Source organism: Zootoca vivipara, chromosome 5, assembly GCF_965207765.1.
Source record: "Zootoca vivipara chromosome 5, rZooViv2.hap1.1, whole genome shotgun sequence".
In the NCBI taxonomy this organism is placed as follows: Eukaryota; Metazoa; Chordata; class Lepidosauria; order Squamata; family Lacertidae; genus Zootoca; species Zootoca vivipara.
In genome coordinates, this window is record NC_142588.1 from 68,778,690 (window position 1) to 68,922,868 (window position 144,179).

Sequence of the window (144,179 nt, forward strand, 5' to 3'; positions counted from 1 at the left end):
CACATTTTCATGTCAGTTTGAATTTTTAATTTAATGTGAATAGCTCCTAATGCACACTTTTGCCAAATATACACATTTTTACAGAACAATTCCTCCTAATGTAATGCCATTTTTGTATGTTATTTTCACTAATACACATATTTCTTCTTCACACCTAATGTATGATTTTTTTTACACAATATTCAACTGGAGAACTACAATGCAAAATTCATAGAAATGTGAATTTCAAAAGACAGTTATTATATATATATATAATTCTTCCAGTAGCACCTAAGAGACCAACTACGTTTGTCATTGGTATGAGCTTTTGTGTGCATGCACACTTCTTCAGATACACTGAAACAGAAGTTACCAGATCCCCACATATAGTGATAGATATGTTTCGGTTCACATGTTGTTTTGGGAAGTGTGACTTAGGCAAAATATAATGCATGCAGAAGCCCTACAATTGCATATTTGCATATAAAGAACAGCAAACGAGGCAACATCAGAATGTTCTAGTAGAGCCACAGAGCACACCGCACCGCACAACTAATCCAGAATGCGGCAGCTAGACTGGTGACTGGGAGGGGACGCCGAGACCACATTAACACCGGTCTTGAAAGATCTACATTGGCTCCCCATACGTTTCCGAGCACAGTTCAAAGTGTTGGTGCTGACCTTTAAAGCCCTAAATGGCTTCGGTCCAGTATACCTGAAGGAGCGTCTCCACCCCAATCGTTCTGCCCGGACACTGTGGTCCAGTACCGAGGGCCTTCTGACGGTTCCCTCATTGCGAGAAGCCAAGTTGCAGGGAACCAGGCAGAGGGCCTTCTCGGTGTTGGCGCCTGCCCTGTGGAACGCCCTCCCATCAGATGTCAAAGAGAAAAACAGCTACCAGATTTTTAGAAGACATCTGAAGGCAGCCCTGTTTAGGGAGGCTTTTAATGTTTAAAAGATTATTTTATCTCATTTTTCTGTTGTAAGCCACCCAGCCAGATGGGCGGGGTATAAATAATATATTATTATATTATTATTATTATTATTGGCTTTTTGTTCAAAGCTGTGCTAGAGAAGCATCATGAAGCGACTGACCTGAGCTGCAAAGGATGGGGACAGAACCTTGTTTCCCAGTTACAGTCCAAAATGCTACCCTCAATTCTGAAAAATGAGATGGAAAAGCACTCTAGGAAAAGCAGCTTGCATTCATTTCTTAACAATTATGATTGATATTTCACACCAGTTCCCTTTTTTTACAACACAATTTGTGCACATATAAACTATCCAGAAAATACAGTCATTCATGGGCTAGAAAAACAGAGCAAGCTATGGCAAATGAAAGTATGTGTATAATTTGCTAACGTTGCCTCAAATTTGCTCCGGGGGAGGGGGTCTATCTATCCTCCAAAGATTCAAAAGAGAACTTTGCCATTTTCATTCTCCTCCAGAAGACCCCAGCTGCTTTTCATATTCCTGTAGTATAATTTTTATGCTAAGCAGACCCAAAAAAATTTATTTTCATAAATGAGGCATGCTCTTGTTTTTCTGTTTTTCAACCAGGCGAGACAGATGGCCAGTTAAGACAATATTTTAGTGCCAGTCTGGTGGACACCTTCAATGAAATATGTCTGGCACCAAAAAAGAAAAGAAAAGAAAAAAGACACGTGGCCAGAGAACATTCCCTCCCACCTTCCTTGGGATATACAGCACATTTCAAAAGTAATACCTAGTAACTTTAGTGGGTCTTATAGCACAATCTTATGTACTTTGGCTCAGATGCAGGTCTCACTGAATCAGAATTACCAACACTAGTTTCTGGAAATTATAATGCTACCTGCTGCAGGAATAGCATAGCAAGGTGAAGGCTCCTGAAAATACGGCAACAGAAGTTGTGACCACCACTTTTAAGTAGTTGAAGAACCGTGTATTAGGAGCGCTTAAAACTTCTAAAGATCTGCCGCTATACGAACACAGTGCAACACTCAGGAACTTTATAAAATGAACGACAGGGTGACCAGATATTATAGGCACAAAGAAACTCATTTCTAAGTTTTTCTTGGAAATGCATCATTGAAATCAAAGATTTGCTCCTCTTAGGATTTGAATATATCATAGGGGCTTCAGCAACCGGTGGGGCAGAGACAGGAGCTTACTGGAGTTAGACCAGCTTGCTTCACCTTTTCCTCCCACACTCCGCTTTTTGGAGGGGCACAGTTTTCTTCTTTTTTTTCCCTGTTTACTGTCAATGTAATCTGACTTCGATTGGTTTGGAGAACTCATCCATCTTAGCTCGTGGTTCGTCAGGCAGACTAATCAAAGGAGTTTGCAGCCTCCTACTACAAATGCAGTGGGGGGGGGGGCAAAAGAAAGAAGCAGAAAAGGAACTGGAGAAAGAATAAAAGTCAGAAACAGATATAGGAGACATTAGAAATATAGGATATATTTGGGGGGGGGTTGCTGTTAACTAAATTGCTCCGTAATGAAGTACTTGAGTACGCCAATCATCTATAATATGTATTAACGCACTGTTGGGTTAGTGCTTTGATAAAGAAATATACACCAGACCCAGAAAACCAGGACTCAAACAAGAAGCACTGAATGGTGATTAATATAATAATGTAGTATAAAATATTATCTATGATCTGATCTGATCATTCAGGAATGTGCTGTATAATGCATATATAATCAAGGATGTGCTTTAACTAGCTACAGTGGTACCTCTGGTTACAAACTTAATTCGTTCCGGAGGTCCGTTCTTAAGCTGAAACCGTTCTTATCCCGAGGCGCGTGTTCACTAATGGGGCCTCCCGCTGCGCGCATGCCTCTGACTGCAATTTTCATTTGCATCCTGGGGCAAAGTTCACAACCTGGAGAACCTACTTCCAGGTTAGCAGAGCTCGTAACCTGAAGCGTTCATAACCAGAAGCGTTCGTAACCAGAGGTACCACTGTACACACACAGAGAGAGACAGAATTAAATCTGCTATGCTAATTCTGCTAATTTTGCTGGTGTTGTTTTGCTACTATTTTATGGAATTCACCTTTTTTTAACCTTTCTGTTTTATGCTGTTTTAAATTGAATTTGTAAGGTTAAATGCTATGAGGACCGGTTCTCAAGATCATGTGGCCAGAGTTCTACTCCAAGAAGGATATTCCTGTCACTGTCTAACAGAAGGGGAAGAAGCAAGGTTCACCGATTTCCCCTCTACCTAACCCCGTGTCCTCCCATAAAATCTATTGCGGAGGGATGGGGTGCCCTCTAGAACAGCGATAAGTGGAAATTACTCACACCCCTACCTTCTTTCTGTTGGAAGGAATGGCTGCTTCATCAAAGGCCCTTTTCATTCATGGAAGGACTCGTTCTGACCAGACATTTTATACGTGATTTCTGACCATAGATTGTCTCCCAATGTGGTGAAAACATTCTAACATATAGCCAGCAGCATCAACAAAAGTGTAAGATAAAAGTAAAAGCATTCAATCACTCATACCTTATGCTTGAAAAATCATTCTCAAGTTATGCAAAAGGACTAATGAAAATCCAAAAGGGGCTGAAACATGTCAACGGAAGTCAAGATAATCAAAGACACTGAGAATGCCAAGTGAAAGGTAGTTGGCAGCAGCGGCAGCAGAGAACAGAGAGACTGGGAAGTGGAGAGGTTTAGGAAGGTTGAACCAATTACCAATTAGGAAGTCAATTCCTGAGTTATGTCACAAATCAGCATGTCCTACCAAATCTAAGCAGGAATGTCTGTGCCACTTAGTGGTGCAATCCTTCCTATTGCAAGATTCTTTGTGAAACCCACACATACTTGCAGGAAATGTTATATAAGGAAGGCTGTGGGCCTAGGAGATGACTGTAAATAAAAGGTTCAGTTGGAAGAGCACATGTTCAGAGATATCCATGCCAGATTTGATTCACATTTCCAGTGACAACTGAAAGAACAGTTGTCACCAGGAAGGGTAGTAAGCTTGCCAGCCATTTCGTCTGGCAAGTGCAACAGAAGCTGTTTACGCAATCCTGTTGTGTTGGGTGAGACGTTCATAGACATTTATATGATAACCAGCTAAGGGGCAGATTCCTGCAAGCCTCTCAGGATGAGAGAGTGTGTGTTTCCAATGTTCAGGCTGTGAGTGCCACTGCTTACGTAGCTGAAATGGTATCAGCCAACCAAAAGAAGGCCCTATTAGCAGGTTTGGGGTAACCTCCAGCTTATAGGGGACGCGGGTGGCGCTGTGGTCTAAACCACTGAGCCTCTTGGGCATTGATATAATATATGAATAGAAAGAGAATAGACTTAAGTCTCCCTAACTTTTGGAGGAGGGAGGGAGCTATAATAGGGAAAATGAATTTTGACCATTTTAATTCTGAAGGCATCACACTTGGGCCAAACTAGACAAGACACCATTCATGCAATTAGCAATGGTATGGATGGCTTTTAAAAAGCAAATAGCATGGAGGGCCATGGTCTGGATTGCCACAACAGTGAAGGTCACAGAATTGCTTTACTTTCATGGATTCAGTTATGTTAGTACATCTTCCGGGGGGGGGGGGGGTTGAAGATTCTTTCGTATAGAAAAAAGGCAATGTTCCCCAGATTGCCCACCCCCAGAAGGACTGTAGCTCAGTGATAAAGTGCATGGTTTTCGTGGAAAACATCCCTGTGTTTAGCCCTTGACATCTCTAAGCAGTGATGGGGAAGTCTGCTGCCTGAAATCCAGTCAGCTAGATGGGTCAATTGTTTGACTCAGTATAAGGTAGCTTCCAGTGTTCAAGCACTTAAAAGTTCAGGTTTTCAGGAAGCAATGGTCGACTTACGGAACGAAACAACCACTATAAGCTGCAACTTGAATACATTAATTCTATTATAATATATATGTGGGATATAGTACAATACAGGAAGATAAGCCAAAAGCTTAAGTGTCCAGTTTTGGCAATGTACCAAAACTTTGCACAGGCCTATCTCAAAGGACACACTTCCCCGTGGTTGACTGGCTGCCTGTCTTCTTGAACAGGAATGCTCCACCTTTCAACTTTTTGTTGCAGGCCCCACTTTGATGTAAAAAATTCATTTATTTCAATGGGAGTAATAATGCACAAATAGTTATGTGAGGGGTTGCGGGCTATTTCGTTGATTTGACCATTCAACCCATTCCCAACAGCTTGTAGTAAGAGACAATGCTTTGAAGTAGGGATGGGGAACCTATGGCCCTCCAGACACTATTGGAGTCCAACTCCCATCAGCCCACACTCCATCATCAATGGTCAGGGATAGTGGGGGGCTGGCGTCTCCAGAAGCACTTGAATGACAACAGGTTCCCCACCCGTCGCAAAACCACGCACACTTCTAAAAACAAGATAATGTGACTTGGTTAACAAGTTTGCAAATAATTACATATTCGTGTGCTACTTTAATTTTGCTCTGTGTCATCAGTCTGAAAATACTTTCCTGCTCATCTTGCAGATGCCCCAAACATATGTCTTTGATTTACCTGAGAGAACAAAGCGCCTCATCTTGACTCTAAACAGATGAATAGTTAATCAAAGTGCTTGACACGGTAAAGGAATATGCAAACCTGCAAAGAACTGGAGAAGACAGATTCAAACAGAAAATGCTGCATGAAAAAATAATAGTAAAATTAGCACATTTTTAAAAAACACTGGGACTTACTGAGGACCAGTGTAGACAGAGACGCTGAACGCATCACTTGCTGATCTGTCTGTGTGGGGTTTTTTCATATTTATTATCAGGGATCAGGAGGTGTCATCAGGATTACAAAAATCACATCAGGAACTCCCTGCGTGGTTGTGGTCTTTTTTCTTTTCTTTTTTCTTTTGAAAGCCTGCCACATCACATCTCGTTTTACCTTAAATTGTAATGATAGCATTAGATAAACAGAGAGGCCTTCTCCTTCCAGAAAACATGGTTGTAGTTCTCTGTGGTCGTATCCACGCCATACATTTAAAGCACAAACAGTCACAACTTCCCCAAAAGAATCCCGGGAAGTGTAGTTTAGCCATCAAAGAACTGCATGTTGGCGTGGATGTCACCTATGTGCACTGGCCAAGGAGAATGGATTGTAATTGTTCATTTTAAAAGGGCCCAGTGAAGAAAGCTACCCCTGCTTCTTGTCCTAGCAGCCACTAGGCTGTGCATATATATGGATATTTGGATGGCATCCATTACTTTATCCATTTAGTAATCTTTGTCTGTGGCTGTGTACACATTACTAGCTTAAAACACAGCCAGGTTGTTCTTTTTCTCAATTCCAATCGAAGATGGTTTGGGGAGGGGACACATCAAAATGCAGTATTGCATAAGAAACGACAGAATAGATTCAGGATAGAATCTAATAGCAGCTAATGTAGTGCATAGGCCACTTTCCAACTCAGTAGTGGGAGAGCGCTGCATGCAGACTAAATGGGAGTGTGTACACAGCCTAAATGACACATGGGGAACAACCCTAGCCCCTAACCTCTGCCGGAGGTTTGCCTCTACTGGGCTCTGCCAACGGAAGCCCTCACCACGGTGCTCTCTGTGAATCTGCCAAAAGCAGTGTTGAGGACAGCAACTGAAATTTAGAGGCATTCTGCCTCCAGCAGTGGAAGCAGAAATGTTGTACAGCATGGGAATAAAAAGCATGGGAGACACAGCAGTTTCTTTCTTTCCTTAAGTGACCTTCCCAGAGGTCCAGGAACGGCACCTGAGAAGCCCCACTTCTGTTGCGCTCAAAAGGTACTATCTACTTCCCTTGAGAGATGAAGAAGGAGCAGAGCCATCCCACTTTCTTTTATGAGCGTAATCTGCCACTGCTGGAAATTATAAATCAACAGGAAGGCTATTTTGTGTTTGTATACACAACCATGGAGCCATTTGCAGACTTTGACTGTTGGCCTGTTACGGTTTCCGTCACGCTGAGTACAGCTGGAGAGGAGAGAGACCTTTGTACAGTTTTGTGCTTGTTCAACACCTACGTGAGACAAGATTATAAAACAATTTGGTGTTTATTGAGGCAAACAGACTTTAATGTGGGCTGCCTTCTGCCAATATTAGTAGGCTTCTGAGTATGATGGCATTTAAAACAAGAAAACAAGAAAACACGACCAGTTTTGAAAAGGGTGACTGTGGGGGAAGAAAATGCCAGCTCATCAGCAAAATAGGAAGCAGCTCAAAAAGCACATTTTTACAATGAATATAGGTAATTGATACCACATAACTTCACAAAAAAACAAAAAACTACTACCTTGCAAACACTTATACTAGTTTGTCTGCCCATGATCAGCATAACTCCTTGGTGAGACATCCCCACCCTGTAAACAGTGCTTCCTTCAGGTTTTTATTTCGTGGGGTGGAGCCTGGGAAGGGTCCATCATTCAACAGGCCAGAGTACATATTTTGTACGCAGAACATCTCAGGTTCATTTGCCAACATCACCAGATAGGACTAGGAAAAGGTCCTGTCTGAAACTCAGGGGAGCTACTGTCAAATACTGCTATAGATGGTCTGATCAAAATAAGGCAGCTTCCTGTGAGCCTAAGAACATTGCCCCCAGGAGGCCCACTCCTTTAGGAAGCTGTCTTATACTGAACCAGGCCATTGGTCTGTCAAGTTCAGTGTTGCCTACATTAACTGGCAGCAGATGAGTTTCAGGCAGAGGTCTTTTCCCCAGCCCTACTTGGAGATGCTGGGGGTTGAACCTGGGCTTTCTGCCTGCAAGGCAGGTGCTCTACCACTGAGCTATGGTCCTTCTTCAAGTAGGTCCACCTCCACTGTCATGACTGCCCATTGGCTTGCCCTCCAGGTCCAGTTTGTGTCACTGCAAGTCAGGGTAAGTGGGAGCTCTTGCATCTTCTCCTAGGGTCCCTCCAGATTGGTGGGGGTTGTATTCTGTATTCTGGTGGGGGGCTGTATTCTGCAAGATGTCTTTGGCTCAATCACAGTGCATTCCACGGTGGATTTATACTGGATTATACTGGGTATTCGTGCAGACTTTAAAAAAAAATTCACAGATTCATATGGAAACAGGATGGAATGAACACAAGTGAAACAAACATGAACTGGAAATGATCCACCCATCCTTAGCTGAATTGTGCCATCTCTGTTTACCCAATTAGTAGGTCTAACTTGCTCTCAGGATTCTGCAACTATTGCTACAGGGAAGTAGAGAAAAATATGAAAGGGTTGAGCTTCAAGGAACAAGCTTAATACCTACTCGTTTTCAATATTGATATTCAAACTGTGGCAAGGAGATTGGTTCTGATTGTTTCATCTTGAACATCTGACCTTGAAAGCTACCTCAAGGCAGATTCTGAATGTTAAATTCATTTGAGCCCTACTCCAGTGTGCTAGAGAATTATTTTTCACCCCATCTACTAAATTAGAATGTGCATCTTGCTAATTGGCTGTCTTGCTTGCTTTATTTGGAAAGTCAAAGTTATCTTTAGCCTTCTCGGTCTGACTAAAGAAGTCAGTAAAGCATGGAAGCTGGCACACACTCTCATCAGCAAAAAATTGCATCCACAAGAGACATAATCTTAGTTGCGTTGCTATTATTATTATTAACATAAGACACAGGAGCGTAAGACAAACCCTGCTCAATTAGACTGAAGGTGCATTTAGTACAGCATCCAAGTTCCCACAGGGACCAACTAGATGCCTCTGGACTGCCCACAAAAAAGGCAATCATTCCCCAACAAACACTATTCAGTGGTAGACTGTCTTTATTAAAAGGGGTTATATAGTGAGAAAACCCAAGCAAGCAGTAGAGATTCTCGTATTCCAAGGGGAGAGGGAAAGCGAGAGTCTGAAGGCTGGGCTGTATTTGAGGGGATAATGCAGTTTCTTTGTTTATTCCTTTTCCTCGATGTTTATCCCACTTTTCCTCCAAGGATCTCAAGTTCTCCCCCTCCTCAGCTTTGCCTCACCAGAACCATGTGAGGTAAATTAGTTAGGCTGAGAGACTTACTGGCCCAAGATCTCTCTGTGAGCTTCATGGCCGAGTGGTCTCCCAGGTCCTAGTCTGACACTCAAATCACTAGGATTCAGAAGTTTAAACATGATGCAATGGTTCTAAACTAAAGGCACATCATATCAATCAAATATAGGGCAGAGAGAAACAGCAAGAGAAGTCATCAGTCCGAATGCACAACTTAAAACAAGATATCTCATACCTCAAACGTGGGTAGCCTGCAAGCCATATACTACTCACACAGACCTCCACTGTGACCAGCCATGGGTGCCCAAGCCTCTTCCACCACCAAATTCCACCCCTGACCAATGTCAATTTTGCTTTGGAGGTGGGAGGTGACAGCCACCAACATGAGTCTGACCAAACTGTGGGAGGCAGTGGAAGACAGGAGTGCCTGCTGTGCTCTGGTCCATAGGGTCACGAAGAGTCGGAAACAACTAAATGACTAAACAGCAACAACAACAAAGTAAAAAAACAACAACTGTGAAATCCAAGAGATTTAACTACAGATTCTGTTGTATTACTGCAAGTCAAATCTGTTTCCCTCAGATCAACTGCCACATGTACATGTGTGAAATCAAGAGAAGGCAACGCCAGATCCATCAAGCAGGGTAAAGCGATCCAGTAAGATGAAAGTAAGAAATTGCTGCTAAACTTTCACTGAAATGCATTCCTTTCTCAATTCTATTACTGCTTGAAACATAGTCTGTGACCGCAGGTACCGTGTGCCGCCACAACTGCCCCCCCCCCGGAAAAAAATCCTCTCCAGAGTCATGATTTTTCATGAGTAAACTTTTGCTCACAAAAGCAGCGTCCCTCTTATTTTAGACATTGCAGTATAAAGCCAAGATTTCACACTGTGCTAAAAGCATTACAACATCCACCAAAAGCGCAAAATGTGTTTTAAAAATGGTGAGGCCATACAGAGAATAGCTGTGGTTTCTGAATTCTCGCCAAGTCAAGCTGGAGGCTTCTCTCCTTGCCCAATGAAATTAAAGCACAAGCCGGAAAAGATATGTATAAAATGACCTGCAGTCTACTATATCAAAGCTAGCAGATTGCTTTTACTCACTGAAGCACACTAAAATCAGTGTACACCCTTTATATTTCATTGACTGTTAATCTGCCATTATCCTATTTCAGACTGAGATACCTTATGCTACCATTGTGCTTTGATGGCTCGACAACACTGGCTTAGAGGCAATTTTAGGGGGTGGGAGAAAGAAAGCCTCTTGGGGCCAGTCCTTTTTGTCTTTTTCTTTTTTGCATTTTTAAAACAACAACACAGAATTTCTTTTGAAATGAGCTACAGAGGCAGAAAAACAGGAAGAGTCGAATGCACTCCTGGTTTTAAGTAAATGTAAACACATCTTGCTAAAGCAGAAATTGTTTCACATCTGCATTTTGATTTCCATTGCCATTTAACACCTCTCACTGTGACCCAGTGCACATGTACCACTAAACCATGGTTATGCATTATGAAGACACACCACAGAAATCCACAGGCTTCCCCCTCCCCACCCCACCCTTCTTCTCAGGCAAGGCCATGTGGAGGAGGTTAAGCACTTCCACTTCCATTTTAAACTATCCACAGTGACAACTGAACCCTAAAATGTGGCTCTTTTCACTATGGTTTATAGAAATAAAACATCTTCCACTACCCTTTGGCTTGTATCAACAAACCACAGCTAAGATTAACCACCGGTTGCCTTGGTTCTAACAACATGCCAAGCCATGGTTAATCTAAAAAAGATATAAAACATTTCACACTGACCCTGAGGGCACTAGATATCACCACCCTGCTGAGCTTCAAGGAAGGAGACCTCATTACGTTGCTAGTGCCTGAGGCCAGAGACGGGTGGCACTACGGAGAGAGCGAGAAGACAAAAAATTGAGAGGCTGGTTTGGGCAAAACTGGGTATGTACATCCCACACCTTGGCCTCAGGCTACTTATGTGCTGTGACCCGTAATTATATTTGGATAAGGCTTTTGTCTTCTTGCTGCTACAACCTGCCTTTTCTGGAGAGTGTTTTGAATTGTGTGTGTATATATTTTCTAATCAATCGGTATTTGACCATCTAGGATTTTCTGGCTACCAAAAAAGAGAGAGAGCTCTACTTTTGCACCTAGAATTCATACTTAGGACTTGTTAAGCAGTTGATAATTGTTAAGAGTTTGATAAATGGCCAAAGCTCAGCTACAGAGCACCTGTGCTATGCATGTATAATGTGCCACATGCTATTATTAGAAAGACTTTGCCTGAGACTCTGGAGAGCCACTGATTCATAGCTCGTGCTTTTGGTTAGTGGAAGGGCTGTAGCTCAGTGGAGGAGCAAAAGGTCACAGGTTCAATCCCTAGTGTCTGCAGTTTGGGTTGGGAAAACCCCCTTCATGAAACCCAGTCAGTCTATGTCAGGCATCCCCAGACTTCGGCCCTCCAGATGTTTTGGACTACAATTCCCATCATCCCTGACCACTGGTCCTGTTAGCTAGGGATCATGGGAGTTGTAGGCCAAAATATCTGAAGCGCCGCAGTTTGGGGATGCCTGGTCTATGTGGATAATGCTAAGCTAAATGGACCAATTGTCTGGCTTGTTATGAGGCAGCTTCCTACTGTAGGTCCAAAATTTCCCCACTACTTTTTCAGCTTTCAGCTCCACTGATGAAGACGGGAGAGGGGAGAGGAAAGCCAACACAGAAGCAGGAAGTCTTTGTGGGAAAGACTGAAACAAGATCAGGGCTCTCCCTAAGGATAGAAAAATAGCTGCATCCAACCAGACAAAGAGCAGGACCTGGAGAAAAGACAGAGACAGCTTTAAAAAGATTTTTAAAGGCCAGCAATGAGGATACTAGAACCTCCATTTTATTAAATAGGTCAAAGAAGGAGGGTGTGAACCATCTCCCTTTCTTGTATACTGTAAATACTTTCCTTACAAAAAAAAAAGGAAAGGAAAGAAATTCCCTCTAAAGGAAACTCTTGTCAGAAAAAAGCAAATAGCATTTTAGAAGGGAAAGGGAGTCCAGCTTTTTCACTACAAATGCCATTTTTCTTACTTTAGCCATGAAGCTCATTGGCCAGCACTGAGCCAGCTGCTGGCTCGGAGCTTACTATATCTCACCAGGTTGTTGGGAGGATCAAACAGTGAGGGGAGAACAGTGTGCCTCTGAATACCAGACAGAGGTATGTCCTGAAAGAACCAGAGGATGTGTTGGGGCAGCCACATCCTCACTTCCCCAGGGTTACTTAAGAATTGTGCTTGCTCAGCAAAGGCAGAAGCAGGCTAGGCAGCTATTGCTATCAACTCCAGAAGATATTTTGTACCCTCTGTTTTTGCAGCAATATTTTAGCCTGTGAACCACCTTGGGTTCCTTGCCAGAATGTGCATATTAATGCAACAAATAAACGAAGTTTATGGAGGGGACCATAATTGAGCCACACCAAGTCAAAGTTTACCTTGAACTTTTATTATAGAATACATAATCTTCTTTGAAAAAAAATAATAATTTTGGTCTTTCCCACTTTTTCATCCAACCCCCCAAAAATAATGGGCTCTGAGCACATTAGGGTGCAATACTGTACTTCATGCAACACCATCAATCTGGAAGTTCCATCCACTGAAACATAGCTGTTTGAATAGCTGTGAGGCAGAATTTAATAATGTTTGGAGCTGCCATCCCTCCTGAAGGAGAGTTCCTATTTATCACACTGGCTTAGCGTGACCGTGTGTACTCCCAGAGAGGAGCTCATAGCTGCTTTGCTCCTTCTGGGTCCTTTTTGCTTCAACACTGAGACAAGTCACGGTTTCATATTAAACCAGGTTCATGGTTAAGCGCTCTCCATATTGACCTGAAGCTGGAACCCAGGTTTGTTTTGCTAACTGACTTTATATACTGCAATTTGTCCAATATCATTTAATACTTTCCCCCCTCATGCTATATTATTATTATTATTAGGCACTCTGGGTGGCTTCCAACAACCTATTAAAAACTCAATAAGGTGACGGTCACCTCCAGGCTTGATTATTGTAACTCACTCTACGCGGGGCTGCCCTTGAAGCTGACCCAGAAACTCCAGCGGGTGCAGAATGCCGCGGCGAGGCTCCTTACGGGGTCCCGGCCACGGGATCACATTCATCCAGTGCTTTACCAGCTGCACTGGCTCCCGGTGGAGTACAGGATCAGGTTTAAGGTGCTGGTTTTGACCTTTAAAACCCTGTGCAGCTTGGGACCCTCGTACCTACGGGACCGCCTCTCCTGGTATGCCCCGCGGAGGACCTTAAGGTCCACAAACAACAATATTCTGGAGATCCCGAGCCATAAGGGCTAGTTTGGCTTCTACTAGGGCCAGGGCCTTTTCAGTATTGGCCCCAACTTGGTGGAATGCTCTTTCACAGGAGACCAGGGCCCTGCGGGATTTGTCATCTTTCCGCAGGGCCTGCAAGACAGAGCTGTTCCGCCTGGCCTTTGGGCTGGACTTAGTCTGACCCCTGTGTTTTTCCTCCCTCATGGTTTGGATTTATGGACTACTTAAAATGAGGCTGCATTTTAAGTTTTAATATTGTATTTTAATCTGTATTTTAATTAATTGCTTTTTATGTTTTATTGTAATTTTATTGGTGTTAGCCGCCCTGAGCCCGGTTTTGACTGGGGAGGGCGGGGTATAAATAAAAATTTATTAATAATAATAATAATAATAATAAAACCTCAAACATTAACAACTTCCCTGTACAGGGCTGCCTTCTGATGTCTTCTAAATGTCATATGGTTATTTAGCTGTTTGACATCTAATGGGACACCATTACCAAGAAGGCCCTCTGCCTAGTTCCCTGTAACTTCACTTCTTGCAGTGTGGGAACTACCAAGGCAGCCCTGTTTAGGGAAGCTTTTAATGTTTGATGGATTTCTGTATTTTAATGTTTGATGTATTTCTGTATTTTAGAATTTCTGTTTTGTTGGAAGCCGCCCAGAGTGGCTGGGGGAACCCGGCCAGATGGGCGGGGTATAAATAATATATTATTATTATTATTATTATTATTATTATTATTATTATTATTACCAGAAGGCCCTTGATGCCAGACTTTAGTGTTTGGGCTGGATGATGGGGGTGGAGACACTGGCGTTAGACCAGGCATCCCCAAACTCAGCCCTCCAAATGTTTTGGGACTACAACTCCCATCATCCCTAGCTAACAGGACCAGTGGTCAGGGATGGTGGGAATTGTACTCCCAAAACATCTGGAGGACCGAGTTTGGGGATGCCTGTGTTAGACACTCCTTCAAGTGTTACAGTTTTAACAAGAAACCTATTTAAAAATATAGTAACCACCATATAACAAATTCTTGAGGAAATGTTACATACCCAACACAATAAACAACTATAATTTTAAAGGGGGGATTAACTCCTTGGCTAATCCTTTAATTAAATCTTAGGGCTCTTCAGGAGGAGAAGCAACAGTATCATCTTCCTGAAGTCCTAACTTGATTATCACATTTTCTATTTTGATATGTTCATTTTCTCTGTGTGATCTTCCAGCTATGTCACATAAAGCAAAAAAAGCTGATGGAGGGCAACCCTGTCAAACTCCCCTCTAAGAATAACCATTTTGACCTTTAAGTAAGGTTGAACAAGGTTTGTCCGAAAAGTCTCCGGCATGGATTCATACGGCATTCTAGTGCCAATAAATTAGAAATTCATCAAGCTGCCACTAATTACAATTTTTAACATAAGGAACTTGGAATGCTGGCTTCTAATCTTGGCAACCTTGAAGAAGTGCTTTTAAAAAAAAACACCACCAGGCTCATCTAGATTTAACTAATCCGTTCTCAATTAGTGATGGGCAAATCCTTCCATTTCGGCTACTGCCGCTTGCTGGGACGGAGAGCGAGAGGAGCGAGGCGGCAGGGAGGTCAGCGCTGTGCAAATGCACCAGAAGGAATGCCATATTGACTCTGTCGGTGCATCTGCACAGCGCTGACCTCCCTGCTGCCTCATCCCTCCCTCTCTCCCTCCCAGTAAGCAGCAAAAATTCCACTGCCGGGAGGTTAGGCAAGTCCCACCAAGACATCCACTACTGTGTATTTGAGAACAAGTTCTTAAGTCTTTAGCTGCCACCATGGAACAGATACTTGTTTGTGCTACAAAATTTAAAGCAGTTCTTTTGGATCAGGTGATCTTATATTTTGGAAATGTACATCCAGTTTTTTCTTCCTTTAAATTTTTTTGGGGGGCCCAAGAGAGTGGGGCCCTAAGCTATAGCTTTTTTAGCTTATACGTAAATATGGCACTGTATATGCCATTTTATTGTAACCATTGACTTCTGCTTACATTTTTCTCAACTTGTTGAAATCCCATGGGAGGTTTGTTTGTTTTTTGGTGAATCCATTATTATAGCATAGTTCTGATCTTTTGCTATCCTGAAACTAAGACAGACAAAGCAGATAACCTCTTGCATTATTCCTGCCCCATCAATTGTTCCCTGGGGCATTAAAACAGCCCAGGAAAAATAAAGACAGACCATGAATACATTTGCAAAGAAGGTAGCACATTCCACATGAATTCTCTGACTATTTTAATTCTGTTCAACATTATGTTTTTGCTTCAGATACACAAGCCAAATCTGCTCATGGGGTAGGCAGGATCCCCGAATGACTCATCATTTTGCTCTAACTTAATCCGTTCCGACTTGTGAAACGGTTCAAAAACCAAGATGCGGCTTCCAATTGGCTGCAGCAGCTTCCTGCATTCAATTGGAAGCTGGAGAAGCTGCGTCGGATGTTTGGCTTCTGAAAAACGTTTGCAAACCGGAACACTCACTTCTCGGTTTACAGTGTTCGGGAGCCAAAATGTTTGAGTACCAAGGCGTTCAAGAAGCAAGGCATGACTTTATTGTCTTCCCCTTATTCAAGAGATTTACCACACTCACTTATTCACAACATGACATGTGACCATTAGCTAGGTGTTAAAATTATGGTCCACAATGGAAAAAAATTAGATCTCATTTAGAACAAAAAACAGATGGGAAAGCCTATTTCCAAATTTCTACAGAAGGGGAAAAAGATAGATAAAGGAAAGGGGGAAATAACATTCAGATGAAATAAGTGTGCAAATCACCAAGTGAAATACAAATTAACAGACATTTGAGCATCATGTTCACCCAATTAATTACCTGGACCTTTAAACATTCTGCTATTATAATAGTGTTGGCTATATTTCAGCTAGCAAAACTACTACTGAAACATTACTACAATGAAAACTCTTAACTCCAAAAAAGGGTTGTTTCACACTACAGTCATACCTCGGTTTAAGTGCACTTCAGTTTGGGTACTTAAGTACTCCGCGGACCTGTCTGGAACGGATTAATCCACTTTCCATTACTTTCAATGGGGAAGTTCGCTTCAGGTTAAGTACGCTTCAATTTAAGTACTCTGCGGACTGCCTGGAACGGATTAATCCACTTTCCATTACTTTCAATGGGAAAGTTTGCTTCAGGTTAAGCACAGACTTCCGGAACCGGTACTTAAACTGAGGTACCACTGTAGTGCCTCTTCCAGAATGAAACGAACCCTCACTGCCCCCCTCCCCCAAATGCCCTATAAGAAGAAAGTCGAGTAGAAGTGGGGAAAACTGAACAAACTCAATTGCAATGTTTCCATTTATTCAGGGCTCTTCATGCTTTTTTACATTTATTTTTGCAATTTTCATAAAATGCACTAGGTTAAAAACACTTTGTGTCTTTTTAGTAATGCAATATTTCATGCTCAGTTTATAACCATTCATGGATTGCAAATTTCACTTTGTTATTGTCTTCAGATCTGGATGTTTTGGAAATAAATATATATATATTTCCCCGCCCCCGACTAATTCACATGATTTTTCTTCACATCATTGCCCTGAGCAAGTAAAGCCCACTCTGGAGGAAAGATACCGTGTGATCATATACTAGCCTTGAGCCATAGGTTTCACAGAGTCCTTATTATGGGAGGCCCTTATTGTGGAAAATTCCTGGACAGTGTTTATTCCAAGCACATCATGTGGTCTGACACAGCCCCTTCCTTATGGGGTTTAGCCTCCTTAAGAACTCAGGCATCTGTCCCTGACAAACTATTTTGACTTCAGATATTGGTCAATACTCTTACTGATGTGAAAGAGCCACTGAATACAGTTTGAATGTCAGGGCCATCTTAAGTATATTTGGCGCCCTTGCGCTGTGGTGCGCCGGATCCCTCCGGCACCCCCGCCCCGTTTCCCAGTGCGGCGGGTGGGCGGACCTGCGCGGCCGGAAACAAACAGCCTCCCCCTGCAAAACATTCAACAATGGAGGCCTGGGCAAGGGGGCAGGGCGGAAGGGAGCTAGTGTCCCTTATCTCCCTCCCCGATCTCTTGCAATCAGCTGCTGAGTGGCTTCCTCTTTCCCTCTTGTTAGCCTTTAGCTCTTTCTTTAAAAAAAGCATGATCTGCTTTTTGCCCCTGGGCAATTTGGCTCCAGGGACCACACATTCACTCCGTAAGACGCACAGACTCTTCTCCTTACTTTTTAGGAGGAAAAAGGTGCATCTTATGGAGCGAAAAACACGGCATCACATTTTTGTAGAATTCATACTACAAAGGAACTTTACAAAACTCTATGGTCTACCTCCACTGCCGGAGGTGGTGTGTCTCTGAACACGTTGCTGGGAATCACAGGCACTGTTGCGCTCAGGTTCTGCTTGCGGGCTTCTGGTTGACCACTGAGAACAAGATGTTGAACAAGATAGGTCATTGGCCTGATGCAGCACTCTCTTCTTATGCTTTTATTCCTTTGCTACTTTAAAGTCAGTAAAGAATGTCAACACAATACTTCTTTGTGCCTACTTAAATATATTTAGTTGGGCCAACAGTGCCAAGAACTTTTGCTTTATACATATTTGAATTTGAGAAGGTACGCTTGACACACATTTGCAAGTTTGTTCCCCGCTCGTATATTGTACATGGAAATGCCTATGCAACTTTGAGTTGTACACCTGGAGCTATTTGCCGACTCCAAGTAACTTTATTTCCAGCCACATTGGATCTGTACATGGAAATGCGGCTTATGCAACTTTAGAGCTGTGCACCTTGACTTCTCGTTGCGTGCTGCCTCAGCATCTTGGCGTGTACCCACACTCATTGCAGCCACGTCAAGATCCCTCAAAGTATGGTGGCTTTTGTGCTGCGGGCTTCAGAAGCAGTTCTGTTAGGAAGGTGATTCAGAAAGTGAATCATTTTGTTAAGAGGTTCTATATCTGCTCCCACTTGCCCTACACCCCCAGCTCAACGTGTGGCTTCCCACTCCCTAATAGCAACTCTCTCCTCCAATATGCTATTAACACCTTGCCAACTATTCTCACGACAAGACAGTAGGCTGGCATAATGAATTCAAAGTATAAATTTGTCTCACACTTGTTAAAAGCTAGAGCACTTTCCCCTCCCACTTGTGGAACCTAAGTTTCATTCAGTTGGCTATGGTTTTGTGTTGTTTTTTTCAGAGGGGATGTAGTGGATAGAACTGAGGAGTCTCACATCCTACACCCACATAGCCTGACCTGGGGCCAGGCACAATTTCTCACCATATCCTACCAAACTGGACTGGACTTCTATGTTTTGCCGCTCCTGGGCAACAAAGAGGGATTTACCAATGCTCTAGTAACTTCCTAGCACCGGTTTAGGGAATCTTTTTTTTAAGCCCAGGAGCCGCATTTCCATCGGGGCAACTTGATTTCAGAGGGAAGTGCAACTAATTTCATTTAAACCCCACCCACCAACACTGAATGAGAGACTGCTAGACTTGGAGATTGTACAAAATCATTTTCTTTACACAGGAGGGTTAATTGTGCTCGTTCAAGATCCTTCAAGGAAGGAGAAGACCCATCTAGCTACTGAAGAAACAGTGTCTAAGCAATATAACTGGTTATGCCAATCCTTCTTTCTGAATGCAATCCCAGAGAACAAACATTTATTTAGCTAGCAAAGGTGCTGCAGATAATCACTGTAATTTTTCGTTAGGGCTTCCATTTCAATTTGCATTTAAAACACTTTAGATTTTTGCCATTTGGGATTCTTGATGGAGGGGTGGTACAACACTAACAGTCAAAAGGCACATTTATCTCTAAACAACACCATTCATGATAGCGCAATTTATATACAAATAATTCATGCAGTGGAGAGCTAGTGCTTCAGGATTTGGGGGAGGAAATATTTCAGCTCAGACAAAGTATGACTTAGCTTATAAATTGAAAACCAGAGCACATGCCTACCAAAGTCAAACAAACAGAGATATTTAGTATAACATAGGACTTTTAAAAGGGACACGGGTAGTGTAATTCTGGAATGGATTTTCACTTTTAATATGCTTCTATTGACAAAACCCAATAATGCTGCTAAATAATTCAAATTAGCCAAGAAACATGATCCATTGGGCTAATACAATTAGAAAAATGAATACAGAGAAACAGAAAGTATACATACATAGCGGGACAATAAGTTACATGTTTAGACTGGTATTCTGTTCCTATAGCTGGGTTGAAACTCTAGTGGCAGAAACTCTAGTGGGTTGAAACTAGTGATCAACTCCCTGCCGGAAACCTATGTCCCCACTGTGGAAGGAGGTGTGGATCCAGAATTGGCCTCCACAATCACTTACAGACTCACTGTTAAAACCGTGTTTATGGAAGACAATCTTACTTGGCTACGAGTGATCACCATAGAACGCTGGTCCTGCTAGCTAGGGATCATGGGAGTTGTAGGCCAAAAACATCTGGAGGGCTGAGTTTGAGGAAGCCTACCATAGAAGAAGAAGAAGTGGAAAACAAGTGGGAGAATGTACCATAAGTGTCAGGGCTTTTAAAATCCCACAGACTTCTGCCAAGTAAAAATGTAAGCACCATTCGTATATTTCCTATTATAACTCTCCCTTTCCTGCATACTGAACTTCATTGCGTAGGCCTTAGGGAAGTAGGGGAATTTCCCCATCACAGGATCTGCAAGTGTAACTTGTAACACAAAGAAGAAGAAGCAGCGGTAGAGTTTCGAAGTAGCCTTTCACTTTAGTAGTCTCTTGCCTCCAGACTAGTCAAACAGCAGCAGAAATGGGAGGGTAAAAATGCACTTGGCAAAGATGAGTACAGATCAGAAACCAATGACTGCAAGCCAGCGATAATACCTTGTGCAACTGAAGCCAATTCTTGATTTGATAGCTACACCTATTCGCACTTGGTAAATTGCAAATTTTCATACCTGATCAAATATTTCAGGAAATGCTAATCTATTGATTTGAATTCGTTAATGTATGCACTATGTTACAGCACATTGTAATTTTTATGCACATATAATTCATTTCCTTACTTAGGATGATCTTCAATGTTAGCCATAATCAGAGTAAACCCATTGAAATTAATGGTCTTAGGTCCATTGATTGCAGTGGGTCTGTTCTAAGTATGGCTAATATTGGACATCACCCTTAGGGTTATTCTATAACCAAAATACCAGTAATTCACCTGTGTGTTTCCTTTTCCTTTTTGGTAGTAAGTTGAAGTTAACCGTACATTGCACAGCTTGCTCATTTTACTGCAGGTGCAGAAATAAAATACATATTGCCTTAAACTAATTGCATATATACACAGAATACAAAAACATAGAAATGAGCACATAGATGACTCTTTAAATATGCTTGCTCATTATGGGATCTCCATATCTCACACATCCCCACTTTAGAGCCTCGTTGTGAAACCTGTGTCAGCACTTAGGAGAGAACCCGAATAAAAGCAGAAATAAAGCCATACAATTTGGGATGCTTTTAAAGTCAGCCAGCCTGGATTTTTTCCCCTTGCCGTCATCTACTTTCTTCTATTCCTCCCCACCCCACCACTCCATGCAAACATATGCACATCCTTGAACTCAAGGGTTGCTGACCAGTAGGTAATTTAAAATTTGCATATAATTAAATTAATTAGTTTTTGCACGTGAACAATGGGCTTTGCTTCTTTCTGAGGGAAAGGGAAGTGCTTCTCCATGCAGCTGAAGGCTGCAAAAGGAACTCAAAAAGTGGAGGGGGGATGGAATCCACAAACAAAATAACTCACCATTCTCGCCACTGCGGCATTCATTAAGGGTATTTTCTGTTTGCTTGAGATTTCATTTTCATTGTTCTACCATGCTATATTATTATTATATTCAGTGATTGCCTAGTCCCTTGCAGGCAACTAACAGAGTATTCCGAACAGTAGCAAGCATTTTTATAGTGCAAATATAAATAACGGCCATCCCAAAATTGTTTTGGAACAGCCCTGGTAGCCAAGGAAGCGGGTGACAGACAGATTGCCAAGTGGAGGCGGATAATACGCCTTCCAGAGGGAACCCAGCACCCTTGGGGGGCAAGTCAAAGTGATTTACACTCCCTATCACAAAGAAATGTTATGTTCTGCATTTCCCTACTATAAGTGATATTCAGAAGAGGGGGTAGAAAAAAACTAAGATATCATACGGATTGAAAAGCAACAGCAGTGATTTCCTCAAAATGGGAAGGGGATTGGAAGAGATGAAAACAGTTATTTAGGAAGTTGAAGATAGCTCTCAAGTCTGCACCAGTTAGCGCAGCAATAAACTCAGCATAAACTTATTCATTTTTGTCACAGCTACTGTGAGATGCACAAAATTTACGAGGATTCAGTTGATAAGTGATCTGGAATCTTTTCTGACTTCCCATCAGGTATGTTCCAAGGGAGAAAGCAAATGGATCCTTCTAGGAATGTGTGTGTGTGTGTGTGTGTGTGTGTGTGTAATCTGAAACCAAACTAGTTCACTCCTAGTCTTGATTGAAAAAACCTGACATGGCTGGGCTCAAATCTGTTGTCAATATGCATGCATTTAAACAGTGAAATTTACTGTAGGTAGGATAAAGACATCAGATAACATAAGGAGGAATCTTAAAAGAAACCAAAAACAACTGTTTCTCGTAGAATTGACATTAAACACTTCACATGTGATGTGCAAAACACACACACACTAACCTTGAAAACTACTTGGGTTTTTCAAGTGATCCTATGAAACGTTAAAAAAAAACCCTTTAAAAATCCAAAATGGTTTTGTGCCTCACCCCCAACTTAGGAATCCCTCCTATAACTTCATGAATGGAGATAGGGCAACAGGCAGGGCTCAGCAGGCTAACAAGTTGCAAGACTTCTGATTGGAACCAATCAGCAGAAACAGGGCCTGTTCAAGACAATTTGCTTCCTGAGGGAAAATACAAGATGGCACCTCCCTCCATTTCATGTACAGAAGCTGCTCTGCCGGCAATTGAACATGACTTCAGCACTGGTGGATGGGACAAGACCTTCCATTGCACCTGTGGGCTAACAGGCTAGCTTTGTGGGCGCAGAGCAGGTGGCATGATATAAACAACTCTGTCCTCAAACACCTCATGGTCCCTCCTCACCATCTGTTGCCTGAGATGGCCACTTCCCTCTGCCTAATGGTAGGGCCAGCCCTCAAACACCTTTACGCATTACTGGTCTTTTTCTGATAACAATTCAAATAGCTGGTCCTTACCTCAAAGGCCCTGCATGGGACCCAGATAGCCTGAAGACATGCCTAACTCATTTATTTAGTACATTTCTACCATAGCTGCCAAGTTTCCCTTTTCTCGCGAGGAAGCCTATTCAGCATAAGGGAATTTCCCTTAAAAAAAGGGAGAACTTGGCAGCTATGATTTCCCAAACTGGGATTCAAGATGGCTTACAACATTCGAAAACAGTGATTATAAAGTACAGAATAATAAAAACAAATAGTTAAAAATATTTTCCTCCCCTGAAAACACAACATATTTTTAAAAAACCAGCAATTAAAATATAATTAGTCCTGACAGCAGCCCTGTTATCGGCATTGTCTGCACTTTAGTTTTCAAAGGCCTGCCTGAATAAGAAGCTCTTAGCCTTCCGGCGGAAGGATAACAGAGAGAGCCAGTCTAGCCTCTCTCGGGAGGGAATTCTACAATATATGGGAGCAGCTGCTGAAAAGTTCTCTCCCTTGTCACCACCAACCATGTTTCTGCTTCTGTGCCAAGATCACAACCAGCAGCTCTCCAATGATGTTCCTGCTGTCAAGAGTCAGGCAGGTAGGGATGGGAGAGAGGGCCTTCTCAGATGGAGAACCCCATTTACAGTCGTACCTTGGAAGCTGAACGCCTTGCGAGTCGAACATTTTGGCTCCCGAACACTGCAAGCCCGGAAGTGAGTTGGCGAACGTTCTTTGGAAGCCGAACGCCCGGTGCAGCTTAAGCAGCTTCCGATTGCGTGCAGGAAGGTCCTGCAGCCAATCGGAAGCCGTGCTTTGGTTTCCAAACCTTTTGGAAGTCGAACGGACTTCCGGAACAGATTCCGTTTGGCTTCCAAGGTACTACTATATTAAGCTTTGGCCTAATTTGCTTTCTTTTTTATGTCGGCAAAGATCCCTTTTATCATTTATCCAGGCTTAAACCAAGGGTGGGTTTTTTATAATTTCCCAGTTTTAATCTGCTTTTTTACACTTTTTTTATTTTTGCTATCATATAGTTATATTTGAATGTTTTTTTTGGGGGGGTGAGAATATCTAGAGCACAGGGGGGGGATAAAAATCAATTAAATGAATAAGCACATGTGGGAAAACACACCTCTGCATGTGTACAACCAAGCAGTGAGGGCAGCAGCAATGATGCTCTTAATGGCACTGGGAGGAGGTGGGGGCAGTGGTAGACTTAGCACTGCCATGCTTCTACAGCCACAACATAGAAACAGTTTTAAAGGGGGGGGGTAAGGAAAATTCATTGTATTTATTATTCAATGGGCAGGGCAGGAAACATATCAGTCATTGAAAACATTCTAAAAACAGTTAAAATTCCATGCAGTGTATAAGTTAAACTCTCGAACTCAGTCCCACAGGACTGTGGGGCGGCCACTACCTTGTATGGATTTCAAAGAGGATTAGACAAGTTCGTGGAAGATAATGCTATCCATGGCTACTAGTCTGCTGCTGGAGACTTTCTGTTTCTGAATACCAGTAGCTGAAAACCTCAGGATACAGTGCTGTTGAGCTTATGTCAAGAAAGAAGATTCCACCTAAACATTAGAAAGAACTTCCTGACAGTAAGAGCTGTTCGGCAGTGGAATTTGCTACCAAGGAGTGTGGTAGAGTCTCCTTCTTTGGAGGTCTTTAAGCAGAGGCTTGACAAGCATATGTCAAGAATGCTTTGATGGTGTTTCCTGCTCGGCAGGGGGTTGGACTGGATGGCCCTTGTGGTCTCTTCCAACTCTACGATTCTATGATTCTATGTCCTGCTTCATTGCTTCCCACAGGCATCAGGTTGGCCTCTGTGAGAACAGGATGCTAGACTAGATGGGCTACTAGCCTGATCCAGTAGACTCTTCTTAATTTCTTATGTTATTATTTTCAGTATAAAATCCACTTGCGTGTTAAATGCAAACTGAACTTAGGATAAAAGAATTTGTTTTTTTATATATCCTTAATGGAGGTTTATATTATTTTCCACTTTTGATTACATACGAGAAATATAGAAATAATTTTCTCTTGCCTGAAATCCTGTGGCCTTCATGTGAAAGCAGAGAATTTAACATCAATGGACATCTCTACTGAGAAATAAGTCCATGTAGCTCAGTGGAGCTTACTTCCAAGTAAGTGAGTATAGAATTGCAGCCTAAATCCTAAAGTTATTTTTGGTAAGAACCACACGTTTGTCTAAAAATCTGAACCAAACAAATTGTTTAGATATGTATTTTGTAACTATGTGTGCCTTGCTAAACCAAAATGTTTAATTAGCTGAGGATCGGGACGTTGTAACTTTGAATGGGGATTTATGGCTGAAAAGATATCGCTGGAGCATGTTTAAAACTGAAGAGCAAGCCATCAAATCTCAAGAAACAACCTAGATGCGTAGGATGGAATCCAACATAGCACTACGTGAACATTCTGGCAGTGGAAAGATTTCTGCTTGTGCAAAAAAAATGTTCTCCTGGAGGCCCCCTAAATCCGTTCTAGTGATTTACCCAGGCCCCTGGAGCAGATTTTGAGAGGTTCAGAGTACACATGTTGGAAGTCCCATTGCACAAGTGCATAGCTGCCAAGTTATCCCTTTTTTACAGGGATTTTCCCTTATGCTGAATAGGCTTCCTCGCGAGAAAAGCGAAAACTTGGCAGCTATGCAAGTGGAAATCCTTACGCTGATGGGATAAGATAGTTGAATACTACCCATTGATCCTAAAGAGTAGCAATTTCTGAACCCGTGATTTTGCAACTAAAAAAACATTAACCAAAAATAATAGCAGGTGTCAAATATCAAACACCAAGCACTTCTAAATTCAATTTATATAAATGGGGGAGACTAAAGCTGTAGTCCTACTCCACCCTCCACTTACCTGGGAGAAAGTCCCATTGAAGTCCAGGGGAATTACTCTAAGTAGACATGTCTAAGGTTGCATGGTCAAATACAAGTTTCATTGTCCCACTGAAGGCAATTAGGCTTAAAAGTGCTTAGTTTGGGCACAATCATGCCTAATATTTCTGTAGAATCTTTAAGGCTCACTGCAGAGCAGAACAAAGCATCCCTATAGGACAGGCATCCCCAAACTGCGGCCCTCCAGTTTTTTGGCCTACAACTCCCATGATCCCTAGCTAACAGGACCAGTGGTCAGGGATGATGGGAATTGTAGTCCAAAACACCTGGAGGGTCGAAGTTTGGGGGTGCCTGCTATAGGAGAAACCAGTGCTTGGAATGTACTAGTTTGATTTAACTAATTCCACTGAATTAATTCAAAAATCTCTGAATTAGTTTTTATAATTACCAGGGGTACTGGGTGTGAATTAAGTTTGTTTTGGGCAAAAGCTTTGAATGATTTCTAGTTCACCTTCAGGTGGAAGATTCTCCTTATGTTATTAATTCATTCTCTTACATATGTCTTTTACTCTTTTTTAGACCTTTAATCTAAAAGATCATAATTATTGGAGCAGGGGGGGGGATTCACATTGTTTTGATGTTTCCTTGGTCTTAAGTATATTTTATACGTAGCATAGCAGCAGCTCATAACATCCTGAATGCTGAAACATATTGGTTGACAATAATTTGGATGAACTTGAACTATGAACTGAACTGATTTATTTTGTAGAGACAAATGTGAACTGAAATCAGTTCCTCGGGAGGCACATTGAACTTGACCTAGAACTAGTCCCTCGTTTAAAATGAACTTTCCAAACCCTGAGAGAAACTAGTTAGATTTTCAAGATTATGGAAGTAAATCCTATGAAGTTCATAGAGTTTATTCGCAAATAAGCAGTCACAGGGTTGCAGCAACGCAGTCCAATTCTGTGCATCTTTACTCAATGTAATTCACTTGGTTTCCCTTCAAGGACATTTTTTTCATACAGAAGAGATACTATCAGCAGCTGGGAGGAGGCATGGTCAAGGGAATGAGGGAGATGTTTACAGTTGCCTTGACTCACAAAAAGCATGTTGAAATGGGTTTCTGCTTGTAAATTGACCTGAGTGTGCAAAATCCAGCTGTAGGGGGACAGGGCTGCATATCTCTATGTGATGGGTTTCCTGCATCAGCTGGGGAGTAAACTTGATTACTTTTGAGGCATTTTCTGTGATCTGTCACAGCTCCCACTGGACACAGTCTTAATATATGCACATCCCGATCAGCAGAATTCAAGGTGAGAGTACATAGCACAGTGATTTAAGAGCTTGAACTAGGTAGGATGAAAGCCCTTAGTTCAAACCTCAACCCAGGCCTGAACTCACCTGGTGGGTTGCTATTGGTAGAATATATGCCAAGCACTTTTGAGCATTTAGGATGCAAAAACACCAAACATTATTCTCAAGGAAACCTATTAAAACACACACACACACATACCACATTCCTATTCTGTAGTTGTATGGAAGCCAATTCAAAAGTATTGCTCTGTGCTCACGAGATCTTGTTTTATTGTTTATGAGGTTTTTATTTATTTATTGCTGCAATCATTTCTGCATTTGCACCTGTACCATATCCTCAAACATTCCTTGGATGAAAAAAGGGACATATCTCACTCCCCCCCCCAATGACCCTCGTTTACCCCCCATTTTTTGCCACCGCCCCCCGCAGAACGTTTCCTATAAGAAAGGAGAGTACCGCCAGGACTGTGCCAATGGGGCACACAGCATGAACACCCTCCACCATCCTGAGAAAATGCCTGAATCCCAGTTTTATTTCATAGTGGACACCACAGGAAATCACTAGGGACAGTTGGTTGTACCACAATGCAGGAGTGAAATGGAGCATGTCCCCAAAGTCATGGAGCACACAGGCACTGAGATCATTACAACAGGGCTAAAGAAGAGCCTCTACACTGTGTGCAATGTCTCTTGCAGAAAGCTATTCATGGGAAGCCTTAAAATCCAGGAAGGGTTTGCTCACAAATATGCTCATCACACCACTTGGTTGCACACACATTTACTTCCAAAAAATTGGGAGAGGGGATTTTCTTGGACTCTGGTAGGTGAAGGAAGGAGGTTTTGAAAAGGCTTTTCCACGGAGCCCATCTTGAGCTCAACTATCTGGTATCCAGTGTTTGTCAAAACGACACAGCTGCTGCCGCTGCTTCTGCTGCTGAGAGGGCATATTTGCAAATGAAAGGGAATTCACAGTTCATTCAGATGACTCATTCCAAGTTTACTGGGTGGTTCACACGCCTGCCGGAACAGGAAGGCCCTTATTGTGCTCAACTGTTTTCCTGAATGCCTTTATGAACAACAGCTAAAGGAAATATTACAGTTTGGCAGGAGGCCACTGGCCTGTTTGGTACCGTGGCGCTAAGCATGCAGAGGCAGAAGGCAGCCAAGGCAAACATATCCTTAGTGCTCCAGTTATTTTTGCCTGCATTTCAAGTTAACTGCTGCCTTTCACAGAAAACCAAATCATTCGGCAAGTGATTTAAGGAAACTGACTTTGCAGAGGGGTGGTAGGGTGGTTTTAGTCCCATTTCATTTTATTTTAAAACAACCACCTGCCTTTTAACAGACCCACGGGAGATTATCGGGCACAGTCAGTGACACAGATGCAGGACACAGGGAAGAGATGTTCACAGCAAGCCATTTACATTTACGGAGTGGGGGGGGGAGCTAAATGGTTTAGTGGTTAGAGTGTTGTACTAGGAATGTGGAGAGACAGATTTGAAGCCCTTCTCAGCCAGGGAGCATGCAGTGTACCTTTGGATTGCTCCCTGTTTTTTAAGAGCTCCTTGTAGGAAAGGTGAGATTATATGAAAGATAAACCCTAAAAAATTAAGCTGTCTCCTTGTGTTTTTGACATGCAAACCAGAGTGGGGAGGTTCAGGCTTGAGGGTCAACCATGGCACTTTGTCTGGCCCCTGGAATTGTCCCCAGGCTACACCGACTCCCCAGCTTCACTCTCTTTCAGTGTTTTCCTCTCTGGAATGTGTACTTAATTATCTGGACATAGTAAAGAGAGAGGGGTGTGCATGTGTGTAGAGACCTACTTTTTGCCCCACTCACTTTTCCCTCTGGCTCCACCCACCACTGGCATGTGGGCCCCAAAAGCTTCCCAGAACAGAATACAGTCCTTGGCCTGAAAAAGATTCCCCAGTTGTGTCTTAGGTCTGTGGAATGAGCATGAAAGTACATGAGAGCACCATACCAATGTTAAGTATCATTGTTATTAACCACTGCATTTTCCAGTTGCTTTATACAAAAGAAAGTCTCAAAGTGACTTAGCAATTTAAAAGCAACTGAAAACCATAAAAAATTAAAACAATGGACAAGACAAAACAAATGAAGGGCTTATCTCATAATATATTAATAACGACAAGTGCTACCTATCCCAATAAATGATGAGCACTGCTACAGAAGGCTACTTAATTACCAAGGTCTGAGTAAACAAAGAGGTCTTAACCTGGCACCTCAATGACTGACGATGATGGTGTCGGGTACATCTCTCTGAGGAGAGCATTCCACAAACGGGGCCACCATTGAAAAGTCCCATTCTTGTTTGACCACCCTCTGCACATCCCTCAGATGGGATACATGGAGAAGGGCCTCTGTTGAAGACTGCAGGGTTTGGGCTGTTTCTCCTCAGACTGGGGAGAGGCGGTCCTTGAGGTCCTGTGCCATAGCAGTATGATTAGCTTTCCCCCATCCCCAATAAATCAGGCACTGGATAACTTGGTATTCAGAGTTCGCAAGGCTTTTATCAGGGAACAATGAGAGGCAACTATATTTCCAAACCACATTATTGAAGATGGAAGCAGAGGTCCAACTCAGTCACTCCGTAAGTGGGAACAGTGGCTGTAGGTATGTCACACTGAAATACCATTTAAAAGATCCTCCTCTAGTTACCTGTACTAGCTGATAAACACAAAACTTAAGCTTCAGTTACTTCTCTTAATTATGAAGATATTTGCAAGTGCACACAGGTCATAAATATGGTTTGCTAAAAATGGCAGAGGGGAATTGGATACAGGGAATGAGGATATGGCAGGTTTGTTAAACAGTTGTTTCACTTCTGTCGTTACAGGAAGAGGAGAGCCGACTGTCAGGGATATTTCTTGGATTGGAATGAGGAGTGACAATACATTTGCCATCTATCTAATTTTCCCAGATGACTCCTGACCTCAGCTGACATCCCCCAGACGTTCAGGAGGATGAGTGATGATCCTAAATTATTACCATATTGCCACATTGGTAAGTTTTGTAGACAAGTGTGCCAATGTGCAATAGCTTCACAGCATCATGCCTAAAACGGTTCTCATCAGCAAATACTACATACGCATGAAGGGCTGAAAAATTATGGGGCAACCAATAAAAATAGGAAGCTGCAACTCCCAATAAATAAACCACATGTTCAAGCAAACTATTTTTGCACCCAATCAGACGCAATTTTGACATGCAAAATCCAAACCTTTTTTTCTGCCCCCACACCCCAGTGTGTGTTTGTGTTTTGAAAGAATAAGAACTTTAACACCAAGAAATTTGCAGAACAACTGCTGAAGCCTTCATAGACCTGGATCCAAAGAGTTACTTTAGACCACATATCCGAGAACTAGAAGCATACCCAGTGTGAATTTGGCTTTTTGATTTGGAATAGCAGAGCCAAGGCACAGGGAACTAATTGGGCAGCTATTTGGATCTATAATCAAGATTAATTACAATTGGTAATGCATTAGCATTGTAATTTTGTTTATATCCCTCTATTCCTCTGAGGATCTCAGGGTGCCATACATACAAGATGTGATGCCTTCTCTCCACTATCCAATTTTATCACCTGAGAGATAGATTGGACTGAGCAAAACTGACTGGCCAAGTTCCCCCATTGGCTGAGTAGGAACTTGAAACTAGGCCTCCTCGATTAAAGTCCAGACACTTTAGGAAATGATAATCAAGGTGGCATCTGAAATATTTTTCCAGAACAAAAAGGGTGATTTGCTTGCCTGCACTTCTTGGAGCAGAGTACTAGACAATGGAGGGGTGTTTCTTTTCTGCTGAACTGAAAATAACAAAAATTCAGAGCTCTCAACAATTTATGAGTGGCGATATTTGCATTAAGTTGAGTGGGTCTTTGGCTTCTGCAGACTGAAGAGGTTAATACGGCTCTACCTTAGACTTAACAACAAGACTTCCCAAAGTCATTTAACAAGATGCCACTGAAGATTAGCATCAAAATCCCCACCTACAAAGGGATTGTAATTTTAGAAGAGAAGTTGCAGGAATGTAGCCATAATCAAAACCATCATTTTTAGTTCAAGTCATACAGAATAGTTATCATTTCCTTCTCTCTGCTCACAGCGATCCAAAGGTATTTACAAGCACGTGCTTGTAAATTGGGCTTCCCTCAACTTCTTTAGCATACTTGGAATGCTTGTAAATTCTACATCAACTGATAGCAGGCCGAAAGGAAATTGGGGCCGGGGCGGGCGGAGTAAACAGCTCCACAGTGGTGCAAGTTCTTTGCTTTCCTGTCTGAGTGCCCATTAGGAGATTATCATCAGCTTTTACAAGAATTTCAGAATGGTTCCACTGGGAAAATCCAACTGCTGTTCCTATTGCACCCTCAATTAAACTCTCTTACGGTGACTCAGACTTCACAAAAATAGATGTCTACTGATAGGTGAACGTTAGGAGATATTAACTGAGTGGAACTAAGCTGAGCTTTCATTTTAAGGAGCTACTTGAACATGTCAATCTAGTTTTTAGTGCCTTGGTACCTATAAAGTGGGATGGTTAAAAGACAGTTTACTTTCAATGAGTGAATTTCCCCCCAAAAAAATATGCAGACAGGCTGGCTAGTGCTGATTTACTGTGCCTATGTGTTAGCCTTCATTTCTGTTAACTATATAAAGCCAATTACATATACTTCTGAGGTCAACGTGGAAATAAAATTTGCCTATGCAAGATTCAGGTCAAGTTTTAATAGGGATTATAAATCAGCATACAAAGGTCCAAATGGAAATTAAAATAACAGAAATGATCAGGCCACGAACTTGGTTGCATTCTAGTATCTGTGGGAACTTAATGGACTGGAAAATCTATAGAACCCAAAAAAAAACTTTGTAGGAACAAACTACTGGCCTAATTTGGCACTTTTATAGAGAAAGAAGCAAAAGATAAAACAAAAGGAGCTGGGATGTGAAATAAACTGTCCTGAACGCCTGACCTACCTGGCAGCAAGTTAGTATGCCAAGTCCACAGTTCAAGAGTTGATCTACACAAGCAAAGCCCAAAGGTCAATAAACGAGGTTCAGGGTCAATCCAAGTAGCCACAGTCAGGATGCAGTCCAGGGTCAAACCAGAAGCACAGTCCTGTCGAGGTCCAGGAGCATTCAAGACAAGGTCCATCAACATGGGCAGATGAGCAGACAGCACCTCACCTCTGCTTCCCTCTTGTACTTTGCATGCTGATCTGGGCTTGACAAGGCATGTGACCCTCACCTGTTCCAAGCCTACTCCAGCTGAGAAATCACACACATTCTCCCAGAGCTAGAGAGCTCCACCTGGCCAGCTAGTGAGCTAGGCTATGGACCCTTGCCTCCCTCAGCCTCCTGGAGCGCCCCTCCCACTGTTCCCAGTTAATGGTTTAATTTTCTGAAAAGGGGGCTTCCTTTTGGCTGTGATTGGCTGACTTTGAGTCATATGAGAGAGGCATTCCATTCTGTTCTGTTATTCATTTCTGTTCTGTTCTGTTATGTCATTTTTAACTGTTTTCTGTTCTTCTCCCTGTGTGTGTAAGGAAGAATGGCTGCTGAGAGACGCTTCTTCGGGACATTGCTGCTGTGGACAGTGTGTTTCAGTGTGATCTGTCGAAGTGAAACAGTCAGAGGATGATCCCTAAATGTTAAGGGATGGAGAAACCTGTGCTCTCCATAAGGTACAAAATGAATAAGCATGAGATTGTAGATATGTTCTTCTCAGTTTATGAAAGTAAATCTCTTTTGAATATAAAGTCTGGACATCATCAAAATTTCACACACACACACACACACAACTCCCTAGGCCTCAGAGGCAGGGGCCCCTCTGGCTCTGTTGTTGGGTCTTGCTGCTCTGGTTCCTGTGCCCTAGCCTCCACTCCCTTGTCATCTTTTGTCATCCCTTGAGTACTTCCTACACCAACCTCTCCTTGCCCCAGTTTGTCCCAGTCCCGGCTACACCCCTCAATGGGATCCTCTTCTTCCTCCTCTTCCTCCTCCCCATTGTCTTGCCAGTTCATGACATAAACTAAGGTAAGGGCTGGGGCAGACCTATTAAAGCACATTTCCTTTTTCAAATGTTCCTTTATGTCAAGTCTTGGAAACCCTCTTCAATCCATGGATCACATTCCCTTCTGCTGCCAGTCAGTGTAGACAGTACTAAGGCTAGATGGACCAATGGTCCAACTCAGCACAAGATGGTTTCCTATGCTCCTAAGTTTCTAATCTATGCCATTGGTGAGCAGGGCCCGAGACGAAAGCAAGTGGAGGAATAAATGCAGGTTTTACATTTGTACAGTAGGCTACTTTCAACTTACTCTCACATACCCCTCTAGCATTCCCCCCCCCCCAGGCAAGCAACAGACATTATCTGAGTTCAACAACACTTTCCAGTGAGGCAAGAATACTAAGGGAGGGCAAGTGAAAGCTGTGGGCTAAGGAGAGATACATGGCTGGCGATAGTCCCATCCCATGGGGACTTGGAGGGTCATATTTGGCCCCCAAGCCTGAGGTTCTCCATCTGTTTTATGACCCTATATTCTAAAACATCATGTCACCTTAATAAACAGTGGTACCTTGGGTTACAGATGCTTCAGGTTAGACGCTTCAGGTTACAGACTCCGCTAACTCAAAAATAGTACCTCGGGTACTTTGCTTCAGGATGAGAACAGAAATCGCGCAGCGGCAGTGGGAGGCCCCATTAGCTAAAGTGGTACCTCAGGTTAAGAACAGTTTCAGGTTAAGAACGGACCTCCAGAATGAATTAAGTTCTTAACCCGAGGTACCACTGTATAATTATTTGAATCTTGATTGGGTCACTCTCTCTGTAATTAACAAGATTTAACAAATGATTCAGATGTGTGTTTTGTTTTTGTTTTGTTTTAAAGAACTTTCTAGAGAGAGAGAAATAACAGGCATCAAACAGGAGTAAGATGATCTTTAGAGAATACTGTTCATTTGGCCTGTCCATACGAGTCTGAGGTATAATCTTTCATATCACCTCCTTCCAGTAACCATTTCAGCTCCTGGCACACTTATTGGCAGCCACAACAATACAGCAATTAATCAAATAATATAGTTCTGAAAGATAGAAGATAATGTTATAAAGGACAACAGCTGGCCTAAATTAAACTTGGCCACTGGCGCTGCAGTTAAAGATAACATTGTATTATGCTGTCCAGCCTACTGCCAGCATTTTGACTCATCACGTACAACTCTGTGTAAAATGAAGATGCCACACTTCTTCCCATCCCTGTGACGGGGTGAGCTCCCGTTGCTTGGTCCCAGTTCCTGCCAACCTAGCAGTTCAAAAGCACGTCTAAGTGCAAGTAGATAAATAGGGACCGCTGCAGCGGGAAGGTAAACGGCGTTTCCGTGTGCTGCTCTGGTTCACCAGAAGCGGCTTTGTCATGCTGGCCACATGACCTGGAAGCTATACGCCGGCTCCCTCGGCCAATAATGAGAGATGAGCGTGCAACCCCAGAGTCGGCCACGACTGGACCTAATGGTCAGGGGTCCCTTTACCTTTACCATTACCTTTATCTTATTACAAGATGCAAATAGATTTCATCAAACAGCTACCTGTATGTACCCCAAATCCATTATAATCCATATAATACTTGGGCCTTGCTGATTTACTAATTTATTTATTTATTTGAAATATTTCTTGGCCATCTTTAAGGGTAGAACCCACTCAAGGCAGCTTACAATTAAGATATAATAAGATTCAAATATGTTCCATAAATCTGTTCATAGAAACCAGCCAGGAAAAATATACACGCAATAAAATCCTACCCCAGAATACTGAAAATCAAAACATACAAATCACCGAAACCACCAACAGGAGAGCAAAAGCAACTCAAATAAGAGGGTTTGCAGAACTCTCCTAAATTCTGGAATGGGTGGGGCTTGTCAGATCACAGCTGCTAGTGCATTCAAGAGATGAGGGACTGCTACAGAGAAAGCTGTCTCCTTCATGCCCACCAACATTGACTCCACCTTTGAGGTGGGCATATGAAGAGAACCTCCATTGCCAAAGTCCAGATAGGCTGATATGGGGAAATATGGTATTTCCTCAATTTGGAACACCAGAAATCCAAGAAACACTGGTTTGCATGTTGCAGTTACAGTGGTACCTTGGTTCTCGAACTTAATCCGTTCCGGGAGTCCGTTCGCCTCCCGAAAGTGTTTGAAAACCAAGGCTCAGCTTCCAATTGGCTGCAGGAGCTTTCCCAGGCCCCATCCTCACATCCTCTCCTGCAGTGAAGGGGAGGGGGCAGAATTGGTTGGTGCTATGTGCTTCCCCATATGTGCCCCACCTAGAAATGTGGCTGCCTCACTTAACAAGGAAAACTGGCTACCGGACTGGTTAGCCATCCCTGTTATACAGCATCAGTATGCAAAACACTTCATAGAAAAACAAAAAGGGGGGTGTTTTGCCTGTACTTCTGCTGAGAGGTGAAATATCGGGGTGAAAGGAAGAACAGTTATCAGCCTTTTCCTGTCAGCCTGGAACCCCTGGGAAGGCCTTCTTCCCTGGATATCAGTAGCATTTGTAGCCAAATAATTTATTAAAGGCTTTCCCTGTATTCTGACTTAAAATTCTGATAAGTACCCCAAATGCATTCTTCAAACAAACAAAAAAGAAACACAGGCGGAGGTGAGGTAAGGATTCCATTCTTGCAAAGAGAACTTTGAAATATATGGATGCTAAATTTATTGTAGGGGAAAGGCAATAACCAGCTACACACAAATTATGCAGGCTAGCCACCTGATTAGATGAATCCCAAGCCGGAATTAAGATTGCTGGAAGAAATATCAACAACCTCAGATATGCAGATGACACAACCTTGATGGCAGAAAGCGAGGAGGAATTAAAGAACCTTTTAATGAGGGTGAAAGAGGAGAGCGCAAAATATGGTCTGAAGCTCAACATCAAAAAAACCAAGATCATGGCCACTGGTCCCATCACCTCCTGGCAAATAGAAGGGGAAGAAATGGAGGCAGTGAGAGATTTTACTTTCTTGGGCTCCTTGATCACTGCAGATGGTGACAGCAGTCACGAAATTAAAAGACGCCTGCTTCTTGGGAGAAAAGCAATGACAAACCTAGACAGCATCTTAAAAAGCAGAGACATCACCTTGCCGACAAAGGTCCGTATAGTTAAAGCTATGGTTTTCCCAGTAGTGATGTATGGAAGTGAGAGTTGGACCATAAAGAAGGCTGATCGCCGAAGAATTGATGCTTTTGAATTATGGTGCTGGAGGAGACTCTTGAGAGTCCCATGGACTGCAAGAAGATCAAACCTATCCATTCTTAAGGAAATCAGCCCTGAGTGCTCCCTGGAAGGACAGATCGTGAAGCTGAGGCTCCAATACTTTGGCCACCTCATGAGAAGAGAAGAATCCTTGGAAAAGACCCTGATGTTGGGAAAGATTGAGGGCACTAGGAGAAGGGGACGACAGAGGACAAGATGGTTGGACAGTGTTCTCGAAGCTACGAACATGAGTTTGACCAAACTGCGGGAGGCAGTGCAAGACAGGAGTGCCTGGCGTGCTCTGGTCCATGGGGTCACGAAGAGTCGGACACGACTAAACAACAACAAGCCACCTGATTTATCTTTGGGGTAAAAAAAAAATCACATGAAAATTTCAGGGTTTTTGTTTTGTTTTTTGAACTGCATACCCTGCTTTACCTGTTTGAATCCAGGTGACTTTTCGAGTGTGATTCCAGGCCATTACATATGTTACATATTTCCTGCACAGAGTTCAATCTGTTTGTAGGTAAAAGTATACACAGCACCACATATACAATTTTAACTAAGGGTTTCTAAGTGGAGTATCTGCTCAATGGAAGGTTTCAGCCCCTATCTACTTTGAATTTCTGGCCACTGCAATGCTCATGCAGAGTCTAAGATTTTTACCTAACTAGTTATTGCAGAACTCTATTCAGCGGCCTACTCTGTCCTTATATGGTCTTACACACATACAAAAGGAATATATTATGTTTTCTAACCTGTAGGTTGGACTCCTGCCATAGCTGCCAAGCCTCCCACTGAAAAATGCAGTATCAGCAGCGGCGCAGCACCAGAAGTCGCTTCTACGCATATCCGGACATGCGTAGAAGCAACTTCCGGTGCCGCTCTACCCATGTCTGGGCACCGGAAATTGGGTGGTGCCAGGACCCAAAGTGGAGCCTCCCTGGCAGGTAGGAAATCCGGGGGTTTACGGGATTTTTCCCAATCCGGGCTGCCAGCGGGAAACAGTTTAAAATACGGGGGTTTCCCGTGAAAATCGGGAGACTTGGCAGCTATGGTTCCTGCACTGGGCTTTGTATATGGCCTTTACAACCCTTCTTGCAAACACTGGACTTGAGCCCTTTTACAAACTGCATGAGGAACTTGACAGTTATCAGCTAACAGAGTTTATACTGTTGAAATGTCTCTTCTGTGAAATACAGTTATTCTCATCAACAGCCTTTCGTGTGTGTGTGTGTGTGTGTGAAACATTTACAACTATTAAAAAGTCCAGCCTGCCCCGTTTCTTCCTTCTACATAAAACGCAGTGCGACTCTCCAAAATAACTTTGCATTTTGAACTTGCTTGAACAGAAACATTTTGCTTAAGATCAAACAAGGGGTCAGAGCAGCTATGGAAACATTTCAAACACTGAGTCATGTGCTGCACTTGGGCTGCTATTGTATACCCTTACAGGGAATCCTTTCTGAGTCATGACGACAGTGTTCAGACATCATATTGACCTTATAGCACAGTGGTGGTAAATCACCCTGTGATATTCCAGTGATGCCATCCCCCTATTTGGGACCACTCTTTTGCTATTCAGATGTGTTTTCCTTCTGGTAATTGTTATGGGACTTGAAATGGGGGCTGTGGATGGTCTTATACACCAGCAGTAGTATACTGCTACAGGAGGAAATGCAGACATGAAATAGCGAGTATGAATCAGTCACCTTTTCTGAAGCTCTGTGGCTCTAATCCAGGCATCCCCAAACTGCAGCCCTCCTGATGTTTTGGCCTACAACTCCCATGATCCCTAGCTATCAGGACCAGTGGTCAGGGATGATGGGAATTGTAGTCCAAAACATCTGGAGGGCTGAGGTTTGGGGAAGCCTGCTAATCTGCTACAATATATATTGGTGCTGAATCAGTTAAACGGTCACAGCTTCCTTCAGACTCCTGGGAATTATAATTTGATGCGATTGTGAGAATTCTTGTTCTAAGACATAGAATATCCTTATAGGACTTCCCTGGGTTTGCTGGGAAAGTGGAATGACTGTTAAAAAGCAGTTTAACTCCGTAACACAGACATGCTATCTATTTAACTTGCAGAGGAGCTCAGACTATTTGAGTCATGATAAACTTTGGTATAGGCAAGCTGAAAGTCAAATTAAAATTAGTACTGGCATATGGAGCACAATGCACAAGCAAAATCATTTTTTCTTTTGAAAGGCCATCTAAAGTGACTTTTAACATTTTGGGGGTGTAAACAAAATACAAATGTTAAATCCTTGACTTGGCTTAGTAACAGTGGTGAAAGTTCCTAAATTATTGGTATGGGAACTCAAGAGTGGCTTGTAAAAGCCATGCCATCTGAACTGCAGCGACCAGGTCAGATCTCCTTACATCTTGATCTTCTCTGGTAACTTGATAACCTAGTCTGTGGTCTTAACCTCTTTGTGCATTAATCAGACTTATGGTAAGTATGTTGGTTATATGAGGCTGGTTATCCCACAGAAACTTGTCCCTCCAATTGTGGGGAATTGCCAAGATGTATGTATGGGAAACGGTTTCCCTTACCCATGAATCTGTGATTGTCTGAGCTGATCAATATTTCCAGCCTTCTTTCTAACCAACCACAAACTTCTGAACACCTGCCTGACCCTAAAGCCACATCATTAACACTGAATGGTATCAAAAGCCCAGGAGTTATATAATCGGATCAATAGGCTATAAATAGTCCTTGTCAATGTTTAGGTGTCTATCAATAACTGAGTGAACAAGCACCTTTTTTAAAAAACAACAACAACAGTTTTATATATTTTTAGATGCAAGTAAAAATACAGGCAATTACGGTATCACATATGATTAATAAAAATGTTTATTGTGTAACAATTTAAACAGAGAAAGGTAATATTATCATATTCAAAGAAGAAATGGCTCTATCTAGAATCAGTATGACTTTTAGGAGATAGCCAAGTCATGTGTTGACACTGGGGCAGATTATACTTGTAAAATGCACACACACCCCCATTGATCCTGCAGGAATTCAGATCCAGCCTGTTATTTGCTTTGTTTGTGTAATTCTGTCACTTGGTCATCAAAACTTTACAATCTAACTTTGAACTGGGGGTTGTGGGGGAGAGAGAAAGCAACTTGACAAACCTTTAATGAGTCTCTCTCACACACCCTACAGGAAGCCCTGGCCTATATATGTCGCTCACAAAGCTATCATCAAAGGTTTTTTTATCACTTAGTTTAGGGTAATGGAGTACACTTGAACTCTGCTCAGTAAAGTGAAACTTCTTACACTGATTGCTGGGGCCTGGCTTGCTGTTCCTGGCAAATTGCCAAAAAGGAAATGACTCAAGGGCAGACATTTGTTTGTTAGATAGCAAGGAGATAGGGACACTTTTTAATATACAAAGGAAATAAGAGATCGCAGAAATGGGAAAAAAGGTAAATGAAATATTGACCTTCGGAACCGTTTTCTCTTGTTCTAGAACAAAAATTCATAGCCCTGCCTTTCATGATGTTTACTGATCAAAAAGGAAGGGCTGTAAAGGTAAAGGACCTCTGGATGGTTAAGTCCAGTCAAAGGCTTGTGGTGCTCATCTCGCTTTCAGGCTGAAGGAGCCGGTGTTTGTCCACAGACAGCTTTTCGGGTCATGTGGCCAGCAGGACTAAACCACACCTGGCACAACGGAACACCATGATGGAAACCAGAGCACACAGAAACGCCGTTTCCCTTCCCGCCAGAGCAGTACCTATTTATCTACTTGCACTGGCGTGCTTTCGAACTGCTAGGTTGGCAGGAGCTGGGACACAGCAACAGACAGAGCTCACCCCATCGCAGGGATTCAAACTGCCGGCCTTATTTATTATTTATTTGACACAAGCGAATAAAGGAGTACCAACACAAACAAAGCTGGCATCAAGCCCTACATATATTAAGCAAAACAGAAACATTGTCACCTATTCTCACCCCCATCCACCGTCCCACCCCCTATCTACCACGTTTTCCCTCTTTCTTCTTAGTGTCTTAACAAATGAAACTGATTTGCAAAAATGATACATGTTAAAATATGAGAGACACTGCACACACCTTTGTAATTCTAGAAACCTTTAATAAAAACTATTTTTTTAAAAAACAAACTGCCGACCTTCCGATCAGCAAGCCCAAGAGGTTCAGTGGTTTAGACCACAGCGCCACCTGCGTCCCAGGGAAGGGCTGTAGCCCAGCAGCAGAGCATCCACTTTATATGCAGAAGGTCCCAGGTTCAATCCCCAGCATCTCCAGCTAGGTCTGGTAGTGTCCCGCCTGAAACCGTGGAGAGTTGCTATCAGTCGGTGCAGATAATATTGAGTTAGGTGGACTAGTTGGGTAACTTGGCATGAGGCAGCTTCATGTATTCCAGTGTTCCAAGGTGAACAGAAATGGAAGCATGAGAGCAGAGTTGAAGAGGTGAGAGCAAAACAGGTGCCAGCACAACCCAATAAAAACTCAGCCCACCACTTTCATAATCACACCTATCTCACAGATGAAACGTTGCTCGAAAGCCTGGTTTTCGTTCATAAAGGTCAAATATAGCATCTAGCATTATCCCTGATGTACAACTGCTCTGAGTCCTTATGTGACCATTTTGTCTCCAGCCAATATATTTTAAGGGACAAGTAAAATTAGATGTGCCAAAGATCAAAGCTGCCTGGCACCTACTCCCTCTAAGCAAGAAGTGGGCACTAGCTGTGGTTGTTCTGTGGTGGACGAAAGGCAGCTGGCATATCATCAGATGTACTCTCCTCTTCAGCCAACCTGTCTTTGTAGTTGTCCACTCAGTCAGATGGCATATGCCTAACCACATCAGTCACTCCCCTAACAAACAAGGCATCTATTCTGAATTCTTTTGATGAATCCCATTCCATCTTGCAACTTGCTTCCTTTTCTCGCCACAGTCCAGAATTTCAACAGAGGTCTTCTGTTGTCTGAAATAATGCTAAGATACCAAATGCTTCTTCGGACTGAGGAAACAGATGCAGCCCAACAAAGCTACTCCATCTCCATGATCCCAAGGTACAATGTCTGGATAGGATTGCATACCACCTTTGCTGACAACCTCTGCGTCTGGTGGGATGAACTCCCAACTTTGCTCCAGCATGCAGAAACAGCCATCACTAGCAACTGCTTGAGAGTGAGGCTTTCCCAGCTGCAGTATCCTTAATCTCTTCCATCTGCTCTGGATGTTCCACCATGTCTCACACATGCTGTATTTTAATAGACTTCATGGATAAACTCAAATGAGAAGCTCCCTGAAGTGAAAGAGAAAGATTGTGTGTGTGTGTGTGTACGTGCACAGTCTCACATAAAACCAAAGATAACAATATGGATTGAAAACAGTTTGTCATAGTAAATATTCTCCAACTACTGCTTGGCTTGATTTGGATTGGATTTCCCCCCCTCTCTCTCCGCAAAGAGGAAGACAGTTAATTAGAAAGTGTTCTCAACTGAAAAATAAGGTAAATTGCCAGAAAAATAGATTAAACAAAATTAGACACTGTGTTCCAAAGTGAATGTTTTATTAATTTAATTTAATTTAAAAGAACCATAAATAGAAGTGAAGAAAGCCTGGTTTATTTTATTTTTTGGCTTGATGCACATGAAATATAAAATAAATCACATGCTACCGCACACAGTTCCTTGTGATCCTTGCCCAGTCGCCATTACAAGCACCGCTACCACTGATCAATATGAAGATGGAGGGGGGGGGAAACTGCGCAAGGACAGAGTATTAATCTTTCTCTCTCCCCAGACAACAGGACCCAGTAAATAGGCAGCGTTAACTTAGGCTCATAAGTAAACGTGTGTCTGCAGTTGCAAATCGTGTCTTCCCTCAAAGAGGGCATGTGTTGCGGTGAGACCTGGAGACTGACCTCCTGTGTTGTGGGTGGGTAAGACTGGTCAGCCACAACCAACGGCGGAGCTTCATGCTCCGTCACCGGGGGCGGAGAGCAGGTGCGCTGACCCCAGTGACATGGCACATTCTGGGGGTGGGGCGCGCCGTGCGCAGTGCCGTGGCACACGTTTTGGGGGCAGGGCGGGCAGCGGCGATGGCGCCCCTGGGATCGCGTCGCTTGGGGTGCACCGCCCCTATCTTCCTACTCCCCTGGCCACAACACCCGATTAGTAGGTGCCTCAATGTTGGGTTCAATCTGGTCGCAGTCAAACAGATCGAGGGACCTATATAAGCCCATGCATGTGACCCAGAACTTCCTCATTCAGAACAGCAACAGCGTGTCCTCTGTGCAGCCAAGAGAGAGTGATTTACCTTCAACAGATCGTCCTTGGGATTTCTTTCTGTTATCCCCCCCCCCTTTTCCCCTTGACTCTTCCAGTTGTTTTTCTTCCCTTCCTTTCCTTTCCCTTCCCCCTAGAGGGGCTTTCGCCCCACGGGGCCTCGGCCCCTTGAGTGCTCCCATTCTGCGGAGCTTGCCGCTGCCCACTTAATTTTCCGGTGGGCTTTTGCACAGCGGCTTTTTGTTCTCAGTCCCAGCTGCGGCTGCAGCTTTGGGGCCTTGGATATTAGGCATTTTCTGTGTTGCGATACTGGGCTGTTCTGTCTAGCTGATCCTTTTGGGCATCGCAGAAAGTTCCCTCTCTGAGCATATTGCTGAGTTTCGCTATTCTTCTGCTTGGGGGCTGGTGAGGAATTTCCTAGGGCCGGGAAACAACAACCCCCCCATCTTAACGCAATTGCCATTTTGTGCCTTCTTTCCGAGTAGGGGAGATTTTAGCCCCAGTTAATTTTGGCGGGAGCGCCATCTTGTTTTGGCAGGAGTGCCATCTTATTTTGGTGGGGGCACCATTTTGAATTCTGGGTGCCTTTTAATTTTGTCTGTAATTTTCATTACCCCCCCCCGATTTAATAAGAAGGTTTCGGGGTGCCTATTAAGAGAAATCCCAGTCCTGCTCTCCCTTCTAAAAGGGTGGTTAGAGGCCCGTCTCAGTCATTGCGTTCAGCGCTTCCCCCAGCAGTTCCTCGGCATACGCTGGATCGCTTGGGTTCAATCATGGCTGATATTGGATCAGATTGTGCGGCCATGTCAAGGTTTAATACGGAGCTGGAGTCTTTGGCTCAGCAGTTTGGAAGACAGCCTGTTTCTCAGCCCGGCCCTTCCACGTCTTTTTCTGTTTTTGAGGCTCACGGTCCTTCAGATGTGAGCGAGGTTTTTGACCCTTCTGGTGCCTTGTTCTCCCAATTCCAACCTTCCAGGATCCAAGTCCCAGCTAGCCTAGGGGTTGTCCTAGGAGTATGGATGCCATGATGCAGCGTGCCTTCCAGTCTGGACTGCCTCGTTCTCACTCTGAACCCCCCGGGACCTGGGAGTTCAGGGCCTCGCTTTGCACAGCATGTGTGTGTGGGGGGGTCATCTTCCCAGCCAAGCTCCTCACATGTTTTTTGTTCTGTGCTGGTTCAGACTGCTCCTTTGAGGGAGGCGCTCAGCATCCAGTCATCTGAGAAGGATCTCCCATTGCCTAGAGTCCCTTCTTCTAGTGGAAAGCGGCAGAAGAGTCGTCGCTCCAAACGCAAGGCCAAGAGGCACAGAGATGGTGACTCCTCATCTTCTACTTCTTCTCAGACCTCAGATGCATAGCTGCCAAGTCTCCCATTTTTTGCAGGAAACCCCCGTATTTTAAACCATTTCCCGCTGGCAGCCCGGATTGGGGGAAATTATGTAAATCCCCCGGATTTCCTACCTGCCAGGGAGGCTCCATTTTGGGTCCTGGCGCCGCCCAATTTCCGGTGCCCAGACATGGGTAGCGCGGCACCGGAAGTTGCTTCTACGCATGTCTGGACATTCGTAGAAGCGATTTCCGGTGCCGGCGCTGCCTGATTTCCAGTGCCCATACATGGGTAGCGCGGCACCAGAAGTCGCTTCTACACATGTCCGGACATGCGTAGAAGCGACGTCCGGTGCTGCGCCACTGCTGATCCCACATTTTTCAGCGGGAGACTTAGCAGCTATGCTCAGATGTGGTTCTGGATCTGTATTGAGGTCACAGTCACAGGGCTTCAGGCCTTCCTAGGTGGGCGTGGCAGTGTAGAGCCAACATGCACAGGGCCAGGTAAGGCCTTCTTCTGGAATGCATTGATGGCGAACAGGTCAAAGACGTTAAAGTTTCAAGCAATGCTGTCAGGGATATTCTGCCATCCAGAATGCAAAACAGGATACTCAACGGTCGCCATGTGGGTATATTCAAACTCCTTCCCCCTAATGAATGCCCGGACATTTTACATTTTTGTGTGTTTGTGTGTGTTTGCACATGCGACCTGCAGAATTAACCAGTCAAGTTCATTCACAAATGTGTCAGAGCCCCTGGCTGCTGCCATTTTCAGCTTTTCTGTGCTGATTCCACATGCACCATCAAGGCCTCAGTCTGCATCTTATTATTGGCTGCTGTGTGCTGAGCTAAGCCTAGACCAGTTGCATATCCCTAGCAGGAGAAGGGGTGGAGCTCACCGCTTCTTTCCTCTGCCACAGCCCAATGTGAAAAGAAGGAGCATCTCCATCCCCATCGTTCTGCCCGGACACTGAAGTCCAACTCCAAGGGCCTTCTGGTGGTTCCCTCACTGCAAGAAGTGAAGCTACAGGGAACCAGGCAGAGGGCCTTCTCGGTAGTGGCGCCTGCCCTGTGGAACGCCCGCCCATCAGATGTCAAAGAAATAAACAAGTATCTGACTTTTAGAAGACATCTGAAGGCAGCCCTGTTTAGGGAAGTTTTTAATGTTTGATGTTTTATCGCTTTATTATTATTATTATTATTATTATTATTATTATTATTATTATTATTCTCTCCTCCACCACAGCCTGATATAATGGCTGCTGTCAGATGACAGCTGAACTTCCTGCCAAGTGACTATGTTTAATATTTTTGCCTACAACTGATTTGGAATTAAACTCAATTTGAGTTCCTGGGACTAGATTTGTACAAACCACAACAGACTTTTGAAAGGATGGAAGGTGGGCTGGTACTCTCACAAGACATGGAGATGGTCCCCCATACCCGTTGGCTCAGACATGTGGGTTTACATTTCACAGGCCTCATCTAAACTTTGCTGGGGATTGGCCATAATATTTACACGTTGAAAGAACAATTATAGAGCTGGGAACAGCTAAATGAAACAAAACAAAAGCAGAATGAGAAGATTCATGTTATTTCACATAACATTCCCCCCCCCCAGACCACACAAGAGCTTTCGCTGTGCATAAATTCATGCAGTGGCTGCACTATTTCTACTGCTTGGTAGCATTCTGAGGTCTAGCTGAGCCTACGTAGATGGGCCATGTGAATCTTCTCCTGTGCCAAAGTTTATATATTAAACTCATATGAAAAGATATTATCTGCATATAATTGTATTTGCTTACCCTCTCTACCTTAAAAGGGCTTTTTTTAATTCTTTACAGAGTCTGTTCAAAATCTCAACCAGTGACTCCCTTCAGCTCACCAAGACTGTGTTTGTTATATATTTTGTTTTCCATCACTTAAGTCCATCAATCACCTCTGTAAACAGATGTTCTTTTCCAGCATAGGCTCTCCTTGCGTGTTCATACACATGTCAAATTAAAAATGGAAAGAAAGAACATAACAGGTCAATGGTCTTCTTGAAAACATTGCCTTTATTTAGAGCTAGAAATAATAAAAGAGGAACTGCATAAAAATAGCTATTAAATATTTAACAAGTTTTTGGATTAGCTCACCTTAATGGTCTCTCTCTGCCTTTAGTGGCTATGAAATGATAAAATATTCAAAAGCACTGTTTCCTAAAACAATGCGCTAATATTTGAGCATTCCAAGAAGTCTAGACAAACTCACGGAGATGTAGAATATTAAACTGATACCAATGCAATCCTGTAAGCACTGAACTAAATGTGATATTAAATGTGTCTTTAACATGCCTGTTCTTATAAATGCAAATAGCAGCTGCAGGGGTGGGAGGCTGATAAATATAAGGACTGTGATGACATGGTGGGACCACTTAACCCTTTCCTCCCCTGCTGCAGTACTAAAGAAAATCACCTGCTGCAAAGCCAGTCAACAGTGCACATACCCCAGCAGCTGCTACTTGATTCCCCCCCCCCAATGTACATGTTAAATGCAATGTGGCATTTAATGCCACATTTAGTTTGGAGCTTAATGCATTTCCCAGTACAGGTGCATTTCTTTCCTTGACTCAGAAAAGCTGTCACAGGAATCTGGCATGAGAAGAAATACAAATAATGCCAAGGGCCTTAAAAGAGCTCCCGGTCCAGTGTCTCCAAATTTCTTAGCAAGATATTGAGCACGGATGGGGAACCTGTGACCCTCCAGATGTTGGTGGACTCCCATCTGCTCCAGCCAGCATTGCTGTAGTCGAACATCTGGATGGCCACAGTTTCCCCATCCCTAGTAGAGAGGCAACCAGTAGGCTAATAGTAACAGGCTAGATAACCTATCCCACAAAGAGTCCTTTGAGCACTCTGATCCTTTCACACTTGATTTTGCACTAGGATCACCACGTGACAGCAGACAGGTCTGAGAAGCTGCCCACCGTGTAAATTTTCCTGCAGCGTTTCAGAGTGACATTTCATTGGATGCTTTCAGTGGCTACTAACACTGATCCCTATGTTCTACTTCTGATGATACTTCTGGGTAAAAAGGTAAGATAAAGGACTCCTGGACAGTTAAGTCCAGTCAAAGGCAACTATGGAGTGAGGCGCTCATCTTACTTTCAGGCTGAGGGAGCCGGTGTTTGTCCACAGACAGCTTTCCAGGTCATGTGGCCAGCAAGACTAAACTGCTTCTGGCGCAACGGAACAACGTGATGGAAACTAGTGCACACAGAAACACCGTTTACCTTCTCGCCACAGCAGTACCTATTTATCTACTCGCACTGGTGTGCTTTCGAACTGCTAGGTTGGCAGGAGCTGGGACAGAGCTCACTCCATCGCGGGGATTCAAACCGCCAACCTTCCAATCAGCAAGCCCAAGAGGCTCAGTGGTTTAGACCACAGCGCCACCCACATCACTTCTGGGTACCAGCTGCTGGAAACACTCATGTATTGCTTGCTATATCAAGCTGTCACTTTAAGATAACTCAGTACTCTGGTCCTCTGTGAAGTGTAGAATGGGTTCTGTCTAGCAGGGAATGGGGAAATATTCCCAGGCAAATTTATTTATTTCATAAAATTGATATATCACTTAATTGCAGAAAAAATAGGTAAGAAGAAGAAGAAGAAGAAGAAGAAGAAGAAGAAGAAGAAGAAGAAGAAGAAGAAGAAGAAGAAGAAGAAGAAGAAGAAGAAGACGCATCTTTCAAAAGGTTCCAGGCTCCTCCCTGACAGATCTGGCCATCTTGCTAGTGGCTGCTTAAGAACCACCTGACAGCCAGAGCTCACCTGAGTCAAGAGTCCTTAAAAGATGGACTGTTGCCAACCGTCCCTTTCCCCTCAACTCCCATCTGACCACCAGTGCTGCTACATTACACGTGAGAAAGTCAGAAGTGTGTTTGTAAGTAGCTGCGATAGGATAGATAAGAGTTGAACTGGAACGCTTTGCTTTCTTAAAGCACCCTTCTGCATCTTCCCTTTGTCCTCTTGCCTTTCACCATTAATAAACTTCTTAAAATTGACTGTTGGGCTCGTGCATGCATTTCTGCCAGATTCAAAGGGATACTTTCTCCTCACATGCCTTGGCTTACACTACATGCACATATCAATGGGATTGGATTTGACAGAGAAAAGCAAGCTACTTTGGGCTCCAGCGAGGATTGAATAAGCTGAATGTTCCCTCTGCCTCCCAACTATTTGCCTTGAGAATAAGAAGAGAAGTGTGCTGGCAATCTACCCGACAGTAACTTGCATGGCAGGCCTACCCAGTCTGGGAGTTGTAGCAGGAGGGGAACCTTTCACTTTATTTCACAGGACCTTTCATTTGATTTGATCTACAGGTCCACAGTAGAAATACTTCAAATAAACTTAATCAGATATTTTAATGTGCGATATACATTCTAAAATAAATAGCTAAGCCTTTATCCTCTTTTCCATGATTACTTTTTTGGGGGGGAGGAAGCATATATGCTACACTTTAAGGAAAAGTATTTCCAGAACTCAACTTTATAATGTTGTTTTTATATATATTTTTGGTCTCTCTTTCACACAAACTAACACAACCCCTATATTATATACTGGAGAGATTCCAAAAGAACCAAGTGTTTATTTGTTCCTTTTAAGAAACAGTAGTAATATTGCTTCCATAGGAAACAGCAGCTGTCTAGCCAGAAAGTTTGGTTAAACCATGTAGACCATTCTGTATATAAAGAGGCTGGGCAGGAAACTGTATTTTTTGCTTTATTAGCAGTTTTTATGAATGTCACAATGACTATAATAAACCGGCATTAGCATTAAGCCCAAAGGGAAGGAAGAAACCAATTGTAATATAATTTGCAGATCTTTAGCAAAGCACCTGTTCATTTGCCCACTCAGTTCCTGGGGATTTTCTGACCTTGAACTCATCAAGAGATTCATATTAAGATAACATAGATGGGATTAGTTATATTTACACATCCCAAAATATATATTGCAAAACAGCAGTGCTTACTCCCTCTGCCGTAGTTCCACTGCTAAGTTTTATGCTCACTACAAATGACATGTTAAGAAAGCTCTCTATAGCCTCAATATGTGTGTGCCAAGTGTGTATGTGTGCATGTACACACAATGTGCTAAAGACTATTGACTGTTTATTTGTTGCTACTTGTAAGGAAACGAAACCCTCAAATAGCTATAACCTTCAAATAACTTGCAAACATATTTAAGGCCATGGAGAATGATGCTGACTTAATCAGCACTCCGTATAGTATTTACTACTACTACTACTACTACTACTATTACTGCTACTATTACTGCTACTACTACTATTTACTACTAGTACTATTAAAATTTCTATACTGTCCTTCATTTGAGGATCACAGGCCAGTTTACAATTTATAAAAACATAAAAAATACATAGAAACGAAAACAATAACACAGGCACAGTTTTAAAAGCCATAAATTGTTCATTTAGCCAAAGGCCTGAGAGAAGATGAATGCTTTTGCCTGGTGCCTAAAGATATGTAACAAAGGTGCCAGGTGAGCCTCCCTGGGGAGAGCATTTAAAAAACCTTACACAAATTCCTAGAAGCCAAATTAAGAAGATAGGCCTTCTTCATTGGTCATAAATGCAAAATTGATGGGAAGGAAGCTAGTGTTTTGCCATACATAACTTAGAGAAAGAGGGGCTATGATTAGAGCTTGGGGAGCTATGACCCATTCCATCTGGATCAGGGGGAAAGCCTGTTTGTGCACCAAAATTGATGCAGAAAACTAGTAATACAAGATTATGTGTATACCCTGCACTGCCCCAGAGACATTCCCATAAGCTGCAGATACCAGACCAGCTCTGGGCAGAGGCTAGTTGAGCTCTGAAGGCATGGTCCACGTACTACATGATAGTGATCTTTCAAATAAGTGATACGCAGACATACTCCTAAAGAGCTCGCTAGCTCCCTGTGTCATTTTATAAAGCCACTAGCACATGAAGTTAAATTGAAGTAGCAGCAGTAATAAACAGCTTCTCTCCGGTGCTTATACATTAACAAGTCTGCTTCCATTTCTGTTGGCCATATTCTAACATTCCAGCAGCCCACAAATGCTCCCAAGCAGCTGCCATTCATTAAATACGAACTGCCAAAGGCCAGGGTCTTCCCAGAGAGGCTCACTGTTGGATTTGTAAAGAAAATAAATAATCCCCAGGTCTTCGACATTCACCAGCTATGATGCAAAGTGCTTCTGCCGAGCCGGAATACATAGCCGTGTGCTTTTCGATGCAAAGGAAAGGAGCCATGGCATACCAACCATTTCTATATAGACAAGTGCATATGTGGGACTACAAGAACCCAGAAACAAGTTTTTGCACTGGCAGATCCCAAACACTGGATTAAAAATATTAGAAGCTTGGGGAGGCTACGGGGGTGAAATCTCTTGTTTCAATGGGTTTTCATTTCATGAAGGCTGCCATCCGGAGAACTGCCTACAGTACAAATCTCATGGGGCAAAAGGTGCATATTGGTAAAGAACGTACTGACTCCATTTGTGTTCTGGTATGATATTCCCACTTCAACTCGGCTAACTATGCTTGCATGGAACATGATGTCTCATGCACCCATCTCTAATGAACTGGCTGGAGTCCACCACTGCCACAAGAGCCCAAAGCACATGTTCTGAAGCCATGTGGTGCACTCAAACATTCATACTGAGGCAATCTAAATATAGATCTGGCTACTCCGTATGCCCAGCTAAAGCAGAATTTTAATCAACCAATGTCATCAAGAGGAAAAGGTGAAGAGAGTAGCCCCTCTCTCATCTCATTCAGAACACAGAGCATCGCTCATGTTATCCTTGCTAATCCTCCTGGTTGAAAAATAGGCCCTCCATAGCTCTTTTACAATCTCTATGGACTGGAGTCAGTTGCTTCTCTCTTTCCAGACACTTGCATAAGGTTTCTGCTGCTGTGCCCTATGCTAATCCCCTCACTAAACTCACATATACACCCAGCTGTTATCCTGTCAACTCCTCACCTAACATCTAACACCTCACCCCTAACCCAATGGAATACACCTCAGTTGTTCCTCTGAAAACTGGAGTTTTCGAGGCCCAGAGATGTGAGGAACAACATGGAGCCCAAGCCAGCGGCAGTACTGAGCCCAACTATTTCCTTACTCCCAGTGGCGGAGCTTCATAGCTTCATGCTCTGGCACCGGGAGTGGAGCGCAGGCGGGGGCATGGCTGGTGCACACCCCGGGGTGTGGCACACTGCCTGCAGGGGCATGACATGCATCCCAGGGGCGTGGTGCAACGCTCACATGGGCGTGACGCATGTCCCAGGGGTTTGGCTCACCGCCCGCAGGGGCATGGCACGCATCCTGGGAGCATGGTGCACCACCTGCAGGGGCATGGTGCCCAGCACAGGGGGGGGGCAGCCGGGATGGCACCCCACCAGGTACACTCCCCCCGCCCCCCTCTTCCTCCGCCAGCGCTTACTCCTTATATCACAGGCAAGGTCCGTGGCCCTCCCATGCCTCCATCACATCAGAGTTCCATTCCTGTAAATTGGAAAAAGTGGTATTTTATTTGATGGAGGTTTATATCCTGTCCTCACAACTAGATCTGCTTTTCTTGAATCTGGTATTGAATCTGCTACCCTCACATATTACCTCATGTACATGTGAAATGACATTGCCTTGAAATTATGAGTTTTATTATAAAAAACAACAACCTGTACTCTTTGTCCTTCTGGTTTCTGATCGTTTGGTTTAGCCTCAAAAATTCCAGTTTTCAGAGGAACAACTGAGGTGTATTCCATAGTCATTTCCAAAACTTTGCTCTCCACAACCAGGGAGAAAATGACTATGAGCTAAGGATAACAAAACAAAACAAAAAAACCCTATGCCATTCCCCCCCTCAGAACTCTGTTATTCAGAAAATGGATGGGTGCCCTCAACTTTTGATCACCTCTCAAAACTCTCTTCAAATTCCTACCACATGATTTTTAACAGTGCAATGAAACAGGTCTGGGGTTTGTCAGTGTGGAAATGGGAACCATTTTCCTACTTTCAGTATTGGGAAGAAAAGTAAATCTCTCAGAAAGAGGTCTTTTCAATGTGTGTTATCGTGTGCATCCCTAAGGATAAAGAAGTCTTGGTCTCCACATACAATACCACGGACTGATTTTCACTAACACTCTTGTCTCACTTTTTAACAAAGGAGCACCCCTGCCCTGCCCTGCCCTGCCGCTGCCGCCATGGGAATGATTCTGTACCTCTGAACGCAATCTTAAGCAACCCAGTGTTGAAAGCTTTACAAGGGCATAGGAAGATTCTACAAAGTATTTAAACAATCACATGAGAAGTACATTGTGGGATCAGACCTATAAATCCAGGACCGTCCCTGAAAAATAGGGACACTTGGAGGGCCTGCAAGTAACAATGTTGAAGGCAATGTAGGTTGATGCTACAGCATGAAAAAATGGCCAATATGGTCTTGCAAAGCTAAGCTAAGCTAAGCAAAAGCAGAGAGAACAAGGACTAGAAGTTGGGAGCTCACAGGTGTGCAATATACAGTACTACAATAGCAGTGGGGAACCTTCAGTCTGAAGTCCTGATTAAGTCCATCAGGCCTCTCAAGCCAAGCCAAGCCACACCCACCCTACCTTACACCTGGTGGCTAGGTGAAGTTGCTGAAGGGAAGTTAAATATGCAACAGAATGAACAATAAAGGTGATGTGAGAGCACAGATTTGACCCATATTCCAGTTGAGAAACAGAATGAGAAACTGACTGGCAAAGAATAAAGGAAACGATCTTCCTCTCCTGCCAACAACTCATCATGACTATAAACTGTGTGTTATGATAAACAGCCTTTAAAAACAAACACACACATGCTTAAACTGGCCACTGAAGAAAAAGCTATGGGGCCCCGATCCAGAATTTGTTCCCAATACAGATGAAGGTTCAGTGCTCCTGAACCCTTCCTTCATTGTTTCTATTTACAAGCAGAAAGTGGGCAAATAGCAACCCCGGGTGTGTGTCAGTTCTTGGTGGGAAACTGGTGTAAGGCCTTGATCCGCTGCTGTGGTCCAAAGGAATGTTATTGCATCTTAATACCATGCATCCTTTTTTCTTCTAGGCCAGTTCGTATCCCTGTCCCCCCGAGTTTCAGAAATGCACATAATTGATCAGACCTCCCTTATGCATGTCACAAATAGATTCAGAGTTGCAGAGTACAGTAGTCCATTGCCTTTGCTTTGTGCTTTGCCAATTGCATATTAAACATCCCTTTCTCTGCCATGGTGTGATGGCCTGGGGCTCGGGCTCGGGCTCGGGCTCGGGCTCAGAACCAGAGGAGTCTCAGTCTGCCTCGGACAGCAGCTGAACCAAGTCTGGGGCCTGATTCTGAGGAGCCTCAGTCTGCATAGATTCCCCTGCAACAAGCACCAGCTGAGCCGAGTCAGGGGCCTGAGCCTGTCCTGGTTCCAGATGCGGGGAATACCTCGTTGCCGTCAGCTGGGTCATCACCGACAGCTGGTCCACTACCAGCTGAGTCAGGTGAGGCTGAGGCAGCTCCTGGGTCTAGTAACCCACCGGCGTCTCCCGAGCTGCAGACCTGAGTACTTACAGGAGGAGTGCTCACCTTCAGGCGAGACAGGGTGGTGAGTCGTCAGGGGATCGGGACCGGCGATTACCCCGTCAGAGATAAAAGGCGGTCAGACCCCGTCCCAAGTTGCAGGAACAACATTGCTGTTTGCTAGATCCTGCCCATACCTGCCAAGTCCTGGATGGAAAAATCCGGGATCGGCAGCCCGCAACACCAGAAGTTGCATAGATGCAACTTCCGGTGGCGCTTTGCCCTTCTATGGGCACCAGAAAATGGTGGTGCCAGCGCCGGACGTCGCTTCTATGCATGACCGGAAACGCATAAAAGCGACTTCCGGCGCCGCCATTTTCCGGTGCCCATAGAAGGGCAAAGCGGCACCAGAAAAATGGCCACCGGCAGAAGCGGATTTAAGGGAGAATAACAGGCTAATAACCTATACAGGAGACCGCCGGGAAACGGTAGGAAAAAAGGGGGTTTCCCAACTAAAACCGGATACTTGGTAGCTATGATCCTGCCTGTGTTCCTGTTCCTGACCTTGCCTGGTTTCTTGCCCTTCACCCTGCTTTGGCTGCATTGGACTGACTCTATGTTGACTCTTTGGACCGTGGACCGGACCTGGACCTCACTTCTCGGATTACCCATGGGACCAGCACACATGGCTATGTGTCACAGACTCTGTAGCCAGGTATCAAACTCAGCTGTTTTCCAGATCCTTGCAACATCTATCTGAGCCACTGCTAGCATAGATGGGACCCAAGGCTTGTATAGCACATTTTCATTGCCCATTCAGGAGCACCAGCACTGGAGAAAGCGTCACATCCTATATGGTAATTATTCTAATGCCCCTAAAATCGTATACCAATAGGTTGCTATCCTTGGGCAGTCCCAGCACATATGTCTATAAGAGCCACTTTGCTCACATCTAGTTGTAACTCTGCTAACCTTAAAATAAGTGGCCATTTTTAGCACACTTTTTTTTAAAAAAAAACAAACACCCAGTATTTATAGTAAGGTGTACTTTGGCCCTGCCATACTCTAAGCATCTTCTCTAAGTATCTTCTCTGGTGCCAATCTTTAGAAGTGCTTCCATGTACTATGTGTACTTTTGTATGGCCACAGTGCAATAAGGCAAAAAATTCCCTTTATATCCCACCTTTCTTGAACCAAGCCAAGCCTCCATTGCCCAGATATGACACAGACTTTATTTCTTGATTGTACTAGAATGAGGTACAGTGATCTTTATTTTAATGGTATCATTTTAATACAGATGTGTTGCCGCCTTGGACTCCTTTGGGCTGAAGGGCAGGATATACATTTAATTAATAAATACATTTTTAAATAAAAAAATTACATTTCCTCAAAATCTAGGGATTGTCACAAATAACACAGGACATAAAAGACAGGTACTTCCCTATGACTTTTCCTAACGGGGGCATCTGTTGCATTGCTAGAAAATAAATACATAACCTCAAGGAACAGCTTAGAGTTCCGAAATACCGTAGTTCCCGACCTAAGTGAAATCAGCTAATTTCCATAGTTCTGGTTACAGGTAGGTAGCCGTGTTGGTCTGGATCGAAGTAAAATAAAAAAATTTTACTGGAAACTTCCATTTCACTGTATCTGAAGAAGTGTGCATGCACACGAAAGCTCATACCAAAATAAAAACTTAGTTGGTCTTTAAGGTGCTACTGAAGGAATTTTTTTATTTTACAGCTAATTTCCGTAAACTAAGAGTGACTCTTGATGTCTGAAATGCACTGTGTGTTTGGGTAAGAGCCACAAAAATCCTGCCTCTTGTCTTTCACCAAGTTTCTGGAGTGCTTTCACATCTCTCTGCAAGAGTTCCCAAGAAAGTGTATTGAAGAAAAACCTGCCTCCATTAGTAAATCTGTGAAATTGCCTGTGAGGCCAACATATGGGAATACAAATATATACACTGTGTGAGGCTGATAACTGGGGCAAGCAAACAGAAGAGAAAGCGGAGACTAGAAAAAGCTTACCTCCTTTTTCTGAAGAAATGGAATAGCTGCAGGTATGTACAGTCAGAAATCCACTGTGGTTACCTGTAGAGGATTCCCGTCTTTGCAGCCTGTTTGTCCCATAAACCCCATTCAGCTGTTCTCCCCTCACGGGACGACCTTCGGGACTTTTTGCATTTAATTTCAAATTTGTGGTCCTCCTGGAGCAGGTCAAAAACTGGAGGGAAATGCGTCATCCATGAACAGAATGAGGGGGAACGGAGTTTTATTTCCTGGATAAAAGAAAGTGTGCTTCTGCAAGGTCACACACAGGAAGATATCAAGGAATATTGTGGAAGGAGGTACCTCAAAGTATTTGGAGAAAAACAAGAGGGATACTTGAAACTGTGTAGGGTGCTGCTATACTCATTAAGCTAATTATTATTTTTAAGTGTATTGATTTGTGCAGAATGCTGCAGTCAGGGTACTGAGCGGTATGTCTGGACAGGTAAACGCACATACGTATTACAGTTGTGCTTAGGGATCTGGCTGTCTATTTGCTATTGAGCTAGGTTCATGGTCTTATTACTGCCATATACGGTATATAAATCCCTAAACAGCTTGAGACTAGCAGACCACTTCCCCTACTGTAGGCCACCTCAATCTTTGCATTCAGCAGGGGAGACCCTGCTGGACATACCTGCTGGAAACCTCACAGAAACAGGCCTTCTCAGTTGTAGCGCCAACCCTCCTAAAAGATCACACCTAGAGCACTAGGCCCTGTAAACCTTCTGAGTGACCATGGGTGTGTGATGAAGGTTTTCCTTACCCAAGGCTATTTATGCTTAAGGCTGGCCCTACACATGTGCAATACGTCAGCAGAGTTTACAGGATACTGAAAAGATACCTCTGCCTGGTGTCCACAATAAAAGATAAAAAAAATCTACCCCTTTCCAACTGGAATAGGTTGGAGCACAGCATTTATTAATGGACTCTGTCAGAAATCTTACATTTGGTCTCCTCACTGTTTGGCTTAAGTGTCCTATAAATAGGGTATGTTTGGTGTTTTTCCTTTCAGCCTCATAACTATAAACTGACTGGTGGTTGGCTTTGGGAAACATGAAGAACATTATCCAGGGAATTGTGTAGCCCTATTTGATGGAAGCTTGAAAGTGGATTAATTTCAAGTCAGACTCAGTTGGCACACTTAAATATGTATGTTTTAAACCCATTTGTAACAGGTTCATCTCCTTGAGCCTTAGAAATCAAAAGCCTGGCTAGCTCCACATCTGCAATTATTTTAGTTACAGTTAGGCTGGCATCTATTTTTAGCAGCAAATTGTTTCCCCGAGATGAATTTGTCTGCTCATTAACATTGGAGGGATCCTCTGGCAGAGCTTACTGCAAGATTCTCTTTCAGCTCTTACCTATACCCATCAATTAAAAAATAAACAAAGTCTTCATTTTTTGAGGGAGAGGGGAGAGGAAATAGTCTATCAAGTCAACCTTTTATTTCTTAGAGTAGAAGTGAAAGCAATGCATCAAAATAAGTTTTCCAGTCCACTAGAAGTGTCCCATCAAGGAATGTTAAAAGTTGTATCTAGACATAAGCCTGAGCATCCCATGTATACAAATGAGAACAGGGACTCGCATACCACCTCCACTCATCCCTGGGTGTGTGGGCTGCTCTTCAGACAGTTACAGACTTAGTGCAAAGGTCTGAGGAACTTTTAGAAATGAGGAATGAATAGAAAGGTCTACACATTCCATTGAAAGCACTTAGAAGCTCTTGCCATGATCAGGAACCTAGCAGAGCCTAAGCACATTTAATCAAACAGTAGTTTACCCAAAGTTGTGCACCCTTGCCCTGACTCCATCTTTACATTTTACATGTACAGCAAAATGCCTGGGCATAGCTAAAACACCTTCCACATTCAGGTTATCACCAAAGACTTTAGGGTATAAACATGAAGCAATTTGAGCTACAAAGTTGTTGGAGAAGAAGGGGTATTAGAAGGTCATGAGGGAAGTAATGAGGGAATCATGTTTTTCTGCAATCTCCCTTCTGTTTCCCGTCATGCCAATGAGCAAAGGCAGCCTAGGTCTTGGGACGCTGAAGGAAGATGAACTAGGGCTGAAAATATCTCAGTAGCTGAAGTTGCTTCGTGGCTGGTGGCGTTTGGGGGAATCCTAAACTCCCATTTTTTGTGGGTTATTGTTTGTTTTTTTAGTCCCTAATTACCAGATAACTGAAGCCTCATCTCTACCATCCCATCTGTGATTGGCACTGTAATCTGACGATGTGGCTCTGCCATTTTACTGAGCACCTGAAACTTGCAAGCCTTCCACACAAAACTTTTAAAATGCGTAAAAGTCAGGGGGGTTCATACAGAGAAAGGTAAAGCAGCTGATTTAACTGACCCGGCAACTCAACAAGTTGCAATTCCATTTCCAGATCCGAAATCTCTTGGGTTAAAAGTACAGGTAGATCTAAACCAAGAATGGATGGTTTCTGTTTCCTCCCTGCCTGCCGAACAATTTAAAAGTAACATTGGAATGCCCTCCTAATCACGACCACTTTGCAGTTGGATCGTTTCAATTTTGTGATAGAGCGAAGGTTCAAAGGGAAAAGGAGCTGGAATGTGAACTCCCCCACTCCCTGCTTGACTAGGCTGCTTCTAGCCACTCCCCCCCCAGTCACAGCAAGCACATATCTGGGAGAAGGTAGTGGGTAAGGGAAAGATTCCACAGACCACTTTGCCTCTCAAAAGTCTGCTCCCCTCAATCCAGGCTCCTGGACTCGGGTTTGTGGCTGAACACCTAGCTTGATCACAGGCCCAATAATGTATCCCAGGGGTGTGGGCAACCTTTTTTGGCCTCAAAGGCCACAAGCAACAGTTGGTAGGCAGTTGGGGGGATACATGCCAGGAGGCCGGGGGGGGGCACCAATCCAATACAGTACATATTTCATATTGCTAGATGCAACATAATGGTGACTAGAAGCAGGCCACTCCAAGCCCAGGTCCTTTTATTCTGGCTAGATTTCACCTCGGCTAAGCTGATGATAGAAACTCTGCTATCTCGGGGAGAAGAAAACATCTCATTATCCTCTAGTCTTTCCTTCCAAAAGCAAACCCTTGATTACAGGGCTGAGGCTTTAGGCAAACAGTGCCTGCCAGCCTACCCACTGGCATGAATAACGTAAGGGATTTTGTTACGTTTCTGGCAAAAAGAAGCGCTTGTGTAACAAGCCATTAACACAGAGGCCTAAGTGAAGACAGAATCACAAGGAGGAGAAAAAATGCAACTTACAATCCAGCAGAAGCTATAACCATGGAATGCCTCATAAAAGCACGTCATTTTGCTGTTTCTTGCCTACTTTCATTTAACTTTCAAAAGAGTTTGAAGATTTCAAAGGAAAGCTACATGGGGAAAGTCGCACATTACCTCAAAAGTGCAGGAAGCTGCACATTTGAGAGCGCGCCAAAGTTGACAATTAGATGCCACATTTTACTGAAGACTTCTCCTCTCCCTCTCCCCTTTCTTAGACATTTTCTAACACCATTGCCTCCCTCCGCCCCTCCTTCAGCTTGGAAGTCAGTGAATGAATTCCACATGTACTACAGTTTGTACTTTTCACAGACTGCTTAAAAGCCGAAAGTATCAGATTTCACAGTGCTGTGAAGAAGCTGGAAGGACTTCAAAGCACTTCTGAAACATCTATTACTTTATTAGAGTGGGACAATAGTTTCTCCATAGAAGGTTGAAACGTTCCTGCTAATCTCAGCTGGATTCAGACACCTACCTAAGTATATTCGCACGCCCTCAACTTCACTACAACTATACCAACCCATCTGACATGTCACAGGCAGGAACAATGATCAATGCAGAGGAGTCAAATTTTGCCTCAAACCTTCCATAGGTGTCGGGGTGGTGTTGTTTTTTGTTGAGGGAAAATATCAGGAGTGTGGCATTGTTGTTATGGTAAAGGTAAAGGACCACCCCCACCCCCCGGATGGTTAACTCCAGTCGATTTTGACTATGGGGTGCGGCGCTCATCTCCTCTTTCAGGCAGAGGGAGCCAGTGTTTGTTCATACGGTAGACAGTTTTCCGGGTCATGTGGCCAGTATGACTAAACCGCTTGTGGTGCACAGAACACTGTGGCAAGTGCCAGAGTGCATGGAAACACCATTTACCTTCCCACCGCAATGGTACCTATTTATTTATCTGGTATGATTTCGAACTGCTAGGTTGGCAGGAGCTGGGACAAAGCAACAGGAGCTCACCCACACAGATTTGAACTGACGACCTTATGATCGGCAAGCCCAAGAGGCTCGGCGGTTTAAACCACAGTGCCACCTGTGGCCCCACATTGTTGTTATAATGCCACTTTAATGCCACTGGGGTGCCAATGGTCTGGGGTGAAGAATCCTAAGGTAAACAGTTGGGTGTTTGGTTTTGCTTCCATGAGCATTGTACTGTATGTACTTTCTTGTGAACCAAGGACTTCAGGTGAAGCTTGGAGATCATTCGTGTAGCCTAATTGTACCAGCAGAAACATCATCCAGGATTTCTGTTTGCTTAAATGAATAGCTCTTCTGTTTTACTGAACAGCTGGGAAAGATTGCTTGTTGTTGTTTGTTTGTTTGTTGTTAAAACCAAATAATTTCACAGATTCTTGGTGCCATTTGGGTCAAATAATTTCCACATATTTGGCCAAGGGTGTCTGAGACCCAAAGTATTGTCGGGTAAAAAGCATGGTGATGTTTCTCCAGAACCTTCACCTATAAGCAAATAATTGCAGTTTTGCTTCCCATTATTGGGATATAAACCATCTCATCCTCTGGCAACGTTGCTTATCAACATCTCCTATAGTCTTTGACTACTGCCTATTTTTACAGCAGAACTTGTATCCTTGTTAACATTTAGCATAGGATTTCTTAATTCAGGGATAGCTAATCACAGCATGGGTGATTCTACAGAGTGATACTGGGTGTTATTTCTTCTCTAAGACCACAGGGGGCTTATCACTAACCCACTCAGATCTTAGAAAGTTGATGTGAATTTTAACCCATTTTAGTATTCTAACTTTTGTATGTTTCAAACTATTGCTGTACATTTTTCTTGATTTTCTTGCTTTATCCTTTTGTAAACTGTTTTGAGGTTTGTTTGTTTGTTTGTTTTTAAAACCTATAGGGCTTACATTTGTAAGGTATGAAGGGTAGATGTCATAGCCATTCCCAGGAAAACCCTAGAGAATGTCGTTCTGCGAATGACCATAATAATTGCTAACACCAACTGATCAAACTATAAATCCCAAATCTGCAGTGTAGATACTCTCATGATATACTTAGTGGAACTGCTGACTTTTAAAAAAGAATGGTTGCCAAATTTGGGGGACATAGGAATATAAGAAGCAACTTTATCCCAAATCAGACCACTGGTCCATCTAGCTTAGACTGTATTGTCTACACCAGGCACCCCCAAACTTCGGCCCTCCAGATGTTTTGGACTACAATTCCCATCTTCTCCGACCACTGGTCCCGTTAGCTAGCGATCATGGGAGTTGTAGGCCAAAACTTCTGGAGGGCCGCAGTTTGGGGGTGCCTGGTCTACACTGATTGGCTGAAGCTCTCCAGGATTTCAGATAGGTCTCTCTAAGAGATTGAATCTGGGACCTTCTGCATGCAACGCAGATGTTTTCCCTATATTCTAGATGATAAACACCACATACTAGAAGCTGCAACTAACAAGAGTACTGATAAAACCAGCTCCACTCTTTCAGAGAACTCATGTTTTTACAAATCTTCCTTAAATAAACCCATTCTTCTAAAAAAAATTGTCTGGCTAGAAAGATGATGCAGATAGATTTTGAAAGTACAGTGTAGCTTCCCTTCTCGATGTTTTCTCCAAAACTTTAGTAATGATAAACTGATCAAAGTCAAATGACATCTCAATTTGCATTACCGCTATAATCTGTCTAGTAATAAACCAGTGTCTAAAGTTTGGTCGTGGACCCTGACCATTCATGGTTTATTACTAGACAGATTATTGCAGTAAGACTATAAGCTACAAAGTTCCAAAAAGTTATTTGAAAGTGACTGCAGCAGATACTGGGCTGTCATATGTTTACAATAAATCATTTTCCTTTCCTACATGATGCTTCCCTTGTGCAGATGACTTCATATAAAAATATTCACCAGCAAACACCACCCGCAGGAATGGACATTAGTAATACTTCAAAGTTTTTAAACAAATGCATCATTTTAGCATCTGGAGCAGCCCCACTACTTAGTAGCAAACTTACCACTAGGTAAGCAAAGCAGGTTCCAAACAAAAAGTTGGAGTTCATGTGTGTGTAAGATGCTTGCCCTTTTCTTGTTTTCTAGAGCTTTAGGAAACAAAAGTTAAATGATATTTGAATGACAAATGAAATGCCAAGTTTTCATGGACATTTCATCAGATGCAAGTAGGGATAAAAACTGTATCTCAAGGAAAAGCAGTACAGTACCTGATTCATGATGCTAGTCAGAAGCAGAACATGATTACCAGAGGATTCATCACATAACTCCAGCATGATGCACTTTGTTTTGAATTTCTGCCAAACAGATTTGATAAAAGGCTATGCACAGAAGGCAAAACGTCTTCATTGTCTTCAGCGTTTTTTATTTAACATTAAAATGACTTTTGCTGAAACAGGTATGGTATATACAACTGGCAGCCTACATTCCTGTCAACTTTGAACATTGTGCAGTATTTGAGGAATTTCCCCCAGCTGCTGTGTCCCATAGGCCATGGGAATGTGGCATGTGCTTTGAGTACATTTCTAAATATCAAGCCAAATGATGGGCTTCAACTGGGTCCTACTATATGGAGAATGAAGACATTTATGTGGCTGACTTTATTCTAGTCAATAGAGAATAGCAATAGTAAATTCATTTTGTCCTGTTTTCATTGTACATTCACAGAGATAATCAGCCACTTTTGCTTTGCATTACTTTTGATATATTGTGGATGTGACCATATCCCTCTAAATGTACATCTGGGAGTTGTTTGGATGGCAAACGCATGAGATCACACCCGGATGATGAATTGTGCAGCCACTTAAATCACTGGTACACAGTCCCAAGCACATTTTGGGGTGAATTAACGAGGGGAAATGACTTGGAAAAACACTTATGTTAACTTCTGATCTTCTCATCAAACATATTAGCTTTGGCTGAAATTAAAGAAGAGAAATTAAAGAAGAGAGCTGGACCATAAAGAAGGCTGATCGCTGAAGAATTGATGCTTTTGAATTACAGTATTCCGAACTTAAAAATGGAAAGCATAATGCTGGTGGTCAACAAAAGAGGTTTAAAGACTGTCTCAAGGCAAATCTAAAAAAGAAGAAGAAGCATAAACACCGACAACTGGGAAACACTGGCCTGCGAGCACTCCAGTTGGAGAACAGCCTTTACCAAAGGTGTTATGGACTTTGAAGACACTCGAACTCAGAACGCAAGGGAGAAACATGCTAAGAGGAAGGCATGCTTGGCAAATCCACACTGTGATCAACTCCCGCCCGGGGACCAATGTTCCCACTATGGAAGGACATATGGGTCCAGAATTGGCCTCCACAGTCACTTACAGACTCATTGTTAAAACCGTGTTTATGGAAGACAATCTTACTCGGATATCACTCTATGTATGGCAGTTGGATTCCTTAGTGTTTAATTGAGAACATTTATCAAAATTAGTAATTTAAATAACACAATTTAAGAACTATCTATAAAAGAAGCAGCACATGAAAGACTGTTAGAATTTGCCTAGGAACATTTTAGTACTTTAATTTGTCATTTTCCATACATAGCTATAGCTTTCCACACAAGCCCTGGAAGCAAAATAATTCTTGAGACTTTTTCCAGAGGTAAATTTTGAAGATTGGCTAGAACTGCTCTCCTCAGCATCTGAATGAACTTAGTCCAAAGAATCAACAACAACCCAACAGTTGTGAAGACATAATCATTAACCAACATCTGTATAGCCTGACCCTGCAAGTTTACTTGGAACAAGGCCTAGTCAACACATGCAGCAGAACGAAGTGATAGAACGAACAGCACCTCTTCAGACTGCAGGCAGGCAATCATATTTTCAAATGTTTCTGTATCCCTACAAATTAAAAGCAACAATATAAAACAATACAGCAGGCAAAGAGATTAGCTATACTAGCGCCCCTTTTCTTGATAGCCTAGTCTTCGGTTTCCAGGATGTTTTGCAGGCTAACAGATTGAGGTTGAATCTTGACAAGACAGAAATACTGTTTTGGGGGGACAGGGAGCGAGTGGGTGTGGGGAACTCCCTGGTCCTGAATGGGGTAACTGTACCCCTGAAGGACCAGGTGAGCAGCCTGGGAGCCATTTTGGACTCACAGCTGTCCATGGAGGCGCAGGTCAATCCTGCGTCTACCAGCTCCATCTGGTACGCAGGCTGAGACCCTACCTGCCCAGAGACTGTTTCACCACTGTGGTGCATGCTCTAGTTATCTCCTGCTTTGATTACTGCAATGTGCTCTACATGGGGCTACCTTTGAAGGTGACCCGGAAACTACAACTAATCCAGAAGGCGGCAGCTAGACTGGTGACTGGGAGTGGCCGCCAAGGTCATATGACACCAGTCTTGAAAGACCTACATTGGCTCCCAGTACGTTTCCGAGTACAATTCAAAGTGTTGGTGCTGACCTTTAAAGCCCTAAACACCCTCTGCCCAGTATACCTGAAGGAGCTTCTCCTCCCCATCGTTCTGCCCGGACACTGAGGTCCAGCACCGAGGGCCTTCTGGTGGTTCCCTGACTGCAAGAAGCGAAGTTACAGGGAACCAGGCAGAGGGCCTTCTCAGTACTGGCGCCCACCCTGTGGACCGCCTTCCCACCAGATGTCAAGGAAATAAAAAAATAACTACTTTTAGAAGACATCCGAAGGCAGCCCTGTTTAGGGAAGTTTTTGATATTTGAAGTTTTATTGTTTTTAGTGGTCTGTTGGTAGCCGCCAAGAGTGGCTGGGGAAAGCTAGCCAGAATAATATAAATATTATTATTATTATTATTCAAATGAGATGTCCCTTAGTTGTCATTTCTAGCAATACTGTGCATTCTATCTCCTCTGCATTCCATTACCTTATTCAGATGCATTTGGTCCAAATCCCATTACGTTCAAGGGGAATTACCCTCAAGTAAATAACTCCAGTCTTACCATAGCTGCAAAGACCCTCTTCTTCTCTAATAAGCACAAGGAGATTGTGAAAATGCAATGTTGCTCTAGAACTCCTCTAACTAAAGTTTGGAGTATCCTTCTGCACTTTGGACATTAGAGCTTGGTGCTAGATCTTGTTAGCAAACAAAGGTATCAACGGCATTCATCGCTACCACCGCACATACTGCAAGTGGGTTGTTGCCAAATATAAGCCTAAACTAATATTTTGTAAAAATGAAACCCACTTAATGGAAAAAGGTACTTCTCATGAGCATTCTTCTACAATACCAAATCTTATGTTCAGATTCTTTTCTTATCAGCATACTTATTAGAGAATCAAACCCTAGATCCTTAATTTATTATTGGGTAAAGATTGTGGCTGATGCATCCCCCTCTTTTATTTTTGAAGCAATCAGTAAGGTGGTTTAATGGCAGTCTCTACCCAACAAGTGGTGTTCAATCAGATATGCGCCATAGATACACTGCTCTTCTGGTAGTTATTGCAGTTACATTCCTTCCAGCAGTTACATTCCTTCCAGCTGGAAGAATGTTGTATTATAGGGCTTGACTCTCGAAAGCTCATCATGTATGTGCATCAAGTGATAGGCTTGGAGGCAAACATGGCTACCTGAAGGATGGGAGTTGTGGTCCAAAACATCTTGAGAACACCAGACCACACTTGAGGAAGAAACCATAGCTACATGCAGTATCTCAGGTCCCTGGTGTGATGTCCATAGACAGCAGTGTCCTCAGATATCCCTCTTAGCACCCATCATGCCCCTCCCAGGTTTTAATATTAAGAATGGGGGTTAGAAAAGTTTTTTAAAAACATGGGGGGCTGGCTCAAAAGCCAAATGAAAGCAACCAGACACAACACCTTACTTCGCTTTCCCCGGAATGCCTCTGACTGGTGTGTTCTAACTAACTGCTTTTGGTAAAGGTCGTTTGGTTGTGGTGTTTACTTATGTTGTTTGGTTCTTCTTTTCTTTTGTTTGTGGGATGCATTGCCTAGTTTTGCTTGGGAATGTTATGCAAGTTTTGGGGGTGTTACCCGCTTTTTGGCTGTCTCCTTTTTGGTTTTGGAGTGGGTATTTGGTTTGTGGGGAGGGGTGTTCTGAACACGTTGAACAACATGTGGAATGGGCATTTCTTGGTGCCCATTACAGCTTCCCAAAAAAGGTTGAGAACTCCAAGGTTACAGGATGTGCAATGTTTGGTATTCCCGATTTCTGTTGGAACTTTTCCACCCCACGAATTCTGATGACGTGTTGCACGGTGCTAATAGGAGAAGCCTCCAGAAATGCATACAGTTGTGAAATATTTTTCAAAAATGAACAAAAAATGAGGGCATACCCTGATGAAGCAGAATGTTGCCATCTGAAGAGTCATGGCAAAATAAATAAACCCGTTGCTCTTTGTATGTGTATTCTTACTGCTGAAATTCACTATAGTTGCACTACAGAAATTACCGGTGGAGAACACTGCTGAAAACATCTGAGGCCCAAATTATGGCGGGAGGAGGCAGGGGTATATCAGGTTAAAGAAGGGAATCAATCTACCATAAAGGTTTCCTGTGCATGCCCTATTCAAATAATTAGGAGCTATAGTTTGCAAAGACTGATAAAAGAAATGTTCCAACTTGTTTCCTGAGTGCTACATTAGCAGAAAGTGAATCTCAATCAATATGCTCCGTAAATGCTGTTATTACAGTATCTCTATTAAGGTTTGTCTATCTTAGATTTTCAAACTGGACTCAATTCACATCCAATTCACTTGTTTCTCCTATTCTTGTGGTATAACGACCCATGAGACTTGAGGGTAGTTCACTGTGAAAATAAAATAATCAGCACAATAGTTTTCTGTTTCAATGATAAAAGGGAAATTAAGGCTGCTGTCCTAAACACTCTTACATAAGAGCATGTCCCACTACACTCATAGGACTTAGTTCGGAGTAGATAGCCACAGGCTAAACAACTAAACAACAACAACAAGGTAGCCATGTTGGTCTGGCGTAGTCAAAACAAAATTAAAAAATTCATTCCAGTAGCACCTTAGAGACCAACTAAGTTTGCCATTGGTATGAGCTTTCATGTGATCTGAAGAAGAGTGCAACTTGCGTGCACACGAAAGGAAGGAAATATTTTTATTTTGTTTTGCTTTTTAAAGTTATGGGAAGGTCTTCCTAACACTGAAAACATTGCAAAATTCTCAGTTAATGGAATAGAAAAGGACCTCAATCTATCAGTGAGTAAACATAAATTCCAAAGTATGGGTGAAATTCTATAGAGATGTGGTTTTTCTATTGAGAGATCTCATTACACAAGTACATTCAAAATATCTATTCTAAAGTAAGGACCAGACCCCACCACAGAGAATGTGAAGATACCTTATTATATATATTAAGTACAGGGATACATTTTTAGGGGAGGGGGAACAAAGTAAGTAAGAGAAATAAAGATAAAACGGTATCTAGTTTATTATGTATAGAAAGAGATTTCCAGAATTTACAAACACCCACGTAATTCATTCCAGGGATATTCTGATTTAAAGAGTTCGCCCAAGTTTCATTTCTTCTTCTTCTATATATATATACAATGGAAGACTTAGATTTGTTTTTCTGATGTTTTCAAAGTTCCTGTGCAACCAACAATTAAAAAACCCACACTTGTAAATACCATGCACAGTTCATTTTGCCTTTTCATTAATACAGCCTAATGTTTTACAGGAACAATACAAAATATTATTTTATTTTTGAAAGAATTCAGCTCAGTCACAGGGTTATCTTACAAATCATTAGATTGGTAAATATGACTGTACAATCCAGATCCACGGGCCCACTGATCCATATTATATTATATTCTGAATTACAATCTTAAAAAGAATAGTACCCTACTCTATTCTTAAATTGCCTTGTTTTTTAACAGTTTCCCCCACCCCAACCCCACTCTGTTTACAACAGAATATAGTATACCTCAGTTCCACATCAAAAAAAGATGTGCTGTAGGAAAAGTTACATTTTTAATTAAAAAAGTACATGTATAAATCAAAAACCTATGTTAAATATTCAATACTCTTCAACCAACATTAACAGTTTGTATGTAATAATTTACACTGATGATTTGTCGTACAGATTTTTTCAGCAGCAAATTAAAATGTCATGTCTTATGTAAATGAGCTAGTAGCATGCCCATTCTCACCATTTTTAAAGTGGCTGGGCACATGAGTTCACTGTAGCCAGCTAAGTCTTTATGGTAGAGGAGTAAGTAATCATAGACTCATTGTCCAGGTGTCACAGTGCTTTTGCTTGGCACAAAAAAAAAAAAAGAATAAGAAGTAAAAGAAGAATGTGCAGTTCAGTCAACTAACTCCTGAGGTTTGTGTAAAGTAAACAAATTGAACTGGATGCATCGTACCCATCTACCGGGGGAGAAGGTGTGAGGTCCTAGTTGTGATACACAAAACAGAGTCTGGATACTCATGAGTTCCAAGAAGGATTTTCTGAGGTTGTATAGGTCATCGATCTGAGAATAAAAGAAAGAAAGTTCATATAAACAATTTTTAAAAACATCTAGCGCCATAAGCAAAGGTTAACAATAAAAAGCTGCTGCAATGCTCATACATCTTTTGCAGCTATCAGGACACCTGCAAAAATGACCATTCTGAATAAAGGTCTACATATTACATGTCATTCCATGATTCTTTCTTGGAGGGCTGTTTGAACAGGTAAAGGAGATCTTGGCCAGGGAGGGACAAGGAGAAAATGGCTTAGGCTTCAGGGGTGCCTAAACTTTTTTCAAGGAGGGCCAGATTTGATGAAGTGAACATGCGTGAGGGCCGACCTAGGTTGTTGACAGGCAAAGGATTGGGAAGTCAAGGGTTAAATACCCTCTTTGTATTCTCACCCCACCTCATCCAATCTTCCACCCAAGCTCACATCACTTGCAGGTGCCTTTATACATTAAAAACAACAACACATTTTCAGAGTGCAATAATAATGGATAACAGGTAGCTGACTCTTCTGTTACGAGTACGCACTACAATTGGTCAGGCATCCAATCATCTCTCAGCTCTCATGTTATGTTATTACATAGACTTGGAGCCAGAATTTCCATGAACACGACTCCACTCACAGGACACTCCTGCTGCTAGAGTAAAGGAAAAGAGATGATTTTCACTGGTTTCTCATTCTACCTGCAGCCCCCTGTAAAACTCTTCTGGAGGGCTGGAGAACCTTCTGGAATGAAGGCACAGGAGGCTGGGGAAATTGCCTTTCCTCCCTCCAGCAGTAGTTCCCACTGGATCTCAGTCCAATCTGCCAAAAGTACTGTATTAGTATTTCAGCATGCAGAAGGAGTACTCCAAGTTCAGCGCATAGTTTGTAAATTGAAGAAAGTAGGGCTGGGAATGGGAGGATATTTTGCTTTGTAAGTTTCAAAGCTAAGCACATCAGACGTGATGAGTGTGCACATCAGAAGTGATGAGTGGTGTAGCTCAAGGAACCCAAGGATAACAAATACAAATATGGATCATTGCTTCTAAACCAGAGGGCAAAAAATCACTGATAGAAAGGTGTTTACTGGTACTGTACCTGGTTACTCTTCTTCTTTACGTTAGGTTAGCTTTTTGATGCCTACAAACTTTCGCAGAGCTAGAAGGACTTTCCCAAAACCTGGCTGGCAAAAATGTGAATCAAAATTCAAAATCAAAATTCCTACAACTGCTGAATTTGTTTTGAGTCGACTGCAGTGGATGATTTGCCTTTAAATATTTTGCAATTCTCAACTAAACAAACCAAATTGCTTACGTCAAGTCTTAGATGTGTAAGAGTAATTTATGTATTTTAAAGACTGTTCCTAGAAAGAGAAACAGAGCATTATTCCACTTTAATAAAATGTTGAGACTTTCCACAGAGACATGGAAAGACTGAAAAGATTGCCTGTGCTTTATGCGCTAATTGCTCAAGAAACCAAATTTATTTTGTATGGCCCTTCACGTGAACAGGAAGCCTCTCCTTGCAAATGTGTGGTATGTTGTGAATAACACCCTGGAGAATTCTCTCACAGATCTTTTTACATACTTTCAAGCTTTCATCTGAACTCCTGTTGCCAATCTACAGAAAAATCCCAACTGGAATATCTATAGGAAATCTAACATAGCTTCACAGCTTTAAACTGTGCTGACTGAGCCTAAAATTAAGGTAGTACTGCCATATTTTATTTAAAAGGCTTGTTAAGAAAGAAAGAAATTGCCTCATTTAAACTGGGAAGGAGCTAGGTGTACATGGTTTGCTTTTCGTTTCATATTTGGCTCCCTTCCAGTAAGGCTGAATGAACAGCTTAGCGCAGGAACAAACTGTACCCAACAGAATGGTCACATGCTCTAACCTGTGATGGCTATACAATCAAAGAAACAGAGAGCAAAACGTATAGGACAAAGCTTGTTGCTCTGAGATGTTTTATATACTGCCACACTTCAGCTAATGTTGCTCTCATCTACTTCCTCTCTCCAAACATGACTAAAGGTACTTGGAAAGGAAGGGCAACGTCCCTCCAGGGTGGATAAAATCAATATTTTTAAATATAGATTCTTAATGTAAGTGTCCTTTAAGAATAGGTAAAGGTAAAGGGACCCCTGACCATTAGGTCCAGTCGTGGACGACTCTGGCGTTGCGGCGCTCATCTCGTACAGGCTCCGGCGTACAGCTTCCGGGTTATATGGCCAGCATGACTAAGCCGCTTCTGGCAAACCAGAGCAGCGCATAGAAACACCGTTTACCTTCCCGCCAGAGCGGTACCTATTTATCTACTTGCACTTTGACGTGCTTTTCGAACTGCTAGGTAGGCAGGAGCAGGGACCGAGCAACAGGAGCTCACTCTGTTCGTGGGGATTTGAACCGCTGACCTTCTGATCGGCAAGCCCTAGGCTCTGTGGTTTAACCCACAGCGCCACCCGCATCCCTTTAAGAATAACCTGCTTTAAATATATATTAGAACATAATATGAAACAAACATTCAAGTCTATACTAGCCATCACTTAAAATTAATCCACGGCCCTATATTTTGTCTGAGTTAAAAGCTGTTTTCTATGTAAAATGTGTGTGTGGAGAGGGGACAACCAGAACCAGAAAAATGTGTGATTTCTGAGGTTTATCATCATAAAAATGACAGAGACAGTTGTGTACTCTGCATATCATTGTTCACTATGAGTATTTAAACTGTCCTGAAATTCCCCAAGAAACTATTGCTGGTTTTAGTGCATATATCATTTCGGTGCAAGTCCGGGATTCTGAAAATTCCTGAGAATAGTAACTGGCTTGGTTTTATTTCTAAGTAAATACTTAGATAACACCAAGCAAACACACAAGACTACTCTCTCTCTCTCTCTCTCTCGATGATCCCATGGTCAGGACAAGAAACCATGGGTTTGTCTCATCTGTAATTAAAATTTGCAATGTATATCACAATATTGTCCAGGAAGGGTATAAATAAAAAATTATTATTATTATTATTGGTTGTTTTTTTTAATAGCAACTTGACACATAAGATTGTTCACATCTTTCTTGAGAGCCACCCGCACAAACAGGTTTATCATTTAACACCAAATAGTGTTGTTTTCTGAATGCTAAATATGGGGAAATCTTCTTTTGGTAAGATTTCAATGTGGGCTTTTCAAAACTGCAATACAGCAATACCCTATGATTTAAGCTGATCTGATTCACACATACAATAAAAAATAGTGTTGCCTTGTGGACATTTGATATGTTATTAATATGTAGTGGAAACTAATCAATTTTTTTTTAAGATTATTAGATGTACTCCCATCTTTTAAAAATCAAAATTCTCTCCTCATTAATAGTAAATGAATTGTATTATAAGAAGTTGAGTAAGTTTGGAGCAGAGCGTCTTTTCCCAGCATAAGTCTGCGTTTGGATACCCCTATTGTTTCTTATCAACAAAGATCAGTGTTTCCTTAACAACGCGCAAAACTGTGCAGAGGACAGGAGTTTTAAGAGAGAGTTCTCTGACATCAGTGTGTTGTGGTAAGGGTCGTTAACATTAATGACATCATTGTTGGCAGCTTGAAAATAGGGAAAACCTGTGTTTAATCCATTTCCTACTCACCACAGGCTTCAAGCTGGATTCCCCAATAATATGGCTTTGTGGATGACTTTATGGAAGACATTGGTAATGCAAGAAAAATGTACTTGAAGGGGGGGGAGCTAACTTGCATCTTACACTACAAGCTACCTTTGACAAGGGGTCTCTGCTCAACATCTGCTGCAAAATACATGAAGATAACACTAATGCATGATCCAGCTGGCAAACCATTTCCCTTTTTCAAGGCTGTTCAAAAGGAGGATATAAGGCATTTACGTCATGTGCATAGTGCTATTGAAGTACACTTTAATATTACAAATATTCACACTGAAGAAGCTTATTCACATTTATCTGTAAAGCTACAAAGACCCTAAGCCCCTTTCTTTAAAGATCTTCTCAAGCCATTCAAGCTCCTGGTGGGTACTCCGACTAAACACCAGGATGAACTTTCTGACAGTACCGGTAAGAGCTGTTCGACAGTGAAACGGACTTGCTTGGAAAGTAATAATAATAATATTATAATAATAATTTATTATTTATACCCCACCCATCTGGCTGGGTTTCCCCAGCCACTCTGGGCGGCTTCCAACAGAAAAATAAAACACAGTGATCTATTAAACATTAAAAGCCTCCCTAAACAGGGCTGCCTTCAGATGTCTTCTAAAAATCTGGTAGCTGTTTTTCTCTTTGACATCTGATGGGAGGGCGTTCCACAGGGCGGGCGCCACCACCGAGAAGGCCCTCTGCCTGGTTCCATGCAACTTGGCTTCTCGCAACGAGGGAACCGCCAGAAGGCCCTCGGTACTGGACCTCAGTGTCCAGTGGTGGACTCTCCTTCCTTGGAGGTTTTTAAGCAGATGTTGGATGGCCATCTGTCATGGATGCTTTAGTTGAGATGCCTGCATTGAAGGGGGTTGGGCGAGATGGCCCTCAACATCCCTTCCAACACTCCTGATTCTACGATTCTGTTCTAGGGTACAACTTCCACATAGGCAATGTAACAAGAATTGCTGCGAAATCAAGTGGAATCTTCTTTTTCCAAAGACTGGAAATGTGTCGGCCTTTTATTCACCCATTACTTCTTGCCCAACTAAGAACATGCTTCCTAGCTGTCTTTAAACCCAACGTTTTTCAAAACAATGAAAACACACTTACAAATCAAGAGATAAGCAGCAGCAACTTCGTTTTCCTTCCTTGCCTACTCAGGCTGATTTCCATGGGCCACCCAAGCTCAGCAATTAGGGCATAACTTCTAGACCCAGGAAGCTCATGCGCTGCCATTTATTCTGAAGTAGGTCTCAATTTCCTCTAAGCCTCTGGGAAGCAGCCTGGTCTGGGAAAGCATACAAGCACTTGCCGAAGCATAGGCCTACCAGCACAGACCCTCACCATGGCTCTCCTGAGGAGTAACTTGCCTCCTAAGTGGCTAGGAAGTAAAGAGGACCTCCCATGGCCACCATGAGTTCCTTGGAGCAGGGATTAAATAAAAATGTAAAAATAAACCATAAGAATAACCTTGTACCCAGAATTCACTTGTATCTGGCAGCCTAAAAAAGTTAATTAAACCCATTCATGTTCCTCGACTGTTATGTTCTGGCCAGCAAGGTTGTTGGACAGCTCTGAAGGATCAACTTCCTCTGACAAAGTTTGAGAGTGGACTGAGGCCTTTTATGCCCGTTTCCAGACTACCTTCTCCAGGCTCCAACCCACTGGCCTGAAGACAGGCACCTCTTTCATTCCATAGCCTCCCTCCTGGTGCACTCCCAGCGCTGCTGGGCTGGTGATGTGTGATGGGAGACATCTGGTTCTTCAGGCTCCAGGGAAGAAGTCAATGAGGTGTCCAGACTCTGTCCCTATAGGCCTTGGGGGTCTGGGAGGTTCCTCTGATAGTTCTTGTCCAACCTGTTCAGGCACAATGGCCTCCCTATTTCCCACAGCTCTGAGCTCTGGCCCAGACCTGGTTCCCCCTCTAGTATCCCTGCAGCCTCTGGCTCTGCTGCTTACATGGGTCATGACACCCTCTTCTCTTCCTTTCTCAAGTGCAACGGTCACTAGTTGTCTGCTATTCCCTCACCCTTATAAAGCAATTCAGGTTGTAATCCTACACAGTTACCTGGGAGAAATGATAATTGAGGTGCATGGGACTTACATCTGAGTAGACTTGTATATGCCATCTGTATATTTGTCCTTCTGTAGTCGTTAAGTGTAAAGATCTTACAACCCTGAAGCTTTCCCTTGGACTCACCAAGTTAAGGATAGGAAAAGATATGATGGTGGGAGATATGCCCAATTAGGTCTTAATATAGTAAACTTTTTCAGTTGAGAGGTGGCCTATTTCTTTCTAAATCTGGCCTTGTATAAAGGTAAAAAGAACAAACTAAAGCCCTTAGGAGTTTACTGAGTGAGACTATGAGGAGGAAGGAAGGTGGTATGCAAGTACTCTCAAGTGTTAAGAGACAGGCGGAAGTCGCTGAACACAGAAGTCAGGGTACAAACCAGGGGAAAGGATGCCAAGGGTCATCTAGTCCACCCCCCTGGAATTCTGAAATTAATCTGCTATTGGGATGGAAAGGAGTCATTATTTAAGATGCATTTAAATAACTCACTGTAAGTAACTTCAAAAATCCTACAAAGACCTACACAGAAACAGGATGAGTTATTTCTTTCTTGCTCAAGCAAGACGCTCCTATGTGGAAGTATACAGGCATCTCAATTTAGCTATCAAGGTATTTTGGACTTCAGTGGGATTAACCTCAAAAGCAGCATGGAATTACTTAATCAGCTCACGCAGCAAGAGTTGAACTTGCTGGTGCACGTTTTCCCTACAGTTATTGTATACTTCAGTACAGTGGTACCTCAGGTTACAGACATTTCGGGTTATAGACTCTGCTTACCCAGAAGTAGTACCTTGGGTTAAGAACAGAAATCGTGCGCCGGCAGCGTGGTGGCAGTGGGAGGCCCCACTAGCTAAAGTGGTACCTCAGGTTAAGAACGGTTTCAGGTTAAGAACGCACCTCTGGAACAAATTAAGTTCATAACCTGAGGTACCACTGTATCTGTTTCTGCACTAGTTTCTCAAAAGCACTGGCGACAACCATTTCAATAGATGACGTGAATGAATTTAACAAATAAATACATTTTACATTTTGAAGTAAATATAAATTTAAAAGAGCACTTTAATTAATGAAGAAGGTCAAGCAGACACAAGTCCAATTTTGATCAAAACGTTAAACCATGAGGACACAGCTAATGGAGTCTGAATCAGATGGGACAAAACAACAAACATATTGCAGAGCCCCAGGTAATGTTTTGGATACAGCCATGGATAAAATTAAAACCCCTTTGATTTTGGCTCCTCATATCAAATATGACTGAATAGAGGTATGTTAAAGCTATCTGCCTATTCAATCATTTAGTGGCGTTAGCAACGTTAACAAAGTGATATTAACAGAATCTCTCACTTTTGGTGGTGGAAATTAGGTAGGAAGACGGGTAGAAAACTGGTGAGGTGCAAGATTAATAAGCTAAAAACACACCCGCACACATATCAAATACATCATCATTTCTGTTTGCCTTGCTTTTGCCGCTGAAAACTAATTATCTTAAAACAGAAGTCCTCTTCAGGCAAAGAGGTCATGCAAACAAGTCCTGCCCCCAAAACGCACACCCCAGAAACAGCCTGAAAGAGGCTTCAAACTGTAGACAGCTGAACTCTGAGCAATCAAAAATGTGGTTAAAAGCTGCCTTCAGACTTCTCTGCTCAACCTGCTTAAGACCTTCCCATACACTATCTATCTATCTATCTATCTATCTATCTATCTATCTATCTATCTATCTATCTCATAGCTGCCAAGTTATCCCTTTTTAAAGGGATTTCCCTTATGCTGAATAGGCTTCCTCGCGAGAAAAGGGAAAACTTGGCAGCTATGATCTATCTATCTATCTATCTATCTATCTATCTATCTATCTATCTATCTATCTATTATATGCCAGCCATCTGACTTGGTTACCCCAGCTACTCTGGGTGGCTCCCCCAAAAATATTAAAAACACATTAAAACATCAACCCTTAAAAACTTCCGTGAAAAGAGCTGCCTTCATATGTCTTCTAAAAGTCAAGTACCTCCATAACCACTTCTCCCAAATGTTGCTTGGTTGCCCAAATGGGGTTAGGGGCTCAACTTCCACATCTGGTGGATGATTTAATTAAATTAGCAGTTCCCCCCCCCCTAAAAAAGAAAATTTATTATGCTTTCATACAATTCAGAGTCTAAACAACATGCAACTTAAAGAAGGCGTGGGCAACCAGTGGCCCTCCAGATGTTGTTGGAAAACTCCCACCATTCCTAACTGCTGAACATGCTGGTTGGGGCTAAGGCGAGCTGGAGTTCAACAACATCTGGAGACTCACAATGGCATTTCCTTAATTGTAACTAAAACCTATTCTTGCCAGAGCACATACAAGTCATATCATATGTTTACAGTATTAACTTGTAAATGAAACAACTTATTAAAACCAGCCGTCAGACAACCCACTTGGTGCACACTACTCATCAATTTAAAATATGCAGTGCTGCCCTGCCTTCCACCTATGCTTTGAACTCCAGTACAAAGCAGATGCTTTTCAGCCTTACAGTAAAGAAAAAAGCACCCAACTTGCCAAGACACCTTGAGCTGGCAAGTCTCCCATCAATGTTTATATCAAAATGTTGGGCTGCCATAATCCCTGGCGCAAATCATCCTCTAGAAATGCAAGGATCACCAACAAGTTGATATGCTAGTTTAGGATGTTTCAAAACCAAAATCTCTCTCTCTCAGAAAAACTGAAAACATACAATGGAAGTTACAATGAAGGAGAATCAATTCCAAAGATGCTGGAGGATTTATTTTATATTATTATTAATGCCCAATGTGTTTTGGCACAAAAAAGCCTCTCCCCACCACCATATTTTCCTCTGGTTTCTTTAGTTCTGATGGTTTTGAGCTGTTTACAATGAAACATTAAGTTCTTATGTTGATATATTGAAGAGGAATTTTTTTTTAGTGTCACTAATAAGGGGAATTATGACAACGAGGGCCTTACAAAATGTGACTTTTGATACTGTGTTTCAAAGGTGGTGGGTGGTTTGTTTTGAAGCATGGTTTATTAACGGTTGTCCTATCCTTTTGTAGAAAAGCCACTGAGCATTTATGGGTGAAACACATTGGGAATTAATCAGGGGTGCAGAAAGATAGGGGCGTGGGGGCAGGCCGCCCAGAGCGGCACGATCCCAGGGGCGCCATCGCGGCTGCCCACCCCCAAAACGCACGCCCCGCCCCTGCGCACAGCGCACCCTGCCCCAAAATGCGCATCCCACCCCACATCCCTGGGGGCAGCGCACCTACTCTCCGCCCCCCGGAGGCGGAGCATGAAGGTCCGCTGCTGGAATTAATAATAGCATTACCCCTAAGCATCCTTGAAACTGATTTTCTCTTTATTTTCATCATCAGTTTAGGATGACTGATGCTATCTGGTATTCATATCAGGCACTTCACTGATCGCACAAAACAAAGACTCATCACACAAATAACCATGTGCTATTTGTATAACCTCAAATATATCCAGTTATTGCTTTATTTCCATCATTTCTCGGGACTGTGGCAAGTCTCCATCTCTCCTGCATTTTAGGATCCGCTTTGATGTTGATATAGAATTCTGACACCATCTGCTATTTGTTGCAGCATCCAAGTTGCCCCAGTTACATTTGCCCTCCGCCTGCCCATACAACTCCATGTGTCCTCCAGTAACATCACCGTGATGCCACAATGCATGATAGGAAACACCATATTCTGCATGATAGCACAGAAGGTGGTGAAACCTTGCTATAAATAACCATGTGTTCAAAAGCAGGAATCTGCCGTATTGGCCTGAATATAAGCCTCATTTTCCCCCAAAATTTTGACAGTGAAAAGTTAAAAAGTGTGGCTTATATTTGCGACCTTACACTGCTGGCAAAGTGGTGCGCCTCCCCACCCCACCCCAGGAAGCAGACCGCGAGTGTGGGGCAACAGCCCACTGCTCCCAAGCCTCCCCTGAGCCACTGGAAAGAAGGGGGAAGGGGGGAAGGCCGCCAGCAAAGCGGTGTGGCTTCCCCCCCCCCCCCGGGAGCAGCCTGGGTATTATCTTTTTTTCCTCCCCCTCCCCTTCAATTTTAAAGGTGCGGCTTATTTGCCGGTGCTGCTTATATTCCGGCCAATATGGTATATAAAGATCTAGAAAAGAGGATTCTTAGGTGTAAAAGCAAATACAAAATGTCAAAGAATCATAGAGTTGGAGCAGGGCCTTGTACGTGATCTAGTCCAATCCATTCATGCTTGGCTTATGTGGGGAGAGCTTATCACCTTCTCCGCCACTGAAGTATTAAATAAAATAATTGATTTATAGTAGTAGCATGTGCAGTTTGTACTGATGAAAACATCTTAGGATTGAGGCCACTGCAAAATAGTGAAACGAGGTTGTATAAACAGTTGCAAACTATTTTTTTTAAAAGAAGTATCAGTCTACAAGTTGAATGCATTACCTTGGATTGCACCCAATATAGAGGTCAGCTTCTGTCAGCGCCAAAATGAGCATTAGCCTTTTTTTGGAAGGCAGCACAGGGCCCACACCGTAAAGTCAGCATTGATAAAGGCCGCTGTATAAAAAGATAACCTTCATAAAGATCTACTGATAAGTATGCCTCCACCTGTTGTTAAAAGGCAGTTTGTGCTTTTATGCAAAGAGCTCTGACCTTCTATCCGGTTATTTATTCCAGAGTCAGCGCTGTGGTATCTGACTTTCAGAGAACAAGCGATGCCCTAACCCCATTGTAATTATCACAGTTTTGTTCTGGTCTGAGTCATTCATACACTCCTGAGTCACACACTTTCCATGCCAATAGTGCAGGAAGCAGCTACATGGGAGATGCCCAGCATTTCCTAAGACAGGGATGGGGGCCCTGCCTCCCTCTAGAAATGGTAAGACTACAACTCTCTTCATCCCTGACCATTGCCTTGCTGGCTGGGGCTGGCTGGTATGGGAGTCCAACAATATCTAGATAGCCAGAGTTTCCCTGTCCCTGAACAGCAGAATTAGTAATAATTTCCCCCTGGAAATCTATAGTTTTGAGCTGGTTGCCCTTACGTTCTACCTATGATCAAAGCCCATCCTATCATATGATAAAGTATCCACCTGCACCTTTAACACATCTTCACACAAATATATTTTGATCATCCCGTAAGAGGAAGAGAAGCCCGCCTTTCCTTCCTTCCTTCCTTTTTTTGGGATGATCAAATTCGATTTTGCTCCCAGCTGCATCCCATAAGTGTGGCATGTTGTCAAGATACCTTTGCATTTGTCTTTCATTAAGCAATTTAAACTAAGAGAGATGGAGTCCAATCATTGACACAATGCTTTTACAGGGAACCTCACCAATACTTTATCCAATGACGTGAATACTTTCTTAAGCCTAATGGAAAGGTTTAACCAGTAGCCATAAACCCCTGCTTCCTCATCCCTTCCCCTCAGTATGGGTCTGATCAGCACATTGCATAAGCAAGAAATTCACACAGTACTGCTGCAACTCCCATGATTGAGGGTGCACATTTTGGCACTTCCCACATAAAGGCCACGAGAGCTCTTGCTTCTGGCTCAAACACATCACTGCATATGCATCTAAACCACTGGTGTGATGGATAGTTGTATCACAACAGCAGCCTGTTATAATTTTGAGACTAACCAAGATTTCCAGTTTCTTACATTTTCCTCTGGTGTTTCCAGCCAATGAATTCTAGGCTAGAGAGTGTTCGTTTTTATTCCCCAAGGGCAGGCCATTACACTTTGTACTAGTAAATGTCATACTCCAGTCTACAAGTTTGTTCATCCTAAATACATTTTCCAACCAGCAGCTTCTCAGCAGACTTTATCAAAGTTGACCACAAAGTTAAAGGGGTCCCCAAACCAATCCTAGATCATTGCTTTCCTACCTGAACCCTTCAGCACTTCTTTCAAATCATAAAATGTTGGTGTTCTAGTTTCAAAGTATGAGTTATTGCTGAAGAATCTGCAACCTGTCTAACCAAGTTAGCGATGAGACACCCAGCTTCCTTATTAGCAGTTCCAATTGGTTAATGTACACTGATGCTGCAGTACTTATCTCTTGTTTGTTTGTTGTACTCCATATTACTTATTCGTCCAAGGTGTTCTACATACAGTACATGAATTTCTGTGCTCCCTTTATACTCACAACAACCCTCTAAGGTAGGTAGGCTGAGAGAGTGTGTGCCTGGCCCAAAGGCACCCTGTGAGTTGAGTGGTTGAGTGGATATTTAAAATGAGAATGTTCCAATCCTAATCTAATACTCCAACTACAACGCTACACTTGTCTCATGCAACTGAATCCACCTGAATTACTGGACTACCATATCCATATCTAGACCTTGTCCGGCAGCTGTAATCCCAGTCTGCTACTGCTTGAGGGCCATCTATGAGCCCATTAGAACATGCTACCAAACAGAGCTAGGTAGAGCTAAAAAAAAACTAACCTAGAAATCCTGTCAATCCTATGTCGAAAAACAATGTTCAAAATGCTTGTAGACCAGGCATAGGCAAACTCGGCCCTCCAGATGTTTTGGGGACTACAACTCCCATAATCCCTGACCACTGGTCCTGTTAGCTAGGGATGGTGGGGGTTGTAGTCCCAAAACATCTGGAGGGCCGAGTTTGCCTATGCCTGTTGTAGACACACTTTTTTTACTCTTTCAAGTCACACAAATACTATGGTAACCCATGTTCACAACAACTCCTTTATCTTCTCATTCGGACACGTGCTTATAGTGGCACAATTCTCTGGACTTCTACTTTTTTATATTTGTGCTTCTGCCCATTTAAATTATAAAAAAGTCCTTAGTGCTGACACAGTATCTTCATTTATACCCAGAACAAAGCACACTGCTGGCATCTGAAAATACTCCTTAGGCCTGTACCAGTTTGAGATCTGCAGATGAAGGGTGTGACATAATGTGGTCATGTCCACTACTGCTATCTCCAAAAGCTTTCTTTAGCCAAACCCACTAGAAAAAGGAACCATCAAAATCTATCAACAGAAGACTCCTGTTAACCCAAAATTTCACACTACTGTTCAGGCTGCTAATATTCCTTTAGCAATAGCTTTCAACACATGCGCACATATGTACAAGGCATACATGCACACATGAACAAAGCTGGTTACAAGACACAGATTCAGTTTTTGCAGCAAATGATACCTTACATTCTTAACTGTTGCTAGCACAAACTCATATCCTTGAATATGTGTTATTCACAATGATGGTATACCACTCTTGATTAGTCTAGTTCAGTGTTTTTCAACCACTGTTCCGCGGCACACTAGTGTGCCGCGAGATGTTGCCTGGTGTGCCGTGGGCAAAAGATGGCGGTAGGGCGGCGAGCCGTCGCGTTGCGCCTGCAGGATCCCTGGCTGGCTGGCTGGCTGAGCGCGTGTGGTTCCTTCCAAGAGGAGCCTGGCAGGCGCCAGCAGGGGGAAGCGCTTCTGCGGGGAAAACAGGCACTCTTTTTCCCGGGTGCCAAGTGGAGCTGGAGAGGGAGCGAACAGCAGAGGGACCGGCTCCCGGGCGACTCCGCTCAGCTGCGGGCTGCTCTGCGGAGCGAGGCTCTCTCGGTAGCACCTCCTGCTGCCCCGGGGCCACGTGAAGCGGGCGGTTGGCCGGCTCCTCCCCGCCCCCTCGGGCGCCCACCCCACCTGCTGCATCCCCGCGGAGCCCGGGAGGGCGCTTCCGGGCGGCGGGCGCTGGCTTTGCGGGCAGGGCTTCCTAATGGGCCAGCGTGGAGCGGGAAGGCCCTGCGTGACCTCCGACGGGAAGGCCCCTCCGAACCTCCCAGCGCGCAGGGTCATCGAGGGCACCTCGAGGAGCGAGCGCGGGCCCCTGGCGGCGAGAAACGGTGCCCATCCGCCGCCCGAGCGACGGGCGGGTCTCTGGGCGCAGCTAGGCACGTCTGCTGTTCTTGCCTGACCTTGTCGCCTTACAGCCCCGACGTCGTGCGAAAGTGATAGGCGGGGAAGGAGGCCGTGGAGTTGTGGGGTGGGGGTGTTCATGAGTGATCTCGGATCGTTTATGTTTATGAGGCAGGAAGATGCTGCCAGCCATGGCGCACATGCATCCAGCTTTGTGTATGGGTGTAGTGCCCCAGTGCCAGGCTATCTTGTGCCCCAGGCAAAGATAATTACTTGCACCCAGTCCAAGCCACCCCCAATTGCTCATTTCAGTTTTCATAAGCAGACAAAATTCTTCAAAATATTAAAGGTATCAGAAATGTATATTGCAACCCCCCCCCAGGTCAGTCTTGATGCTGTTGAGGGTCACTTTACACCTTGGGAAGCCCCTCCCGTTTTGGGTTTGATTTGAAGTCCCCTGACCTTATTATAAATGGAAATACCACTGTTGCGGGCACATGCTAGGAAGCTGCAGCTATTTGGGGATTCCAGTGTGTGGACAAGCAGCTAAAACCTCAATAATAACCTCAATAATAACCTCAAGCAGCTAATAACCTCAATAATATAGGCACAGAGTTAATTTTTTTAACATTCTCTAATGGTGGTGTGCCTCGTGATTTTTTTCATGAAACAAGTGTGCCTTTGCCCAAAAAAGGTTGAAAAACACTGGTCTAGTTATTATCGATAATATGATATGAACTATGATCAGGATGTATACATGGCCAAGGGACATGGTGTTATTTGGTCATTTACATGGGACTTTTAACAGATATTGTAAATGAATTCATCACAAGCTCTGGGGAGATCAAGTGTCCTGTTTTGAAGATCATATTATAATGATACTTGATATAAATGATGTCATACACTACTTGTGTCATCCAAGTGGAAAAAGAAACTTCTACACCTGCTGTCTCATCGCCACCAAAGACATGGTCAATGAGAAGTGATTTCACAATGGAGCTGTAATGCAATATTTGTACACAACTTTCACCTTTCAATCACTGCAAACAGCTTATTCTTTTCCAGCACATTCGTGGTGCATTGCAACGAACTATATGTATGTAGGTTTCTGATACAAGTTGCTTATATTCTTTCTAAAATTTGTATTAAACAGCTATTATAACCAGCTGTGGGATCTTAGGGTAAAGGGTGGGTAATACACTGTAGCAATCATAATCACCATCACCATATTTGCTCTACAGTCGTACCTCGGGTTACGACCACCTCGGTTTGCGAACAGTTCGGGTTACGAACTGCGCAAACCCGGAAGTGTTTTCGCCGCGCGCGCGCATAAGCCGCACGCGCGCGATCGCGCGATTTGCGCATGCGCAAAGCGCGAAAATCGCGCGCTTTGCGCATGCGCAAAATGGCGGCGCCCATCGCGTTCGGTTTGCGAACTATTCGGGTTACGAACTGCGATCCGGAACGGATCGCGTTCGTAACCCGAGGTATTACTGTATTTCCCAAGACCACTGAAAAAGTCCATTACTGTTATTGGCACTCCAAATCAAAACACAAAACCAGAGTCATTATTCGGGCAACAGCAGAGAGAAAAGAGTTGGCCAGTTCAAGGCAATAGTAAGCCTAGGACTAGACCTACCGTACCCACTTACCCTGGTTTCGTGTTCTCCCCAGTCACACTGATGACCTGATATTGCTACTCTAAATCAGGGTAGCCAACGTGGTAGCTTCCAGATGTTCTGGACCACAACTCTCATCACCTCTGACCACTAGCCATGATAGGGCTAGGGCTGATGGGAGTTGTAGTCCAAAGCATCTGGAGGATACCATGTTGGCTATCCCTTCAGATCTCTTCACTTGGCCTCCAGGCCTGCCAGGATAGAATTAGCAGCATGTGCTAGCAGTTGGCTACAGCTCATGGTTAGCAAGAAGAGGGTTATTAACAACTCCCAATTCAGACGACATACTAAACAAAACCTTGACTTAGCTCAGCACTGTGTGAAAGTACAACAGACTGGGGAGCAGCAAAGAAGCTGTGAGCTCCTGCCATTGTCTGGGAGCCTAGACATTTGTGTGGCTAAGTTTGGTGCATGGTGCTAACCAACCATGAACACTATACAACAGATGCCCGAGATAACCAGCTGAAAGCTGCAACACTGGAGCTTCTAATGCCCTCTCTCCATCGAGAGCCCTCTCCAATATACCACTGGCATGGGAGCTACTGCAGAGTGGCTCTGTCCCACACTGCTAGGATAACATAAGAAACTCAAAAAGTTCCCATACCAGCTCCACTTATAGGCTAGCTGAGTAGCACTGCAACTGCTCCCAAGTCACCAGGACTAACGCAGAGACAAGCTGTTGAAAAGCTATTGTCTGAGCACATAAGTCAGCGCTCACACATCTCTTAACACAGTACCTTGGAAATTGCAAACCCTTTCCATCTCAACTAGCCCCACAGCTTCAGTCCTAATGTCTGAGGATTTGTACATTTTACTGTTCGTATTTTTCTTCCACTCTTTTTAAAACAGTACATTGTAACCAGGACATTTGTAATATTACAAACCACGGTCTCTCATATGCAGCCAAAACGTCCCATAACATTAGAAGACATTGAAGTGCTCAAGATTAAAAACTAATAGAAAACAGCTGCCCTTTCCTTTCCCTATTGTTTATGTTTCTTCTGAGGCCTCCACTTTGTAAAATATTCCCTATACAGATCAAAACATGCTGTGCCTGGATAACTGCTAAACAATGACGCTGCTTTTAAAACACTGCCAGTTTAGCAATACAACTGAAGCCATATTTATGAGTATGACCTCAATTGACATTAATGCAATTTAGTGATAAATAAATTATGATCGCTTGCAGAAAACTCTGAAAGCATACACAAACCAGAACCTACAGCTCACATTTTTTTGCTATTTTGGTGGTCTGAGCAATAAAAAATACACTCTGCTTAGTGATCGCAGACTATAGCTAATAGGTATGCTTTTACTTCATCAAAGTTGCACTAGGACAAGACTTCATAGCTGCCCAGGTGAATGTTCATTGCACCATGCAAAGGCATGCTTCTGCTGCTCAACCAATCATTCTTTCACTGGAAAACTCAGGACACCAAAATAGATGCAAAACATCAACAATGCTTCCTAAACTACACACTTGGAAATAACTAGATAGAAAATGCATTCACCATACCGTCCAAATTTGTGTGCAGAAATCAACGGCATCCATATTTAGCAACTAATATTGTCGCAGAGTTGCATCCAATTGTGTCCCTCTACTGAAAAAAGGCTCCTGGATTCAGTGGAGGCTCTCATAAGTGGGAAGGCATGGAAGGAGATTTTCAGTAGTTCACCCTTGCCTCTGCTGCTCCCTGCATTGCTACCTCCCATGGCATCTGAAAAGAGTCCTCCCAGTCTCCAGTCCAGCTTGGAGGTCTAAAGCAGACACCCACAATAGAGTCACAACTTTTTTCCTCTCCTGTAATTTTTACTCATATGCTCTCACTCTGCCTTACATGTTCCAGGTCATGAATCAGAAGGAAAGCATGGTGCCGAGTGGGTTTTATAAGGGGCGTCTTATACACGGATACATCTCTCTCTCCCTCTCCCCCCCCCCCATTTTCTTAAATCTGAGTCCACAAAATAATACATGGGGTCTTATACATGTCTTATACATGGGGGCGTCTTATAGACAGAAAAAATATGGTAATGAATGGTATGCAGAAGTAGACTCTTCCTAGTTTTATTTGCCCTGTGACTGAAATGGTTTTATCTGTTTTTATGATTGCATATTTTGTCCTTTATGGTGAAGGGGGGTTAAGAACTCATATATAAATACGAAGTAGGCAAACTAATCATCCAATAAATAATTTAATTTAAATACGGTAAGTGAAGGTACTGCCAGAGTATTGGGTTTTCATATTTCCAGCTTAAACTTCTGACTTAGACCTAGTCACGACTTAGAACCCAGCAGTATGAATGGCCTTAAATCAATCCACCATTTATAATGTGGTGTAACATTTGTATAACGGGGAATAACTTGTTACTGGCTTTGACTTTGAAAAGAATTTATCTGCTCTTTGGATTAAGTTACACTGAAGGGGCCCCAGCCTGTCCCACATCAAGCTCTCCATTGCCTGGCCCCAGGCCAACTTCAGAAAGTGACTCACTTAGTCCTATGTGTGATAGCAATTTTATTTTTGAACTGCTAGTGTTAAATGCAGCACATATGTAAATAAAGTTAACAGATTTTATTGTTCCAACCTTTCGGGTCAAACAACACAAAATTGGAGCATTCAGTACATTTTTGATAGTACTAAATACCGCAATGTGTGCTGCACTCTGAATGCCTGGGTTTTATTTAGTTTTAGGAAATAAAGTCACAAGGCATCTGCTTCATTTTTCCCAATGATCATATGGACATCTACCACCACATGTGGGTTCCTGTTTCATTTAAAATAAATAGCAAGTGCTATTAACGGTATTTCATTTGTGAAAATAGAAACTCCACTGTAAATGTTTTGGAATAATTAAAATGACACATAGTATGCTGTAAACCCAAACAGTGTCACTCATGCCATGAAATGCATGGTTAGATAATGCAAATTAATAACTGCTATGTAAATAAAAGGTGATTATAAGGCAACAGTACTGTAGCATTGCAACATCTCATCTATTATATCCCATAGGATGGAGCAACCATGCCTATGCAAGTATTCATAGAAGGCAGCTAGCCAAAGAAAAATGAAACAATACCACAACAAGGCCAAAAATATTAGACATAGTGGTGGAGCAAAGGCTTTCAGCACGGCTGCCCCATTCTGTGGAATAGCATTCCTGTTGAGATACAACAGACATCCACGATCTGAACATTACAGAAACAACTTGGGACATTTTTGTTTCAACAAGTTTTTGCAAATGGTTGAAAAAGTCTCTCTGTATTAGGTTTGCATTTTGCATTGTTATAAGACCTATTTTAGTTGGGGGGGGGGGTTGTATGTGTTCTAGGTGCATGCAGACACATTTTCTGCATGCAGACACATTTTCTGCTTGGAGGACTTTATACTGGCAACATGCAACACCAAAATGGAGGTGGTGAAGAGATAGGTCAGGAAAAGTCAGGAGCCAGGGAATGACCAAGTATGTTGCGGCTACCAGGCATGGCCAAACTTGGCCCTCCAGCTGTTTTGGGACTACAGTTCCCATCATCGTGACCACTGGTTCTTTTAGCTAGGGATCATGGGAGTTGTAGTCCCAAAACAGCTGGAGGCCCAAGTTTGGCCATGCCTGGGCTAGACCAAGTTCCATACACAGACACTGGAAAATATGTGCTGGGTCTTTCTCAATGACAGCTCAAAAATTCAATTAGTCTTCTTCCACAAAAGGAGTACATATACCATTAAGGCCAATGCGAGCAACATGACTGACCAAAAACTAAACATAAGCTTTCCCCAATTCAGTCACTCCCTTTCCTTCCCCTCTCATTCAAATCAAGCCAGCTATGCACAACCAATGGAGCTAGTACTGTTAAGAATTAAGAGTGTTACCTGGTCAAGCCAAATGACCTAAATAATCGCCAGGCTTGCAACAAGGTCAGTGTAACTCGGGACAATTTTGAGTAATTGCCAGCTAAGAGTACACCAGCAGTGGAGATAGCATTATTCAACGAGATCCTTGGCCAGAGACAAATCCAATGAGGATCCTAATTTGAAACCGATAAGCTGACTTTCTGAACAGCTTCTCAGCACCCCAAGTGATAGAATACTTAAAGCAGGAAATGGAAGAGCGAACTGAAAGCTTTTATGAATGCAGAAGATTTTTGCACTGGGCACACTGGAACATTAAATAATAAGAAAAGATTATGTAAGAGGCTGGTTTCAGAGATATAACCTCAGTTCATGAATTAACTCTGGGGTGAAACTGCAACATTATGGTAGAAGAGCAATGCAAGGGCCCTACCCTAGCTGCAGACTCCCATAAGTGCCCTGTAAGGCAGAACCGTCAGGGGAAGATGATTCAAAGAGAGCCTCTCAATGGTGGGTGGTCATGAAGAACGGCTTGTAAGCAGTGAGAGCTGCAGAAGGGACAGACCTGCACTACTATCGGCATTTCCCCACATCCTTACTGCAGGGCAGAGTAATCCATACTGCTTGCTGACTTTGCCTCAGGGAAGCAGCAGAGCTGCCACTGCCCATCCCCAGTCCAGACACTTCAGAAAATGGGCAGCAGGCGGATTGGGTCTGATTACTGCGTCAGCTTTAGGCCAGCACAGCTTTTAGGCCAGGGGTCCCCAAACTAAGGCCCAGGGGCCGGATGCGGCCCAATCACCTTCTAAATCCGGCCCACAGGAATCAGCATGTTTTTACATGGGTAGAATGTGTCCTTTTATTTAAAATGCATCTCTGGGTTATTTGTGGGGCATAGGAATTCGTTTATATTTTTTTCCCCAAAAATATAGTCCGGCCCCCCACAAGGTCTGAGGGACAGTGGACCGGCCCCCTGCTGAAAAAGTTTGGGGACCCCTGTTTTAGGCCATTGCTGGCTGCACAGGTGCCGGCTCCAGGGGGCCGAGGCTTTTTTGAATCCCATCAATATTACTTGGAGGGGGCTGCCCTCCCATTGTTAAAGCCAAAGGTGGAGTTGAGCACGGAGCGACGTCAGGACATCACGTTGGGCCCCCTCAATGTTCTTCGGAAGATGGCGCCTGTGGCTGGCTGTGAGATCAGCTTGGGATCCAGCAGATCCCAGGCTGGCTCTGCCCAACTTTGGAACACTGCTTTGGGGGCCTTCTGCTGGGCTCTTTTGACAAGAATACCACCGGAAGGCCTTCTGCCCACCCGTTTGGAAGGCAGAGGTCAGCATCTGCAGAATGATGCAAGTGTCATTTTGTTGGCAGTGGGGTGCCAGTTTAGCAAGCAGAAGTGAACAAAGAGATTCAAACCCCCCACAGCCTGGCATAGGAGGTCTTGGACTGCAGCCTCAATGTGCAAATCAGGGTGTAGTAATCAAGGGGGGGTGTTACTTAGAAAACTCCACCGTCTGTCATTATTGGAGGAAGGTACATCCATATTGAGGGACGTGGGTGGCGCTGTGGTCTAAACCAGTGGTCCTCAACCTTGGGCCTCCAGATGTTTATGGCCTACAACTCCCATGATCCCTAGCTAGCAGGACCAGTGATCAGGGATGATGGGAATTGTAGTCTCAAAAACATATGGAGGCCCAAGGTTGAGGACCACTGGTCTAAACCACTGAGCCTCTTGGGCTTGCTGATCAGAAGGTCGGCGGTTCGGATCCCCACAACGGGGTGAGCTCCCGTTGCTCAGACCCTGCCAACCCGGTCAAAAGCATGCCAGAATGCAAGTAGATAAATAGGTACCGCTCCGGCAGGAAGGCAAACTGCATTGGTTTCTCCAGAAGCGGCTTAGTCATGCTGGCCACATGACCCGGAAAAACTGTCTGCAGACAAACGCCGGCTCCCTCGGCCAGTAAAGCGAGATGAGTGCCACAACCCCAGAGTCGTTCGCAAGTGGACTTAACTGTCAGGGGTCCTTTACCTTTTTACATCCATATTGACAGTCAACATCAGTGCAGAGAGCCTCAGGGAAAATCTGCAGCAGACACAACGCTAAACCATATTTTAAAATAAACTATGCTGCTCCACACTGCTCAATTTCGCCCACTTGGCTCTTTTGCTATTCCTGGCTTTGTCACGCTGGGAGGCAAAAACCAGGAAGTTGGATTAGCATTCTATGTCAACTGGTGCTCACAGTTTGTTTGTTTTCAAACCACGACCAGAAGTCAAGGTTTGTTCTTATCGCTTATGGTTTGTTTGGTGGAAACAAACTACGAGAGCTTGCTTCTTCCCAATGTGGCAAAGGTAGGAGCGAATTGGACAGTAGTGAGAAGCATGCACCAGAATGCTGCTCGTTCATGTTAAACCATAGTTTAATTCAATCTATGGTTTAATGTGTGGGATGCGGGTGGCACTGTGGGTTAAACCACAGAGCCTAGGGCTTGCCGATCAGAAGGTCGGTGGTTCGAATTCCCACGACGGGGTGAGTTCCCGCTGCTCGGTCCCAGCTCCTGCCAACCTAGCAATTCGAAAGCACGTTAAAGTGCAAGTAGATAAATAGGTACTGCTCCAAGCGGGAAGGTAAACGGCGTTTCCGTGTGCTGCTCTGGTTCGCCAGAAGTGGCTTAGTCATGCTGGCCACGACTCGGAAGCTGTACACCAGCTCCCTCAGCCAATAACACGAGATGAGCGCCGCAACCCCAGAGTCGGTCACGGCTGGACCTAATGGTCAGGGGTCCCTTTACCTTTACGGTTTATTGTAGCATGCCAAACAAGCTGCACACCAATATTAAACAGCACTATGCTTCCCAACAATGAGGTTGGCTGTCCTCTGAAATTTTGAAAGAATGTGCCGTGATTTTACAGGCATCAACACTGTTGCTGCATAAATGCATACTTCTATTCAGCTAATCCCCCTTGCCCCCAGGGAGGAGAAAAATACAAAATTCCCACAATCAAATCAAACCTCCTTCCCACAGGGCTCACTTAGGCAGTTCTTCACTCCAGGTCCTTAATAGGACAACTTAAGCTCCTTTATGCTTAATATAGGGTTTGTTACCAGGGCTAATCAAAGTCTCTTGCCCCCTCCCCAAAATGCAATCTTAAAAACACACACAACTGGAACTTACACCTACCAACACTGAATAAAATTGCTTTTACACACTAGTTTTAGCATCTGCAAACATGCTGCTGTTCACAAAAAGAATGAAGAGAATTTGCCAACCTAAATGATACCAATTGGCTATTTTTGAGGACCTAGACCATGGGGCAGCTGGTAAATGTCTTGTAACATTAACCACAGAAGAGCAGCTGTGGTAAATCAAGTTCGGAAACTTTGCTGTACTTGCTATATTACAATGTATTTTGGTATGTACTCTCCACTGAACAGAGATATCAAGCCAGTTGCATATTCCAAGGAAAGTTTAAGGGACAGATAAAAATGGGTGGGTGGGGAAACTATTACTGTATTTCGCTTTCCAATAAGACTACACACATCCAATAAGAAAACTCTTTCCCCACAGCATCAGTTTCTGCGTTTTCTTTCCTCTCACGTGAAATTTGTAGAGCGCAAGCAGCTACAAGGTGGTTCCTTCCCGCACTGCTCTAGAGATATGAGAAGCCATGTGGAAGGATTCTACACCAGCAATGCTGGGAAAGTGCAGGGTCTTCCCACGTGGGTCAAAGGCTGCTCACATTACCTGTCTGGCAAAGAAAGAAGCCACATCTGCAGCATTTTCCATGCTGCGAACATACTGCAAGAAGCAGTCCTGGTAAAAACAAACCATTTATGGGGGGGGGGGCAGCAAGGGCAGCAAGAGTCACTAAAATATGGCACAATATGTCACCCTTCTTTCAACTGCTGGAAAAATATGATACCATCTGCATCAATTAGTATTGGAGATTTAACAGTCATGCAAAGAATAAACCAAATGATTGTATGTGACTGGGTAGTAATACATCAAATTAACACTACTCAAGCCTGATGAAAATTTGATACCTGCATCCCATAACATTTCAGATAGGCTAAAAACCTCCTTCTGTAGGCCACAGGACAAAGCATGAGACCATGAAAAGCAGGCAGTAGATCAATTACTGATTGTGGCTCCCTTGTTCGACATTCTGCAAAAAGTACACATATGCAAAAGCACCTTCTCTATATAAAAGAAAACAACTAAGCATTGCAGCACCTTGCTTAAATTCAGGAAGGTGTGTGCCACCCTTTCAAAGGCTTTTTTTTTTACTTAAGCTTCACATATACAACCTAAAATACACAATATCATCCGTACTCATAGAATGTCTGCGTCATAGGTATTAGCCCAAGAAACATGGTGTTGATCTGCCCCCAGGATCCAAGTAGAATTGCCATTATTTTGTTTTGTGGGATAAATGTCCTTGGTTTTATGGCCTTTTCCTATCTTAAGAAGCGAACTGCTACTCTCTGAAAAACTGACAGAGGCATAATCAGTATGGTTAGAATACACAGATATTAAAAATGCACTAGAAATTAATGTGCATAAGAGGGGAAAACCTTTGGAAAGAAACAGTGCAATGTAACACCGCAATAGCAGACTCCTCTGTATGTGCCCATTTCAGCCAACCGGCAAGGGCTGCTGGTCTCCCTCACTAGCTGCAGGAAAGCTGATACTGCTAAGTTTCATTGCTGACTGTTTATGTGAACCTAAACTTAGAAAACAAACTGAATATCATCATCAAGAAGGGTAAAAAGGCAAACGAGTACAAGTATGAAAGTACAAAAGGAGTAGCTGTTGATGCGGCAGGACACATTATAATGATATAATAATAATAATTTATTATTTATACCCCGCCCATCTGGCTGGGTATCCCCAGCCACTCTGGGCGGCTTCCAACAGAAAAATAAAACACAGTAATCTATTAAACATTAAAAGCCTCCCTGAACAGGGCTGCCTTCAGATGTCTTCTAAAAGTCTGGTAGTTGTTTTCCTCTTTGACATCTGTTGGGAGGGCGTTCCACAGGGCAGGTGCCACCACCGAGAAGGCCCTCTGCCTAGTTCACTGCAACTTGGCTTCTCGCAACAAGGGAACCGCCAGAAGGCCCTCGGTGCTGGACCTCAGTGTCCGGGCAGAATGATGGAGGTGGAGACGCTCCTTCAGGTATACTGGACCAAGGCCATTTAGGGCTTTAAAGGTCAGCACCAACACTCTGAATTGTGCTCGGAAACGTACTGGGAGCCAATGTAGGTCTTTCAAGACCGGTGTCATATGACCTTGGCGGCCGTTCCCAGTCACCAGTCTAGCTGCCGCATTCTGGATTAGTTGTAGTTTCCGAGTCACCTTCAAAGGTAACCCCTTGAGCATGGTGATTCCACCTCCAATTTTACTGATTTATTAGATTTCTTATCCCCCACTTCACCATATGGTCTCAGGGGAGGTCCCAACCATTTAAAAGTGCGATATCAAAAACCGTTAAAACAAATTACAGTCAAAATAATAAGGCGGGTCCTAAAACAGTCAAAGAGGTGTCTCTTCAGCTATTAGGACTCTTGTTATAGCGCAGAGTAACAGACATTTATCCTTTGTGTACCACAGCATGTCTAGAGACAAGGACAGGAATATTCCATTTGGTTCCAGCTTGGTGGCAGCATAACCAACTTTCAATGTAGCTGGAGGTAAAACTTCAGAAATTCAGAAGGCAGAGCAGCCTCCCTCCCCGCAAATGCCAGCACAGGGCTAAGGACACAGCTTGCCCTGAGGAGAAGACAGAGATTAGAAATGACAATTTGGTGAGCTACCCACATCTAGCTCCTAGTATTCCAATCCAAAGCTGCTTTTCCTTCCCCCAACAATCACCACAGGGCAACTCAGGAATCATTTTCCCCAGAGGAAAGGAGATATACTTAAATAATAATAATAATAATAATAATAATAATAATAATCATTCTAGCTTATGTTTTGTTCATTTTTATAATGTTGTTTTATATTATTTTAACTGATGCTTATTTTAATGTTTTTATATAAACTGCTTGGTGAGGTGTGCATGAAAGGTGATAAATATATCAGCTAAATAAATAAACTGGATATATGTATTCCTCCTTATATATCCCATACATTTGCAATAAATACTTCATCTCAAATTAAGGGATACATGACTCACATTGCAGCAAGTCTCCTCAGGGCTCAAAAAGTCAATATCCATTATTGCTCACTACTAGCAAAAAATGGTTTATACAATCAGATTCTTCATGTCAAAGAAATGTATCTATGCAGTGAAAGCTTTGCAAACACAGAAGCAGTCCTTAAACATTATTAGGAAGCCATCATGTCTAAATTTCCATTAACGGATACCGGTAGTCCACTCGGGCTTAATTCTTTTTTTAGAGAAACCAAAACCCAGCATCTAACCCAAGGGTTTAGCAAGTTTCCATGTTTGCACACAAACCTTTTCTAGAAGTACTGTAAAGAGTTTGCTATGACAATACAATTTTGCAAAACTGCCAAATGCCACACTCTTCTATTCAAGAGATATCTAGGGCTATAACATCCAATGGATCATAAAGATCAGATCAAATGATCTGCGTACAAAATGAATTCTATTTTGTGGGAACTGAGCAGTGTAACTAGTAATCTGCTCATTTCCCCCCTGCTACCTGTTTAAGGGGCCCCTATGATACTACCAATGGGACGCAGGTGGCGCTGTGGGTTGAACCACTGAGCCTAGGGCTTGCCAATCAGAAGGTCGGCAGTTCGAATCCCCCACGACGGGGTGAGCTCCCGTTGCTCGGTCCTAGCTCCTGCCAACCTAGCAGTTCGAAAGCACGTCAAAGTGCAAGTAGATAAATAGGTACCACTACAGCGGGAAGGTAAACGGTGTTTCCGTGCGCTGCTCTGGTTTGGCAGAAGTGGCTTAGTCATGCCGGCCACATGACTCGGAAGCTGTACACCAGCTCCCTCGGCCAATAACACGAGATGAGCCCCGCAACCCCAGAGTCGGTCACGGGGTCAGGGGTCCCTTTACCTTTACCTATGATACTACCTGCTAGTTAATCTACAATTCTGACCATACAATGTAGCTATATGACCACCAGTGGCAGTAACAGAATTAATAGTTAGAAGCCTTGGATGATGTGCTAATGAAATTATCCCTGCAGTTTTCACATTATCATTATCCACATAGTTGAGCTTTACAGTTACACTCCAGAGAAAGGTAGGCACATCCCATAGTTATGTGCAGTAAATTCCAAGGATTCTAATTGGATTTAGGCATGACTAACATTCACTGGATTACACCCAACCATTATAATTGAAGAGCCGGGGCCACCAGCAGAATCAAGTGAATAAACCTCTGCAGCTTTACCCTTTTCCCTCCCCCCTCTGAAGCTAGAATCCAATGCAAAATGACAGATAACATCTTCTGTAGATATGAATTTGCAGCGGTACATATTATAAGATGATTAACTTTCAGGAACTGAACAAAAATAAAACAACAAAAAAGAACTGGGAGGAAGTGTAAGCAAAGAATGTTCATTCAGGGGTGGCATTAATGAGTTGCCTCAAATTGGAATGTGGTCCTTTTGCGTGTGGCCTCTCTCTGTGCCTAAAGTCGTCTTCTTTGGGATTCCCAGGGCAATTTCATACAGCCTCTGGCATCAAGAGTATATCTGATTTCGGAAATGTGAACCTGCAGGTTGCAGGGGACTAGTTGCCCAGTTGCTTCTATGAACACTCACTTCTGATTGCAGCCTAGCCTAGGATCTAAGAGCACAGCTAGCAGATTTCGCTAATCAGTCCACAAATAGCCATGCATAAAGAACTGCAATATTAAATGCAGTTCTGTGTTTGCTAGCATCATTTTGTGACGGTATTCACCGGTACAGAGCACTAGCACCTCTCTTTTTTTGCTACCCTTGGCAATCGTTTTGCACTAGCGACCACAACATTTGTATTAAGAATACCAGCATCTCTTTAAAAAAGCAAAAACAAAAAGGCACTGATAGTAACTAATAACTTTGGGTAGTGTATTCCTGAATACGCAGGCACTACCCAAAGCTATGCTCCTGTTGATTTTTACTCATTGCTAAGAAGTAGGGCACAGGTAGGAAGCCAGAATATGACAGTTGTCCCTTTTATGCTACATAAATACTTTCCCCCTCGTGTTTCTTCTGCCCAGTCTTGGCATAATTCGTAATTACCACTAACCGCCCCCTCCCCAGGTTCTCTGAGCATGCCAAGAGTCCTTTGAGACCAGGGTGATATTGGGGGCATTCTGCTACTCAAGCATCCAACCACAAAGGGCTCAGCTGGAAGGAAAGTGCTCTCTGGTCCCTTTTTCTTTGGTTCAGCCAAAGAAGGAAAAGGGCTGCAGGGAGCTTCCTTCCCTTGGCTAAATGAACATTCAGCTCTAATTGCCAGTTGCCCTGGGACAGCAGAAACAAGGGGAAAGGACACACTGGCCCTATCCATTTGCCAAAACGAGAAAAAGAGGCATGAACACCAGCAAGGGAATATCAGCCTGATCTGGGTACAAATGTCTGCTTATAGCTTGCCACTTCATTCAGGTCTTGAATAACTTGATCTCTTTCCTTTCCCATTTTCTTCCACTCCTCCTTCCCTTGGGTTAATCTTGCCTGTTCAGTCCATAAACCTCACAGCAGAGCATGCCCATCCCCACACCTCTCCTTTTTTTAAATTGATGCAGCACACATAGAAAATAAATAAATTTGTGATTCATTGAACTGTTAAGTGGCAAATCATTCACTGCAAGGCCTATAGAGGATCTGGAATTCCTTGGGACTTTGAAGTTGTAGGATGGCCCATCTAGAGTTTCCTAAGGGAAGGTGTAACAGGCCTCAACTGTTTTCACCAAAGAGGGAAATTCCACATGCAGACACAAAAAATAACCCCAAAGGGTATGTAATAATAAACAAGCAGAAACCTTCTAAATAGTTTGATACCAGCTAGTTTTTCCAGGTTTACTTTAAAAAAAAACAACAACAACTTTTTTTTTAGGCTGGAAAGGCACAGAATGCTTTCAACTAACTTTTAATCAGAGCAGACCCACTAAAATTAAAAAATAAAATAATAACTCAGTGAAATAATTGCATTCGGCCTTGATTGTTGCCTAGCGCTCTTGAGTTCCAGTTGACAACCACAACCTCCAACAGGACCAATTTCAGCTTAATGCTCTAAGGAAAGAAACGAATAAGTTATGAGCCAAAGTCTAGTAGTCCAACCCCCCAGCAATGCAGGAATCCTTTCCCCTTCAAACCAACAACCATGAAGTTAAGAGCCTCATGCTCCACCAACTGAACTATCCCAGTTAGCCTTATACAGAGTCAGGACATTGCTCCACCTAGCTCAGAATTTTCTATACAGATTGGAAGTGGCTTTCCACAATTTTGGCAGGGGTTTCTCTCAGCCTTACCTGGAGATGCCAGGGATGGAAACTGGGTACTTCTACATGCAAACCATGTGCTCTGCCGCCAAGCAACAACCATTAACCATAGGTTTATGCCTCTCACAGTCAGGATCAACCAGCTCAGACAGGAACTGGGATGATTCAATTGCAGAGTGTGGATTCTGTTCATGGACTGCATGGTTAAAGCAGCTATACTTCGTCACTCGGCAATATTTTCACCTCTGTGGGTCAACCCCAGTTTATACTGGTGTGTTCCAAGGATAAAACTAGAAGATGTTTTTCACTGCTAGAGCCAAAAACGATGAAAGAGGAATGTCTCTGAGCATATGCAGAGTACATTTTCCACCCCAGACCAGGTCCGCACAAGCCTGCCGTTCATATTTTACAGTTTGGCTGAAGTGATTTAAGTCTCAGCAGTGCACATTTGGGAAATTGTTACAACACTTTTCCAGTTGACTCCTACTTCTTGTGGTGAATTTGAACGAATCAGGAAAGAACAAAAATGTGTAGGAGGGCATAAGCTGTAAATTCTTCACTTTGACAGCTTTAAAGAAGATTCTGGTATACAGTATTGGACTAGATCACCTGCTCCTGCAAACATACCAAAACAACAACTGCAGTTGTGGTTATGGTATGTAAGCAGACCCACAATGGAAGAACATATCCACATATTGGTTTCTTTCTTAGGTGGCAGTCCCTCTAACATGCCCCCATTCTAAAAAGTAAGAGGGGGTGAGGCCTGAAGGAGAAAACTCTTGTGAAAATAACCAATATGCAATTCCTTGAGTTTCTTAGGCAATAATCTTCTGCAAAACAAGTGGTTTATTTATTTACACTTCATTGCGGACATAACAGAAATGAATTCAAAATGCTGTATTTTGAATGTGAAATAGGTGCTTCATATATATACCTTCATCAAAAAAAGCTAAGCTATGCACATTTCTCTCTGTAGCTCAGCAAAAGCCTCTCCTATAGAGACATCACTGATCTACACACACCTGCAACAAAAAGGGCAAGAGGTGTTGGGGTAGAGGATATCTGTATGTGGGTTATTTCAATGGAAATGTTTTGTTCAGGACCAACTCTTCATTTGTTACGAATTACACTTAACAAATACATGCATCTATATATGCCAGCCTTGCTTCAATAGGAACCATGTGGGGCAGAAGAACATTAATCCTTCAACGGTTTCCTTTCCAGCCAAGTCAGATTTACAGTTAAAACAAAATGCTGTGTGATGCTAGAACATGGGTAGGCAAACTAAGGCCCGGGGGCCGGATCCGGCCCAATCGCCTTCTAAATCCAGGCCCAATCGCCTTCTAAATCCAGGAATCAGCGTGTTTTTACATGAGTAGAATGTGTGCTTTTATTTAAAATGCATCTCTGTGTTATTTGTGGGGCATAGGAATTCATTTTTATTTTCATTTTCAAAATATAGTCCGACCCCCCACAAGGGACAGTGGTCCGGCCCCCTGCTGAAAAAGTTTGCTGACCCCTGTGCTAGAAAGACCAACATTCAGCAAAGAAAGTGAATTCAACACAGAAACAGAGCCTGAGCAGAGCCTGAATGTCCCGATTCCCCCATACATGTATTTGTCTCTTTCAACAAGTCTGGATTCTCCTCCTGTGCCATTTTGCTGCCCATCTTTCTTTCTTTCTTTCTTAAAAAAATTATTTGCTCAACACACAACAAAAAAGGACAGAATAAACCATAGAAACATTACCATCAGTCGCGCCATACATAAAGAATTAATATAAATTTCATAATCCTTAAACTGCAATGGTCTCTTCTTTTTAAACCCAACTTCCCATCAACTCCATAATTCAAATTACCATTCTTTACTGCCAATACTTGTTATTACTGTCATCTCAAATCAGATCAAAATATGTTAAATCATAGAACTAATGCATGCTATTGCTGGAATTATTCAAAGGCTGCTACGGATTTTAAGTCAGTATTGTCAATTTTCAAATATAGTTTAAATAGGTACTTCCCATTTTGAAATGAATTCTTTCCTTGGTTTGTTCTTTAGTTTTTCGGATAGGCTATCTAATTCAGCATAATCAATCTTTTTTTTTGGACCCACTCTTATCTTGAGGGAACTTTTCCACATTGTAGCTATAAGAACCCCCGCTGCCACCGTTGCGTAGAGAAAAAGATCATTAAATTTTTTAAAGGGAAATCCGCATCAATAATACCCAATAAGTATGCCTCTGGCTTAATGTTAAAGGAGATTCTTCACATCTTTTCGAGTTCTAAATGGATATCCTCCCAAAACGTTTTGATTTTATTGCATTGCCACCATACATGATAGAAGGATCCTGGTTGTGCCCCACAACTCCAACAGTTACTTTTTACACCTTTTTACATTTTGGCTAATTTCTAAGGTGTTAGATACCACCAGTGTTGCATTTTTAGGAAGTTCTCCCTAATGGCATAAAGGTAAAGGGACCCCTGACCATTAGGTCCAGTCGTGACCGACTCCGGGGTTGCGCGCTCATCTCGCATTATTGGCCGAGGGAGCCGGCGTATAACTTCCAGGTCATGTGGCCAGCATGACAATGCTGCTTCTGGCAAACCAGAGCAGCACATGGAAACGCCATTTACCTTCCCGCTGTAGCGGTTCCTATTTATCTACTTGCATTTTGACATGCTTTCGAACTGCTAGGTTGGCAGGAGCTGGGACCAAGCAACGGGAGCTCACCCCGTCACAGGGATTCGAACCGCCGACCTTCTGATCAGCAAGCCCTGGGCTCAGTGGTTTAACCACAGCGCCACCTGGGTATGATTTTCACTGTTCTGGCCATGATTCTGTAATCACAGCACACATTTTTGTTGAAGAATTGACAAAAATGCAACTAACACTCTCCAATGCATTTGTTGTATGTTGGAACTTAGGCTGCAGTCCTATTGACATGAAACTTGCTCCCAGTAGACATCTCTAGGATTGCACTCTCAGCCTTTCAAATCAGTAATTCTGTATGCCTAAGTTCCCATAAGAATGAAGGAAATGAAGGTAAAAAATAAAATAAAATAAACTGATAAGGGCTGAGCCTTATCTATTCTTTATGGGCAAATACAGTCATACCTCGGTTTAAGTACGCTTCGGTTTGAGTACTTTCAGTTTAAGTACTCCGCAGACCTGTCTGGAACGGATTAATCCACTTTCCATTACTTTCAATGGGAAAGTTCGCTTCAGGTTAAGTACGGACTTCCAGAACCAATTGCACTCATACTTTGGGTTAAGTACGCTTCAGGTTGAATACTCCGCAGACCCGTCTGGAACGGATTAATCCACTTTCCATTACTTTCAATGGGAAAGTTTGCTTCAGGTTAAGTACGCTTCAGTTTAAGTACTCCGTGGACTGTCTGGAATGGATTAATCCATTTTCCATTACTTTCAATGGGAAAGTTCACTTCAGGTTAAGTACGCTTCAGGTTAAGTACAGACTTCTGGAACCAATTGTGTACTTAAACCGAGGTACCACTGTACCAAACATTTGTAGAAGCTTAAGAAAAGTAGTTTTCCATTGGGTGTATTAATACAGTTGTCATTCAGTATTTCCAGATCAGCTTAGCATATATACTCTTGTTTGTTATGGAGGTCTATCTAATACCACCTGTTGCACCTGCTGAAACGCAGATTCTGCACCTTCCTTTTCTTAGTGAGAGTGCCACCTGAGGAGAAATGACTCCGTTTGGTGGGGCAAAATGGCTGAACTTGCAAAGACTGTTTTGGTCTTGTGTTTCTAATTTCTGTTTTCCACAGTACTGCTAATAATAAACGGCCAGATGGCGACTGAAAGGAAGAGTGTGCTATGTGACCTTCACTTGCTAAGGCAGAATGAACTTAAGGGAATCCTGTCATAGAGTGACACAGAGAGATTAGAAGGTGCCAAAATATTTGACACTGCCAGAGTCACATAAGGTGGGGAAGAAAACTATTGCTTCAATCTTGCTCTGCTGAATTGCATTTGTCCCGCCGAGAAAGAACATATACCACAAAGGGTAGAAAAATATTAACAGAATCTGCTTTGCACGCTCACAACCAAAACAATGGGTTGCAACACTACCTGCCATTTCTAATTTTTATTTCAGTCCTCTTAGCAGGCCCCCATCTCCAACAGGTTTTCTGCAGCAATTGGAGATCTACTTGGATGCCCTTAAAATGAACGGCAGTGCTCTCTGCCAGATGATTCCAATGGTAACCTCTATATAGCTGTTGCAATTCCCTAACCACTTACTCTGCTGTAGTATTATTTAAGGAATGGCATAAAGTAATTTGAAGCTTACAAGGGAATAACCAGAGACAGTCAAACAAGGGGGTAGTGGGAATGGTTGAAGAGCCATGGAATTTCCTCAGTCACAAAAAAGGAGCTGTTACTTCACAGTACAGTGGTACCTCTAGTTATGAACTTAATTCGTTCTGGAGGTCCGTTCTTAACCTGAAACTGTTCTTAACTAGAGGCGTGCTTTCGCGAATGGGGCCTCTTGCTGCTGCTGTGCCGCCGGCCCACAATTTCCGTTCTCATCCTGGGGCAAAGTTCTCAATTTGAGGTAACTCTTCCAGGATAGCAGAGTTTGTAACCTTAAGCATTTGTAACCTGAGGCGTTTGTAACTTGAGGGACCACTGTATCTTGATTGTGTAATCATAACCCAAGTAATGTGGTCCCAAAATGTACTTTGAAGAGTGTGAGTTGTGCCAGTCCAGCAGAATCAATGACTATTAATGTGCTTTCAATCGCACACCATTAGGTCAAATGATAAAACCACAGGGGTTTCATTGCAGCCGAAGGTGTACAGATTGTGGCCTTGTAAAAGCTTTCTAAAACCCTGTCATTCCATTCAAATATAAGAAGCCATCTAAAGCACCACCTTAGGAGATACATAAGCAAATCTAATACAGGGGGAATTGCGAATTCTACAACAGAAAACTAACTACCTGTAATTAGCATCTGATCCACGCTTTATGAAATGTAGACACCCACCACATTCATACTTCTGTCCTCAAACCTAAATGCAGTTGCCATGACCTGAATCAGTAAGAGGTAATTAATGTCACGAGAGCTCTACAAAAGCAGAATAAAACTTGATGAGCTACTTTAGCACAACAAAAAACAAAACCCGGAACAGTAAACAACTGCATCAAAACAAAGCCAAGGTCCTGTCAATCTTTAAGAGCATAATTTTTTGAAAAATGTGGAACATCTAAGAGTATTAGTATAATTAGACACTTAGTCACAGAATACTATTATTTCTCTCTATTGAATAATAATGTAATCGCAGCAATTACAGTACATTCTGTGGTGCAGCAACGCAATCCTAGATTTGCATGAAGTCAGGGTGAAGTGGCACAACAGCAGCAGTCACAGCACGGGAGCGAGAAAGGAACACTGAGAAGGGGGAAGTGGTGGTTTAAAACAACGGCAGAAGTTTGAGTAAAGCAGCAATGGAGGAAACTTGAGAGGAAAATGGTGGTTTTAAACAACAGAAGGATTGAGTAAAGTACTAGGGAATTTTTGAGGGCTCCACATCCTTTATCTCGCTCACATGTAGCAACTGCAGGGTGAAAGAGGGAGAAGTTTGAGTGTTGCAAGAAGGTAGAAAAGACTTTTTAAATTTAAAACAATGGTAGGTAAAGGTAAAGGGGCCCCTGACCATCAGGTCCAGTCGTGTCCGACTCTGGGGTTGCGGCGCTCATCTCGCTCTATAGGCCGAGGGAGCCGGCGTTTGTCCGCAGACAGCTTCCGGGTCATGTGGCCAGCATGACAAAGCTGCTTCTGGCGAACCAGAGCAGCACACGGAAACGCCGTTTACCTTCCCGCCGGAGCAGTCCCTATTTATCTACTGCTAGGTGGGCAGGAGCTGGGACCGAGCAACAGGAGCTCACCCCGTTGCAGGGATTCGAACCGCCAACCTTCTGATCAGCAAGCCCTAGACTCTGTGGTTTAACCCACAGCGCCACCTGGGTCCGTACAATGGTAGAGATTTAAGTAAAACAAGGATATAAAGTCACTGGGAGGAGGGAAAGTGGCCATTTTTTAAACAATCACAGGTCTCTACTTTTGTAACATGCATGTTCCCATAGGCTTGAAATATTCCATCAGTTACCCACGCACTGCTGTCTTTTCATGCTACAGATCAGCAGTCTTCCACCCTTTCAAACTCAGAACCACCTTTATGTCAAACATGCATCTGGGGAACCATTTATTCTTCTTCTTTACTCTATATATTTTCATGGCAATAGTGCCACTGTTGCGACCAACCTCAGTTCAAGCCATGCTCTGGTAGAAGGTCAAAAATTTGAGTTTGGTACTGCAGTATCTCTGTTCCTGCATAACACTAAACACCACTGCTACTGCCTGTCTCTGTTAAACGTTAACCAGGATGTTCAAACCCCGGAGCAGGCTTGGCAAAGGATAATAAAAGATGGGGTAACTCAACAGGACAGTTGCCAACATTCGAAAAGTAATGTAGGAGTGATATTGGCAGCCATCAATAAAAATACTAGCAGGACACTGATTTGTGTGATCCTGGTTATGCACCTTAGCTCTAAATATCTCCCCCTTCCCTAAATAAAAAAGACAGACTGAAGTTGGTTTACAATGTCGAATCATAATTTGCACATCCTTCAGATTCTTTTCCACATCTCTATTCAAGGAAGCCACTTCAGGGAACTCTTTTGTTGTTGTTGCTGCTGCAGAGTGCTTGATAATAGCAAAGACTCTATCCAAGATCTTGTTCAACAAAGAGGTGTGTGAAACAGGCTTTTGAATACATGGTAACATTCCTCTTGTGAGTTTCATGCCCGGAGGCAAAAAGCACTATCCAACCATTTATTCTTCCATCTTGAGAACATTCCTTACCAAGTTCAAAGGCCTGAGAAACCACATACCCCAGCTACATGCCTGCACACCTTTCCCCTTGCAGAAACTTGCAAGAAGCAAAAAGTTGGTTGAAGAAAGTATTTATTACGAGTGTTTAAAGACTGTTAATTAGGTGACATTATTATCAGAACTTTTGACTTAGATAAACTATGCTAATTTAATTCACAGGAGTGCAACATTTCAATCTTTCATGCATTTATAAAACCACAATGTATTATAGCATGGAATGATTCTAGTCTAAAGCTGTGCAGGTGTTCCAGTTTAAACATGGAGCTCCTGGGGAGATCAGCCTTTCCTGTTTACTGCACTTAAAACTTAGGTGGAGAGTTCTTTTAAAAAGCAAAGTGAACGAGCAAGTGAAGCACTGGATGAGGCTAATGAGCTTCAATATATTCACAAGATGTACATACCTTTATAATTTCTGCTTGGTAAAAACAGGTGCCTGGATTTTTAAAATACGATAGCGTATTTTAATGTCGTCGCCCCCCCCCTTCTGTTTTGCCGAGTGACTTCTCACCCATTCCATGCAGAAGTAGCTATACCAGCTATTCCAACTGAGAACCTCCTTGCATTTCCATTTGTTTCCAAAAATGGAGGGTGTTGTAATGTAAAATGTAGATCTGTCACTATTTTTGGGGATGGGGGATGGGACACAACAACCATGCAAGGGCTAGTTCTATCTCAGATGGTCTTTGCCAGCATCCTACAATGATTTATTGTTTTCTGCTGAAACCTGTATCCTTGTCTTTTTTTTTAAAAAAAAAGTCATTAAATTTGTAATTGTTCTGGCTCTAGTCTAACATAATATGCGTGGAACATCCAAGACTTTGCATGCAGAACCCTTTCTTTAAAAAGCTAAATCCAAACCGATCAGATGTTTTAAGGAGGTAAGTATTTGGTAGGATTTTAGGGTTCCTTTTTAAAGGGGAGGTCTCCACACAAAGTTCTTAGCGCTGGATCAAGATGGGATCTGCACACGCCAGTCCTCTTTATGCACACAGCCGTTACTGAACTAGGGATACATGTGCAGGGAAACATTCTTGGGAAGGGTCCACTATAGTCTCATAATCTCAGATTTACAGGATTGTAGAATTAGAAGGGACCACAAAGGACATTTAGTCGAACCCCCTGTAATGCAGGAATCTCTTGCCCAACGTGGGACTTGAACCCATAACCCACAACCCTGAGATTAAGACTCGTATGCAATACATAAAATAAATATTAATAGCACCAGGAATTGCAGAAGTACCGAGTCTGAAGGAAACAGTTAACAGCTTTTTTCATGTTTTAAAGCAACCAAAAAGAAACAAGGAGCAATATGTCACCAATCTATTGGGGATTTAGGAGGAGGTGTTTAATGCAGATTTAAGTTAAAGTTCAACAAGAATTGCTACACCTGAAAGGAACAGTCTCTCTCCTCAAATTGCAGAGCAATACCGGGATATTCTTTGTCTTTCCTCATTCCCTGGCCACTGGCCATTTTGTAGAGGCACACAAAAATATTGCCAGGGAGTGGAGGGAAAGGGAGAGAATCCATAGGTTTTTTAATGGACTTTTTATACTGATCCAAAACAGATGAACCTGAATGTGGCAGAGGCAGCACCCAAAACATAGTTCATGGTCAACTGCTTGAGTATACATGAACTATGCACTTTTCATCCACCCCAATTTTCATTTCATACAAAACTGATAAGGAACTAACTACTTAGATGTGTGCATATTGCTAAGGAACTAATTTGTAAGCATACTGTGTTCAGTCCAAAAATCCAGCTACGAGTGATACACAAACTTTCACTTGTGCCAGGGAGGGTGTTGGCAATTTTTCTCCCGTCTGTACTCCCCCCCCAAAAAAGTTACAGTCATACCTCATGTTATGTCCACTTCAGGATGCGTCTTTTCGGGATACGGACATGCTGAACCCGGAAGTCATGGAATGGGTTATTTCCGGGTTCGGCGCGCGCACATGCGCAGAAGCGCTAAATCACGCTTTGTGCATGCGCAGAAGTGCTGAATTATGTCACGCACCTGCACAGATGCGGCGCTTCAGGATGCAGCCTTTTCAGGTTGCAAATGGGTCTCCAGAACAGATCCCGTTCGCAACCAGAGGTACCACTGTACTGTGAAAGGTCCCATGCCCCCTGGTGTTGGTGGTTTTTTACCTTAAAAAAACAAGGTATCAAGAATCAATATTTTGCTACAAAATTAATCTTTCCTATAGGAAAGCCGAACTTTAGTACTGTTCTACAGAAGTTGTTAAGGAAATAAAGTTGGCAATGCAGAGGATGAACAGACACAAATATCCCACAAAAAAGGGCTGAAAGCTGCTGAGCAAAATAGGCATAGAAATGTACATCCTAATAAAAAATATATACTATCTTGAATGTCAATGTAGTTTCATTTGAAAGCTTGAATTTATATCTTTAAGGATAAAGAAAAAACAAGTGCATTTATTTCATTTGTGTTTACAATAGATAATCCTCTAAAAACAAAATACAACAAATAACTGCAGATTGCACACAACTTTGTTTGCCATTGAGGTGGATTGTGAGTCCTGAACTGTGTGTTGTTGTTTTTAAAACAACTTGGATTCCCTGTGTAGGTTTTCTAGATATGTGCATCAAGTGCAATCAAATTGCTCCTGGAATAACCTACACAGGGAATCCAGGTTATTTTAAAAACAACAACACACAATTATTAAGCACATTATTCTAAACTGGTCTATTCTGAAGTTCTTGGAAAGCCGCATGTCCTACTTCCTATTACTTTTTCTATAGAATATACATGGGAAGTTGCACCTAGCACTTCTACCAAGAACCACAGGGTGATATTTCAGGAAGCAGGTTGGACTAGATGGAGGGGGAAGAGTCAGCAGTGACAGAGCATGAGGAAGTTAAGGTGGGAAGATGTGGTCCTCTCTCCTCATCCACATCCCTGTTAAAACAAGACCACTCACCCTGCTTTACAGGTGAATGGGGCAAATGCATTAGCAAACACATGCTGCGGCCTGCGTCATGTCTAGTTTGGTCCAAAGAGAGATTCCAACCTGGAATGCAGAATGAAAAGAAGAGCGACTGCCTTTTTTAAAAAAAATATATGATCTTCATGGCGATCACAGTTTTACCTTTTTGGCAGTCCAAATGCATTGATAATTTCCATATAATGGCTAAATATAGAATCACAGAATTGTATAGTTGGAAGAGACCACGAGGGTCATCTAATCCAACCCCCCTGCAACGCAGGAATCTTTTTGTCAATGTGGGGCTCGAACCCACCAACCTGAGATTAAGAGTCTTATGTTCTATTGACTGAGCTCTTAGGTTAGAGGCAGCTAATTTTTGACAGGCTTTTCATTCTTTTATGCATAGCTGAACTACGCAGCTCAGCTTGAAATAAGGCAGAATATCTGCAGCTAAGGTCCAAGCAGCCTGACAGCACTTGGCAGATAGTTTCTGTTTGTAAATTCTGAATGAAGGGGCGGGGAAAACGAAAGCCTTAAAATCCATCAGCAAAGACGTTTCAAAATTAAACTTTCTATATGAGAGGAGGAGCTTAAGTAGAATCTGATCTATAATTAAGACACTTGCCACAGGACCCCCCCCCCAACCCCAAAAATAAAATTCACATATTTTTCACTAGCTTCCGATTGCACTGTAAAGTTTTGCAAAGAAATCAGCAAACCTTTCAATTATAGAAGGTTAAATGTGACCTAGATATGTCAAAGATGATCAGAGAGACATACTTCAAGCCATCTTTTGGTTGGTTTTTAAAAGTGCCAGACTTATTTACATCCCCTTTAACTGCTATTTACACTCTGTGTTGGTTAAAATTTGTCACACTGATACATGCATAATTTATGATGTTTACTCAAGTATCCCCAACAGAAATTGCATATTGTCCTCCTTGCCCCTGCAGAATTTCATGAAAGGGTTTGTAATTCATATTTTATTTTGACATTACTGAAACCAGACTGAGTTAAGCAAAGGTGTGCATATAACATTGCATATACTGTAGTCTAGAAACCAAGATTGCCGTTTCAGCATTCTGGAGAACTGGGAACAGAGCTGGATTTGCAAACTACCTACCCTATTTCAATGTGTTTCATAAAAAGTAGTAAAAGATTATTGAAACTGGCAATTATTGCATAAGATGTCCTTTATCACCACTCTAAATTTAAGCAAATTATCCTGCACTCTTTAATTCTTTGGCTTACACTCTAGGGAGCTGTTTCTCTCTCTCTCTTAAAAATTATTTTGAAATTTACTTCCCCACTTTACTTTATACCATGCAAGGAAGTCCAGTAACTCATAAGGCTACCACAAGCATCCCCAAACTTCAGCCCTCCAGATGTTTTGGCCTACAATTCCCATCATCCCTGACCACTGGTCATGTTAGCTAGGGATCATGGGAATTGTAGGCCAAAACATCTGGAGGGTCAGCAACCTAAGACCCATGGGCCACAAGCGGGCCATGGGGGTCATTTAACCGGCCCATGGACCCCCGCTGCCTGCTTGGGAACCCCCACCCGCTCGGTCGGCTCCCGTGTGCCGCGCTAAACCGGCGCGGAGCAGAGGGGGGACCACCTTTCGTGGCGCTGGCCAGCTTCCCATTGGCTGCAGGAAGCTCTTGCAACCAATGGGATGCTGCACATGCCTCCTCTGTGCCGGTAATAGCGTTTGCGCAGGCATGTGCATGCACGCGTGCACTCTGGCCCACCACGGGGTCTGCAGGACTGTGAACCGGCCCAAGCCACAAAAACTTTGCCGACCCCTGAGTTAGCCAGACTAGGAGGGAAAGTGTCAGAAGTGATGCAGCACAGTGAGGTAAGAATCACACAGCACCATATGGTACTGTAGACAGCATCACTTCAAAATGGGAAGGATGCCATCTTTGAATGCTCCTTGAAGGTGTCTTTTTCAACAACAACAAAAATCTCTGCAAGTAAAAATCTTTGAGAAGGGACGCGGGTGGTGCTGTGGTCGGTCTAAACCACTGAGCCTCTTGGGCTTGCCGATCAGAAGGTTGGCGGTTCGAATCCCCACGACGGGGTGAGCTCCCTTTGCTCGGTCCCAGCTCCTGCCAACCTAGCAGTTCGAAAGCACGTCAAAGTGCAAGGAGATAAGTAGGTACCGCTACAGCAGGAAGGTAAACAGTGTTTCCATGCGCTGCTCTGGTTTCAGTGATCCGTTGTGCTAAAAGCAGCTTAGTCATGCTGTCCACATGACCCAGAAAAACTGTATGCGGACAAACACCGGGTCCCTCAGCCTGTAAAGCGAGATGAGCGCCACAACCCCAGTCGTCTGCGACCGGACTTAACCGTCAGGGGTCCTTTACCTTTAAAGAATCTATAAAGGCATGGAGAAACGTTCTAGTGCAGCTTTCTATTTAAAAAAACAAAAAACAAAGGAGAATGTTCATAAAATGTTATCCCCTATCAGCAGCCTGACGTGTGATAATTATGCCATCCCAATGTCTCAACAAATGAAACTGATCTGTAAAAATGTTACGAGAGACATTGCACATATTTCTGTAAACCAAGAAAATCCTTAATAAAATAAAATTAAAAAAGAAGATAATGTATTATACCACCTTCCACCTCATTCATCCGCATGTGTATGCACATTCCAGTGCACAGCACAGTGACACACACAACATGGATATGTGCAATGATTCCTTTAGCTGGGCTAAGTTGCAAGTGACGGAAGAAATATTTGATGGCAACTGGGTGTAATTTTAAACAGTATGAAAGCACAATGCTTAAATAAGTTTAATGAGAAAAGTTCAAATACTTAAGCACAGAATAAGACACATAGGCTAAGGTTAGCAAACAATTACTAAGGGGACAAGGAAATAAAATAGGAGGAAGCATAATGCTTGGACTTGCATACCTTACAGATCTTCAACTTACTGCCCCAGAGCCACAAAAACTTATGTAGATTTTGTCTTTGGCAATACGTCAAGTTTTTCCTTTTCTTTTTAATGGTCTACAGATAAGAGTATTAGATTTAAAAGTTACTCCACCTTAACTGTACACAATATTTTAACTGGGAGTCAAGCTGACCTGGACTTCGACAGAAGGTCTGAAGTCATAACAAATAGGAAACTTGAAACCTCTGGCAGGAAGTTCCCTAAATTTGCATGCTGACATATATAGAAAGCTTATGTCCTCATCTTCACATACCTACCTACCTTGGCTGCAAGCTTAACCACGTCTACTCAGAAGCAAATTCCACTGAATTCGTGGGAGCTTACACCCAGGTAAGTGAGGTTATTATGGCAGCCTAAAGCAGAACAGCTAGGGAGCTCCCCAGTAATCTGTATCATGGCAACTCCTATGTCCACCCACCCTAACAATAACTATGTCATGCAATGTGAGCAGAACTATGTGCTGGAAGCATGCAGAGTTACATAAAACCCAGAAATAACTATGACCAGTTTTGGAAGCAGGTTTTGCCCATTCTGCCCCATGTTCCCATGCCAAAAAGTCGTACCTACCAGCAAACCCAGCGTACGCAGATGAAATGATGTCACGGGATAGTGCAGGCAGAAATATAAGTTGGAATTAAATGTAAACTCTTCAGTGTGTGCCCTCCCCTAATAAGTGTCCCTCCTTGTACAAATAAAGAAGGGAAACTGAATAAGAGGCATAAAAGAATGCATTTGCTCTTTATAACTTTAATGTGCTACATCATTTTGGGTGTCTAAATAAAGAAAGCAAATGCGTCTCACAAATACTACAAGAAATAAATTAATGGTCACTAAGCAAATGTAACAGCCAAGTTACTGCAGCAATTTTCACATGGGGAGTGGACTCTCAACAGAGCAGTCATGAATCACATGGCTCCCAGGAGCTGTTGCTGGCACTGTTATTTCTAGCTCAGTATTTGTATCAGCAGGCAAACCTTAAATAAAGACAACATTTTACCAGCAGAGTAATCAAAAGTTTGACCAGGGTTTTATTTGATTTGCTTTTCTGATGCCATAAAACATTTTCACTGAAGACTGAAAAAGCAGATTATCATAAAACCTACAATTAGGTTATTACTGTCTTGTCTTGGTATTAGAACTCTATTTTACATGCAAAAAACTTTCCCGTGTAGCACAAGCACAAGGCTGTGTCAGATGTCTGCTTGGTTCACACTAACCGTGGCTTAGTACAAACATTTGGGCTCCAGGAGAGGAGCTACTTTGCTCCTCCCTGGTCTGTCTGCAGCAGTATTTAAAAACCTCAGTCATGCCATGTTCATAAAAATATGCACTTTAAGTCCTTAATACCCTTCAATTATGATCCTCCTAGTGGCACAGCTATAAAACTGCCAGCACATGTGTAAAACTAAACTGGATGGAGGACCTTGTGTTGAGATTCCTGCATTGCAAGGGGTTGGACAAGGTGGCCCTTGGAGTTCCTTCCAGCTCTGATTCTATGATCTCTGCACTGACCATGCTGAGTTAAAGTGAGGAATCAACAGGAATAACTTAACTTTAATGAGGAACCACCAGCTCCAGGCTGGTCGTTGCCTGCAGAACCTTTTGATCCAGCTCATAGCCTCTCCTCCTCTGCCTCACATCTCCGCTTCCAGGGTTTTAGTGCTCCTCTTTTGTCAGTTGTGCAGCATGTGGTTGTTCAGTACTCAGCCCTGCCTCCCCCTTGCCTCACTGGGGTTCCCTGGAGCTGTCTGTGGACAGCGGGTAAAGCTCCTTTCAACAACAAGCCAAACCATGCAAAACCTGAAGGAAGGTCACTGTCCCTTTAATTCACCCTCATATTGGATTCCTCCCTCACACAGAGCAGGAAGGGGACTTCTTCCACGTTGTCATTGTGGATCTTGCACAGCAGCTATGGCTTCCTGCCTATGGTCTGGTGTGGTGTGGTCTGGGAGCTGGGGGAAAGAGGCGGTTGTTAAGCAGTGTCTTCCCCACCCCACGCCGCCAACCAAGATGCACACACAACACCAGGCACTCAATCCTATCAAGCAGTTTAATACAAACCCTCCACTAACAGGAGACGGGCGAAGGAGGAATGTGCAAGTGATCATCTCTCTCCCCCCCCACCTCCATTCTTTTCTCTCTCCCTGCCCCCCAACATTTCTCCCCCTGGTTCGCCAGAAGCGGCTTTGTCATGCTGGCCACATGACCTGGAAGCTGTACGCCGGCTCCCTCAGCCAATAACGTGAGATGAGCGCGCAACCCCAGAGTCGGTCACGACTGGACCTAATGGTCAGGGGTCCCTTTACCTAATGCCTGTATACATGGACCCTGCTCACTACTGGTGTGTGTGGCTGCAATAGATTTCGTATTAAAGGTATGTGGCCCTCGAAAGAAAAATGGCTCATGTGAACATTGCTGGAAGCCACCCAGAGTGGCTGGGGAGACCCAGCCAGATGCGAAGGGTACAAATAATAAATTGTTGTTGTTGTTGTTGTTGTTGTTGTTGTTGTTGTTGTTGTTGTTGTTGTTGTTGTTGCAGTCGTTGGCTTCATTCCTTCCCTTCCCTGGGCAACACTGTCAACTACAGAAAATAAATTACAGATCGCATAGCCAAGAAACCTGTGATGTCCACATACAGCTTCACTGATCCAATATTTTCCAGGGAGAGAACAGTGGTATGTATTCCTGTAGTTAAAACATGTGTGAACAATGAACAAGTAAAGCACGACTGCCCAAATAACCTCTACATGAGTACTTAATGCTGCTTGTATATCTTTGTGCGCAGTCTTAAGCGTAGACATATTCCCAGTTCCACCTGAATAAAAATGCAACGGAGGCCAAGACATCTCCACAGTCAACAATCTAAAAACAGGCCAATAACAGGCTTTATTGCTTGGCTCAGTGAAACTATATTGCTAACAGAATTCCACTCCCAGCCAAAGCAGTACTGTCAGTCTTGCCTATGTCTGAATGAGAAGTGAACAGAATGTCTTCAGCTATTAATCAAACTTAAAAAAAACCTGCACCAGTTATTAAAAATGTGCAAGAAGAGCCAAACTCTACAGGTTGCAGCAGACTTGACATGGGTTTTTGCTTCAAACAGGACGTGCAAAATATTCACTGCCTTAACATGCTCGAAAACAAAATGGCAGCAAAATAGCCCCTCTCATAAAGCATCAAAAGAGCAATGTAAGAGGATCAGGAAATGTAAATACTCTCGGCTTTAAGATGTCTTAGGAATTGCATATGTTCAGCCAAGAAGGCAAGGGAGAACTGTGATCCCATGTGAGGAGGAATTGAACGCTCTACAACATTTAATTTCCCCACTACCCTTCTCTGGAGAACGTAAAAAACACTGCATCGCACCCATCCTCCCAGAAAACCCCCACAATGGCTCAGTTAGCTGAATATTAGAAAGCAACACATATAGTGCTCAGAGGCAAGAGTCTGTCTACATTTCACTATATGATTGTGCTAGTATGTTACTTGAGCTCTGCATATTCACTGGACAGCACCCTTGAAAACCACAACTGATTTATTAAAACAACTAAACAACAGAAGTCCAGCACAGCAATGGTTTCCATTAGACAAACCATCAAGGAATAAAACATTAGCCAAGCAGCCCACTTTTATAATCACCAGTGTTTCCATGAGAAGTTGTATTACCCTGTAACTGTTCTCAGGATCTGCTGGTAACATGACAAAGGATCAACCGAGTAAATCGAGGACCGTAAAACAAATTAATTAACTGCTTATATATATTATGCAACAACAAAGCTACAAACTCTTAGAATTGAAGCGTCTGGGGAAAGTCAGTAAGAGCAGAAACAAAGTAGAATCTAGAGAATGGTGTCATGAAGATCATTTAGACTACATTTTGAATGGGCAGCAAAAGAATGAGGCTTACCCCATAACAATTCATAGTTGTGCCAGGGATATTGTGACTGCAAATAATGCGGCTGTCAAGAGTACATCCATGAAAAACATTGTTTTCATTATAAGAAGCACTTGCAAGGCGGCCTACAAATCTTTACTATTTGCATTTATAGAATCATAGAATTGTAGAGTTGGAAGGGACCCTGAGGGTCATCTAATCTAACCCCCTGCAGTATAGGAATATCAGCTAAAGGACCCATGACAGAAGGCCCTCACATCGAAATTTAAAGGCAGTAAATTGTTAGTGTGTTGGAACAGGACTTGGGAGACCCAGGTTCAAATACCCACAGTGATGAAGCTCACTAGGCTAGTCACTGTCAGTATAACCTACTACAAAGGGTTGTTGTGTAGATAAAACAAGGAGGTGCAGAACCATGTACACCACTTCAAGCTTTTTCTAGGAAAGGTGGGATATTAATGTAATAAATATAGCCATTTAAAAATTTACCTGGTGCACAGAGGAGAAGCAACAGGACCTACATTATCTACATGATCAGTTGTGACTTGCTACGGGGTGAGCTCCTGTTGCTTGGTCCCAGCTCCTGCCAACCTAGCAGTTCGAAAGCATGTCAAAGTGCAAGTAGATAAATAGGTAAATGGCATTTCCGTGTGCTGCTCTGGTTCACCAGAAGCGGCTTTGTCATGCTGGCCACATGACCTGGAAGCTGTACGCCAGCTCCCTCGGCCAATAATGCGAGATGAGCGCCGCAACCCCAGAGTCAGTCATGACTGGACCTAATGGTCAGGGGTCCCTTTACCTTTACCTTTATGTAGTAAAAAGCAGTAATAAAGGTGCTTACTTTGTTTTTTTGATGGTGTAAAATGTTTATCCTGGGTATTCACAGATTTCATTTTCAATCCTCACATATTCAACTACTGTACAGGATAACCACCTCTGTGTTTTGTAAGGGCATATACCACTCCCATCTCTCAACACTGTTAGTACTTATACCCAGCAAACGCGTAATTAAAACACGTCACAGAACAGAAGAAGTGTTTGTTATGACATTCTAAGATCAAAAAACACACTGCTGAATTTGCCTCCATCTGTGCCAGTACAAACATTTCCTACGTCTCACCAGTAATTGCCATGGATCAAAGATAACGGAGTAGTGGGAAGAGGTCAGATCAGGAGGAGTGTGATTATACAAAGCTCAGGGCAGAATCATAACTGTGCAGAACATCAAGATTTTGACAAGCATAATGAGTGGAAGAAACACTGTAAGAGTGGCAGCCATATTCGTATCAGCAGTACACACACCCTGGAAAACCTACAGCGGTGATAAAGCATCTCATTATTTTATTATGCTTCCTTGTGTAGACTCATGGGACCATAAACAAACCTAAAATATTCTCTTTGCCACTTCACTCATCACCATAATTTAAATGCAAAAAGTTTATGGAAATTCTCTTAATTTACTATTTAAGAACCGCTAATTCATCTACTTTTGCTCAATGCAGGAAAGCTTTCTCAACAACGTTAAGCAATATTCTAAGTTAGTGTGCCTTTTGTTTCATATACACTGTGCTTTGCAAACATCATCTACCGGTAATTAATCCCCATAGCAACCCATTGAGGGTATTACTACACATATTCTACGCATAGGAAAACTTGCCCGGAGCAGCAAAACTTGTCACTGGCTCATTCAGGATTAGACTGCAGAGGTTTCCAATTCCAGCTCTCATGCCCTAAGTTAAAGACCACACCTCTTTCTCATATGCAGCATGCACATTTGCTCAGGCACACGCAAACACAGGATTCCTTTCTTTTAGACGGCAGTTTTCTGAAGGTTAAACAAGTAGGACAGCAGAATATTCACAAAGACACTTTTCAGAGTCTCAGCCAAAAGTGGATTAGGGGATTTCATAGAGAAAAGTATAATGTAGTAGCAACAATAATAATAATAACAATGGTGTCTACACGTAAGAGATTATGCTTCAGGAGTGCTGTATTATACCATACAGTATATTGTTTCGAAAGGTACAAAAGCAAATGAGAAACAAAGAAACCCATTTAATATCCCACTATCAGAGTTTTAAAACAGCTGCATTTTTGCAATGATTTCCCCCCTTTGTGCAACTGCCTAAATTTCCAGATCAAATGCCATTAGAAAGAATATTAGAAAGGGATATTACATAGCAAAACACAAAGCAAGACAGATTTTGTTTGTTTGAGATATGTTAACCAGTATTAACCAGGCTTCAAAACCAACCATAGCCAGAGATTTCATCTCATGTTTGCTATCTAGTAGCAGTGACTTCCTCCTTTCCCTACCAATCCTTTCATAGGACTTTGTTTCCTTGACAGATGTTTATATTATGACCATAAACAGAGCAATATAACAGACCTAACCCTCCTTAACCAGAATTAATGGGATTTGTATGCTCTGACCACCCGTCCTTTAAAACAGACTTGTTCCAGTTCTAACTCACCAGTAAACTGAGGAGCTCTACACACACACACACACACACACACAGTATGGAGGAGTGACCAGGGGCGAAATAGGGGACTAGATGCAATGCACAAGTACACGGCAGAACAGTCAGATCTATTAACGATTACATAATTTAAACCAACTAACAAAATGTGACCTAACCCATGCCCAAGCTGAGAGCATGTTCATTTAAAGGCTTACTGGGGGTACCAATTCAAGTCATCTGTTTTGCAATAGTCCAAAGCAGTTTCCCCACCCCACCCCTATGAACCAACCGTTAGCTCACAGGATGCTCACCTTGTCTCTGGCTCTTGCCCAGCTACTGGATGTCCTCCCGCTTGTGGAAGCTGATGCTGGCATATGCACTTAATTCATCACCCAAGTGGCTACTCCCACAAGGCTGATTAGGAGATTTAGGTGGCTGATGCTGCTGTGTCGGCTGCTTGACCCCTAGCAGAGAAGCGCTCTCCTGAGGGTGGGGGTGGTGGTGCTGGCGGTGATTAAAATCCTTCACTAAGTCCAGGTCGATGTAATTGAGCCCATTCTCCACGCCACCCCCAGCCCCGCCAGCTGCCTGCTCCCTCCTCAACGCCGCCGTGCCAAGGCCAGGGAATGCCCCCGGCTCCCCAGATCCAGGCTTGAGCCAGACGTTTTCGAAGGAGGCTGAGCTGTGGCGCTTGGCGTCCTCGGAGCCTCCTCCTGGTCCGTGGGGCAGGGCTGAGGCACCGAGGCCACCGCCGGGCGTAGTGGAGGAAGCAAATGTCTCGGAGCTGTGGCGGCGCCGGCCTCCCTGCGGGTCGGCGCGGATCACTTTGGCACTCTGGCTGCTGCGGCTGGGGCTCAGGCTGACGTGCGTGAAGGCGCTGCTCATCCCCGGGGGCCCCATCATGGACGAGGAGCAGGAGTGGGGCAAGACGGCCGGCAGCTCCCCCGGCTGCGCCTGGGGGTGTGGGGAAGGCAGCCCCACAGGCGGGGGGCTTTTCTCCGGCCTGCCGTGACCCATCCTCATGTCAGCGTAGCTGAGCAGAAGGGCAGGAGGGGGAGGCGAGGGGATGTGGGCACACACTACATACTGCCCCCCGTTGCCCAGCTGCATGCTCATATAGTCTCGGCCACCGGGGGGAGCTGCCCCGGCCCGGCTTGGCTGCATGGATGCCAAGGTAGCTGGGCAGGCTGCCCCCCAGTCCATATTCATATACTCCTCTGAGCTGGAGCCAGCATCTCCATGGGGCAAAGGTGATGGGAAGGCCGGTTGCTTGAACTCTATGTTCACGTACTCACCAGGGCTTTTGGGCTCTGGGAGCTGTTCCCGAGCCCGAGGCAGAGTGCTGGCCTTTGGACCATCCAAGGACAGCCGGGTAGGTCTGGCCAGGCGGCTCTTGGTCCGCACAGCCGCATCCGCAGTACAAGGAGTAGCAGGCTGCAATGGCTGTGTCTGCGCGGGAAGGGCATACCCCACACCCTCCTGTCCCCCAGGGCCACCGAGGCTGTCGCTACTAGTGGAGGAGGAGGAGTCCTCGGCAGCAGCGTAGAGCAAGCGGCCGGAGCTGAAGGATACCCGCATTTGGGCATTTCCCTCTTCGCCTGTCCTGCGTTGCATGTGCTTGAAGGAACGTGGCAGGGAGAAGTAGGAGTAGATGGGCTTGTGGTGGGACCGGGTGGGTCCTTGCACAGATGGCTCTTCTGGGCCTGGAGGTCCTGAGCTGGCGAAGTAGCAATCTGGAGGGGTGCTGGTAGCAGATCCACTGGCTGGAGACATGTTGATGTAATCGCTCCCACCACTTGGCAGCTTCCCCTCGTTGCTCTCCACGGAGAGCTTGGGGTGGTGGCTAGTCCCGTTCATCCATAATTTGCTGTAGGCAGCAGAACCACTGTCTGGAGAACAGCTGCCACTGGGAGACATCATCATGTAGCCATTAGAGTCCACCGTGGCCTGTACATGACGGCCTCCTCTCCCAGGGTTGATGATCTGCTGTGGGGCAGACACACTCTTAGGGCTCATGGGCATATAATCACCACCTTTGGGAGTACTACCACCATTGGGGACTGGGGCCACTCCTGGCAACATTGGCATGTAGCCATCATCAGTGTGTGGGGTAGAGTTGGTCCGGTGGTGGTTGCCCTCCACCTGATGCATCTCTAGACACTCCTCAGGGTAAGAATGGGTTGGTACAAAGGCAGAATGTCGATAGGAGGAGAGCCTGCTGCCACCACAGGAATAAGAGGGGAGCATCTTGGTATATTCCTCAATGGAGGCCACTGAAGACTGCGAGGGAGTCTTCTGGTGGGAGATGGTAGGGGAGGTACCAGCTGAATGAGTCCGTTTCCTGAAGCCTTTCTCAGGATCACCCACATCCTCACCGCCAAGCCGGGGGCAGCAGGGGGCACCAGGGCAGCGGGTCTGCTGCTGTTGAAGGTGGCAAGTGCGGGGGGTGAAGTGACCATTAGGAGCTGCGATGCTGCAGCAGGATGAAGCCATCTTCCCTCCCATGCATATGTAGTTGCTGAGGTCCTCATCTGCCCGGGCAGGTGGGGTGTGTCCTAGAAAATCAGGGGTCACACTGCGGAAGGAGCTGCGGAAGTCACAGGGACTGGATCCATACTCGTCGGACGAGATGAAGCCCCCGTCGCTGGGGGAGCCAGAGACAGAAGCACTGGAGCGACGCGGGAAGAGGCAGTCCGAGGTGGAGCCGTGGCCGCTTGTGCTGCTGGACGACAGGCTGACCGGGCTCGTAGCAGATGGGGAGCAGCGCGAGGAAGGCATTGGGATGGAGCGGCTGTGGTTGAGAGGGGGGTGGAGCCTAGAGCTGCCGCGGTGCCGGTGCGTGTGGGTCCGGTTGGCGCTCGGGCTAACTGGGCTCCCATCCACCGAAGCTGGCCTGGACATGGTACCTTCTCCATCACTGGAGGCTCTGACGCGGAAAGAGCTGGGCTTGCCCCCTGTCCCTCCTCCCACACCACTGCCAGCCGGAGAGGTAGCTGTCACGCTCTCAGTCCTGGACCTACGGCTGAGCCCCACCTGGCTGGGTGGGGGGTTGTTGACGTGGTGCCTGCTGCGGAGAGGCACCGATATAGGGTTGGAGCAGTTGGAAGAAGACTGGCTTTTGCTACGGGGCCGGAACTCCTCGCTCATGGCCCGCATAGCCTCCAAGATGGTCTCATGCATGTTCTGGGCTACTACAGAGTCATCTACTTGCATCCAGAACTCACCTGGTCCGGTGACCGCGGAACGCCCCACCTCAATGAAAAAGAAGTTCTCCGAGTGGCCACACCGCCGGATGTTGAGCAGCTGCAGGACCACAGCTGCCGCGTCAGAATTCAGCTTGACGAAGCTGATGGTCTTGTTGGTTAGGCACAGGCGGTAGATGCCGATCAGATTCTTAGTCTGGCCCAGACCCTTGGGTTTCAAGATCACCTGCCAAACTTCCTTGAATGCTGGGCCAGGAGCCATATCACCGTAGGTGTCCTCCCCTGCCTCTCCTATCCCAATGCTTCCACCACCCATGGTGACATCCCCGTGGTGGTGGTGGTGATGATGGTGGTGGTGCTGGTGGCTCTTGGCCCGGTTGTGCAGTTGTAGCAGAGCCTGGTACCAACTCTCCTGCTCAGGCTCGCTGTCAGCAGCAATGGCAAAGTGTTCGTCCTTAGTGTAGAGCGCCACAAGGTACTTATTTTTGGAGTCTGCCCTCTTGTTGATGTTGAAGCAGCTCTCCAGCGGGATAGAGCGCTTGGGGCCCCCCGACTTGTGCCTCCACTTCTTTTCATTTTCATAGTACTCCAGCCGGGCGGGTCCGGACTCGCTGGCTGCCCTCAGCACGAAGAAGCGCTTGTGCATGCTCTTGGGTTTGCGCAAGTAACCCACCTTCCTGACATCTGAGAAGAAGCCCTCATTATTATCCGTGGGGCTCGCCATGCTGGAAGGGGAGAGAGGTGGCAGAGCAGCTCTCCTACTGCAAAGGGGCAGCTTCTGAAACAGCAGAGGGGGAAACAAAGCAACAACAACAACAAAAGAGAAGTAACGGAGCAGCCCAAAATCCAATTCTTGCAGCAGCAGCAACAAAACAAAACAAAACAAAACCCAAGAAAAATAGCACTGCACCCCCCCCCCTTTCCAAAAGGGGATAGGAAGAGAGTAGCAGGCAAGAGAGCAGCTGTTCAGCGTCCTTCCAGCTCCAGGAGCAGAGTTTGGGTCGCTGTTTTTATTTCCAAATCACCCTTCGCAGGAGAAACGTGGCTTTCAAAAGTCCAGTCCAGGAAAGTCTCGTCCGAGCAGCCGCCGAGAAAGGGGAGAAGTGCATAATTTCATCCGTGCGGGGTGGAAATTCCTCCAGCGACGGGAGCAGGATGGGGTTCCCCCGTCGCTTCCCTCCCAAACAAACAGCCCCCTCCCCTTCTCAAGTTACCCCTCAGCAAGGAGCGAATTTCAGATGCCGATTAAATATCCTCTCGCGTTGGGAAGGGAAGATTTGCTTTTGCAAAAAGAAAAAAAAATAAGGGCGAAGGGAGGAAAGTCTCCGTCGTGAACGCAGGCAACCCTTCTTTCCGAAAGCAAAAAAACAACAACAACAGTCAGTCAAAACACCACGCCAACCACCTTGTTTTTCTTCCCCGCCTAAAAAAAAGTCAAAATATCCTTCGCCGGAGAGAGAGATTCGGCGGGGGGGGGGGGCGTTGAAAACAAACAAAATATCCGTGGGGAAATCAGCGCCGCTGAGACTGCAGCTTCTTCAGCTTGTGCAGCAGCAGGAGAAGACTGGCGACCCCATTCAGTCCCGTCTGGTTAGGGCGAGAAAGTGCCATTTCGACACAAAACGCGGGCAGGCGGCTGCAGGGGCGAGAGCCGGGAAGGAGAAGGCGAGGAGGGGAAGCTGCTCGAGCGGAGGAGAAGGAGGAGGAACATCCTCGCGGCGGCGGCGGCGGCGGCGGCTCTTGCTTCCACCTCCTCCGCCTCTTCTTCATTCCAGTCGGGAAACTCTCGGAGGGCACTCGCAGCAGCGGCGGCGGCGGCAGAATCCGTCTCCCTCCTGCACCACCGCTACGTCCTCTTCCTCCTCGTGCGCCCCAGGATGAAGGAGGCGAGCGAGGGGAGGAACAGCAGACGCTGGACTTGCTTGCTTGCTTTGCTCGCTGGCTGTCTCTCCCTCCTCGGGCTGTTGCTGCTGCTGCTGCTGCTGCTGCTGCTGCTGCTGCTGCTGCTGCTGGCGGCGGCGGCGCCTGCAGTAGCTGCAGCTCCGCAGACTTTACCGAAGAGCCCCCGCGAACCAAAACAAGCGGCTGCCGTCTGTGTTTATTATGAGTCCAGCCCCCTCCAGCCGCCGCCGACACTCCGTCTCACTCCTAGGAGAAAAACACGTGATGGCGCCAGTGCGTGGACCATCCCCATCTCCAGCCCCAGCAGCAGCAAGAGCGCGGGAGAGCAGGGCGAGGTGGGAGGGAGCGGGGTGGAAAAAAGCGCCCACGCGCAGCCTAGCTTAGTTAGCGCGGCATTCCAAGCCCGCCTTCCCGCTCCCATGCCTCCCGCGGCGGCAACAGCGGCTTTTTCATTCAGCACCGCAGCCAGAGCGCTTACCTTTCGGCGCTGATCGCGTCCGGAGCCTCGGCGGGGGGTCGCTTTCCTATTGGAGCACCTGCCTGTCCTTCTTTGGGCCTCCTAAGGGTTGTGTGGAGAGAGCCAGACGGGGAGGCAAACCCAGGCTTGGTTGAGAAGCGCAGCGTAGTAGTTTGTTATGTACAGTATAATATGTGTGGGTGGGTGCGCGCGCGCGCGCTGGCGGGCGGGAGCGAGCTCGCGCCTTCTCTTCCCCCCCCCCCCCCAATATATATGAGGGAGAGAAAGAGTAGACGCCATTCACTGGCGTGATATTTACAAAACGAGGGGGTTGTGGGTCTCGCTTTGCCTTGCCGCCGCCGTGACTGAAGCAAAGGCGGGCGCCGTGTCGGGTTTTTTCATCCCATAACCCCCTCATTATTTAAAACATGACTTGTAGGGATTTCTTTATTTAAAAAAAAGTCACGATTTGCAGCGCTTTGCGGAATAATTACTATTTCCCCCAGTCGCCACGAATTGCTCCTGTTTCCCCTCCCTTCTCGTTTCCGCTTGTAAACCTAGCATTCAGGTCCCCCAATCCTTAAACGTTTGCTTGTACATGGAAGCAAGTCCCATTGAATGTCATGGATCTTCAATTTCCAAAAAATAAAAGGTCGAGGATAGGGGAACTTGTGGCCCGCCAGGTGTGGTTGGACTGCAACTCCCACCATCCCTGGCAATTGGCTCTGCTAGTGGGGGCTGATGGGAACTGTAGTCCAACAAAAATGTCTGAAGGGCCGCAGGTGCCATAAATATAGGCTTAGGATCCGTTTTCCAGCTGTTATTCTTGAGGGAAAGGTGACCAGAAAACATGACTATAAGAAGAGGGGTGGGCAAAATAATCAACCAAAGGGCAAGAAGAAGTCACGCTCCCAATTTTTTTTTGGGGGGGGGCACACATACTGAAATCGTAATAGCCCAACAATGCATAGCTGTCAAGTTCTCCCTTTTAAAAGGGAAATTCCCTTATGCTAAATAGGCTTCCTCGTGAGAAAAGGGAAAACTTGACAGCTATGACAATGGACACAGAAATTGATTACTGTGTTTCTTTTCTCTGTTCCCCTCCCTTTCCACAAGATGTGGCGATGCCCCTTTGTTTACATGGCTAAAATGGGGTTAGACAACCCCGTGGACACAGATCTATCCAGAAGTATGTTCAGAGACAGTGTGCAATGTTTGCTACACTGAAACACTCATACAATATGCATTCTGTAACAGGCACCTGCTCACCATGTAGAAAAGGATGTTGTAGTGCTGGAAAGAGATGCAGAAAAGGGAGATCAAAATGGTCAGGTATATATATATATATATATATATATATATATATATATATATATATATATGAAAGCTCACAGTGTTTGGGGCTTTTTAGTGGGGGGATGGGACATGTTAAATAATTGGGGACATAAAATCATACATACAGTACTGTATTCTGAACAGGGGTGATTTCTTTCTTTCTCCGTTCATAATACCAGAATCCAGGGTCATCCAGTAAAGCTCAATGGTGTAATACCGGTACTTGTAACAAACCAAACTACATCTCCACACATTATATAGTAAAAGTTTGGAATTCGCTTATCAAACAGTGTGGTGTGGCTTCTAATTTAGACATCTTTAAAAGGGGATTAGGGAAGTTCGTGGAGGATAGGGCTATTAATGACTATTAGTCATTGTGAATACCTCCAGCAGAGCAAAAGCAGAAGAATGCAATGATGTTCCTTAGCTGTTTGTATGTTTTCCATTAGCATTTGGTTTACTACTGTGGGGAACAGGATGCAGGACTAGATATTGGCCTTCAAGCTGATCTAGTAGGACTCACCTTATATTCTTATGGGCTAGCTGATACTTGGAATTATTTGATCAAAAGGTCTGATCATATGTATTCTTCCAGGCAATAATGAGGCTACTCAATGGTAATGAATGTGTGGTGTAGACACCCAATTTTATCTCTACATTTACTTAATCTGGAAATCATTGAAACAACTCAGCAGACATATGAATGTGCAGGCTGTTAGCATGCCCACTCTTTCTCCTTGCTATTATCATTGTTTAAAGTTTTATGAAGCCTTCCGAGTATTAAACAATGAACACGAAACCAATAACACCTTTTCTATTACAAAGTTTTAATGTTCCTATACTCTGAGTCACATGAACTCAGCCTACAATTAAAGCATTGGGTTGGTGATGACACTGGTATCATTACCACTGTGTCACCTGGATGAATGAGGTACCGTAGTCTGAGCCCAGGATTTTATTGCCAGTTTCATGTAAACTGCAAATTAAACTTGCTGTCATAGATAATTGTTTAGCAAAATTGCTTTAACAATCATAGATGATGGATACACCTGTAAATTTGTTTAAACTACAGCTGCATTACTGAATAAAGAATATGATGTTGAAGCCATTTAATACTAAGGCTCAAATTACATTATTAAGAAAATTAGAAAAAGTACCCATACTAAGGCTATCATCCTCAGCATTCTTGTTTTAAAATATCTTTTTAAAAATGAATAGGACTTGTTTCCAAGTAAATGAGTTTTAGGACTGGAATAACACTTCCATACTCTAGTCAAGTATGTACACTTTTGTAAGTAAATATAACTGGAGTTGTCTTTTATGCAGCGGCGTAGCGAGCCACCATGACACCCGGGGTGGCAAATTGCCATGCACCCGGGGGGGGGGCATGGCGTCGCTACGTAATGACACATGCATGCTACGTAGAGGGGGATCGCGCCCCCTGCGACTTCTAAACGGAGCCTAAACGGAGCGTCCAGGCTCCAGGTAGATAGCCCACTGGCGCAGCGCACCGCACCATGCCGAACAGGCTTTTTACCGGGAGGCTGGAGGGGCTCGCCTTGGGAGTTGCTGGGTGGGACGCCGACTGTCACACATACCCCATAGTGGAACCCGGGGCAGCCCGCCCCCTACACCCCCTAGCGCCGCCCCTGCTTTTATGAAATACACACAGATTTAGATTTAATTCTTATCAGTGCTATTTTTCTAGAAAAATTGGGGCAGGAACTCACCATGAACTCGCTCATTCTCTTAGAATGGCAATGGTGCCCAACTGAGAGGTGCCAAAACTGAGTTCCGCCAAGTTCCGGCTGAAAAACAAGCCCTGATTCTTATATATCTGCATTATATGATTTTGTCGGTCATTATTGAAGGATCTTTGGTTCTGAAAGTTAGAAAACGCATTGAATTTTAAGCAGTACTAAATAATAGGCAAACCATCTTTCAGACAAGGAAAGTCAAAATCTAGAACCTGTGTGATCTTAATTATGCATTACATTCGGGTTGCCCACTGCTTAGCATTGCGGCTTGGAGGTTAACTTCCTGGTCCTAAACACATCATAGTGTTAAGCTGGTTTACTTGTAGTCTGATCTTAAGCATATGTACATGAAAGTGAATTGAGAAATTATTATAGCTTGGTGGCAGAAATTATTATAGCTTGGTTGCTTTGTATGCAGAAGGTCCCACGTTCAATCCTTGTTATCTTGAGGTTGGGCTGGGAGAGACCCCAGTCTGACATGTTATAAAGCAGTTTCCTATGTTCTTACGTAGTAATTTCAGTGGGACTAATTTACTGATAAGCATGCTTGGGATTGCTTCCCTAACCACAACTTACTACAAACCTATGCACGTTTATCTTAATGCGACTGACTGTGCACAGGACTTGCCTGTACAACCTGTTGGAAACAATGGAACTCAAGTGATTTCTTATACCGCTTTCAATTGCTTTTAACTAACATTTGCTAGACCAGAGCTCTCGAAGTCTGTATGGATGACATCCCAGCCACATAGCCTGCTTGTTAGCTTACTAGTACAAGTCATTTGAGAAATGTCCTTTGAATATTTCTGCAATCTGCATGTCTGTATTGCTTATTCAGTTCTGAATTTATAGCCTTTGTTTCATAGCACTAGATACAGGAATTATCTATCTCCTCTCTATTCATCATCATAATGCTTGCGTTTGGAGTTTTATTGATGAGTTGAGAGTTGGAGACACATCATTTCTGCAGTTGCTGGGTTTCCCTTTGTTACTTTCAAGGATTTGCTAAATTGTTGCCCGTGAACATTTTCAAATGAGCATTTTGCTTTTGAGAGGGGTAATTGTTCCCTTCAGAACTCTTGCTTTTATATTTTCCAGCACTGTTCACATCCATTGTCTCCCAGCCCCACTGCCTCCATAGCTCCTTCCTGGAGTGATCCCAGCCAATCAGGGATTTTGTCATGAATGCAATAACACTACTCACATGTAGCTAATTGAGGGCAATGCTTCTTTGGATGGCCACATAGGTGATCCTATCAAATCAGAAAAAGCATAATCATTTCAGCACAAATGAATAAAAAGAAATAAAAACCCATAGTAGGATAGTGCCTTATTTAGGCCAACCAATTACAGTAGTGTCACAAAATATGTAAAGCAAAGGAGGAGGAGGGGAAAGCTGGCTTGGTAAAACCACAAAGACTGCATAGGTATCTGTACTAAGATGGTATATGGGAAGAGAAAGTAGACTAAATAGATTAGGTACTTCCAAATGGACAGTTTTTTAAAAAAATGATCTGTGGTGGCAAAGTAGTTTATGAGCAACGCTCTCTTATCTTTGTCAGTTTGCCAAGAAAGGAAAAGGTTCATGATGTAAATCACCCCTTTTGCTAGTTTAAAGGAAGCAATCCATAGCGCAAGGCCTCCCCCACATTTGGCAATGAGTTTGCTAAATATCTGGAGGGAAAGAGAATACTGCAGATCTGTTGCTTCCTCTAAACTCACAAAGTACAGTGGTCCCTCAACTTACGAAGTACTCGACTTACGAAATTTTGAGTTACGAATGGGGGAAAAATAGCCGCACACATACGTTTGTGGGTTTTTTTGACATCCGAAAGGAAAACTATTGCGGTTTAGATGGGGTTTTCTCGACTTATGAATTTTAGATGTGGTTTACTCGACTTACGAATTTTTCCGTTTCCAATGCATTCCTATGGGAAACCGCTTTTTTTGACTTACAAACTTTTCAACCTACAAATGTGCATTCGGAACGGATTAAATTCGTAAGTCAAGGGAACACTGTACTTGCAAATTGACTTGAGAAGAGAAGGGATGCTGCTGCAAACCTTTACTGTCTCTTGCAGTGAAAAACAAACAAACACTGAATGGGAAGGTGTTTTTCATACCTTTTAAAAAAAAATTGTGAAACTCCCCCTCCCTTTAGCCTAATTATTTTCCTAATTTACTATCACCTGTATTTCCCAAAAATCGTTATATACTAAATTAAATTAAACATGCAACAAGGTTAGCATTTTGAAGAATGCAAACTTTTATTTCTACTTAGTTGGTCTCTAAGGTGCTACTGGACATTTTTTTTTAAAAAAAAATTATTTCAGTTGCAGTATTTAAGAAGCAGCACTGCTGTGCAGTACAACCCAATAAAGTAATGGAGAATACATTGCTCAATGCTGCCATCTGTAGGCCAGTCATATTTCTTAAATGCATTTTGTCCACAGAGATATGTACAGTACAGGTAACTCACAATGTGGAATTTCAACTTTGCATTGTTAAAGACTAGCCTGTTGCAATCACAGAAATTAAATGCATGGCACAGAGCTTAAAAGCACTTTTTTGCTCAGGGTTTTCCTGGCATAGAAAGAGCTTTGAAACTCCCTTACTTGTGGGGGTAAGACCCATTGGGTCAGGGTCCACCTTCATTATTGCCCCTGTACAGGGCCTCCAGACTCTGAGCTAACTTTTAAGTCTTTAGCCCTTCTAGAAAGAAAGAAAGAGATGGGGCATAATGGGTAAGTACCCTCCTAAGTGATTTCTATGAAACAAGTCAGCCTAGCTGCTCCTGTCTGTAAGTCTTATTAGCCAATGCGCTGTGGTTAAACCACTGAGCCTAGGGCTTGCCGATCAGAAGGTCAGCGGTTCGAATCCCTGTGACGGGGTGAGCTCCCGTTGCTTGGTCCCAGCTCCTGCCAACCTAGCAGTTCGAAAGCACGTCAAAATGCAAGTAGATAAATAGGAACCGCTACAGCGGGAAGGTAAACGGCGTTTCCGTGTGCTGCTCTGGTTTGCCAGAAGTGGCTTTGTCATGCTGGCCACATGACCTGGAAGCTATACGCCGGCTCCCTCGGCCAATAATGCGAGATGAGCACGCAACCCCAGAGTCGGTCACGACTGGACCTAATGGTCAGGGGTCCCTTTACCTAATGTCAGAGCTGTGACTGATAGGTCTGGGCACCAGGGCACCCTGGGGGTCCCAAAAGGCTGCTGTATTCTAGTAGTCCTTAGCATTCTTTCTTTTGCGCTAGCAACAATAATACATTTTTTCCTGTGGCGAGTTTATCTGAGATCAGGAATTAATTTCTGCAACTGCAACTATAACTACAATGTAAGTGCAGGTAGATGTTACACAATCACCAATGTTGATGTTACACAATCAAAGGGCAAATGCAAAATGTGAAAACTTTGCAAAGAGGCTTAAGCATGTCTCATACTCTACAGCACCTAATGCAAGTCAATCACTAAGAATTCACTGTATAGTTAACTTACAGTATGACGATATACATGTCTACTTAGAAGTAACTCTATTTGTGATTAATGGGGCTTGCACCATAGCTGCCAAGTTATCCCTTTTTTTAAGGGAAATTCCCTTATGCTGAATAGGCTTCCTCGTGAGAAAAGGGAAAACTTGGCAGCTATGGCTTGCACCCAGGCAAGTGGATATAGGTTGGCAGCCTAGGCTTTGGTTTAGATATGGCATTGTAGAAAAAAGGGGTTTGTGCCTTTAACAGCTGTGTTTTCACAATCAGACCCAGTAGGACATAGCTGACTTGCCACGGTAAGCATGAAGTAATCGGGGGTTCAAGCACAAATGGCAGTACTGTCAAGCCCCTATGACAGCCATTTTGTATTATGCCATAGCCTAATGGCAGCCCAAACAAAACCGGCACCCACATTACTCTCAAAATTCAAAATGTATTCACTGAACTTAGTATCTGTGAATGTGGATTGCAGAAGCAGAATGAATGACACATCCAAGCCCAAGATGAGTAGCCGAATACAAACCTGCCCTGTCTCCAGCTCCGTAAGTCAAACTGGTAATTGCAGTCCACTTAACCAGCATTGCAAGCATAACAACACAGTAATATACGGAGCGTATCTTGTTTGAAAAATCCTACCGATGATACCTATGGGTAATGTATTCCTCCCTCCCTCCCATACTTCTTCCCTTGTTGTTTTACTTTCCTTTCTTCTCTGTGTTTTCCTGAGACTTTCCTCCTGCCCCTTCTCCTTCTCAATCATTTTCCCTTCGGGATTATAAACCTGAGGACAGGGACTGCCTTATTATTGATTGTTGCCAGTCATCTGGAAGTATTTTTCAACTGATGAGCAGAGTAAAAATACTTTTTTAAAAAAATGCATCGCCATCGAGAAACCCAGATTTTCCATTGATGTACTGTTATTTCAACTGCACACTACAAATTATTGTTGGATAACAAGCTGATAGCCCCTGAAGTCCCGCAGCAATTATCTTTATCGCTTCCTCGCATAGCCACTTCATGAAAAATAAACGCTTCCTCATATATTATTCTTGCTGATATAGGCAATAGCCTTTGTAGTCACAATGCCCAGCCACGTGTAATACAGAATCATCTGCCCAATGTATTAAGCAGCATTAATTTGGGACTGTAAACACTGACTGTTCACCAGGAATTCTTGAGCAACGACAAGAGACCAGACATGCCTGGAGTTTTCCTAATAAAAATATAGTAGTGTCCAGAAATAGATGGAAATGAAAGCACCAGAGGAGGTATGGCCCAAGGGCTACATCATGCTAGGGAGATATGTTTTTATACACCAGGCATATTGCAATAGTCTGATGGCTTGAAGAAAGGGAGTAGAAGGAGAGAACTCTTTAGGATTATTCAAGGAGTCACAGCTGGAAGCAAAAAGATACAGTTAAATAAGGATAATTTAGTAAGAATATGTGGCTTATTCTTATATTCATTTTATTATTTATTAACAAAGCTACACTAGCGACCTACAGTTGTACCTTGGAAGTCGAACAGCTTAGTTCCCGAATGTTTTGGCTCCCGAATGTGGCAAACCCAGAAGTGACTGTTCTGATTTTCAAACTATTTTTGGAAGCCTAAATAGTTTTTTCAAACTATTGAAACGTCCAATGGGGCTTCCGCGGCTTCCGATTGGCCGCACTTTGGTTTTGGAAGTCAAATGGACTTCCGGAATGGATTCCGTTCAACTTCCAAGGTACAACTGAATATGTTTCCAGGCCCGTTTCAAGATGCTGGTTTTAACCCATAAAGCCTTTTTTTATTTATTTTCTTTTATTTAACAAGATTTCTATACCACTTGATTAAAAAAAGAGAATCTAATCACTTTACATAAAATGGCATAACAATAAAAATAAACCTTTAAAATGGTAGCAAAATATGAAGACTGCTGTAGGACCAAGCTACGACCTCCAGAATCTGGATATACCTGTATGATGTGGACTTGAACGGGCTTCAGATTTAGTAGCAGATTTTAGCTCTCGAGGAGGGGAGGGGTTAAAATTTTCATTTTCTGTATTTAAATTGTTTTGTAATATATCACACAAAACAATTTTTAAAAATGAATAGCTTGGAATCCCAGAATTCCCTTTTCAAAAAACAGTGAACTTTTGACTTCCATTTTATTGCACCATGGTGGATGATACTGAGATGCAGGATGGAAATCAGATCTCGTAAGTCAGGGGTCGGTAAACTGTGGCCCTCCAGACATTGTTGGATCCCAGCTCTCATTTTCTCTGGCCATTGGCCAACCTGGTTGGAGCTGATGGGAGATGGGAGTCTAACAACATGTGAAGGACCACGTATTCCTCATCCCTGCGATAAGTCAATGGCTGCAGACACAGAAGACAAGATTTCTGGTACTGCCCTCTGCCTGGTACAAATAAATCCCATTTGGTCATTGTTGTACAAAAATACACCTCTTGTTCATTCCCATGCTTGTTTCTCTACCACAGTAGCATAGCAGAAGGCAAGGGGTATCAAACCTAGTCTCCAGGCAGAGTCTCCAGAGCCTTGAGCATGACAAACAATGAAAGTAGGGCAGAAGAGGACAGTTCCCCCAGTCTCTCAGCAAATATCACATTGACACACTCCTAGTACAGCAAAACAGTGAAGAACAGCTCCCTAAATGCAACAAATCAACGGCCTAGTTTTATGCAACAAGGCTGGCAAGGTAAAGTAAATGTGTTACCTTGGTATCAGCGCATCTTACCCCCCCACACACACACCAGGGGCAGAGGAAGGGGGTGTGGTGGAGGCAGATTGCCCCAGGTGTCTTCGCTGAGGGGGATGACATTTGGCATGCCGCCCGCCCGTGACTCCCAAGCCTACCCTGAGCCATCAGGGGAAGGGGGGGAGGTGTGCCGCTTTGCCGGTGGCCTTCCCCCCTTCCCCCTTCATTTTGATAGCTGGGGGAAGCATGGGAGTCGCTGGCAGGCGTCGCGCTAAATGTCTGCCATCAGCGGCTCGCTCCGCCCCCTGTTGCAGGGCGTGTTCACTGCTCCGTGCACCCAAGCGGCTATCTCGCACCTGGGAGGGCACCCTCCTTGCCGCCCCCCCCCCGGGAGTGCACCCCATAGCTGCCAAGTCTCCCATATTCCCCGGGAAATCCCCGTTTTTCCAGCTGTTCCTAGCTGAAAAAACAGATTTTTTTGTTTTTCCCCGGTTTATTCTGGCGCGGCGGCCACTTTGGAACTGGGCAGAGCATGCTCAGAAGCGACTTTTGATGCTGCTCTGCGCAGTTCCAAAATGACTGCAGTGCAACTTCTGGCGCGGCGGCCATTTTGGAACTGGGAAAAGCAGCATCAAAAGTCACTTCTGAGCATGCTCCGCCCAGTTCCAAAATGGCGGCAGCGCTACTTCCGGTCTGCTACTTCCAGCCCGGTCCCTTATTTCTCTGGCAGCAACTTGGCAGGTATGGTGCACTGCACCCACCCTGGGCAGCATGGGCATATGCTCCACCCCTGCTCCCCACAGTCCCTGAAAACGGTATCCTATCAGAGGAAGGAAAAACCCAACGAATCATGCAAACACCAGAAACTATTGCTTTGCTAGACATGCCCTTTATCCAGAATAAAGTACATTTAGTCAAGGGTAAGATAAGGAGTCAGTTACTGCACTGGTGCTTTTTTTTTTTTGCAATTACCAGTAGTTTCACATTGGCAGTGCACCAATGAGCAACTGAGCCATACTATCAGCCACAGGCCATGGTTCGCCTGCAGTACTTTCAGGGCCAAAGTCCAGGCCCCATTGGCAGAACAAGGGAGGGGCCAAAATGAAGCAGGCCTGATTTTTCACTTAAGTAAGACTTAAAAACAGGGGATTCCTCCTCCCCCCCCCCCCGCCGGGCGCATATCCCTAAGACCATCAAGTCCAGAGCCCAAGATTAACTAACTGTACCGCTGCAGGTGCATCGGCTGTGTGTCAATACATAGTCAAGTAATGAAATTCTCAAAAATGCAATTAGTGACACAATCTCTGTTCCAGGATCTGAGGAATTTCAGAAGCACTGTGAAATCCTACAATACATGGGTTTGCAGTTCAGAGTACCCTATCAGCAAATCCTTTATCCTTTCTGGTTGCATACTGTGGGTTCTTTAGCACATAATTCTAGATTACTAGTAAATATAAATATAAATAAAAATAATAGTAATCCCTCTACTAGAGCCAGGGCCTTTTCAGTACTGGCCCCAACCTGGTGGAACGCTCTTTCCCAGGAGACCAGGGCCCTGCGGGATTTGTCTTCTTTCCGCAGGGCCTGCAAGACAGAGCTGTTCCGCCTGGCCTTTGGGTTAGACTCAGCCTGACCCCTGTGTTTTTCTCCTTCATGGCTTGGATTTATGGCCTACTTGAAATGAGGCTGCACTTTAATTTTAATACTGTATTTTAATCTGTATTTTAATTAATTGTTTTTATGTTTTATTGTAATTCTGTTGGTGTCAGCTGCCCTGAGCCCGGTTTTTGACTGGGGAGGGCGGGGTATAAATAAAAATTTATTATTATTATTATTATTATTATTATTATTATTATTATTATTATGAGATTGGTTGGTTGGTTGGTTGGTTGAGCAGCACCAATGTGCTAACCTCTTAGAGGCCGCTTTGAAAACAGAATGCTGGACTATATAGGGTTTAAGTCTGATTCTGCATGACTCTTATGTTCCTATCCATTGCATCTCAAGGATCAGGTGGCACATTGTGTAAAAGACCTCTGACACCTTGGAGTGCTTCTGCCACTTAGAACAGATAATACTAAGGTAGACGGACATATACTGTAGTCTGACTTAGTTTAAGGCAGCTTCCTATGTTCCTAAAGATGCCTACCCTAACCAGGCATTTTAGGACACTGGAATTAGAAAGAAGCAGTTGGCAGCATCCTTCATTGGGGTTGTCCCATGTTTATGTTCACTGCAGTGGTCCCTCCTTAACATGAAAGGTCAGGGACATTCACACAGGATAAGCCAATGCGTTTCCCATTAAGGACTGCCAAACTAAGTCCACTAAGGAAAGAGTCACTAAAGAAAGTTCGACTTATGCACTGCATATTCATGAACAGCAAGTATGCATGGTGCGCTCACCACTTAGTGCAGGCATAGGCAAACTCGGCCCTCCAGATGTTTTGGGACTACAACTCCCATCATCCCTAGCTAACAGGACCAGTGGTCAGGGATGGTGGGAGTCCCAAAACATCTGGAGGGCCAAGTTTGCCTATGCCTTAGTGTAATGGAGCTAATTGCAGTTTTATTATATTAAAAATTATTTACAATTTTATCTTGATTGATCTCAGACTGTTATTCCATTTATTTCTTCTATACATACTATATCACTGAAAAGCAGCCCCATGGATTCCTCTTTTGTTGGTATAACATCCAAAGGCATGTTGCCCCAAATATCTTCAATAAGTGAATTTGTATATTTACTTGTATATGCATTTGGGAGCACAACACAAACACACACACACACAATCGATGGACATTGGCACTTTAAGTAACAGGTGATTCTGCCCTAATTCTCAAGCAAATTCAGTGGTGGGTGAAAAGTAGAATTAAATTAACTGTTGGATTGAACCTGGGTTGTAAATCACTGTGATTACTAATGCATGCTAAAAAGAAGAGACACAAGGGGAATGGAGTCTGATGTCTGGCTTCTTTAGTAGCCAGAAGCAAGTCAGAGACACAATTCCTGTGGAAAAGTTTCACATGACGAGCCAGCCCCACGACAGTGCATTTAAAATATCATCACCCTATTTGTTCCTTAACTAGAACATGTTTAATTGGGTCAATCACTTTTTAAAGTATCTCCTAAGGAACTGATTTGACTTAATAAAATCAAATGTCAACAGCCAGATCTTAAAGCTACAGAGTTTTGTACCTCTGGCTCCTGGCTGTATGTGAGTTTTGGATTGTTATTTATCTACTTCTGTATTTTAGAATTTCTGTTTTGTTGGAAGCCGCCCAGAGTGGCTGGGGGAACCCGGCCAGATGGGCGGGGTATAAATAATAAATTATTATTATTATTACTTATTTAACTTGTTGTTATATTGTACCTCTGTAGGCAACACAGTTAGAAAAGTGGCATATGCATTTTAAAATATACAAAGCTTTCTCTTAGTAATATGATCCTTCCTTCATGCCAAGTTGCTACGAGCCAGGCTTTGACAACCTGGTGCCCTTCAGATGTGTTGGACTACAACGCCCATGAGCCACAGCCAACGTGGTGGACTTGTGCACCATGTCTTGAGCACTTTGCCATAAACAAAAGCAAGTGGTTTTTGTGACTGCTGAACATGACGCCATCAGCATATTGATAACACTGTGCTTCGGACACCTATATGATCTCCCCCTGCGGCTGCATAAGTTATATAGGTTAGAAAAGACTAACACCTGTAATTGTTAACATTCATTTATATTTAACACAGGGTGAAAAGTGAATGCTTCCTTGCATTATCTTCAATATAAGGTTTGATATTTATATCCCGCTTTTCGATTAAAACAACACTCAAAGAGGCTTACAATGAGAAACAATAAAAATGCAAGAGAATGCTAAAACCATATATTCAACATATTGATATAAAAAACAGCAGTATCTTCTAGCTCCTCCTCCTCCTCCTCTTGCTGTCTCCAGCGGAGCAGTTTCTAGGGCTCTGTCTCAGGTACTTCAAAGGATCATCCCAGAGTGTTGCCTTCCCTTTAGCAGCCTCAGATCTTTAAATCTTTAAATCTGTTTTTGTCAGTAGGTACCTTGTATTCCTTGCATTGATAAAACATAGCATTCATCTAGTTTAAGAATTCCTGATAATTAAATGCATTCCAAATAATAAAGCATCAAGTGGTCCAACACTAATTTCCATCTCATCTTTTCTTCTGTTTTCATCTACCTTCAATCTCAGGGTCATGACTGAGGGTTCCAGTTCCCTATCCTCAGAGGTCGAGGCTAAGGGTGCACAGATACCTTGGACTTAAAGGGGGGGTTGCCCTTAGAACCAAACATCCCAACCTCCTTGACATGTCCAGCATCAGAGGAGCTTGTGATATCAGAGCCTCTCCAACCTAAAAAGGTTGCAGTGCCTTCCAAGGACTCCTGGCTCAGAGGTCACATTGGCTTCCTCACATGGCCAGTTTCAATGGCACCTAAAGCAGACTGGTCCTCTTTAAGACTACTCATCAGAGATGGGCTAGCTGCCTAGAGGAAGCTGGAGTCTCACTTAAAGTTCAGTCTAGTTTGTTGCTGGAATGGGTTGTTGTGCAACATTCAAGCCTACATTGACTGACCTTGCCTAGGGGCTAGTTCAGTGATGGGCAACCTTTTGAGCTTGGTGTGTCAAAATTCACCAAAAAACCGAGCATAACTCAGGTGGTGTGTCACTTCGAGAAAAAAACCATAATTACGCGATATTTATACTGTAGTTTAAATAACAAAAATGTATAATTGTAATATATACAGTAACTGTATTTAATAAACCAAAAACTAATTATTTAACCAAACCAAACCAAAAAACCCTTATTTATCACAAAGTGCCCAGAGTTGTTGAGCTTTTTGGGGGGAGCTGCTAACCAAAGTTTTGGAGGTTTTTTGGGGGGTGCAAAAGTTGCTTTGCTTTTGGGAGGGATGCCCCAAAACTGCTGCGTTTTTGGGGGGGAGAGAACAGAAATTAATGACGAATAATACCTTCACTGGAACTAACACGCAGCACCAACATAGTCTGCCAAAGTGCCAAAAAAACCCAGCACAGAACGGGTTAAAAAACAAACGCTGTTACACCCAATCATAGTCTGCCAAAGCGCCAGAAAAAACAGCACAGAAAGGGTTAAAAACCAATCTCTGGCTACCAGCAACAGCAGAGATAAGCTGTAGAAGGAGCGGGAGAACAAATGTGTGGGGGGGAACCAACAACGACAACCGAATGGGCCAATGGGGCACGTGCCAGCATTGAGGGCTCTGTGTGTCACATCTGACACGCGTGTCATAGGTTCGCCATCACTGGGCTAGTTGGAGCTACCCATTTGCTTGTTTGCTTCTGGGGGCCCTCATCTCTGCTTTGCCTGGCCTTGCTTATCTATTTGACTTTCCTCTATTGAAACTTGACCTTTGCTTGACTTGACTTTGCTTACTGGATCCTGGCCTCAACTAGCAGTTCATGGTTCAAATCCCTACGCAGCCATAAAGCTCATTGAGTGATCTTGAGCCCATCACTGTCTCTTAGTCCAACCTACTTCACAGGATTGTTGTGAGGGGGAAAAAATAGGAAGGAAAAAACTTTGTATGCCATCTTGAATTCTTTGGAGGAAAAGTGGAATATAAACTTGATCTGCTATATATTTTGGAAAATGGTTTGCCAATTTGCTTGTTCTCTATGCATTCAGACACCTCTCATGATATTATTGCCAAACTTGGCATGAAGGTTCCTTATGTGGGGGTGGCAGTTTTCATTGATGCTGCCAGCTGCCATTTTGAATCCAAGACGCCCGACCAAAATATCACTTAATTTAACTTTACCTGTATTTTGTCACAAGTTTGACTGCCACTTGAGATATTGTTGTCAAACCCAAGTGGGGGGCAGCAGACTTTGTTACAATTTGGATGCTGGACACCATTTCGAATCAAAATAATGGACCAAAACATCATATATATTTTTTGCATGGGTTTGACTGCCTCTTGAGATATTGTCACCAAACTCGGCATGAGGGTTCCCAGCATGGGAGAAGCAGTCTTCATTGATGTTTGAACACCAGGTGCCATTTTGAATCAAGGTGGTCGGTCAAAACATGACTTTGGCATGACTTCACCCAATTTTCGGTGTGATGTGACTGAATTCACAAATCTCACTATCCATCTAAAAAAACTAAAAAAACCACAATATATTTTTGGTTTCTAAAAATTCCCAGGCAGCACTCCCCGCTATTGAATAGATAGAAGGAGTTGTAGTCTAGCAACTTCTAGAGGGCTAAAGGATAGCCACCACTGTGATAGATGATAAAAGGACAGTTTAAACTCATACCCTTGAGCCTTGAGCCAGCAGGCATACATGTGAACAGAACACTACCTGAATAAGAATTAGCTGCATGGAGAATGTCACTTGATGTTACTTCATGAAAAATTCAAACTGTCAAGGGCCTTTAAAATGTCTCTCTGAATTGCAAACATACAGTCTGGTCTAGCTGCAAAGTGTGCAAAATTAAGCAGATGCCCAGCTAATACCTTGCACGTGAAACATTATATGTCAATGAGGCCCTTCTTAATCCAAAGGTGAATTCAATAATGTTATGCTGAATTGCATTCTGCAAAGCTTATGATTGAGGGTCAGAACCTCTAGACCATGATGTGATGTCAGCAGCTGCTCTTCCATTGACCCTATCCACTACAAACTTTCTAGCTGAATCCAGTTATGGATGTTACGCCATACCATATTGCTGACTTTTCTACCTGGTGACAATTTTAATGCAGCTGCCTTCACCTTCACAGAGCCTGTGACAGTGCTTAGAAACCACTTTATCTTCTCTCTCTCTCTCTCTCTCTCTCTCTTTTTCTCTCCACACACGCACTCTTCCTACGGTATATATATGCAGTCTCGCTATGGCTGCCCAAAAAACAACAGCCCCCTTTCCATTCCTCAAAAATTTGTTCATTATAATTTTTGTCATCTGTTCGCAACAGTCCAAATAAAGAGCCATCATAACAAAATAGATTGCATATATTTATTAGCCCTCAGGGCAAATATGGAAATATAAAGAGAGGAACCACTGCTGACAGGGTTGAAGAAATAGTTTTTGTACTGGCTAAAGTATCCCTTTTATACTATCATTTCCCCCCTTAGCATATTAATTTCCTGATGTCATAAATGACAGTGCCCTAATTTTGTTGTTCATAGTGTGAGAGCGTTCTATATATAAACCCTTCTGCAAAGCAGACCAAATCTGTCAGGAAAAAATCAGGACAAAGTCTAGTGAGGACGTGGATTTTTTCCACGTAGAAAAGAAGAAAACGGCCAATGTAGCTTACTCTTTACAAGTGTGGTGAAGGGGAGGGGGGGTCAAGGGTAAAACTTCACAAATAGCTGGCTGGTAGAGAGTGTGGTACAGTGGTTACAGCACCAAGCCCATGAGATATTAATTACCCTTTTCGCAACGTATTATTCTCAGGTTACACCAGCTGGGTGAGGACTCTTTTGACTGTTAGGATCTCTGAAGGATATAATGGAGGAAACCTATTATGAATCTGTTGATTGCAACAAAAATTATGCAACCTTGCTGTTGGAAAACAGAACACTTACACCTCTGTTTGGACAACATAACCAAATACAATGGATGTCCACAGACCTTGGGGAAAGCGCCATAGCTCAATGGTAGAGGACATGCTTTGCATGCAGGATGTCCCACGTTTAATCCTTGGCATCTCCAGGGAGGACTGGGAAAGAATCCTGTTGGCAGATATAATACTTTTTCTAGATGGAGCAATGGTCTGACTTTAGCCCAAGGCCACTTATCTGTGTTGACATTTGGAGCTGGTCACCTGAATAGACTGTGGGCATAAACACATGCACAGGTGGCACAGGTGGCGTTCACATGACCAGGAACACTACAAAAAGTGGCTTGCATGCATAAAGGGTCTCAAAAACCAGACGAAGGCACATAGGTCAATGGCCGCTGCCAAGATCGTTGTTAAAGCAAGAACCAGAATCACAACATGTAAGTAGCACAAAGCGTCGAGTATTATGTCTTGGGTTCAAAGATAAGCTAACGTAAGAAAGTTCAGAAAATGAAAGTTTTCTATCTCACCTGTTCCTTGCAGCCACCTATACTTACCAAAAGCCTGCCCAGAGGGGTTGGTGGCAGTCCTTCTGTGAAACATGGAATGGGGTGGGGGGGGCTGTTAGAGGGATGGGGGCGAGGAGAGGATGTACAGCTTTCTTTTCACAAACTTTCTTAAATCAACTGCTCTTAGGGCCACAACATTAATTGTGTGGTCTGCCCTCGAGTATGTGATTTTTCTTGGAGAAATAGCCAGTGTGAGAAGACCAATCTGGTTTAGGACCTTGGTGTGGTGTGTGGAAGGGGCATGAGGGGGTCTTTATTCATTTGCCCCATACAGTATTGCAGTCCTGTTCCAGATCATTATCCCCCCGCCCCAACACACACTTGCCATTTGCACAAAGGAGGGGGAAGCTCCAACTGGAGCAAATGGGAGCTTCTTTTCCCATGCAATTTATAATTGCGTTATAAATGCATTCATTTACTGTCAGGTGCTTGTCTGCGCAGAAGAGAAAATGGTTGGCAGCTCAAAGGATTTTGTTAAGTGTCAGCATTTTCACAATGAACTTTATTGTCTCTTACAATTTACTTTCAGCCAACGTACAGTACTTTTTGGCTCTGTAGCCAGACCCTGCCTTTTAGTTCATCTTCCCTAGCTATTTGGCTCGTTAGCAGGAGTAATTATACCTAACATAATCTTCAATATACTGAGATTAGGAAGGGGCTGCATTATTTTTTTAACATGCTGCAGCAATTCTGTTTAACTTCCTGCAGCCCCTTTAATATATTTTTTTTTATAAACATAGGAATATATGAAGAGACTTGGTAGCTCAGGACAAAGATCTATCTAGTTCAGCCCCCTGTTTGCCGACCAGATACTGTCTGGAAACTCCATAAGCAGAATAGGATGGCAACAGCCCTCTTTTGCTGTTGGATTTCAGCAAACAGTATTGCAGGGCAAGCTGCAACTGATCTTAGAGGAACTACATAGCCATCGGGGTTTGTAGCTATTAATGGATGTGAGGGACAGGGGATATCGCGAAGTCCCTCCCCTCCTGAGTTCAAGCCCGTCCCCGAGCAAAGGGGAAAGCAGGGAGAGTTCCGATTCCAGTGGGGAAGCAGGAAGTCGTGTCCGAGGCTCAGGCAAGGTAGAGGAGCCAGGGTCCCAGGTGGGACAGGAAGGGGCAAGTAAGGGGGGAAGACCCATCCCCCCAACTCCAGAATTACGCAGGAAGAGGAGGGGCAAGAGGATGGGTCTGCCAAAGCTTTTGTGTTGGAGAAAGACGCGCCAAAAGCCATTAGGAGGTTCTGAAACCGACTGACAACATCGCTCCGTGTAAATAGCAATGACTTGAGCACTGTAAATACGCAGCACCAATAAAAGAATAAAATGCAGAGCTGCGTAGCGTCGTTACTCTGAAGTAGTCCACTCCGGCCACTGTGACAGCAACCTCCTAATCATTTTTGGGCTACTTTGGAGTTGCCGGGATGAGCGTGTCAGAGGCGGAGAAGTGGCGGCAGATCGCTGAGCAAGCCCAGCTAGAACTGCAACAGCTGTCGCTGCAGGCGCAGGGAGAATTGAAGGCAGCTAAAGAGGAGACTAAGAAGGTCCAGGACGACCGGCTACAACTTGCGGAACAGGTGAGAGAGCTCCAGGAAAAAGAGCAGCATTTAAGGGCGGTGGCGGTAGACCTCCAAAACAAGCTGGATGCAGAGAAAAACAAGGCGGGAGGGGCACCCCAAGTCCAAGTGCTGCCAGGAAGGAGAGCCGGGACCCTAGTAAGCAAGTTCAATGGAGACCCGAAGGAGTTTCAGGGCTTTGAGACTGAGATTGTGTATGCTCTTGAGCTGCACCACGATGAGTTCCCTGATGATGAGCACAGAGTAGCGTTTATTGTGGAGCACCTTACAGGGGCGGCCAGGGAGTGGCTAAGACCGTTAATTGCAACAAGGAATCCTTGCATGAAGAATGTCAAACTATTTCTAGAAGGTTTGAAAACGATGTATTCGTCCGATAGTCATATGGACCAGACTAAGGAGGAACTTCATAATTTACGCCAAGGAAATATGACAGTTCGCGCGTATTGGGCGAAATTCACCATGCTGGTGCACAGATTGGGGTGGGATCTGGAGTCTGCCCCAATGCAAGCGGCGTTTTACTTGGGGTTGCATGAGGAGGTGAAGGATGAGCTCTCGAGAGGTCCAAAGCCCAGTAATATGGATCAACTGAGCAAAGCGGCTCTGGCGGTGGGGGTGAGGCAGGAATCCAGATGGAGCGACAAGCAAGCAACGCGCGCAAAGCGGGCTTGGTTCCCACGGTCGCAGGAGAAGCCACTCCCTCAACAACCCTTTCAAGCCACGCCTGGGGCCAGTCAGGACCAGGAACCCATGCAGATTGATAGCGCGCGCGCGCGGGCTTTTCAAACCCCAGCGGCGCCAAGACGCAAGGAGGGAAGGGGTGGGAATTGCTTTCTCTGCAACTCCCCCCAGCATCTCGTCAGAGACTGCCCACATCGCAGGGAGTGGCAAGGAAAGGCGGGAACGGTTGTGCCCTCCCCCACTGACGCAGCACCACAGCAGGGAAACGGGAAAGCCTGGCTGCAGGAGACAAGGGGCGGCAGCCAGGCACAGTCAGCAGACAACAGCCCCAGCCCACCCACCCGCACAGAGAGGAGCAGAGCCAGCCCACCCCTCCCAGAGCAGGAGTGGTTCTAGAAGTGACGCTCACGCTCCCAAATGGCTATCCATTGACGGTCCTCGCCCTAATTGACAGTGGTGCCTCAGCCAACTTCTTCTCGAGAAACTTTGCAGAAGAGCACCAGATCCAGCTTCTGCAGCTGGATTTTCCTCTGCACGTGGCAACCATTGACGGCAGAGAGCTGCTGGGAGGGGCCATCACTCATCAAACCCCCCCCCATGAGAATGACGGTTGGAAGGCACTCAGAGACACTGGCATTCAACGTCACCACCATCTCAGACCCCCCAATCGTTTTGGGCATGAGCTGGCTGGCGCGCCACGACCCCTCCATAAGTTGGCATCAGAGATGCATCACTTTTGGATCGGACTTTTGCCTGGAACATTGCATGCAGCACCAACCAGGGGAGGGGCCTCCGATAGCCACGGTGGCCACCATGCACGTCAAAGGGGGTGAGGCGATACCCAAACCATACTGGGACCTGCAGGAGGTCTTCAGTGAAGCGGAGTCCGACCACCTGCCCCCACACAGGCCTTTTGACTGCCAGATCAACCTGGTGCCTGGGGCAACTATACCCCCAGCCAAGCTGTACGCCATGTCAGACCAGGAACTGGAGGATCTGCGCGCTTTTATCGACAAGAACCTCAAGCGGGGGTTCATCAGAGAAAGCAAGGCAGCAGGGGGCAGCCCGGTCTTCTGGGTGGACAAGAAAGACACGCAACAGCGCCGTCTTGTGGTGGATTTTAGACGGCTGAATTCGGTGACAGAGCCAGTGGCTTTCCCCATGCCCAGAGTGGATGATCTCCTGACAGCGGCACGCAGAGGCAAGATTTTCACCAAGCTAGACCTGAGGGGGGCGTACAACTTGATCAGGATCCGGGAAGGCGATGAGTGGAAAACCACGATGTTCACGCCTCTGGGCTCTTTTGAATATCTGGTGATGCCCTTCGGGTTGCAAGGGGGCTCAGCATGCTTCCAGGCCTTCATGCACCACGTCCTGGGGTCCCTACTCTTCAGGAAATGCTTGGTCTTTCTGGATGACATCCTTATTTACTCCAACGACCCAGTGCAGCACGTGAAGGACGTCAGGGAGGTGTTACAGCGCCTGAAGGAGAACCACCTGTATGTGAAGCTGGAGAAGTGCAAGTTTCACACCAAGGAGGTGGACTTCCTGGGCTACAAGCTGTCAGACAAGGGGCTGGCAATGGACAAGGACAAGGTGCAGACCATCCTGGACTGGCACAGCCCCAGGACGCGCAAAGATGCCCAACGCCTACTAGGCTTTGCCAACTTCTACAGGAAGTTCATCAAGAACTTCTCTCGAGTTACGGCTCCCATCACTGACTGCCTGAGAGGCAAGCAGAAGTTCAGGTGGACACCAGAGGCGCAAGCAGCGTTCGAAAGCCTCAAGAGGGTGTTCGCCTCAGACCAGAACCTGTTCCACGTGGTTCAGGACGCGCCCCTACGCATTGAAACAGATGCTTCTGATAAGGCTGTGGGCGCCATTTTGTTGCAACTGGACGCCAACAGAGAGTGGAGACCCTGTGCCTTCTTCTCCAGGAAGTTGACCCAGCCCGAGCGAAACTACACAGTTTTTGATCGGGAACTTCTTGCGATCCACGCGGCGTTCCAGCACTGGAGACACTTCCTGGTGGGCGCCAAGCACCCCATCCAGGTGTGCACAGACCACAAGAACCTGGAGTTCTGGAGAACTGCCAGGGTGCTCAACCAGCGGCAGATACGGTGGGCGGAGTTCTTCTCGAACTTCAACTTCTCCATACACTACATCCCAGGAGAGCAGAATGTCAGGGCGGATGCCCTCTCCCGCAAGCCAGAGTACATGGAGGAGGAGGCGCCACCAGCCCCAAGGCACATTTTCCCCCCGTCGGCATGGTCCTGCGGAGCAGCAGTGGTGAGCGAGGCAGAACTCACAGCACTGACGGCAGCGGATGAATTTGCCAACCGCATCTTCAGAGAACTGAGAAGGGGGAGGGAGCAGGCAAAAGACTTTGCAGAACGCAGAGGGCTGCTTTTCTACAAGGGTGCGCTGTACCTACCCACCACCCAGCTTCGACGTACGGTCCTCAAGCAGATGCACGACAACCCTACAGCGGGGCATTTTGGAAGGGACAAGACCACTCACCTAGTCATGAGACACTTCTGGTGGCCAGGGGTGAGGGAAGATGTTCGAGACTATGTAAGGGGCTGTACCACCTGCCAGCGGGCGAAGGTGGTCAGAGCAGCGCCACCAGGGTTGCTGGAGCCCTTAGCCACACCACACAGGCCGTGGGAAGTGGTGTCCATGGACTTCATCACAGATCTGCCTTCGTCCAGGGGTAAGACTGCAGTGTTGGTGGTGGTGGACCTCATGTCCAAAATGTGTCACTTTATACCGTGTGCCAGGGCAGTCTCGGCAGAAGAGACAGCCAAACTGTTTGTTGATCACATTTTCAGACTGCATGGATTACCTTTAAGGGTTATTTCGGATCGTGGCCGCCAATTTGTTTCCAGGTTCTGGCGGCGGCTCATGAACCTCCTGCAGGTGGAGGTCAGCTTGTCGACGGCTAGACACCCGCAGACCAACGGACAAGCGGAGAGGGTCAACGCCATTCTGCAGCAGTACCTGAGATGCTACGTCAGCCAGCGGCAAACGGACTGGGTGGATCGCTTGCCACTAGCAGAATTTGCCTACAACAATGCAGTGCACGTCTCCACAGGGGTGTCGCCCTTTAAGGCCAATTACGGGCGCGACCTCAGATCTTTCCCAGAGAGGGAGAGGGAGGAGGAGGAGGAGGGCCCACAGGCTGAGGATTGGGCAGAGGAACTGGAGACGGTGCACCAGCAGCTCAGAGAACACTTGGAGAGGGCCAAGGAAGCGTACAAAAAGGGGGCAGATCGCCACAGGCGACAAGGGGAGGTCATCAGGGTGGGGGACAAGGTGTGGTTGTCCTCGGAGGGCCTTCCCACCAGAGGGAGGTGCAAAAAGCTGGCACCCAAATGGCTGGGCCCC

At 44.0% G+C, this 144,179-nt stretch overlaps 1 protein-coding gene across 1 annotated transcript; it reads right to left on the reverse strand.

Moving 5' to 3' along the window:
- Nucleotides 1-66,782: 66,782 nt before the first annotated feature.
- IRS1 (insulin receptor substrate 1) lies at nucleotides 66,783-121,090 on the reverse strand. The gene is made up of 2 exons (XM_035132694.3): nucleotides 115,866-121,090; nucleotides 66,783-67,851 (listed from the first exon to the last, which is right to left on the reverse strand). Exon 1 carries the CDS (start codon nucleotides 119,479-119,481, stop codon nucleotides 115,888-115,890), a length of 3,594 nt encoding a protein of 1,197 aa, XP_034988585.2. The 5' UTR covers nucleotides 119,482-121,090; the 3' UTR covers nucleotides 66,783-67,851; nucleotides 115,866-115,887.
- Between the last annotated feature and the right edge of the window lie 23,089 nt (nucleotides 121,091-144,179).

Bases quoted from the DNA above. Each gene is read 5' to 3' on its own strand.
- IRS1 (XM_035132694.3), bottom strand. From the start codon at position 119,481: ATGGCGAGCCCCACGGATAATAATGAGGGCTTCTTCTCAGATGTCAGG.